General features: G+C 37.3%; 6 protein-coding genes, 3 long non-coding RNA genes, 1 other non-coding gene and 2 pseudogenes across 13 annotated transcripts; 2 read left to right on the plus strand and 10 right to left on the minus strand.

The window, feature by feature from the left end:
• Positions 1-15,293: 15,293 nt before the first annotated feature.
• Positions 15,294-16,955, minus strand: LOC121763775 (myb-related protein 2-like). 2 transcript variants are annotated; one of them, XM_042159855.1, is made up of 7 exons: positions 16,821-16,955; positions 16,526-16,737; positions 16,260-16,437; positions 16,111-16,187; positions 15,970-16,037; positions 15,536-15,605; positions 15,294-15,456 (listed from the first exon to the last, which is right to left on the minus strand). In XM_042159855.1, exons 1-7 carry the CDS (start codon positions 16,909-16,911, stop codon positions 15,370-15,372), a joined length of 783 nt encoding a protein of 260 aa, XP_042015789.1. In that variant the 5' UTR covers positions 16,912-16,955; the 3' UTR covers positions 15,294-15,369. The 2 variants fall into 2 exon arrangements, with proteins under 2 accessions (XP_042015789.1, XP_042015790.1); XM_042159856.1 differs by having other exon boundaries at positions 15,381-15,456; positions 15,552-15,605.
• Positions 16,956-22,600: 5,645 nt separating this feature from the next.
• Positions 22,601-32,406, plus strand: LOC121764045 (annotated as a pseudogene).
• A 3,806-nt stretch (positions 32,407-36,212) lies between these two features.
• On the plus strand, positions 36,213-39,108 carry LOC121765931 (O-fucosyltransferase 20-like). Its single transcript, XM_042162229.1, has 5 exons — positions 36,213-36,880; positions 36,965-37,133; positions 37,666-37,755; positions 37,885-38,168; positions 38,261-39,108. Exons 1-5 carry the CDS (start codon positions 36,294-36,296, stop codon positions 38,754-38,756), a joined length of 1,626 nt encoding a protein of 541 aa, XP_042018163.1. The 5' UTR covers positions 36,213-36,293; the 3' UTR covers positions 38,757-39,108.
• A 677-nt stretch (positions 39,109-39,785) lies between these two features.
• LOC121765870 (S-adenosyl-L-methionine-dependent uroporphyrinogen III methyltransferase, chloroplastic-like) lies at positions 39,786-42,493 on the minus strand. Of its 2 annotated transcripts, none has more exons than XM_042162146.1 (5): positions 41,769-42,493; positions 41,239-41,316; positions 41,061-41,130; positions 40,373-40,650; positions 39,786-40,236 (listed from the first exon to the last, which is right to left on the minus strand). In XM_042162146.1, exons 1-5 carry the CDS (start codon positions 42,294-42,296, stop codon positions 40,087-40,089), a joined length of 1,104 nt encoding a protein of 367 aa, XP_042018080.1. In that variant the 5' UTR covers positions 42,297-42,493; the 3' UTR covers positions 39,786-40,086. The 2 variants fall into 2 exon arrangements, with proteins under 2 accessions (XP_042018080.1, XP_042018079.1); XM_042162145.1 differs by having other exon boundaries at positions 41,239-41,319.
• Positions 42,494-58,210: 15,717 nt separating this feature from the next.
• On the minus strand, positions 58,211-60,124 carry LOC121765019. Its single transcript, XR_006042702.1, has 2 exons — positions 59,945-60,124; positions 58,211-58,396 (listed from the first exon to the last, which is right to left on the minus strand). It is a non-coding gene; the product is annotated as an uncharacterized LOC121765019 (long non-coding RNA).
• A 1,801-nt stretch (positions 60,125-61,925) lies between these two features.
• On the minus strand, positions 61,926-63,326 carry LOC121764824. Its single transcript, XR_006042634.1, has 3 exons — positions 63,262-63,326; positions 63,067-63,186; positions 61,926-62,726 (listed from the first exon to the last, which is right to left on the minus strand). It is a non-coding gene; the product is annotated as an uncharacterized LOC121764824 (long non-coding RNA).
• A 92-nt stretch (positions 63,327-63,418) lies between these two features.
• Positions 63,419-64,120, minus strand: LOC121764823. The gene is made up of 4 exons (XR_006042633.1): positions 63,947-64,120; positions 63,767-63,867; positions 63,628-63,683; positions 63,419-63,490 (listed from the first exon to the last, which is right to left on the minus strand). It is a non-coding gene; the product is annotated as an uncharacterized LOC121764823 (long non-coding RNA).
• A 12,260-nt stretch (positions 64,121-76,380) lies between these two features.
• Positions 76,381-80,440, minus strand: LOC121763754 (sister chromatid cohesion 1 protein 3-like). 2 transcript variants are annotated; one of them, XR_006042488.1, is made up of 14 exons: positions 80,222-80,440; positions 79,513-79,771; positions 79,386-79,432; positions 79,249-79,298; positions 79,094-79,161; positions 78,568-79,010; positions 78,362-78,494; positions 78,144-78,286; positions 77,640-78,061; positions 77,512-77,551; positions 77,339-77,420; positions 77,072-77,213; positions 76,803-76,960; positions 76,381-76,710 (listed from the first exon to the last, which is right to left on the minus strand). XR_006042488.1 is itself a non-coding variant. In XM_042159831.1 (14 exons), exons 1-13 carry the CDS (start codon positions 80,343-80,345, stop codon positions 76,856-76,858), a joined length of 2,058 nt encoding a protein of 685 aa, XP_042015765.1. In that variant the 5' UTR covers positions 80,346-80,440; the 3' UTR covers positions 76,381-76,710; positions 76,825-76,855. The 2 variants fall into 2 exon arrangements, 1 of the variants encoding a protein (XP_042015765.1); XM_042159831.1 differs by having other exon boundaries at positions 76,825-76,960.
• Positions 80,441-89,738: 9,298 nt separating this feature from the next.
• On the minus strand, positions 89,739-89,810 carry TRNAC-GCA. Its single transcript has one exon. It is a non-coding gene; the product is annotated as a tRNA-Cys (tRNA).
• A 973-nt stretch (positions 89,811-90,783) lies between these two features.
• On the minus strand, positions 90,784-96,252 carry LOC121764046 (annotated as a pseudogene).
• A 17,512-nt stretch (positions 96,253-113,764) lies between these two features.
• On the minus strand, positions 113,765-115,816 carry LOC121763265 (30S ribosomal protein 2, chloroplastic-like). Its single transcript, XM_042159243.1, has 4 exons — positions 115,411-115,816; positions 114,907-115,008; positions 114,523-114,825; positions 113,765-114,089 (listed from the first exon to the last, which is right to left on the minus strand). Exons 1-4 carry the CDS (start codon positions 115,696-115,698, stop codon positions 114,051-114,053), a joined length of 732 nt encoding a protein of 243 aa, XP_042015177.1. The 5' UTR covers positions 115,699-115,816; the 3' UTR covers positions 113,765-114,050.
• Positions 115,817-127,143: 11,327 nt separating this feature from the next.
• Positions 127,144-127,921, minus strand: LOC121764048. The gene is made up of 3 exons (XM_042160137.1): positions 127,828-127,921; positions 127,598-127,741; positions 127,144-127,509 (listed from the first exon to the last, which is right to left on the minus strand). The coding sequence occupies exons 2-3, from the start codon at positions 127,673-127,675 to the stop codon at positions 127,144-127,146; spliced, it is 444 nt and encodes a 147-aa protein (XP_042016071.1). The 5' UTR covers positions 127,676-127,741; positions 127,828-127,921.
• Between the last annotated feature and the right edge of the window lie 16,258 nt (positions 127,922-144,179).

Consider the following 144,179-nt stretch of genomic DNA (forward strand, 5'->3'; position numbering starts at 1 on the left):
GAAAAGGCGAGGGAATGTAAGTGGGAGGTTTCAGTTACACAAAGGTCGCATGACGATATGTGGGAAGTTAGGAAGTGGAAGGCTCGACATACTTGTATAGGCCATCGTGCTAATAGAGATCATGCTAACTTTTCATCCCCAATGATAGCTCTGTTGATTCGACATCATGTGCGACAATGTGCCGATTTCAAGGTCTTCTCAATAATAGCTGATATTCAAGACAGATTTGGTGTGTTAATCAGTTATAAGATGGCGTGGTATGCAAAGAGAAAGGCTATAGAGTTTGTATACGGTGGATGGGAGGAATCATTTAGGCAGTTGCCAAGCTACATGTTTGAACTCCAGTCACAGAATATGGGCACAATTGTTGAGTGGAAGCATAACGATCTGTTGAGTCAGAGGCGTACAATGGTGTTCAACTATGTTTTCTGGGCATTTGGGCCTGCAATACATGCGTTCCAGAAGGCCGCACCGGTGTTAACAGTGGACAGGACTCACCTCCGAGGAAGATTTAAAGGAAAGTTGCTTGTTGCTTGTGGTTTTGATGCTAACAAGACATGCTTGCCTATTGCATATGCTGTGGTGGATGAAGAAACCAATGACAGTTGGTCGTGGTTTTTGGATCATGTCAGAACTCATGTCGTGAAATACGAGAGGGAGGTGTGCATTATATCAGATAGGCATAAAGGACTCTTGAATGCAATGGAGTCTAAAATCATGACAAGGGCCCCGCAGATACACCACAAATTTTGTTTGCTTCATGTGAGGGCAAATGTGTTGAAGAAGCACAAGGGCCCCAATGTGAAGGCCATTATATGGAAGTTGGGGGTCAGTTCTCAGGAGCGTAAATTTGCAAGAAGACGTCGAGCACTACATGATGTCAATAGTGGTGCGGTTCGAATGCTGAATAGGATTACAAAAGAGTGTTGGTCACTGTGCTACGATGATGGACTTAGGTGGGGGGTGGCCACAACAAACATGTCGGAGTGCTACAATAACGTCTTGAGAGGTGTGAGAGAGTTGCCGATTAGAGCGTTGGTTGATTTGACATTTTGGAGGACGGTAAAATGGTGGGTGGAAAAGAAGACAACAATAGAACACACCGAAGGTGAATTAACCCCATGGGCGAGGGACAGACTTGCTAAGAATGACTCAAAGGGGCGAAAACATTACATCACTGTATTTGACCGAGATACAGGGAAGTACCATGTCCGAACTCGAGGAAGAATAGAAAAAGGAGTGTCAAAGGGCAACAATGTTCAAATAGTCAGGTATTTGGAATCGAGTTGCAGTTGTGGTAAGTGGCAGATGTGGAGAATCCCTTGTTCGCATGCTTGTGCGGTTGCTAGAGACAGAGGTCATGTTATGATTGACCTCATAGATGAGAAGTACTACATAGGTACATGGAGATCACAGTACTATACTCAAGTTTCATTTGATGCACCAAGTCATGAAGAGTATTGGGTTGCACCTTCATGGAAATTGTGCATCACCCCTCAGCAGTTGATTCTTAGAACGCGTGGCCGAGTTAGAAGAAGGAGGATACTTAATCAAATGGATGTCCAGGAGGAAGATGAACCGAGAGCTCCACGCCGTTGCAGAAATTGCGGGATAGAGGGGCATGACCGAAGAAATTGTTCAGCCGGTGCCGTTCAGTAAAGTCGTGGTAGATATTTGCACGGCGTCGAGGATGAATATAAAAGAATGTTATGTTTATGTATTGACAAACTCATATTTTCATAGGTGTAATTGGTATGTTGAAGTGCTAAATGTCAATTTTATCACTCGAAATTGACTTCATCTAACCGATTATTATACCTTTGGAGTCTATGTGTTTTGTTGAGTGTTCTAGGAATGATAGCTGAAAAGAGGATAAAATGGAGCATAAAGTGTTCAAAGGCAGCAGGGGCACGAAAAGAAGGACCCGGCCGGGTGGATTTACAGTGCAATAATCCGACCCGGCCGGGTAGAGCCAGAGTCCAGCAACGAGCCTAAAATGGAGACCCGGCCGGGTTAATTTCCAGTGCAATAATTCTACCCGGCCTAACGAAATTCAATAGGTGACGCATAAGCGTTTGCGTCACCAAAGAAACGGCGCATAAGTATTATGTGTCACCAAGGAACGACGCATAAGTATTATGCGTCACCAAGGAACGACGCATAAGAATTATGCGTCACCGAGTTAATTTTGTTACGTACTGTTGAGTCCAGATTTATCGCCCGGTCGGGCGATTTTATGTTTCCCAAACGTCCGGTCGGGCGAATTTCACTGAATAATGTTTTATTATGTTGACTATCATTAGTGTGTTTTCTTGAAGCAGCCATTTCTCGAATCTGCCGTAACCGAGGCTTTGTGTCATGTTCAGAGGTCAAATGCCATATCCCCTGCAGGGTCTCAACCTAGGTAACACAATTACAAATGACATCATTCCACGGTGAGCAATACAAACTTTAAACTAAAGACATTTTTATATACAAAAACATAACATACCGCCAATAAATTAGAAGAGGCAGCCTCGTTCATCCCTTCAGTTGATTGTGTCCCAGGTTGAACCAGGTACGACACGGTGATCCTATTGTACCACGCCATATAGCCCGGATTAATGCGACCATCCATTGTCGTCGTTGCATGGTCAAAAGTTGCTTGGAACCTGTCGTGGCGCAAGTCTCATTCATCAATGAAGAACTTATGTACCTTAGCCCAATCAGCGCCCTTCCTCCCACGACGGTGACTTTTACTCAAATGGCCGGAGCTATGTAGCATCCTATCAAAGTACTAAGGAATACGCTGGTATGGGTTAAATTGTGGGCAAACGCGTCCAGCCTCGTGTGCCTCGACAAATGACCAGCACACCAAATAAGTGTCGCACAAGTAGGATGCAGTCGAATCAATGCAGTGCTCAGGCAGGATACAGTCTGCATACGGTGTCCACAGAAACTACAAACAAATAAAATAAAAAACACGATTAATTTCATACTATAGTAAGTAAATACATTAACTAAGACAACACAAATAAATGTCACCTGGCCAGGACGAATCAGTGATAACTGATCACGATAATGAGCTACTGAATGTCGGGGAGCATTTCCAATTTCAGTAACTCCGTGCCACCTATACATATTATTAATGTCAAAAGTTATCAATAAAATACATAATTATGTGAGTTAATTTAAACAAAAACATTACTTGGCTCCACACGGGGTATACGGCGTGTGCATAGGCGATATCAAGAAGGCTGGCCTCAATGTAGGCATTCTTTCCCACGCCCACAGCTGCAAGAGAACCATAGGTCCACCAACATCTCTTCTCTGTCTGCCTACAGAAGCCTCGCATAAATAATGATACAGGTATGCTAAAGCAGCACTACCCAAACTGATATTATCCACATCTTCCGGACCGTCTAAGGCATTTAACCACATAAATGGGACCTTGCACCCTGTGGTGTCCGGTAAAATAAGCCCCCCTAACAAGATCAGAGTATGTATACGGGCCCTTTGAATGTATGCATACTCAGGCAGCCCATCACCTAACGGCATCGTCGCTTGGTGGATCAGAGACGTCATCAACAAACCACCGTGCTTCGTTTCTGTTTCTGCGTCAGGTATCCATCCCAACAAATCTCTACACTTGCTGGGCCAATCTTCAAATCCAACAGGGTAGTCACGGCCAGTGAAAACACGACCGTCTGCTCTCAAACCCCACAGGCTTTGCACATCCTGTAAGGTTACAGTAACCTCACCAACTGGAAGGTGGAAACAGTGTGTCTCAGGCCTCCAGCGCTCGATCAAGGCAGTTATTAGCTCATTGTCCATCCTCATCGGTCTTCCACATTCAACCACGCCTCTGAACCCCCATACATCAAGCTAATACTTCACATTTTCATGTATTGGCAATGCCCAAACCTTACTCTCCGTCCTACGAATTCTCAACACATTTGCTTTGCCATTCGCCAACAAGGAGGCTGAAATGTGTTCGTTCTGATGAAATAGTAATGATGGATCCTCAGGTCCATAGCATAACTGTTGTTCGGAACTTGCAGATGTCATCTACTTCAAAACATTCACCCAAGATTCAATTTTTTCTTAACAACTCAACAATCTAACTAAATTGCAACTTAGGGGCGCAATATATGCATATGAAATACCCAATTTACGGAAAATCACCTAACAAAAGGGGCGCAAATACAAAAACTTAATCATTTGCTTCTACCCATTCAATTATATGCATACGAAATACCCAAATTACAGAAAATCGACCAAAAAATCCATCAATTTCATCATAAACCCTAATTTTGCTAAATTATATCCATATGAAATAGACAAATTACCGAAATTCGACCAAAAATTCCATACTTTTCATCATAACCCCTACTTTCATCATAATCCCTAATTATATGCAACAAAACAACACAAATATACCAAAAATCCATCAATTTCATCATAAACCCTACTTTTATTAAATTATGGAATATCTGCCCAAATTAAGCATTAAAGGATGTATTTAGCCAAATTGAAGAACAATTACCGGAATATGGTTGAAAGAGGGTGGAAATTCGCCGGAAATTGCTCGGATTCGTCGGAAATTGCTTTGGATTCGTCGCTTGGTTTCGGCTGCTGCTTCTTCGTCGTTCGTTTATGTCTCTTTCTACCTTCTGCCCGTTTTAAAACGCGACGGACGACGCATAACCATTATGCGTCGCTAGCGAAAGACGCATAACCATTATGCGTCGTTAGTTAGTGACGCATAATGGTTATGCGTTGTTAGATGACGACGCATAACCATTATGTGTCACTAACTAACGACGCATAATGGTTATGCGTCTTTCGCTAGCGACGCATAATGGTTATGCGTCTCTCTGTTATTGACGCATAACCCTTGTGCGTCACTCCCCGAGGCGGAATTCAACTAATCATCTTCATCAAAATGGAATTCCATTAAAGATCTTTACCAAAAAAAGAATTTTTCGTCTTTTGACAGTAATATGAACTTGTAATTGGTAACCTCATTGTAGTGATCAAATACTGACAATAAGATCTGGTCAAGTAGTGTCCACCTTTTGGCATCAATGAAACATATGCCGCCAAAATCAACACCCAAAATAACAACCAATTAAATCTACAAAACATAGACCATAGATTTATAGATTCACCAAAACATGCAATAGAGAAAACCTTCATCGCCGAACAATAATACAGTTTGCGACATTCTAATACGAAACAGAATCAATGCATAAACGAACACATGCGAAACTGTATTCCCGATTCAGATCCAAATTTGTGTAGCTATGCGCAGTTCCCAAACCTCAATTCTCAAATTAAGAAACTGTATATTCATCAATCCAGATAATTCACAATGAACTTTTCAAATTAAACTACCAAAAGCGTATTGAAATACGTGCACAATCATAACCTTGAATTGAATAATCAATTCGATCAACTCCTTTACAATAATTATCATTCATGAATTGAAACTATATACTCACAAAACATCAATATACTCAAATTCAAATAAAGACAACTGTGAATTGAAATCACAATTATTAATCAAAAGCAATTGTCGTAAATGCACATAGTGAATTGAATCAACAATGAAATCTTTACCATAATTATGAAACAACCGAGAAACGGAAATAAAGAATAATCATACAATTCTCGGCCGATTCATCCTTAAAACATTCAAAATAATCCATAAAACATAAACCCTAATATTATGGATTCATTCACTACAATAACAAAAATCCTAATTCTCCTTTTGCAATTCTTAGAGTGTCCACAATGGTGGCCCTTGAGGGCCACCAAAGTTGGCCCGGCCACCAAATGTGGCTCTCCATGGCCCTCCACAATGGTTAAAACCCAAAAACAACAAGGGTCACGAAATGTGGCCCTCTTCAAAATAAAAATTAATTTGTTTGCTTTTTTTAATGATATTTTTAATTTAACTACAATAAATTTTATTAGATTATAATTTATGATATTTATAATTTTAATTAAAATAAAATAATTTGGATTGTAAATAAAAAAAAAATTCACAACCTAACCAAAAAAAAATTTAACAAGAACTTCGTTGTATTATATTAAAATGGGAAAATTATACAACGAAATTTTTCTAGTTTAAAAACAACAACCCGAAAACCCATATCACTCTGTGGCGCTCCTTTTACGGTTCCAGACCTCTTCAACCAAATCAGCCTGCAGTGTTGTATGCGATATTTGGCTCTGCATATCGGTGTACCGCTGGATCAAGTATTCATTAGTACGTGGTACACCCATCTGCAGGGGCTCCGCATATCGGTGTATCGCTGCGCCAAACACGTCGCTATATGGATGAAGAGTTGTTGCGACATTCTGAATCGCCGACGAAAAATCTCTGGCGGATAACGGGCGTTCTCGCTGAAGTAGTCTTCCATCAACAGGCGGTCAGCCCCGGCATGGTCACGGTCGATACACCGCCGATGATAGAACGGCCGAGGGACTACCACCGCCGCCGCCGCCACCGCCGCCTCCACCTCGTCAGCTTCATGTTGCACCGCTGCAACAAGGTTTTGGAACTCCAGATCTACCGCTTCTTGGTACCGTTCATCGGAATCCATATTTCAGAAGTTGAATTAAAATAGATTGGAAAGAGTGGTGTTTGAATTGGGGTAGGAAAAATGGTGTGTATTTATAAAAAAAAAGAAGCAAAAAAAAAATTCTGTGGCTGGGCCACGAAATGCGGCCGCTGCAGTGGTGGGTAGCTGAATACACAGCTCAGCCGCGTGAAGGCCGCGGCCGCGGCTTCCTCTCGGCTCTCGGCTCCCAGCCACCGTTCGTGGCTCTCTGCAGTGGGGGCCGCGCACCCGAGCCACGGGCCGCGGCTCTCCCACTGTGGACACTCTTAGAGAATCATCAATAGAGTGGCTCTGATACCACTTGTTGGAATAAATGATTGAACAATTACATAAAGCTCTCTATGATGATTAACCAAGAACGACGGAGAAAGAATATAAACTGTAGAACGGAAGCGTACCTTGATCCATACCAAATTGAATGGTGGAATTGCTTTGCAGCGGCTATGGATCTTCCAAACGATCAGAGACATTCTTCGCAATAGTCTGCCAAAAGAATACGGAGATATCGAATGTTCTTCTGACGTCTAGGGACCTTAACCCTAACTTATATTTATACGTAATATAAGTCTCTTTATTTTTTATTTGGTCCCTCATCAAATAGAAAATCTCATATGGTATCTACACTTATTTCCATAACAAATAAAAATACACTTTAGCCCAAACTTTAATCTTTAATAGATTACTTTAATTGTACAACTGAAAGATAACCATACACATTAAATTAGTCATGTGAAAGCCCAAATTTCCAACATCATCAACTAGAAAAGGGCCATGAATGTGAAGCTAGGAAAAATAAGTTTACTTGTTTAACAACAGTTGTTATCATATCATCAACTAATATCCCATAAAAATTTATTTCCCATAATCCCACTCCAAAGCTGCATATGTCGCATTTATTTATTTTTTTCACATTTCTTATATCTCACGCTAAAAATTGGACCTTTGATTGTGGACGATGGGAGTATGATTTTATGTTTTTACATAATATTATTTTGAAGTATGTGTATGTATTTAATATTTTGATAATACTATTAATTTCATTGTTACTCTATTCAATTATCATATATACGAGTCATAAAAATGTGTCTTTCACTTCATTCCATTCTTATCTTATTTATTCCATTTCCAAATCTACTTTTTCCATTTCCAAATCTACTTTTTCCCATCTAAACTAATTCATGCATATCAATTGTCACCTTATTAGTAGGATTAAATCTCATTTTAATAATAGCCAAATTCCAATCATAGACAGGTTGATTGTTTGAAGATCAAGTCAAATTAAGTAGTAGCAACAATTACTATGGTAAACAATCATCTGAAGAAATCATAAACAATTACCAAAATATATGCATTTTATTTTCTTATAAATTCTGAAAATGTTAAGCTTGAAGAAATCATAAACTGAAGGATCATAATTCTACACTTGGTTGAAGAAAACATAAATTGAAGGATCATATTACTACACTCGATTGGTTGCAATGAAGAATATTTCTATTTTCATAACTCTCATGTTTTTTGTCATTCTTTTCGGTAAGTTCTCGACTATATGTTTATTATCAACCCTTATACTAGTAATTTATTTTGTATAGCTTTCTCGATTTAAATTATTTTTCATAAGCCTATATCAAATTAAATGTAATTATGAAACAAATTGTAATTGCATATTTACATACGAAGAAAACTGCACAATATAACTGGAATTATAACAATGTTCATTTTGTAATCAATATTATAATGCCTTATATTTATGTATATAGTGACATGAATCAATGATATAATGAGATATGTTTTAGAATTTGTAATGATGCAAATGAATACGATATCATGAAATAACTGATTCCTTAGTTTTTGAGCCTCCATGCGAAAATTAGAAATAAGGTACTCCTAATTAAGGATGTGGACCTACTAAGGAGTATATGTATATGCATTTATAATAATGGAAAAGTAATCAATCAAAATTCACACATAAGCCACATTAAATTAAAGTTCTTTGTTTTAATTGATTTCTGTATATTAGTTTTGTATTTTGATCAAAATTATTATGTGAATATAATGATTTATGAATATGTTATATTTTGAGTAAATTCAGGTAGCGGAAGTGTAGATGGAGGTGGGAAATGTTGTAGGAATTTCCCAAGTGTTGGGAAATGCAGACCAAATGTAGATGATAATCCAGAAAATGATGGGAAATGTTGGCTTTACTGCATCAATGACTGTGAACGAGGAGGTTTCTGCAAACTTGTTGGAAAAACTCATTTCTGTCATTGTTATTGTTGATCTTACAAATATTTAAAGTGTCACAATTTTATTCAACTAAATATGTAAAATTGGGACAGAATGTTACACTATAATGTTTTACCCATTAATAATGTTAATGCATTATATAAATTCTTATCCAAGTGGGTGTTACTGTTATCTACTAATGTTAATGCATTTATATAAATTTTTATCCAAGTGGGTATATTCACTATAATCCTGTTTTAAATATTTATAACCACTTTAACGAAGTACGGTTACGTTTTTCTTCAACCAATAAATTGAGAATTCTAAATATTACTTAGTACTTATTTTTTTTTTGTAACTCACACAAACTTCATTTTATATGTCTTGAACTTCCAACCTATTGAAGATGAAGCGTCTTACCATCATGGTTGCACTTTATCGTTGTGGATTTGAGTAATCTTCTGTGCATGAATGTTTTAACTAATTAGTGTAAATTTGAAGAAAAAAAAGTTGAGAACATTCTTATTAAATATTTTTGTGTATTTTACCTGTCATGTTAATGCATTATATAAATTCTTATCCAATAGGGTGTTATCTACTAATGTTAATGCATTATAGTATAAATTTTTATCCAAGTGGTATATTCACTGTAATCCTATTTTAAATAACTATAACCACAGTAACGAAGTACGTTCTGCTACTGAGAAATCTAAATAATACTTGGTCCTTATTTTTTTTTTGTTACTAACTTACACAAACTTCGCTCCATATTTCTTTGATACACTTTTTATTAGCACTAAAAATATCTGCAAGCATACAAGATAGATCTAGTATAGCTAAAGGTCAGTATCGTAATATCGAACACATGGAATAAGATTGCAACTGACTACCATATACTAAGCGCCATATACTATCTAGAGACACGGGTTTTTTGGGTTTAATTTATAAAGCTAGACTGAAATAAATAAACAAATAATAGGAAGCGTAAAAACATATGATACAAAACAAGCGAATGAATGTTGAATTTTAGGATCCAAAACACAATCGACTTCCTTGAATTATGGTCTCTAGAGTTATTAAGTCGGTCACTAAACTAGATTAAACCCCCTCCTGAGGTAAGAAATCCATAGATTAGGTGTTGAAATCAAAGTCCCCTTTAAATCTCTAACATCTAACTCCCAAAAGATCATTAAGACCAATGATCTCACGTGAAACCTCAACTCTCCCGAGTTTTATTGAATTAAAGTGTGAATTATCTCTTTTCCAAGTCAATTATTTCATGTCTCCCGAGTACTCTAATCAACTCTAACATGTATTCAAGAGGTAGCTAATCAATTGAACATAGAAAGCACAAGGATGAATCAAATAACTGCAAGAGCTAACAAGGAAAATCAATCGAATATCTTAACCAGAAATTCCAAAAATGATGTTTTACTCATAGACAAGTAAAATCAATAAATAAAAGTACAAGACATGAAAGAAATTGATAAAATCCAAGGTTGATATTCAGTGTTCTCTTGCATGGATCTGCAGAGCTCCGCTCCAATGGAAGATAGATGAATTATGTGTGGATTGTGGGATGGAAGAATGTGTAGAGGTGGAGAAGATTGTAGGCTCTGAGATAGAGAATAAGAATTAGTCTCAGAGGTATTTATAGGCTGGAAAAATGTTTATTTTTGATAATTTTCGTGCCCTACAAGAAATTGGAGAGATTTGTGCAATATTTATTTTCTTCCCTGAATTTCCACCTAATTTCCATCAGCTTTTGACCGCACTGCGCGACGTTCGTAAAATGACCATAACTTTCTCCACAGAACTCCGATTTAGATGTTCAAGGTATCCACGCGATGCTCTTTCGAAGAAGAAGAGAATGGTATATAGTAAGCACTGATTGGACTTCAAACTAGTTGGAATAATGGGCTAGAACAGAGGCTGCTGCACCTTGGCCTTTTTTTGCACCTTTTTCTGTCTTTTTCTATCATTTATCAACAAACACGTCAAAGTAGTCAAAAGTACCAAATGTATAACATATGAAATTTAAGAACATAATTTGCATGATTAACATTTAAAACGAACCAAATCTAGTTCTTAAAAACATGCAAAATCCGTGTTTGTCAACTCCCCCAAACTTAATTATTTGTTTGTCCTCAAACAAAACAAGAGAAAAACTAATAAAAAACACATATGTTAAGAACTAGACTTCATAGTTGCCTAAAAAATTACAATAAAAATAAAGAGTTCGACAAGAATACAAATCAAATCATGCAAAGCTTATTAGTGCACTTTCATTACTAGCTCGTTTATCACCTTGAAGTACATGCGCTCACAAGTATTTAGAAGTGTGTTCATCGCCCACTCTCAAAGTGTATAAGGTAAAGAATATATGCTCTCAGATCATGCAATATGCAAAGTTTACCATAGGCTTGCTCAAAGTCTAATCTCTCATCTACTTTTTGTGATTAAAATAAAAAATTCGAAAGGTCTTTATTTTAGGTTATAATGTAGGCTCTTTGGTAAGGTGAGGAAATATTTGACTAAAAAGTGACTAAACTCAATCATAGCAAAAGTGATCAATTTCTACTACATCAAACATAGCACCCCACCAACAATTCAAATCTCAGTAAATTCTAGACTTTGTCGAGATTTCTTCTCACTTTCCAAATTCCTTTCATTTTTCTTTTTCTTTTCTTTTGTACATCCTTTATTTCTTTCCTTTTTTTTGTACAACAATATATCTAATATAAACCACATAAGTCTATGCAACTTTCACATTTAAACACACTACTTTCGTTCTACCTTATCTCTCCAACCCTTTTCACAAAATATAAACAAAAAATCCCCAAGTGTGTATGAATATTCCCCCATTATTTAGCTTCCAAAGAAAAAAGGCTTTAAAGGCTCAAAGTGGCTAGCTAGGGAAAAATATTTTGAATAAGATCATTGATTTGGATATATAAAGTAGCTAAGAAGGATGGCCTAACGTCCTCTTTTATCATTTAAACACTATGTAGACTTAGGCAGACTAGGAGCAAGTTCTAGAAACAAATACATGAATGCGGATAAATCACACAAGAAATAAATTTATGGCTAAGTCTCACAAGGTATAAGCATGATTCAAGGCAAACAAGCAATTCATTATTTATGCAAACCTTCAAATCAATGCATCAAGTCAACTCAACCAACACATAAACGAACATTTCATCATAGGCAACTCGGTCTTATGTCCCTATACATGAGTATTTCTAAGTTTTCTATGTTATGCTCATGACAAGATTCACTTCGGGTTTATTAAAAACAAACAAAAACAACTAAACTCACGGTCCAGCACTTCATCCCCCCAAACTTATTCAAAACTACGTTAAGAATATGTTTGAAAAGTTGGTAAGGACGTGAGTAAACTAAAAAACAAATTAAAAGTGAAATAAAATGATACCAATGTTGGGTTGTCTCCCAACAAGCGCTTGGTTAACGTCTTTAACTTGACGTTCTTTGAAGCTCATAAGTTATCCCTCATTCTCGAGACTTTCTTTGGGATGCCTTTTGTACCTACAATTCCGCAATGTGAGTATAGAACGAAGAATATTATAGTAGAGTACAATACATAATATGTGGCAATCCCCCAACCTTTAATCATATCAACGTATAAAATATGCAAATCAAATTATCTACCTTAACATGATCATTTTTCATCCCCCATATCTCCATCCCCAATCAATTGCAAGAATTTTCAACAATAGACCAAGATCAAGCAAAGCACTTAAGCTCTAAATATACACAATTCATGCAAGATAAAATAGCCTCACAATGCTATGAACATGAACTATGTGTATCAACAATCAAGCCAAAGTGATATTCGATTTTCACCCACAAAGGTCAAATATATTCAACCACACCCAACAATAATTAATTCCAACAATCCAAAACATACAAATTCATCATTCTCCATCAATCTCTAATCCAAACTACCAATACATATCAACAACAAAGTCATTCAATGAAAGAATTCAAGTTCAACACTCAGAAATTACAAGAAGAACATATCTTGTGTTGGTTGACAGTTGAGCACAAGAATAACTAGTAGAATCCGAAGAATTTGATTAAGGGGTGTGAATTTGAAGTGTGAATGTGTGAATTATGTGGAGAAAACAAACTAGAAGGGGAGGGGAGAAGGTCTTACTTATTTTTATTTTTTTATTTGAAAAAAAAGAAGAAAACAATTTTTTTTAAAAAACTGATTTTTTTATAAAAACGAAAAAAAAAATTAAAAAACAAAGGAAAAAAAGAAAGAATTAAAACTACTACTAGCTTCAGCTCTACGGAGTAAAACTTCAGCTCTACGGAGGAGGAAAAAAAACTAAACTAGAAACTAAAAATAATAAACAAAAACCAGAGAGCTATTATCAGGGAACTTTATATCTCACTCACGCTCTACGGAGCATATCAAGTGTTGTAGCATATGATTGTTTCTTACACCGGAGTGTAGAGTAATCCATTGTTGTGATTCATGTTCTTCTCAAAATAGCAACCCTTGCAAAATAGATAAAAACTATTTAAAATAACTATACAAAATTTACACTCTAAATTAGTATTATCGACCGTCTTATAATATCAGCTTAAAGCAATAATATTCCCCGGCGCCGGCAACGGGGGCAAAAACTAGATGCACTTTTTATTAGCACTAAAAATATCTGCAAGCATACAAGATAGATCTAGTATAGCTAAAGGTCAGTATCGTAATATCGAACACATGGAATAAGATTGCAACTGACTACCATATACTAAGCGCCATATACTATCTAGAGACACGGGTTTTTTGGGTTTAATTTATAAAGCTAGACTGAAATAAATAAACAAATAATAGGAAGCGTAAAAACATATGATACAAAACAAGCGAATGAATGTTGAATTTTAGGATCCAAAACACAATCGACTTCCTTGAATTATGGTCTCTAGAGTTATTAAGTCGGTCACTAAACTAGATTAAACCCCCTCCTGAGGTAAGAAATCCATAGATTAGGTGTTGAAATCAAAGTCCCCTTTAAATCTCTAACATCTAACTCCCAAAAGATCATTAAGACCAATGACCTCACGTGAAACCTCAACTCTCCCGAGTTTTATTGAATTAAAGTGTGAATTATCTCTTTTCCAAGTCAATTATTTCATGTCTCCCGAGTACTCTAATCAACTCTAACATGTATTCAAGAGGTAGCTAATCAATTGAACATAGAAAGCACAAGGATAAATCAAATAACTGCAAGAGCTAACAAGGAAAATCAATCGAATATCTTAACCAAAAATTCTATAAATGATGTTTTACTCAGACAAGTAAAAGCAATAAATAAAAGTACAAGACATGAAAGAAATTGATAAAATCCAAGGTTGAATCATCTTCAGTGTTCTCTTGCATGGATCCGCAGAGCTCCGCTCCAATGGAAGATAGATGAATTATGTGTGGATTGTGGGATGGAAGAATGTGTGAGGTGGAGAAGGATTGTAGGCTCTGAGATAGAGAATAAGAATTATGTTCAGAAGTATTTATTAGCTGAAAAAATGTTTATTTTTGATAATTTTCGTGCCCTACAAGAAATGGGAGAGATTTGTGCAATATTTATTTTCTTCCCTGAATTCCCACCTAATTTCCATCCGCTTTTGACTGCACTGCGCGTCGTTCGTAAAATGACCATAACTTTCTCCACAGAACTCCGATTTAGATGTTCAAGGTATCCACGCGAAGCTCTTTCGAAGAAGAAGAGAATGGTATATAGTAATCACTGATTGGACTTCAAAATAGCTGGAAGAATGGGCTAGAACAGAGGCTGCTGCACCTTGGCCTTTTTTTGCACCTTTTTCTGTCTTTTTCTATCATTTATCAACAAACACGTCAAAGTACCAATATAACATATGCAATTTAAGAACATAATCTGCATGATTAACATTTAAAACGAACCTATTGAAGATGAAGTGTCTTGCCAACCTATTGAAGATGAAGTGTCTTGCCATCATGGTTGCACTTCGTCGTTGTGGATTTGAGTAATCTTCTGTGCATGAATTAACTTGTGAAAATTTAAAGAAAAAAGTTGTGAACATTCTTATTAAAGTATTTTTGTGTATTTTACATGTCTTAATGTATCAGTCATCTTAGGAAAAAGAATATTCTACTTCCAACGTCCATGAATAATAGGTTTATTTTAACTTGATTCAAGTTTTAAAAAATATTATGAAAAATAAATAATAGGTTTAGTTTGACTTGGTTCAAGTTTTAAAAAATATTATGAAAAGTGAATGGAAAAATATAGTGGAATGTGAGATTTGTTGTAAATGGTAATAGTAATAGACTAACAGTAGTAAAAAAGCAAATGAGACATTTATATGCGAATAGACCAAAATGGTAAAATAGGACGATTATTGATAGACACAGATAGAGTATATCATTTGAAAATGTCGGGAAGTTAATTGTGAAAGGATTTATACGATTGTAGGGTAAACAAGCTAGCTAGCTAGCTAAGTGTTATTCACGAATCGAAGTTACAAAAATCTACTAGTTTTTTGTATTCCACTGAGATTCAAGCATTGTCTGAAGCTGTTTCGCTTGTTCTTCAATCCTCATCTGCAACTTCTTCTGGCTCTAAACAAAACCAAATTAAGTCAGAACCTAAATATACTATGAATTTATGAAATTAGAGAAAAAACTTAAATCCAAAAACCTCTAGTTGATCATACAATTGTTTCTGAACATCTATCTGTAGCCTTAGAGCTTCCACAATCTGCATCCCCCTGTTATAGATCATCAACTATTTTTAACAAAAAAATATGCTGACTCATTATAAGTACTATTCATACAAAATGTTTCAACATTGATTCATATATTGAAAAGGTGTGAAGTTTGTATATAAAAAGTTCATTTGTATTTCATTTTAATACATTCCACCGTACGTGTGTTTAATTCAATTCTTTGCCTACTTGGGGACAGATTGTATATATTATAGTACTTGTTTCATGTTTTGTACCCCATGTAGGCAAAGAATTGACGCCGTCTAGACACAGATGACATATAACTTGTTGTATCAACATGAAACAACGATGAGTAATTAGCCCAAAATCTGGTGAGATTATTTGTACAAAACATTATATAGCTTACGATTTAAATCCAATCTGCTCAGAACTGCCTTCTTTATCGTCGGGCATTACTTCAGAAACGCGGTATTTCTAAGAAACAAAACATAAAATTTTTGAGAAATCAAAATTTAAAATTTGAGATCAAGAGTAGTTTTTGTTTAACCTGCAAATGGCTTTTGATATGGAAAATTGTCAATCCATCACATTGCATTAGCTTGAGGATTCCCTTTGGCGTGGCCTCTGCATTCAGTGCCATTCCAAAAAAAATCATCAAATTTATTAGTATCTCTTATATAAATATATTCTACTTACTTTTGGCTCCACCTAGACGATCCACACATTCAATAAATTTCTTGTGAAGATCCTCAGTCCATCTAATTCGTTTTTTCTGCTCTTTTTCTGAAGCAGGGACAATCAATTTAGTCCCACCACAACTAGTTGAATGTTGCCTCTCTAACTGCACTGCCTTGCTGTAATAATGTTTTTCCATCTGTCACAGCATTCAAATTCATAAATAATTTCTATGACATCAACACTAATGATCAATTTGAAGATGAAAATAAGGTTTTTTTACTCACACCAATATTATTTTTATGATGATAGTAATTGATGAGCGAGTTTTCACCGAGGTTTCTCTGCTGAGGCTGATGAAGCTTGCATTCTTGAACGCCGTCGCTGCGACCGTGGCTCAGATCACGACAGGAGCAAGATTTTACGAGTGATTGCAGTGTGTCTCTTGACTGAAAATTGTGACAATTGATCTTCTCCGGCAAAGGAATCTGCTCATAATCTGCAACAATTTATCCATGGAATCAACAATTTCTTAAAAAAGAAAAAATTAGAAAAAAAGATTAAATCTTAATATTTACACACCTAAATGAGGCTGCATGAGACCTTTCTGTGATAACAAGCAAAGTTTGTAGCACAAACTTTGCAAACTGATGGATGAGAGATGATTGTTCATCTTTATCGAAAGGGCTACAATAAGAAAAGAAAAAAGAGCATATAAATTAGTTACATAAATAAATTGATGCTAAACTACAATCTAAAGATCATTGGCACCTTCAAATTAGCCAAGAACAAAGAAGCCCACCTGACAAAATAAGCAAAGTATGATACAAAAGTTGGTGTAAAGATAATAATAATAATAATACACCTCCAAGAAAAAGGAGGGTTGGACCAATGAGAAGTTAACACAGACAAGATGTCCACATTTAATGAAATCTTGTTGTCATTTCAAGTAATAACAAAATAGATACAGTCGAAAAAGCATTGTAGAACAAGACAACAAGAAACTATCAACATTTATTTATTGGATCAGGATAATAGTATTAAATTCACTCCCTCCGTCCCGTGAAAATATGTGCGATTAAAATGATACTCCACCTGAATTAATGCACAATTTTGATAAAATAAGAGAGATGGTGAGAAAAATAGTTAAAGTAATGTAAGTGGATAATGTGACTCACATTATTATTAGTGTTAAGTGGGTTGTAATAGTGTGTCATAGTGGTATAAGTTGTAAATAAATTGATGCGTATAAGTAGTGAGTTGAGAACAACTTTCTATAAATGGAATGCTCATGTTTTTATGTGACGGACGAAAATAGAAAATGTGCATATTTTTATGGGACGTAGAGTCCTACATATAACACAGTAAAACACACGTGGTAGATTAAAAATGACCGAACATAATTAGAAAATGGATTCTTCAGAGAAAGTAAAGTGTCGCAGAGATTACTATATATGTCTCCATTAATAAACAAAGATAATTTGTATTTGAACAGGCCCCCCAAATATCCTCTTCATACAACCTAATTTATGAACTTTAAAATAGTATGTCAAGACGATTTTGAGGTGCAAGTGCAACCGTGCATAACGTCATTATAAATATCTTTAATGCCTGAGAAATGGATTACTCGAAGATTAATGAGCGAACTTTAAACAATTTTTCAATTTTAACATACATTCGAAACTTTGCAATGTCAGTACTGCCTCTTAATTTTGATTTATTGCAAAATAAATTTTACTTTTTATACTTATAGAGAGCTTGATATATCTATAGTAGTATAATTGACAATTAACCCCACTTATTTGAAAAGTTAGTAATGCCTAGAATATAGATACTTAACTATTTCAAGTGTTTAGTATCATAGTTAACCTATCATGTAAGCATGTTTTATCCTCTATGGTCTATCCAAGCCCACAGTTTTTTCCTCAAAATACAAGGATATGTATCTCACAAATTTGGTCGGATAGCATTTCTGCCTCATTTCTTGTCTACCAAACAACAACGAAAAAACCCTTATCTGGGTTTCTCTTGACATGAAGCCCGCATTTCTTATCTTACTTTGCAAATCTTCGTATATCTCATCTTTATTATCAAACGAGCAAGTAAATAGTATAGTAAGTAATATGTCATGAAAAACACATAATATTGGATGTTCAGTATTACAAAGATTCATAGTATTTATTAGTACTCCTACTACATATTTAACTGGGTTAATTACACCGGTAAGAGAGCAAATTATTGTGGTGATATACAGTGGCGGATATAGGATTTCAACTCCGGGGTCTAAATTACTATTTCCTCTATTCCATATTAGTAGAGTCATTTTCATTTTGGTACGTTCCATAGTAATTGAGTCATTTCTCTTTTTAGTAAAAGTCAACATATTTCTTCTCACTTATTGTACTTTCTCTTACTTTATTATCTCTTCATTTCTCTACCTTTTTTTCATTTCGTACTGTATTATTTCTTTATTTAACTCACTTAATACAATTTTTCTTAATCTCCGACTAGAAAAGAATGCATCCACTACTACTGAACAGAGGGAGTATTAACAGTGGCAAAGTATTAAAAGGGTGATGACAATAACTACTTATACATATACTCGTTAAAAGTAGTTGAAAAATGGGAAGTGTTAATAAAATAAAATAAAAATTATTGCAAAGTGGGTATAATTTAAAAGGGATGTTGGTCTCTATGAGGCTTTTTTTTATCATACTTGACACAATCAAATCAACGTGGTTTTCAATGTAACTTTTTATCCTACATGTTATGAACTTAAAAAGTGGTTTAAAGTATCATAAAACGTATCACGGTTGCCTATATAAAATAAGATTTTGATAAAAATATCATATTTGAGTGAGTTTGGGAAATACCAAACAAAATGCAAAGTTTGTGATGTTATAGACCAATTTAAAAGTTCATGGGAAATACCAAATTTTAGGCAAAGTTCATGGTTTTAGAGACTAATTTCCCAATTTAAAATTAATAGCTTGTTTATTTGAAGAAAAAGGTAGTGTTGACAAAATAAAAAGCAATGCTAATGGGAAAGACAGAGAAAAATTATAGCCCTAACAGGATTCGAACCTACACCTCTAAATGGAAGGCTAAATTCTGAGCCACTAGCAGTCTAGCACTAACACATGCATATAAGCTTTGTGTGAACCTAATATATACAAAAGTTGGGGGTTCCATGGGACCCCAGGCACCACATAGGTCCGCCTCTGGTGATATATACATCAATTGTTATTGTATGGAAAATTTTCAAAATAAATTGAGCTATTTATATCTATTGTCATTGTATAGATATTTTTTCTAAAAATAAAAGTATTGAAGCTATTTCTTGTCGCGGTTCTGAGATTCCAAAGATAGATATTGTAGCCTAGCTAGTTTTCGATTATGCTTTCTTAGAGCATCCGCAGAGGTGCTCGCTGGGACGGACGGCGTCCGTGCCGCTGCCGCGGCACCGCTGTCGCTGCTGCTGCTGCACTCCCACCGCTGGCACGGCGCTACTCGATGCATCGAGCACGTCCGTGCCGCTTAGCAGGCTGACGTAGTGCGTTCTGATTGGCCAACAGCAAAGCCGTTGGCATTTTCGATTTTACTTTTTTTCAAAAAAACAAATTTAATTTAAAAAATCAATTTGAAATAAAAAAAAATTTCCCCACTTCCCAATAAATTATATCCGTTTCTCCCCACTTTTAATTTATTTTTCAATTTTTTTCCCAAAATTCACATGTTTATCTTTAAATACCCCATTTTCACACCAAAAATTCACACCACACTACACAATTCTCATCTAAATTCTCTCATCTTCTCTTATCAATTCTCAATCTTTCACTCTTATAAAAAAATGTCCGGCTCCGACGATACCCCATCAACTCCCCGCGGTTCAGCTCACAACCATTCCCTAGTCTGGAAACGCAATTTCGGCCCCTCCTCAAATCCAAGGTTTCAAGTTCCGGGTGGCTAACGGCCTTACCCGGTGGACGACCAAGATGCCCCCGATGGGCGATACGGGTGGGCACCCGAACCCAGATCGGGAGGGAGCGGCGGCTCTCAAACTCCTCCTCTTCCTACTCCTACTCCTCTGGTGTCCGCACCACGTACACTCTGGCGGAGATGGATCAATTATTCAAAGCCTATTTGATTATTTCGAAGATCCGGAGATAGGCACGAGCCAAAGCAGGGATAGATTTTGGTGGCGGTCTCTCGCCGGTACATGAAAACCGCCCGGCCTGGAACCATCGAGCGCAATGAGAGTATGGTGTGCAATGCCATATCAGAGCCAACGAAGAAATCCAAAAGTTCCAGGGGTATTACCTCCAGGAAGAGCGGTCGGCGGGGAGCGGCAGGAGCGAGCTCGACATCATCAGTGCCGCCTTGGCAACCTTCCAATCCCTAAATTACAAAACCGTTCAAGTACCTCAGCGCTTGGCAAAAGGTGCGTGTGCATCCGAAGTATAGGGGAGACGTATCATCATCCTCCAGCTCCTCCAGCAAACGGTCAAGGTCGGTATCCCTATCCGATGCCGGCGAGGATGAGGTGGCTAGCCAGCTTGCCGACCTAACTTGGATAGCCCCGAAGCCGGCCCGAGCAGTTCCCAACGCCGACCGCAAGGAAGGAAGAAGGCGACTGCCAACCGCAGTCGCGCCGCAACTCCATCCGCCCACCGCTTCCTTTGTGCCACCTCAACCCTCCACCAACTCGTTGTGGACCCTTTTGGCCCAACTCAATTTGGCTGATAGGTCAAATATGACCCACGAGCAACTTGATTCACATTTGGCAAGGATACGGGGTCTCCGAAGAACATTGGAGATAGGACCAGAGGAATAGTCTTCCACGAGGATATTTTTTAGCATTTAATTATGTATTTTTTATTTTTTAAGGATTTTAATTATGTATTTTTATTTTAGGATTTAATTATGTAATTTTTAATTTTTAGTATTTTAATTTGTAATTTTTAATTTTTTTTAATTTGTAATAGTATTCCGAATATTTTTAATGCATTTTAATATTGCGGAAATGTTTTTATTTAAATTGAATAATAGAATGGTGGGACCCTTGAGCATGTCCTTGCCGGAGAGCATGGATGTGGGTGTTGTACTCTTGCCTAAGAGCAGGGAGTAAAAAAGTACTCCCTCCGTCCCCCAAAATTCGTCACCATTTGACCCGGCACGGGTTTTAAGAAATATAATAGAAAGTGGGTTAAAAAAGTTGGTGGCATGTGAGTCCTACTTTTATATATTAGTTTTATAATAAAATGTGAGTGTGAATGAGTTAGTGGAATGTAGGGTCCACTACCAAAAGTGGTAAAAGTGAAAGGTGACAAATTTTAGGGACAGATGAAAAAAGAAATAGGTGATAAATTTTCAGGGACGGAGGGAGTAATAAAAGTGGCTCCGGGACCATATCCGCGCTCTTGCCAAAGAGCACGGATGGGGATGCTATTAGATGAATGGATATTATATGACAAGAACTATGATATCTGAAGAAACAAGAATTTTTGTTTTACATAAATATATATGCGTAACTAGTTTTTAAACTACATATTGTATATTAATTAATTTTCTTATCCCTACTTTGTAACTAAAGCTAGAATGGCCTTTTGGTTCTTGAAAGGATGAATAACATCATTCATATTATAATAATCTAGACTGTATACACATTATTATTGGAGAATCTTTAGAGCATCCACAGCGACCAAGGTCCGTCCGTCCGTGCCGCTGGCAAGGACGTCCCTGTCTATCGCTGCGCTCTTGCCGCTGGCACGGACTTGCTCTTAGCAAAGAGCACGTCTGTGCTAGCGAGCAGGGCGATGTGGCACATTTTTATTGGTCGTTGGCATTTTCTTTTTCTTTTTTTTTTAAATCGAAAATAATACCAAAAATTAAAAAAAATATTTTCAGATTCCCAAAAATATATTTTTTTAATTTTTTAAAAAAAATTAAAAAAAAATAATCCCAAATCATCTATAAATACACACATTCATCATCTATTTGGGCAAAATTCGGCCACGAGTAGTGGGTTTTTTTATTTTATGAATTTAATTATGTAATTTTTAATTTTTAGGATTTAATTTATGTAATTTTTAATTTTTAAGACTTTAACTATGAAATTTTTAATTTTTAGGATTTTAATTATGTAATTTTTAGTTTTTTTAGTAAGTAGTAATAGTATTTTGGGCATTTTTAATGTATTTTAATATTGTGGAAATGTTTTTATTTAAATTGAATAATAGAATGGTGGGACCTTTGAGCATGTCTTTGCGGAATAACACGGATGTGGGTGTTGTGCACTTGTTTAAGAGCAGGGAGTAAAAGTGGATCCGAGCCTACATCCATGCTCGTTGACAAGAACACGAATGTGGATGCTCTTAGGTAGACTTCAAAGTACTGCACTGTTTGGCATGACCAAAGTACTATTGAACAAGTGTGAAGTCATAATTTTATTTCAGTTTGTTTCTGTGTTTTTCTATATTTTTTCTTCAATTAATATATTTAAAAAAGTTAAAATGGTTGGGCTGTTGATATTATATTGCAGAGGTGTCAATTTGTGGTTGGGGCTGTGGGAAGGGCTGTTGACGTGGCAAAAAGAATTGTGGCTGGGCTGATGCTACTGTATGAACCATGAAGAGTATCACCTCATAAACAATTACAATTGGGAATAATATTTTTACTCATTTAAAAAATTTATCCCTAATCTAGCCCAACAAATTTATCACTATTTTTGTTTTAATAAAAGTTATTAAAAGTAGTATTACAAATATTTTAAAAAAACTAATGCTAGGCGATATTAGGATATGGGGAAGATATAGTTTTTGTTTAGCCAATAAATAGATTTAGTACCAATTTAAATGTAAATAAATTTAAATTAGTAAATAAGCGACATATTCACATGACATAACGACATCATTTTACAATTGGATTTTTATTGTCATTATTTTATAAAACATGTTGGCAATTGAAACTAAAAATATAACATATAACTGTCTCACATCGGTGTCAAGAGAAAACTGAAACTAGTATATAAGTCTCATGGACCCTTCCTCCTATCACCAATTGGTTTTAGGATAGAACCCATGGATTTCTATCATGGTATCAGAGCGGGTCACCGACTGTGGGTCAAATCTAACTGACCCAGCAGTATATCTGGGCCGAAACTGAAAAAATGACTGACCCAACAGTATATCTGGACTTAAAAATTGGGCCAAGTGGTCCAACTGATCAAAAAAAAATTGGGCCGATTGTCCAATTGATTAGAAAAAAGTCCAACCCCTCCAAGGTTCACCTTGAAGGGTTTGAGGGAGAGTGTTGGCAATTGAAACTAAAAATATAACATATAACTGTCACACATCGGTGTCAAGAGAAAACTGAAACTAGTATATAAGTCTCATGGGCCCCTCCTCCTATCACCAATTGGTTTTAGGATGGAACCCATGGATTTCTATCAAACACATAAGTCAACTGATGCTGCCCATCTTGTGTCAACATCAATTTTATAGATTCGAAACACATTCGATAGACTGTCGCAACTGCGTAGGAGCCGCGACCGTTGTGTTGGCTGACAAATGACGGGCAAGTGGGCGGTGGAAAGTGCATGGTTTCGTTGCGATCTATCACATACTATGTGTTAGTACATCAACAACTATCTATTTCATCCATCCAAAAAAAGTAGTCTTATTTGTGACAAATACGAGTTTTAATGTGAAATTGGTCCGAAAAAATTAAGGAATTGTGAGATTGTTGATGAAATGAATTAGATTTGGGTGGTATTTATAGATTTAGAAATTAACAATAAATAAATAAAAGTGGGGAGCGGGGGGAGCCCAATCGCCCCTCCACACCCAAGGCGTCTCTCCCGCCGCCCACCCACAACCCGTGGCCACCCGCGCCCCTCCGCCACCACGTCGCAGCATCACAACCCGATGCTCTTACTACGGCCTTACTGTCTGACGATTAATAAAATAAATAATTAACATTACATAGTAATTAGAGCTATTGGATTTTTTTGGAATTGGATTGGTTTAGTAGGTTACTAGGAATTAAAAAGCCCGACGCATTTACAACTATAGGTTCGTAGGTTATATATCTCCCCAACATGTTTACAACTATATTTTTTCCCATTCTTGCAATTATTGGTTGAGTTATGGAATTTTATGATTATTAATTTCTTGAGGCTTGTTTTGTGAAATGAAAGGAAAAACTATATGGGACACATTCAGCCATACGACAGGTTTTTAATGTTTATATTATATGGTTGGTGATAAAATGCAAACTTTAATTATTGTATAAATTCGAAACTGTGATTTGGACTATTTAAAAATGTCAATAGATAGACAAAATATTAGCAACAAAAAATGTCAACACAGTTTCAACATAATGTCAACACAGCATCAACAGTTGGCACTCTGTTGACATTTTCTGTTGCTATTATTTTGTCATCTGTTGATATTTTCTAACGGTTATGATGATAGTTTGGAGTTTGTACAATATTTAGAGTTTGCATCTGATTACATCCCTATATTAATATGCTAATAAATTAAAAATTAGACTCACATTGTCCCACAATAAGAATCTTATTTTGTCATTTCCGTTCGTCCCATAATAAGAGTCATGTATCACTTAAACTATATATGGTAAGTAGTATTTTTATAGTTAGTATTTTTATTATATCAAAACATGTATAACATTTTTATTATTTATGTTGGCTCTTTTTTTTGTTTGGAACATAGGATACTACTGCTAATAAAAAGTAGCCAACCAACATGAGCACTAAAGATACACAATTTTGACAATAGCTGACACACCTTATTCTATTTTTCAAATTTTCGAAAATAACTCACGAAAAATGATCAAATTTCATAACATTTAAGTAGACTTACATAATAAAATGGCATTTTTTTCCCATTCTTGCAATTATTGATTGAGTTATGGAGTTTGAAGATAAAATTTATTTTGTGACATGAAAGTATGAGGGCGCTGCATTTGAAGGGGGAAAAGGAAAAAGTATATGGGACACATTTAGCCACACGCCAGGTTTTGTCAATTCCACTTTAATATTTAATCTTTATATTATAGGAGTACGTAATAAATAAATAAACTAAAGGTCATTTATGGTCCTAAGCATATGACGATTTTACGATTTTGATCCAAAACATTATCTTTTAAATTATTGTATCCTGAATAAATAAAAACGGTCCGGATTTAGTCCACTTTAGATGGAGCCGTCAAATTTTTAACGGTCAACCCAAAACTAAGTGAATTTTGATTGGATTAACAACTTTTAATTAGAATATGAAGTAGGAGACCCCTCAATTTTCTTTTAATACTATAACCTAACATTTGTTATTGTTTTATTATAAAAAGACTAAAAGCCATTTGTGGTCCTAAGTATTCTAATTAAAAGTTGTTAATCCAGCCAAAATTCAATTAATTGTGGGTTGACCGTTAAAAATTTGACGGCTCCATCCAAAATGGACTAAATTCGGACCGTTTTCATTTGTTCAGCATGCAATAATTCAAAAGATAATGTTTTAGACTAAAATCGTAAAATCGTCATATGTTTAGGACCACAAATGACCTTAAGTCTACTAAATAAATATAAAGAAATTATAGTATGGATTGGCCCCCACTTGATCAGTGTTTGATTTTTAAATATTTTTCTAAAGAAATTATAGTATGAATCGTTATATGTTTAGGACTACCCAGGGGAAAAGAGTATAACGTGGATATGCATATTAGGGCATCCACTATAGGGGAGGCGCGCCGGCAGCCTCCAATCCGTCGCCGCCCCGCCGATCTATAGTGCATGGAGCGTCCACCCCGAGGCGGACGCCATTTTTGGGGCGGAAGGCCCTCCGGCGATAAGGGTGCGAGGACGCGCCGGTCACACCTTGCCGCCCCTATAGGCGCGCCGGCCGCCCCCAATAAATTATTTTTTTTTATAATTATTTTCGAAAATTGTATTATAAATACCACTCCTCCACAACCCATTTTACACCCTTTTCAAACACTCTCCATTAATTCACTCTCTACACTTTTACTCTCAAAAAATGCACGGTGGAGACGACGAATCACCCGTTTCCAATACAACGAATATTCGATCTCAATTACCTCGTTTTCTAATTATTTACATTCCGATAATTTTAATTATAATTGATTTAAAATAAACGAAAAAAAAATGAAAAGTGGTTAAAAATTTTGGGGCTATTGGAAGTGTACACCTTATAGCTGCGGACAAATAAAATGGGGCTGTGGACAAAAAAGAGGCGGGGCTATTGGAAGTGTCCGCGATATAGTGGATGCCCCTATATCCCTAAATTCTAACTGGGCGGAATGATATGTTTTTAGTTGTGAATATTTAAGGCTGAAAAAATCAATTAAAATTGATTAATTCTGAAAAATTGTGCCATTCACTGAAATTAAAAGTTTGCAGGTAAAATATCAGACGGAACCAACGGTGACGTGGCTACAAATTTCTACAATCTTTATAAAAAGGTTTTGTTACCCTTATCTTCTTCCTTCAAGAAAATTTATAGAGGGTATTTCCTCTCGTAAATGAGATGAATATGATTAGATCATTCGGATAATTTAATTTTTTAAATTTAAAATGATTTATTATAGAGCATAATAAATTGAGGATTGTTACTAAAATGCAAAATTTGGAATAATTATGACTATGGAAAATACATAAAATTGAAAATGACGCGCGTCCGAATATTATTATCGAGTTATATCCATCTTGCATGAATAAATATTTGATTGTTTGATGTGTTAATTTGATTTGGCAGGATGATGTCAAATTGGTAAAGAATTTAGGAGTTGATGCTTTGAGAATGTCCATCTCTTGGCCTCGAATATTACCTCGTAAGAATAAGTAAATTACTAGATATTTGATATTTTGATTACGTAGCTTATATATTGTGAAATGTTAGAGTTAATTTTTATAATAAACTGAAGCATTTACACACAAAAACTCTTATCAGGTGGGAAGCTAAGTGGTGGAATCAACAAAGGAGTAGCCTTTTACAACAACGTCTTCAATGAGCTCATAGCAAATGGTATGGTAAACATTTTCGAAAAATCTTTATTCTTCAAAGTTTAATCCCAACTTTATAGAAAAATAAAATCTTACTATTATAACTCAACTTTTGATCTCATGCATAATTATATATAGCCTGATTTTTAAAAAAATTTACAAAAATAGCTTGACTTGCATTTGTAAAACTTTCAATCTTATTTATGTCCTTTTCTTAAAGGTATAACCCCATTCATTTGTGACACTATTTCATTGGGACGTTCCTCAAGCACTAGAAGATGAGTATGGAGGATTCCTAAGTCCACTCATTATGTAAGTCAATCTATGCATACATACATAATCATTGATCATTAGCAAAATAAAACGATAGCAGTACTAAACATAGTTATGGTTTTGGGTTTTCAGAGATGATTTTAGAGATTTGGCAGAAGTTTGTTTCAAAGAATTTGGTGATCGGATTAAGCATTGGATAACAGTAAACGAGGCATATATTTTCTCTCTAAATGGATACGATGGAGGGTTGTACGGACGATACGCGCCAGGGAGAGGCTCCTCTTGCCCTCAAGGCGACTCTGCAACCGAACCTTACATTGCCGCTCATGAACACAGTATAAATTTATAATTACAGAAATAAGTGTGACAAATATTGCAATATATACGTAATTATAATATTTTTTCATAATAATAATGAGAATACAATATAAATATTTTTATCTTAAAACAAGTGATAAAGTGATGCATAATTAAAACCTGAAGTTTCTTGATTTAAAATGCTCCATGAATCCAATGTTTTATCTGTGTTAACAAAAACATCTCCATCCGATATCTGTGACACAAATTTGCCAAAAAAGAAGTTAGTATAAATCTTGAAAACGATGCATATCACATATGTATATTACTCCATATATATGGTATTGAAAATATATAGGAGTAAGAAAAGACATACTTGATGGAGAGATTGTTTGGAATTGAGGCTTGAACTATGAATTGAGTGAGAAGAGACAACAACTGCTTCTTTGCAAAGTAAACAAAGCAGAAACAGGAAAACTAACAAACATTGCAAAGCCATATGTATAATTTTGGGATTGGGAGTGGAGATATGAGCTGCATAATTTTCTGTATAATAATTCAATCCTATGAAATCGAATGACCCTTTCAACATTGAGCTTTCCTCCTTTGTAAAATTTGGCAACTGATTTTTTACAATGGAACGCATTACTGCTGGATAATCTCCTTCTACTATTGGATTCTAAACCTACATTTACATTAATTATCAAATATGTTCCACATTTACAATATCGATCAAATTAATTATATACAAGTAGTTTACTCACCATCCATACATAAATTCAAGGGCTCTTTCGGCAGCTTTGATATCGAATAAGGTACAAACCAGTTGGATAATAGTGTTATGCCGATTTCTCCCTTTTGAGTCGCCTACCCACGATTTAATATCAATATAAATAAAAATAATTAATGAAGTTTAAATACTTTATGCATGCAAATGATGAAATCAAACCTGGTATTTGTGTTTGTATAGTTTGAAAGTTGTAGCATGAGAGAGATGCAAATGATGAATGTTAGATGAATGCTAGATGAATGTTAGATCTAGAATTTTATATTTGTATACATTGATTTTCATTTTACATTGTATATATTGATTATTTTAAAATTATTATGCAAATTTTTTATGTAACAGTCCTTTTATATTTGAGGCATTTTAAATATTATATTTAATTTATGGTTATGTATTTAAGTTAACATTCTATTATAAGTGATTAAGAGTATGTTGATATCTAAAGAAAAATTTTAATATTTAAATTATCAAAAAATATAAATAATTAAAGGTTGAAATAGGCAACTCAAAAGGGAGAAATAGGCACAACACAAGTATCCAACTGGATTGTACCTTATTCGAGCATCGATCTGTATATCAAAGCTGCACAACGAGCCCTTGATTTTATGTATGGATGGTGAGTTACCTCTCACACATTTACAATGAAAAAAAATATTTTATCCGTCCATAATTAAAAGTCTTTTTCTATTTTTCTATGTTCACAAAAATTAATTCCTTTCTATTTTTGGTAATATGGCCCATCATTTTTTCTCTTTTATTTTTTCTTTCTTTCTTACAAGTATATATTTATCCACCTACAATTAAAAATATTTAACTTTTTTATTTTCTATTTTATTAATTTTTAAAATTTGTATCATACACTACTAATAAGATTATTGATAGTGAACGGATGAAATACTATATGTTTTGAAGATTATAGGCTAATATTATATTTTTACTATTCTCCTTTTCTATTACTTTGATATTGGGAATAATAAATTTATTTAGCTTTCAAGTATTTTAGATGTGAAAATTGCCTAAGATTTATACTGGAATTATATAAATAATATGTGATTTTTCACGACCATTTGAAATGATGCCATTTGCTTAGAAAGTGGGCCGGGTCAATTTTTAAAAAACATAGTACCACTAAATTTATTGGGTATGTCAATATCAATAGGGTGGTCTATTTTTAAAATACTAGGAAAAACTCTGTTAAGGAAACTAATAATTCTAGCCTAAATCGACAAGTAATTACAAAATCCATAATTTAACTTATAAGTTATAACTAGTTTAAAATCTGCAGTTGTAGGATTTCATTCTCACTAAAGACATGTGAATATATATGTTTTTTTCTCTTATTTTTTTGAAGAGAATATATATTTCTCCCAGTAATATAATTCATATCTTATTTAAGTTGATTTCAATTCAGTAATTTTATTTGATATTGTAAATGTGGAATTAATTCATTTACGCCTGTTTGTAGGTTTATGAATCCAATAGTATATGGAGATTATCCAGCAATAATGCGTTCCATTGTAAAAAATCGATTGCCAAAATTTACAGAGGAGGAAAGCTTAATGCTGAAAGGGTCATTTGATTTCATAGGATTAAACTATTATACAGCAAATTATGCAAGTATATATGTAGTAAGTATGGTTCATCTTTCTTGTAAGTCGTTATCATTTTTAAATATTAATTCTATTCATATATATGTAGTAAGTATTTTTTATTATTATTTATTTGTATTTTTGCAATGATTTCACAGCGGATATTGACGGTGTACCAATTGGTGATCCGGTAAGTCATAACAATTGTTTTTATGGGAGTCGCCTTTACATATTGGTTTTAGTGATAAAGCAAGATCTAAAAAAATTAATCATACTTAATTGAATATTTAGTTTGCGTAATTTGGTCGGTGATGGATGATTTGGTATTTTGGTTTGCACTCTAATGACTTATCGTGGTATGATATAACAGAATAAAGGTGAAACATAATGAAATTATGGTACGATATAATAGAATATAGATGAAACATAAAGAAATTATTAGAATGAAGATGTGAATGAAATAATAATTTCTTTGCCTTTTTCATTTTATCTCCTCCATTTCATCTTATATTCATTATACTAAGCAAATGAATATTATGGAGTAAGAATCACTATTTTATTTCTTCTCTATGTATTCGATCATATCAAGAAGGGATTAAGAGCATCCACATCGGAGAGCAGGCTCCGTTCGTCCGTCCGTGCGCTCTTGCCGCTGGCACGGACGTGCTCTTAGCTAAGAGCACGTCCGTGCCAACGAGCAGGGCGACGTAACACGTTTCTATTGGCCGTTGGCATTTTCTTTTTCTTTTTTTTTAAAGTAAAAAATAATACCAAAAATTAAAAAAATATATATTTTTTCGGATTTCCAAAAATATACAGATTTTATTACCATTTTTTTGAATTTTTTTTAAAAAAATTTAATCCCAAAATTATAGTATATAAATACACACATTCATCATCCATTTGAGCGAAATTCGGCCACGAGTAGTGAGTTTTTTTAATTTTATGAATTTAATTATGTAATTTTTAATTTTTAGGATTTAAATTATGTAATTTTTAATTTTTAAGACTTTAATTATGTAATTTTTAATTTCTAGGATTTTAATTATGTAAATTGTAATTTTTTTGTAATTTGTAATATTATTTAGATTATTTTTAATGAATTTTAATTTTGTGGAAATGTTTTTATTTAAATTGAATAATGGAGTGGTGGGGTCCTTGTGCTCGTCCTTGCGGAAGAGCACGGATGTGGGTGTTGTGCTCTTGCCTAAGAGGAGGGAGTAAAAGTGGGGCACGGATGTGGATGCTCTAACAACCAACCCAATTGGAACAATTGTTAATCTTCCTAAAATTTTCGTGGATTACATACTCCCTCCGTCCGGCATTAAGAGTCTCGGTTGATCATTTTCATCTGTTCGGCATTAGGAGTCCCGGTTAGACATTTCCATAGAAGGTGAAATAAAAATATTATAAAATAAAACACTAAAAAGCACAAGTAAAAACACATCCAAAGAATAAAACAAATAATAATGCAAATGGGTCTCACCTTCCATTATCACATACTCCAATTATTACACCCAACTCAACCGGGGCTCCTAATGCTTGAGGGAGGGAGTACTATATATCTTATCAATTTTATCTATCTCATCTACAAATGAACAATTTCTTTGATTATTGTTAGTTCAACACTACATATGTAGTTAGCGTATTCTATGTCTACCCACAAGGACTTCATGATATTCTACTCTACACCAAGCAAAATTACAACATTACAAAAACTATTTACGTAACAGAAACAGGTATTTGTAAATATTCTTTAATTTATTATTACTATATAGTAGTAAATGTTATTTTTTAAACATTATTTTTTATTATTTTTAGGTATAGGTGACTTTTACAATAGTAGTACAGAAGACCAACAACGAATTGATTTTTACTATGGTCATATTAGAGCTGTTCAACAAGCCATTGAGTAAGTACTTCTTTACATTCATATAGTATTATTGTGAAATAATAGACCTATATATATACAACAATTGTTATTAATCAGTAATTTTATTTCTTTATGACAGGAAGGGTGTAAATGTAAAAGGCTTTTTTGCATGGTCATTTTTGGACAATTTTGAATGGGCGTTGGGTTACACGATTCGATTTGGGTTTTACTATGTGGATTACGAGAATGAGCTTAAAAGAATTCCTAAAAGATATGCTTTATGGTTTAAGAATTTCCTCAACTACAAGTAAAAATGTACTTGTGTGCTTGTATTGGTCTGTAGTAGTAGTAGAGTGATTAATGTTTGAGTCAAAAATTACATATTTGAATTTATTTTGATATAATCTTTAAATTTTATATTTAATTTATTTACCAATATGTTATTTGACAATGCAACTCTGTATTGTATTTTTATATATGAAGTAACAAATTTTATTTGTAGTTCTTTTATACTCATATTTGTAGTATGATACTACTAGCTAGCTGTAAAACGAATCTAGTCAAAATTAATAATAAAGATACACAATTATGTCTAATAGGCGTGTACACGGTACACCCTTATCCTAGTAAAGCCTATCAAGATAAAAATTAAGTACTGTATTATAAATTTATCGCACTTTTAATATATTGTGTAGATTATTTAGGAAAAGTCTCTATTATCTCAAAAAAAATACTATAAATTATTATGTCAAAATTCTAAATTAAAAAATTGGAATATACAGTCTATTGAAATAAATTTCTAGATCGTCCTTAAATATGATTAAAATAGAAAATGCTAACGTCACAGCTTTAAAAAAATGGATTATACCTGCTGATTTTTGGGTCAATTTTATGGATGCACTAATCAACCTATTATCCACTTGGGAGCATATATATGTAAATGATGATTTACCCAAGAAACTCAAATTAAGAAAATGAAATTTCAAAAGTTTTATAGAGAATTACTTCATATATTAATGACCGGCTCTTTTTGATAATAGACTAAAATGTGATTTCTACTTTCGTTCCATTCATTTTATTGATGTAACGAAATGGAATAGTCATGTGATGAGATAGAGGAGATAATAGTAGAATAAAAATACCCAAAAAATTGTCATTCCAATCTTATCTCCATTCTCTATTTTCATTACATTCCATTATATCATGATTGACTCTATTAATGACTTAAAACTTCATCCAAATATTAAGGAGAGAATCATAAATTGGTGTAAAGGTGGAAGACTATTATATAGTGCTAATTGAGAATTGTGCGTAATAAAGATGCCTATTTAAAATTGTGAGCAATAAAGATGTCCTAAATAGGAAACCGATTAATTTATGACATAATTAAAATACATAGGTCATTATTATTGAAACAGAGGTGTATTATTTATTCAAAAAAAGAGGCATCGAAATTATTAACAGAATTTTTAATGATAGCATAAAAATTATTAGCTATAAAACAACTTATAATTGGTGTAGTTTGTGTTGGTCAAAGAAGCAAGCAATATAGATGCATATAACGAGCTGTCAAAGTTGAATATTGTGGAATACAGCAGGCTTGCTTTTCAATGGGACAAACCGTCTTTCCAAATTTGTTTACCCACGTAATTATACTTAGATGAACATTTTTTTTAATTGTTAGAGCAACCACATTCGTGCTCTTGCCAAAGAGTACGGATGTAGGCCCGAACCCACTTTTACTCTCTGCTCTTAGGCAATAGCACAACACTCACATCCATACTCTCCCGCAAGGACACACTCAAGGGTCCCACTATTCTATTATTCAATTTAAATAAAAACATTTCCACAATATTAAAATGCATTAAAAATAACCTAAATAATATTACAAATTACAAAAAAAATAAAAATTACATAATTAAAATCCTAAAAATTAAAAATTACATAATTAAATTCATAATATTAAAAAAACCCACTACTCGTGGCCGAATTTCGCTCAAATGTGTTTGATTAGGTCTTCTTGTAGCTCAACGTGGGTTCAGGTATCGCGCATTGTGTGCCTTATTTCGATCCTCTCACCCACCGTCGTATGCACACATCGGCGTGGGGGAGACCTCGCGGTTGAGCTTTCGGCTTCATCCTCGTCGTAAAAGCTAGCCGCCCTCGGTCCTTCGTCGCCTATAATCATGTTATGCAAGATAATACACGTGTACATGATGTCGGCGATATTTTTCACGTACCATAGCCGAGACGGGGCCTTCAAATGTTGAATCGGGCTTGAAGGACCCCAAAATCTCTATCGACGTCTTTACGAGCGGACTCTTGATGCTGCGCAAAAAGAACCCGTCTCGGGTCTTGCGGGTTGCTGAGCGTCTTCACGAAAGTCGACCACCTTGGGTAGATACCATCGGTGAGATGGTAACCCATGTGGTATGTATTTCCGTTGACGGTGTAGTCGATCGTCGGTGCTACACCATTCAACACATCATTGAAGAGTGGTGAAGAATAGAACACGTTCAAGTCGTTGTTGGATCCGGCAATACCGAAATATGCATGTCAAATCCATAGGCGGTAGTCGGCGACCGCTTCAAGGATAAGTGTTGGGTCGCCGCCTTTGTGGCCGCTTAAGTGTTGCCCCCTCCAAGCAGTCGGGCAATTCTTCCACCTCCAATACATGCAGTCAATGCTGCCAAGCATACCGGGAAAACCATGGACTGTTTCGTGAAGACGAAGCAACCGTTGGCAATCATCGGTGGTGGGTGCCCGAAGGAATTCATCCCTGAAAGTTGAACGAACGCCCTCGCAAAAATTTTAAGGCAAAGGATTCCAGTGGACTCACCGACATGCAAATACTAGTCGAAGAGGTCAGTCGTTTGCCCAGTAGCAAGTTGTCGGATGGCACACGTACAATTCTGCAACGCCGAGAGACTTTGCCGACCGACTGCATCTGTTCTTGTTTGAAAGTATTCAACACGGGCGGACAATGTGTTGACAATACGCATAAACAAGCGTTTTGACATGCGAAAACGGCGCCGAAAGTAATCTTCCGGAAACCACGGCTGGTCGGAAAAATAGTCGGCAACGAGCCTTTCGTTGGCTCCCTCCCGGTCACGATGGATGTATCGGCGAGTTGATCTAGTTGGTTGAGGAAGAGGGGTGGGGGTATTCGCTGCGACATAGGCTTCATAGGCGGCACGATGTTGTTCATGTATTCTTGTTCTTCGCGCTCCGCTTCCGCAATGAGATGGGTGAGAGAGGAAGATGTAGATATAAGTTGTATGAAAAAATATGAATGAGAGATGAATGAGAGATGACTTGATGTGAAAAATGAATGATGAATGTGTGTATTTATAGATGATTTTAGGGATAATAAAAATTAAAAAAAAAATCAAAAAGATCCAGAAAAACGGTAAAAAAAACGGCCAGATTTTTAGGATTCTGATTTTTTTTTTATTTTTGGTATTATTTTCGATTTTTAAAAAAAATGAATTTCCAACAGAAATGTCGTTGGCCAATCAGAACGCGCCACATCAGCTGCTGGCTGGCATGGACATGCTCGATGCATCGAGCAGCGCCGCATTAGTGGCAAGAGCACAGCGGCGAACAGCGGAGCCGTGCCGCTAGCACGAACGGACGGACAACATCCTGCTCACCGCTGCGGACGCTATTAGACGTAATTTGTCTAGAAAATTAGCATAACAATGAAATTTGATTATTTCATGCCAAACGAACATAACATTACCAAAGGTAGTTCTTTAAATATTTATACTATATCTTATTACCACACAATATTATAAAAATATTTAAATTCTAAAATGGGGCGCATAGTCACTCGAAACAGAACAAATATCCAATTAAGATTCTTAAGAGAGAGTAATAATAACTTAAGACATTAATAATCAATGCCATTTTCCTTCTAATTTTGAATGCGCTTCCCAATTAATCCAAGGCTTGAAGTAATTAATAAAAACGAATATATAAATGAGGAAACAGAATTCTGCAAAACGCGATTTCGTTTCCGATTCAAAATCGCGTTTCTACATCAGATTCCCGCGGCACACACAAACTCTCTGTACAACTTTGCCTAACCCACTTTCTTCATATTTGAATGTGTTTTTTCTCGTTTCTGTCGACTTAAATATTCCACGAAAGCTCAACCAAACCCATTCCTACTCACGCGTTTTCTCATCTCTCTGCAATGGCGGTGCCGAAGATCATCAACAAGAGCCACATTTCCGTCCAATCACAGATCATCAACTCCCTCTCCGACGCATCGCTCGATTTTCTGCTTCAGCCTAACAAAAAGAAGCAAATTCATCGTTCAAAGCTGAGGGCTTTCCTCAGGAGCTCGAGGTTCTTCATTTCCCTCGCCTTTTTGCTGGGATTTCTCTGGATGTTGAAGATTCTATCCAACTTCGACCCCTCCGCGCCCTTCTCCCAGCTCCCTTGCTCCGTATCTCAGGAGACTGAGGCAGTAATCGAAAATGGGGGTGCGGATTCTGACCTAGATTTTGCCGCCAAAATTGGGGAAAAGGGTGAGGAGAGTGAGTTCTGGAAGCAGCCTGATGGGATGGGGTATTGGCCTTGTTTGGATTTCAGCGGCGGATATCGAAGAGAGAGCGGCGAGATTGTGAAGGATAGGGCCAACTATTTGATGGTGGTGGTTGCTGGAGGCATGAATCAGCAGAGGAATCAGATTATCGATGCTGTTGTGATTGCAAGGATTCTTGGGGCTGCTTTGGTTGTTCCGATTTTGCAGAAGAATGTTATCTGGGCTGATGAAAGGTTTGTTTTTTAGACCAATTTTTCAATCCTATTTGTGTTTTACGCAATAAGTTGTTGATTTTGATTATGTTTTGGTTATTGCAGTGAATTCAGTGATATATTTGATTTGGATCATTTCAAGAGTGTTTTGGCGAATGATGTGAGAATAGTTTCATCTCTGCCGTCGACACATGTGATGACGAGGCCGGTGGAGGAGAAGAGGACTCCCCTTCACGCATCGCCTCAGTGGATTCGCTCTCACTATCATAAAAAGGTTGCCTTCATTTATTCTAGTTTGGTCACGTTTTTTGTTTCTTGGTCTTGCTATTGCTAGAAGAGTGGGAAAAGATTATCTAATACTCCCTCCTTCCCATAGAAATAGGCCCTTTAGGGTTGACACGAGTTTTAATGTGTAATTGGTAAAGTAAGAGAGAAGGAGAAAAAGTAGTTGAAATTGTGTAGTGAGTGGTGGGACCATAAATGATAAAGTAAAAGAAAAGAAGAAAAAAGTTACCATAAATGGATATGGACTATTTCTATGGGACGGACGAAAAATGAAATATGGCATTTTTATGGGACGGAGGGAGTATTACTGTTTGCAGCTGTCAGCTTTGAACTTTCTTTTGAGCTGCAAAGGTTAATGAGATGACTCTAAAGTTCGAATCTTTCAAAAAAAGACAGCTTAGTGGTATTGATTCCTATTTTTGTAGGCCGGCCTAGATTGTTTTGGAGATTCTCCAATGATTTGAATATTGCTTTGTTTAGTAACAAGTTATTGATCGAAGGAAACCCTTTGTGTCTTGCAGCTTAGGAGGGAGGGTGTGTTGCTGCTTCGTGGCCTGGATTCGAGGCTCTCTAAGGATCTCCCTTCCGATCTCCAGAAGCTTCGTTGCAAGGTATCTTTGGCCGCCTTTTCTTTCTACATACACTGAAAAGCATCTACCTTTTGCTTAGGAGTTCACATTTGTAGCTGCTTCTATTATTCTGTTTGAGCTTTGCACATTCTCACCCTAATCAACATGCAGGTGACTTTTGATGCTCTACGATTCGTCCCACGTATCATTGAGCTTGGTACCAAGCTCACAGAGAGAATGAGAAGCAAAGGACCTTACCTTGCTCTCCATTTGAGAATGGAGAAGGATGTATGGGTGAGGACTGGCTGCCTCCCTGGTCTAACTCGTGACTATGATGAGATGATAAACAATGAACGGAAAGCACGCCCCGAGCTCTTGACTTCAAGATCAAACATGACCTATCATGACAGGAAACTCGCAGGCCTCTGCCCGTTGAACGCGTTGGAAGTCGCTAGGTAAGTCATGCTCAACTTTTGGAATTCAAGAATGGCATGAAATTTTATCACGACCGTTGTTCTAAACGTATGTACGTAATTCGTATGCTTAGGTTACTTAAAGCTTTGGGAGCTCCAACGAGCACGAGAATCTACTGGGCAGGAGGCGTTCCGTTGGGTGGAAAAGAAGCCCTGCTGCCACTCACCTCAGAGTTTCCCCATTTCTTCAACAAGGAAGACCTTGCATTGCCAGGTGAACTCGAGCCAATAGCTAACAAGCCCTCCCTTCTGGCTGCTGTTGACGACATAGTCTCTGAGAATAGTGATGTGTTCATGCCATCGCATGGTGGAAATATGGGGCATGCTATTCAAGGGCACAGAGCCTATGCAGGCCACAAGAAGACTATAATCCCTAACAAGAGACAGATGATACCACACTTCTTGAACTCTTCCATTCCCGAATCCGAGTTCAACAGACTGATTCTTGAGTTGCAGCAGGATTCCATGGGACAGCCGGTGCTCAGGACCAGCAAAGCAGGGAGAGATGTCACTAAGTACCCTATCCCCGAGTGCATGTGCAATGGCACGACAGCGCATTCCGCTGTCTAACTCTCTACGGATCTCACTCTTTACCACATGAGTTATCGCATACCATTTGATCATATCAGTTGTGATCTTCAACGCCATTCTACCAATGCAATGGGGCCTTAAATTGAAGGTAACGTTTCGAAGTAGGCTGGGCATTGATGTCTTTGAATCTTGAAACTGCAGCTAGAGAAAGCTTTCCATGGAAAAAACTGAAGGAAGTAGCGAGGAGATTGCATAGAAATGAAATTTTTAGCTAATAGGTGTAAAAATTGCACCTTACATTCCTATTCTATTCAATTTGTTTATTCATTCTTTGTAGTAAAGAAGCCACACTATATACATGTACAGATATGGAAATTAAATTTTGGTTTAAGTTTTCTGTGATTCAACACTTACTTTTCCTGTTAAGTAAACATAATTCTGTTAATAAGTAGTACTATTAGTAATTTTATTAGTGTTTATATTTGTTTCATGGTAGAATTTAGGACATTACATTCAGTTGATGAGAAACAATTCAAACAAACTATTCATTTTTTGATTCAATTGTTTCCAAATATTGACAAAACCTTAATAACTTATGAAGTACCAGAACTTATTAGGAAATCACGTAAGAAGTTGCTGACAGAAATGTGACAGAATTCATATGTCAGCGAATCTAGGGATTGTCGAAAATGCCCTTAAAGCCATTTGGGCATTTTCGTCCGAAAAGTGGCTAAAAAACATGATTCGTGATTATGTTTAACGTTAGGGTCCTCTGACAAATTTTTTTTTTGGAACCTGTGGTATCACAACCCGAAAAGTTAGAGACTTTTGAGACAGATCACTCTTCCAAATAAATGTCTAACCTTTTTTGGTTGGTTAGTGCACCAATCCAGACCAGAATTGAGTTTATTTGAAAATTATTAAGAAACTAGCACGGTTAATTGCTTTTTCTTAAGCTAAACATTTTCAGATTTATTTTTTCTAATAAAATAAATACCTGGTTGTAATATAGAAACATTATCGAAACGAAACATGAAATCAAAAGGGCTTACGAGAAAGAGAGAAAAATAAATAAAAGGCATAAATAACATCAACGCTCTCTGATTTTAGTTTTAAAACAGAGACCCCTACATTTTATCAAATACAACAACTCTGTTACCAATTATTATCATAATTTGAACCAAGATAAATAAACTAATTCCGCAATCCACTAGCAAAAATGAAGCATGAGATGCTTACGATTGCTTGTAATCTCACATCGAAGCCTGATGCAGATTCACGGGCTGCAAAAGCAACCAAAGAAGCTACTTATTAGTTAACTCGTGTCTTCAAAGACAGGGTTCGTTGCTTCACCTCCGGGTAAACCTTGTCATCTAGATTCGACCAGAGAGGAAGTTTCTAGCATGGCATGCGGCCATAATGGCGAAAGAGCAACAACTTTCCCGATGATGATTAAAGAAGGTGAAACTAGCTGGTTCGTTGCTATTTCATCAGCAAGGTCCTTCAGTTCAGCAAACACCTAATGGTTGCAAATGAGGTTAGGATTGGATGATATGAAAGGATAATTCTGACATTTGACATAATCTGCCTTATGTGTCTGCTATCCGACCTTAAATGCATCCATCGAAATTAGAACTTGGTTTAGATTGGCTTACTATGCGCTGTTGAGGAGTAGTTCCTCGCTCGATTGCTGCAGCAGGTGTGTTGTCTGGCAAACCATGAAGCATTAGTTTGGAGGCAAGGGAAGGGAGAGTCGACAAGCCCATATAGACAACCAGTGTGGAATCCGGATCAGCAGCATTCACTGCGACAAACAGAGGATCCGTTCCTCCCTTTCTTGAGTGTCCTGTTAGAAATCGGACACTAGTTGCAACACCACGGTGTGTCAATGGAATTCCTAATTCAGCAGCTATTCCAGAAGCAGCTGTTATGCCTGTCAGTTCACAGAAACACATATATCAGGTCATTATACATTGTTAAGTTATATTTTTCATGAAAGTTGAAGCTTGTATACAGAATCTGTTTCAGCAAATATATATAATAGTAGCTCATTTCGTCATTCATGTAACTCGGTTTAGCATTTTCTCTAATGTCTCTTGTTTAATGTGGAACACAGCCAAAGTAGCAAAGCCTACGCATTATTATGTGAAGGCTGGGAGATCCTAGTTTTCTATACTAAGGAACTTCCCGAAAGTAGTGAATCGCCGTCATGAATTAATAAAGAAGTCACCAGTTACAAATCACGATTGAAGTGCAAACTTAATGAAGGAATACACCAAAACACACATGAACACAACATACACACAAGAATGAAAATCATTCCGTAATCCATAATCGCCATACCTGGAATGACTTTCACTTCAATCCCTTGTTGTTGTAGAAAGTCCATCTCCTCTCCACCCCTTCCAAATACCTGCAACCAAAGGTTATAGTAAATCAAAACCCAACTTTCAAAAACATCACGGTTAAGTAGCAAATGGCATGAATACTCTCTAATGTTATAAGCTCTTATAGTACTTACCAAAGGATCTCCACCTTTAAGCCTTACAACATTTGCTCCAGCTTCAGCAAAACTTAAGAGCAATTCATGAATCTCCTCCTGCTAAATCCCTCAATGGTAAGTATTTTTCCAGCAACAATACAGCAATACATTTTCTAGCGTTTATACATATATTTTTTCATGAGAACTCCAGATACAACATCAATAGGCGGAGATGTTTTTCACAACCAGAACCACAGTATATCAATCCTACAGCACTCAGATCATCTTTATACCTGCCCAAGTAAGTCTTTTTACATCTTATACATCAACACCTACAAGAACTTCACCATTGACTCAAACTTACATAGGAACAAACATTACAACATAGACCGCACCCTGTTATCCGATCAATCGCTACAGAGACCACACAATCATCCGATTCACAGATCATTCAAAACTACCAATTTTAACAAAACACACTCATACCCAAATAAACCACATATCAAAATTGACAATAACAAATCACAAAACTTTAAAATTGGGTTAAATTAAGCAACAAAAAAACAAACCTGAGTTCTGCTATGGTAGCCAGCAGTCTTCCCAACATACAGAAGATTCGCATTAGGCCCAACCAAATTCAAAACATCATTAGACACCAATCGATCATACAACAGCAAATCAGCGCTCTCGATCACTCTCAACGCCTTAATCGTCAAAAGCTCAGGATCACCAGGCCCTGTCCCCACCAAGAACACATTGCCAGCCCCCTTCGTCTCACCCCCATTTTCATCTCTCCTCTTCTCCCTCAAAACCTCAACCAGCTTCTTGAGCTCCGGGAGCTGCATAGCTATGTCATAATCCCTAACGAAGTCTTGATCGGAGGGGAGCTGGCAGGAGCACGAGGGCTGCGGCAGCTGGGTCTTGTACACCCAGCTGTCCCGCTGGTACCTCTCGATTGAGTGCTTCTCAGTGAAAGGTGACGCCTTTGGCGAATCGGACGAGCAATTGAGGGTGAAAGCCTTTATTTGAGGGGAAGGGTTGGGGTTTCTTGATTGGTAAATTGGTGTGGAAGATGGGAGTCTGCTTGATAGGGCCATCGATTGAGTGGGAATTGGGATTGAATGGCTATAGAAGGTGTGGTTTGGGAGAGATGGAGAGTGGGTTTATATACATTTGTGTAAGGAGACGTGATGTGGGGAAGATACAGTTTTACAGAGATGGAGAGGCCAATTCTGATTTGGATTTTTGAGGGACGCTTTTTGAAGCTTTTGAAGGGTTGAGAAGGCAAGGCAACTATGCTTTTGAAAAGTGGACAAAGAAGCTAAAGCTAGACTGTCAATTTTTTATTGAAAATTATTATGTCATTTTCAAAGAATAAAGAGTATCTCTTTCATGCGAAGGAAGTGGAGAAATAGTTTTTGGTATTTTTTTATTTTTATTAAAATATACTGCACTAATTAGTTTAAGAAATTGATCTTCTACCCTCCCAAAACTAATCCTACCCACTCAAAAAATTATTTCGGTTATAGATTAGCTCTTATAGAAATTAATTGTGTGATCAATTTGAATTTAAAATTCAAGCTTGTTAGTTGTTTGTCTACAAGGAGATTGGGCCTTGCTTAATTTTGACAATGGGGCCTTTAAGTTCTGGGCCTCTTTTACAAATCGGTTTTTAGTGTTACCCAATATTATAACACAAATTGGGCAATTGGATTTTGCCTTTTGCAGTAGAACGTGGATTTTAGTGTAGGAAATAGGATTGAAAATGGCTGTATTCAATTAGTTTTTCATTTTTCTAATGTATTTTCCGGTTGATGATGATTCATCTTCTTTAGTCCTTGTACTTCTCTCACTTTTTTTCCTCATACTCTTGTTGTATCTTTTTTCTCCAATATATTTGTCATTCTTTAGTTCCTTGTTAAATATGGTAGTTGTAGTGGTTGTCTTCGCGTGTAAGACTAAAGAAGTTTGAGTAACTCGGTCGACAAAATTGTTAATCATCTTCTTTAGTCCTTGTACTTCTCCCACTTTTTTTCCTCATACTCCTGTTGTATCTTTTTTCTCCAATATATTTGTCATTCTTTAGTTCCTTGTTAAATATGGTAGTTGTAGTGGTTGTCTTCGCGTGTAAGACTAAAGAAGTTTGAGTAACTCGGTCGACAAAATTGTTTGTAGTGGTTGTCTTCGCGTGTAAGACTAAAGAAGTTAGAGTAGCTCGGTCGACAAAATTGTTTGTAGTGGTTGTCTTCGCGTGTAAGACTAAAGAAGTTAGAGTAGCTCGGTCGACAAAATTGTTTGAACGTATCGTTATTTGAGAATATATGATGATGTGGACCTGATTCCTACAGTAAGATAGTGAAAGATGACATCTTAGCAATTGCGAAAAGAGTTTGTTAATTATGGAGCCTAAAATATCTCCTACCATATTTAGGATTTGTTTTTTCTTGAAGTATATTTCCTTGTGATAGATTTATTCCTTATGGAATATGTTTCCTAGTTTGACTAGAATTAGGGCTTCCTAGTTGCTTATAAATAGAGGTGCTCCCTCATTGTCAAATTATCCTGAAATTATATAGAGAAATCCCTGGCTTGGCATCGCCCCCAGACGTAGATACACATTCTATCGAACTGGGTAAACAATTCGTTGTGTTCATTATCTTTCATATTCATGATTGTCTGTGTTTATTTCCCAACAACTGGTATCAGAGCCTAAGGTTTAAGAGGAAGAAACCAGGATGGGGATCGACGGGAAGATTGTTGTAGAGAAGTTCAACGGATCTGATTTCAGATTTTGGAAGATGCGGATTGAGGATTACCTGTACGGTAAAGATCTGTGGAAACCTTTAAAAACCAAACCCGAAAAGATGGAACAGGAGGAGTGGGAGATGTTGGACATAAAAGCGATGTGCGCAATTAGGCTATCGTTGTCCAAGGATGTAGCTTATCACACGACTGCAGCAAAGTCGACGAAGGAGATGATGAAGATCTTGGATGACATGTATCAGAAACCATCAACGACAAACAAGGTACATCTGATTAGACGATTGTTTAATTTTAGAATGCAAGAGGGAAAGCCGGTGCAACAACATCTCAACGAGTTCAACATGATTACCTCGCAACAGAACTAGGTTGATATAAAATTCGCTGATGAAATTTGTGCCCTAATTTTGCTATCGTCCCTGCCTGAGAGTTGGGCTGGCACAGTGACAACAGTTACTGCTGTAGAGACAAACCTGGCAGTTGACAGAGTAAGAGATCTGATGATTGGTGAGGAAGTTCGCCGGAGAGAATCAGGATCTTCTACTTCTGGATCAGTACTGAGTACAAAACGAAGAGACAGATCTAAGGGAAAGCAAAATCGTGGAAGATCAAAATCCAGAGGAATGAGTCAATCCAAGAAGGATTTGGATCAGGTTCAATGCTGGAATTGTGATGAGTTTGGGCATTTTAGAAATCAGTGTGAGGCACCGAAGAAATATAAGAATAAGGATAAAAAAGACAAGAAGATAGTAAACGCTACCATGTCTGATGATGGCGAGGCGTTGGTCCTGAGTGTGAGTAGTCCAATGGAATCGTGGGTATCGTTTCATTCGTGCAGCAATGTGGAGATAATGGAAGACTACGTTTCTGGTGATTTTGGGAAGGTACATCTGGCTGATGACGAGCCCTTAGATATCGTGGGAAAAGGAAACGTGAAGGTGGTGACATCCAATGGATCCATGATAAAACTGAATGGAGTCAAACACATTCCTGGATTACATAGAAATTTGATTTCGATTGGGCAGCTTGATGCAGAAGGGTACACCGTGACGTTTGGCTGCAACAATTGGAAGATTACCAAGGGAGCTATGAGAGTAGCTCGAGGTAAGAATGAGGGTACGTTTTATACCACAACTAACTCCAAAGATTGCATTGATCTTACAACCGAGGCAAATAATGCAGATTTGTGGCACTGTCATCTTGGCCACATGAGCGAGAAATGGATAAAGATAATGTGCTCAAGAGGTCTACTGCCCGGCCTGAAAACTGTTGAAGTTGGCCAATGCGAGTATTGCGTGTTTGAGAAACAGAAAATGGTGAGTTTCTCAAGAGGAGCCATAAAATTGAAGACGCAGAAGTTGGAGTTGGTCCATACTGATCTATGGGCACCAGCACCTGTGAGGTCCCTAGGAGGCTCTGAATATTTTATGACTTTAATCGACGACTCTACTAGAAAGCTATGGGTTTATTTTCTGAAGCGTAAATCCGAAGCGTTTGACGCTTTCAGAAAGTGGAAAACCCTTGTTGAAACTGAAACCACACTGAAGGTGAAGTGTCTAAGATCCGATAATGGGAGAGAATATGAACTTGCAAAGTTCAAGGAGTTTTGCACCGAGAATGGAATCCGCATGGAGAAGACTATGAAAGGAACTCCGCAGCAGAATGGAATCGCAGAGTGCATGAACAGAACGTTGAATGAGCGAGCAAGATGCATGAGGTTGAAAAGTAGTTTGCCAAATAATTTTTGGGCAGATGCAGTCAACACAGTTGCATTCCTAATTAATAAAGGTCCATCAGTTCCGTTAGAGTTTCGGATACCCGCGGAGGTTTGGACAGGAAAATAGGTAAATCTATCTTTCCTGCGCATCTTTGGTTGTGTTGCTTATGCTCATGTTAGTTCTGTTGAGAGAAGTAAGTAGGATGTCAAATCTATTAAGTGTACGTTCATTGGTTACAAAGACGATGAGTTCGGTTATAGGCTCTGGGATGAGCATAACCGAAAGGTTATTCGCAGTAGAGATGTCGTATTCAATGAACAGGTATTGTACAAGGATAGATGGGAGGCGTCGAGTCCCAGTAGTTTTGAGCTCCAAATGGTCGAGCTAGACATCCCAAACTCGAGTGGGTCTATCGAATCAAAGGTGAAGCTGATGGTAGCAAGCGCTACAAGGCTAGGCTGGTTGTCAAGGGATTTGAGCAACGATACGACATTGATTGTACAGATGTGTTCACTCCTGTTGTGAAACTAACTACTATTCGTTTAGTGTTGAGTATGGTAGTTGTAGAAAATCTATTGTTGCATCAGATGGACGTAAGATGACATTCCTTCATGGTGATTTGGAGGATGGGTTGTACATGACACAGCCTGAAGGATTCATAGTAAAAGGAAAGGAAAATCTTGTGTGCAAGTTGAAGAAGAGCTTGTATGGTTTAAAGCAAGCTCCAAAGCAGTGGTATAAGAAGTTTGATGGATTCATGATGGAGATTGGCTATAAAAGATGCTACGCTGACCATTGTTGTTACTACAAGAGGTTTGACAAGAGTTATCTTATCTTTATATTATATGTGGATGATATGTTGATCGCAAGAGGTGATCAAAAGGAGATGGATAAGTTGAAAAGGCAATTGTCTGAACGATTCTCCATGAAAGATCTTGGAGAGGCTAATCAGATTTTGGGCATGAGAATTGAGCGTGACAAGGCGGCAGAAAAATTGTATATTTCGCAAGATGCTTACATTGGTAAGGTTTTGGAAAGATTCAACATGGATAATTCGAAGTCAGTAAGTGTGTCTTTGGGCAGTCACTTCAAGCTGTCGAAGAATGAGTCGCCGAGTACAAAAGAAGAACGTGCTGAAATGAAGAAAGTTCCTTATGCTTCAGCAATTGGCAGTATTATGTATGCAATGGTGTGTACGGGGCTTGATATTGCACACGTAGTGGGAGTAGTGAGTCGGTTCATGTAGGCATGCACACGGTTCAAAAACTGCCGGTTTCGGTTCGGAACCGGCGGTTCATGGTTCAAAATTTCATTGAACCTGAACCTGCCCGCCAAGGTTCTAGGTGGTTCCGGTTTCGGGCCGGTTCGGCGGTTCAAATTTTTTTCCTGTTTTAATCTTTGTTTCACCGAGACTACAATTCACAACTTATAAGTCACTTAATGTTGGACTTTAGCCTTTGAGTTGAAAGAGAGCGTATTGGATGATTCTCTTTTATAGATACATGTTCTTAGATGTGTTGCTCTTTCTTTCAATTTGGGATAAAAGTCATTATTTGTAACTACATACATGATAGATTTCCATCATCTTTGTTTATATCTTGACTATCTTCTATTATTATAATTTAACAACAAATATTATATAAAGTATTATTCTTTAATTCTTTATCATTATCGTTTTATTTGTATATAAGTTTATGTATAAGTTAACTAATAAATACCATTATATACAATAAGAGAATAATTATTACAAATTGTATTAATCTAGCGATAGCTATTATATGAATAATTATTTATCTATATACAAATCATATTACTCAATAATTGTTTATTCTTATTAATTAAGAATATATTCACAAATAATAATTTTATTTATATAAATTATACTACATCTATTAGAATACTAGCTATTATACAAAATCATACTATTAGTCTATTACTAATATATAAATATATAAACTATATTATACCATTATACAAATCATTCTTTAGTGATCTATTTTTATCATTATTATACAAATTATATTAATTGTTGTTTTTTTCACATTTTAATCAATATATTGAGAAAAAATTAGCAAAATACTTACATTTAAATCCAATTATTTGAACACGTCCACATTTTATAAATATACAAATTATGAGCAACATGCAACATTCAAATTTAATTAAACTATTCAAAGTTTCAAACTAAACTATTCTTGATACTATTATTATCTATAAATTTTTCTTAGAAAAATAATAATAACAAAAAATAAAGATAAATTTAGTGAATAATAAAATGTAGTAGTAAAAAATAAAGAAAAGTAGAAAACAAAAAAAATTTGTATCACACATTGGAAAAGGATGAATGAATGATCTAAACATATAGTTATAAAAGAAAATACTTCAACATATTTTGTCTCATATTGAAAATGAAACACAAAATATTCAAGGATGTCTCTATAAAAGTGAAACAACCAAGAATGGTTTCTTATAATTATTAAAAGTGAGCACATTTAAATTCAATTATTATTTGAACACATCCATATTCTTTAAATATATAAATTATGAGCAACATGCAACATTCAAATTTAATTAAACTATTCTATTTGATACTATTATTATCTATAAATTTGTCTTAGAAAAAGAATCATGGCAAAAATAAAGATAAAATTAGTGAATGATAAAATATAGTAAAAAAATAAAGAAAAGTAGAAGACAAAAGAAAGTTTTGTATCTCACATTGAAAAAAAATGAATGAATGATCAAAACATGTAGTTATAAGAGAAAATACTTCAACATATTTGTCCCACATTGAAAGTGAAACACAAAATATTCAATGATGTGTCTATAAAATAGAAACAACCAAGAATGGTTCTTTGAATTCATAGGCCCAACAAATAACAATGAGCTATTATTTATTCTTGTATTTATTTATTTGTGAAAATTGATTTTTAAATATAAAAATTGATTTTTATAAATAATAAATATATATTTTTTAAATATTATTTGAACCACCGGTTCCGGTTCCTGAAATTCTTGAACCTGAACCGGCCCGCATGAACCGCCGAACCGTTTGCTGGTTCGGAACCGCCGCACCGGTTCCGGTTTGTGAATCGGCGGTTCGGTTCCATTTGTGCATGCCTAGGTTCATGGGTGATCCGGGCAAGCAACATTGGGAAGCAGTTAAATAGATTCTTCGATACTTGAGAGATACTACAGAAAGAGTCTTATGTTTCAACGGCAAGAATGTCGAGCAGGCAGGTTATGTGGATGCAGACTTGGCGTCCAATGATCTTGATGGGAGAAGAAGCACAACCGGGTATGTATTTACTTATGGTGGTACTGCTATTTCATGGACTTCTAAGTTGCAGAAGACCGTTGCTTTGTCTACTACGGAGGCTAAATATGTAGCTGCGACGGAGGAAAGCAGGGAGATGGTGTGGTTGCAGAGTTTCTTAGATGAACATGGGAAGGAGAACAAGAGTAGCATACTCTACAGTGATAGTCAGAGTGTTATTTTCTTGGCGAAGAATCCAGCGTTTCATTCTAAAATAAAGCATGTGGAGTTGAAGTATCATTACATCCGACACCTAGTGGAGATGAAAATCCTGCAACTTGAGAACATACTTGGAAGTGAGAATCCTGCAGACATGTTTACTAAGGTGGTGACCTTAGAGAAATTGAAGCTATGCATAGCTTCAATTGCCCTTGGAACTTGAAGAGAAGGTTAGGCGATGCTAAGCGGATGCAGGGATGAGATCACGAGGATATGGTTGTTTAGGAGTTGTTAGTCTCCAAGTGAGAGATTGTTAATTATGGAGCCTAAAATATCTCCTACCATATTTAAGATTTGTTTTTTCCTTGAAGTATATTTCTTTGTGATAGATTTATTCCTTATGGAATATGTTTCCTAGTTTGACTAGAATTAGTGCTCTCTAGTTGCTTATAAATAGAGGTTCTCCCTCATTGTCAATGTCACGCCCGCATTTCCTAAGGATAGGAAGTACGGTGGACCGCGACTAGGGGAGGAGTAAAGAAGCGGGGAAGAAAGGGGAAAAACAAGAATATTTGACCCAAAGACATTTAAGAAAAGGAAATTCATTTTAAAACAAGGTACTGTAGCGACATTTCAAAAGTTTAAGTAACCAGAGTTTAAATGAAAACATTGTTTCGGATTACAAGCAGCGGAAAAAGATCAAGAGACGGATAATGCCAGGTATGACGACACGACATTATCCAAAACAAAGTGAAACGCATTTTGACTTTAACTGCTCAACATCCGTCCTCCCCATCGCCGCTCAACCTGCACATTAAGAAAACAACATGCAGGGCTGAGTACTTATTGCACTCAGTGGACACACGCCAAAATCATAGTTTGTCATGCCATAACAGTGTAACATTGGGGTTTTGAGTGTAATGAAAATAACCCAAGTACACCAAAATATATTTCATAAATTCGACTGCGCAGTCATTTTCCGATATTGCCACCCTTATTCCCTCAATCATACACTATCTGATCCAAACGGTGACAAGGGGCGTGGCCACACCCCAGGTCATCTAGACCGGCCAACTTGCTCTCAGATGGCACCCAGTCTCGTGTACACTAGCCTGAGGGTTCGCAGCCCAACAGACCCGAATTCGATTAAACATATGTGGTAAACCACTTCAGATAGGTTTCAAATCAAAACATTTGGCAAGACAAACAGTTCACCTCCATAAACAATTCCGGAACAGAGTCCGTATTAAAAACAACCCACGTAAAAGTAGGGTAGAAAAGCCCACCTCGATTGCTTAGCTTTTAAAATAATTCCCTTCTTCAACCACACTTTCCTCGTAATCGATCACCCTTTTGAAAGATAAATTGTATCATGATTAGAGTCAGAAGAGACGAGACTTTAAACGACAATGCATGATTCCTACGTGGACGACTTCAACATCTAGCACGTTACACGTACATACACTTAACAACATGTTACAAAACAAACACACAAAGTCACACGTTCGAAACACACCCCGCACGCAAACGACGTACCCAAAACGCGCACACGACACACGAACACAGCACTCCAAGTCCTGGCATACCCTTACTGTGCAAACGGCTCACTTGGCTCGGAAAAGGTTCGGAAAAACTCGGAAAAAGGATCGGCGTCTCGACATGGCTCGGTGTCTCGGCCGCTGGCTCGGCACCTCGGCCACCTGTTCGGCACCTCGGCCGCTGGCTCGGCACCTCGGCCGCCTGCTCGGCACCTCGGCCGCCTGCTCGGCACCTCGGCCGCTGGCTCGGCACCTCGGCCGCCTGCTCGGCCCCTCGGCCGCTGGCTCGGCATCTCGGCCGCCTGCTCGGCACCTCGGCCGCCTGCTCGGCACCTCGGCCGCTGGCTCGGCACCTCGGCCGCCTGCTCGGCACCTCGGCCGCCTGCTCGTCCCGTGCACACTCACTTTCCTCCAACTTCCGATTCTCAAACCCTATACAACATTCACACCACCCATTCTCCGTCCCAAAACACACCCAGACACCTGGGATCATCCCTTCAAAACCCCCCCACAACACTGCCCTAGGCCGGCCCCTAAAACTCTCGGCCAACCCACGCAAAACCCTCGAACCAAACACTGATTTTCCCGAGCCATCTCTTGGTCAAACACACCCACATTCATCACAAAAACATAGCACTCAGAATCACGCCAATTGCACATGAAAACATCTCCCAAAAACATACAACTCGCGAAACTGCGCAGTTTACTTGCAAAAATCATAATAAATTCATACGACATCCAAAGAGGCTGAAAATTACACACCACACAGAAGCCACATTAACCTTTATACAGTTCAAAATTCGTACCCAACGGAGATCGTTTGCTTAGATAAAAAGGGGTCGGAACCCACTGCCAGTTACTACCAAAAACATGCTCAACCATATCACAAAGCCACAAACCCTATTCAGCATCTAAACCATCCAAAACGTCCTATATGCATGAGTTTTCGAATTAAACAAGGGTTAGGGTTTGGTTACCTTTCTTGGATAGTTCAAACGTAAATTCGAAGCTTTCCCTACACCGATTTACAACGTACGAGCGTAACACCTTGAAGAAGCCAAGATGATGATGAGAAGGGGATGAATGGGGAAAGGTAAACCGAGAGAGAGAGGGGCGAGAGCTTACCGTGAGAGCACACTTCGAGAGAGATGAGAGCTAGAGAGCGAGAGAGAGAGAGAGAGAGAGAGAGACCGAGAAGAGAGAACGAATGGAAAAGAGGGGGAGGGAAATCGGTTATGAGGGAGTGGGGGCGGTTGAGAGAATCATGGGGTGATGGGGGAGGTTTTTTTTCGAAAAAGAAGAGAGAATTGGGGAGGGAGGGATTTAATTTGTTAATTAGGAGTTTTTATTCATAGCTTAATTACTTAATTCCATTTTAATTTGCCTAGGTAGAAAATACCACATCCACAACAATCAAATAAACACAAATAATATTTTCCACACCATATTTTAAACACAAAAAAATTTCATCCTTAATTAAAAGAATAAAATTCCACAAATTTTCGGGTATTACATTCCTCCCACCTTAACAAAATTTCGTCTCAAAATTTGTTAGATTACTCAAACAGCTCTGGAAACTTCTCTCTCATCTTATCTTCTGATTCCCATGTTGCCTCTTCGGTTCCATGATTCCTCCACCGTACTTTCACCGAAGCAATTGACTTATTCCTCAATTCTTGCACTCTTCGATCCAAAATGGCCTCGGGCTTCTCCTCATAGCTTAGATCGGGATTTAGGACCATCATCTCTTCTTGGTGAACTATGTGTGTGGGGTCAAACACGTACTTCCTCAATTGTGACACATGGAAGACGTTGTGCACATTTCCAAAGCTTGGTGGTAGAGCCAACCTGTATGCTACCACGCCGACTCTATCCAAAATCTCGTATGGACCAATAAATCGGGGTCTCAGCTTTCCCTTCACTCCAAAACGAGTTATTCCCTTAGAAGGGGAAACTTTCAGAAAGACCTTTTCCCCGACCTCGAACTGTAACTCGGTCCTTCGAACATCCGCATAAGATTTCTGTCGATCTTGTGCCTCCTTGATCCTCCCACGGATTTGTCGGACAATCTCTATCATCTCTTCTACAGAGTCTGGTCCGAGAATTCTTCTCTCACCCACTTCATCCCAATAAAGTGGCGATCTACACTTCTTTCCATACAAGGCCTCATATGGGGCCATCTTGATAGTCGTCTGGTAACTATTGTTGTACGCGAATTCAACCAATGGCAACACTTCTTCCCAACCCCAGCCTCGATCAAGCACCACGGCTCGTAGCATGTCCTCCAAGGCTTGTATCGTTCTCTCCGACTGCCCGTCGGTTTGAGGGTGGAAAGCTGTACTGAAATTCAACTTAGTCCCCAACTCGTGTTGCAGGCTTGTCCAAAATCTAGAAGTGAATTTAGCATCACGATCAGATGTGATTGTCGTTGGAACTCCATGCAAGCGTATAATCTCCCGTACACATACCTTAGCCAACTGGTCGGATCCATAAGTAGCGCGAACCGGTACAAAGTGGGCAGATTTGGTGAGACGATCTATAATCACCCAAATCACCGTGTTCCCTCGCTGGGATTTTGGCAGTCCTATCACAAAGTCCATTGCAATATGTTCCCACTTCCATTCCGGAATCTCGAGGGGTTGCAATTTCCCATAGGGCCGTTGGTGTAGCGCCTTTACTTGTTGACACGCTAGGCATCTCTCCACAAAAGCTGCAACATGCTTTTTCATACCGTTCCACCAAAACTGTCTTTTCAAGTCTTGATACATTTTGGTGCTCCCTGGATGAGCAGCGTATGGGGTTTCATGTGCTTCTCTCATGATTTCCATCCTCAAGCCTTCATCCTTGGGCACACACAACCTTCCCTTGTAGGTGAGACCGTTATCCGCTGCCTCACGGAAACTTCCGGGTTCACCCGTCCTCACTTCTGAGCGAATCCTTTCTAGTAGCGTATCTCGCCGTTGAGCTTCCACAATTCTGGCTCTTAAGTCGGGTTCCATCACCAACGTGGCTACTATCCCTTCCACAGTCTCGGGCATTCTCACCACTTCCAAGCGCATCTTACTGAACTCTTGGATTATACTCTCCTCGATAGTAAGAAAGGTGGCCAGCTGAGATTGAGACTTCCTACTAAGAGCATCGGCCACTACGTTTGCTTTTCCCGGATGGTAATTTATACCACAATCGTAGTCCTTCACCAACTCGAGCCACCTACGTTGGCGCATATTCAGCTCCTTTTGCTCAACGAAGTACTTTAGACTCTTATGGTCCGTGTATATCTCACAACGGACTCCATAGAGATGGTGTCTCCAGATCTTCAAAGCATGCACCACAGCTGCCAGTTCCAAGTCATGCGTCGGATAATTCAGTTCATGGGGCTTCAATTGTCTCGATGCATATGCAATCACTTTCCCCTTCTGCATAAGCACACATCCCAGTCCCACCTTCGACGCATCCGTATATACCGCATAGTCAGTCTCTGGCTCCGGCACAGCTAGGATTGGTGCGGTGGTCAATTTCTCCTTCAACAACTGAAAGCTCGCCTCACATTCTGGCGTCCAAATCATCTTGACTCCCTTTTTCAGTTGTTGCGTCATTGGCCTTGCTATCTTCGAGAATCCCTCGATGAATCTTCGATAATAGCCCGCCAGTCCTAAAAAGCTTCGGATTTCATTTTGTGTAGAAGGTGGCTTCCATTCCTGCACTGCTTCCACCTTGGCCGGGTCTACACGAATTCCATCTGAGGTTACTACATGTCCAAGAAAGTTCACTTCCTTGAGCCAAAACTCGCATTTACTGAACTTAGCATATAGTTTCTCGTCCCTTAGAGTTGCTAAGACGGTTCTCAAGTGCTCTTTGTGCTCCTCTTCGTTCTTTGAGTAAACGAGCACGTCATCGATGAAAACCAGGACAAACCGATCCAGAAATGGATGGAACACGCGGTTCATAAGGTCCATGAACACTGCCGGGGCGTTCGTCAGTCCAAAAGGCATTACAACGAACTCATAATGACCATATCTTGTTCGGAACGCCGTCTTGGGTACATCTTCTCGCCGAACCCTCAACTGATGGTACCCAGACCTCAAATCCATCTTAGAGAAGACTCCTGCCCCTCGAAGTTGGTCAAACAAGTCGTCTATCCTTGGTAGTGGATACTTGTTCTTTAGCGTTAGTTTGTTTAGCTCCCGATAGTCGATGCACATCCTCATCGTTCCATCCTTCTTCTTTACAAACAACACTGGTGCTCCCCATGGTGACACGCTAGGTCTAATGAATCCCAATTCCAGTAGCTCTTGCAGTTGCACCTTAAGCTCCTCCAACTCTTTTGGCGCCATTCTATAAGGTGCCTTGGATATTGGTGCCGATCCGGGCTCCAGATCGATCGTGAATTCTACCTGCCTGTCGGGTGGGGGTCCCGGCAATGCATCGGGGAAGACATCGGGATATTCACTCACTATCGCCACATCTTCTATCTTCCTGTCTTTCTTCTCCTCCCCATTCAAATAAACAAGGTACGCTGGACATCCCTTCCTCATCATTGTAGTGGCTTGCAGCGCAGAGATAATGGACTTGCGTCGGCTCATTGGGACTCCGTGAAACTTCATCGGCTCTTTTCCGGGGGTTTCAAACGAGATTTCCCTTTCTCTACAATGAAGGGTAACGTGGTTCTCCGCTAACCAATCCATACCCAAGATTATGTCTACGCTACCCATCGTCATTACTTGCAAATTATAAGCCACTAAACTGAGTTCACCTATTCCAAAGTTCACACATGCACAAGATCGGGATATATCTATAGTCCCGCCTACCGGTGAGGTCACACTCATAGTGGGTTCGGTCTTAACAGTATGTAATCCCAAAGTATCCACACAAGACGTTGATATAAAGGAATGCGACGCACCCGTATCAAACAAGACAACTATAGGCATATTGAGAAGTGTGCCCATACCTGCCAAGTTTCCTTGCTCAAAGGTTTCTTTCCCGTTTGCCGGCTGTTTCCCCTTCAAGGCGTAGGCCCTTGCTTGCGATGGCAATCCTTGGCGGCGTTGCTGTGGTGGAGGTGCAGGTAAAGCCTGGGGTTGTGGACTGAAGCCTAGCTGGTTCTGTCTCGTTCCCGTTCCCATGTGCTTGTTTGGGCAATTTCGGATGTAGTGGCCACTCCCACCACAGTTGAAGCACCTAGGGTCTCGACACTCCCCGGTGTGATACTTGAAGCACCTTCCACATTGAGGGTTCCTCGGCGGAAAGTTTGCCCTCGGTTGGAAAGTATTCTGTCTCCCGCCATTGTAGGGTGGGTTCCTCATGTGTTGTGGCCTCTTACCACCATACTGAGCCTGGTCACCATCCCACCTCCTCTTCTCTTGGTGGCCTGACTGAGCTTGTAGGGGTGTCGCGTTTGTTGTTGCCACAACTCTTGGCTTAGGGAGTGCATCTTCCACGTCCAGTGCACAAGTCAAGATCTCCGAGTAGGAGAGTTCTCCTCGACAGGCCAACGCGGCCTTTATCTCATCTCTGAGCCCGGCCCGGAACTTCACCGCCCATTTCTCATCGGTGTCCATCAACTCGGGCGCATATCGTGCCATCTGCGCGAGGGCTCGGTCATACTCGGTCACAGTCATTCGGCCTTGGCTTAGCGTGTGGAACTCTACCACCTTGGCCCGTCTGTACGTCTTTGGGACATACTTGTTATCGATCTCCACCTTAAACTCCTCCCATGTTAGCGCCTCCAGGCGGGCAGGATTCATAGTTCTTTGCCGAGTCTCCCACCAGTAATCGGCAGCACCTGACAGTTGAAAGGTAGCGCCAGCAATGCGCTCCCTATCTGTGCACTCCATGACCCTGAAGATACGCTCGAGGCCGCGTATCCACTCTTCCGCTTTGGATGGGTCTCCTTGTCCGTCAAATTTTGGGGGATTCTGCCTTGAGAACGTAACTATGAATCTTTCTTGTTGAGGCGGGGGTGGAGGTGGTGGTGGCGGTGGTGGTGCCTCCACGTTGGGTCCTTGTCGTGGTTGGCGTGCACGTCTTGGCGGCATTCTGATTCAATATCCAAAAAGTGTTACTACCATTCTCATCCAAAAATTACCACTTTCTCAAAATTTTTCCTCACAAAATCTTCATGTAGTATAAGATGCAACACATAGGATATAAATCAAAATCAAATTCTCATTAAAAGAAAGAAGGCCAACATTGTTCCCAAGAGTAGATCGTACTGAAAGCAAAAACTGAAAAGACAACGAACTATTCTAATTCTAGACTACGACTCTATCATCCTCATCCATAGGCCCTTCCTCCGGGTCTTCGTCGTCGTCCTCCTCGGAGTTCCCTGGCAGAGCCTCCTCATAATCATCTTCATACCCTTGTTCACCCTCGTACATGCTCACATACTTGTCCTGATACACAATCCTCTCTTGCACATCCTGTGGGGGCGGTTCCTCTCGAGAGTCTACCAGTGCACAATACACGGCCTTCCGAAAGCCAGCCATGTCACCCACCATGTCATCGGTAACGGGCTCATGCCACGTGTACCTCCTCGCCGTTCTTTCAGCCCACTCTTTCCAGCTGTCGGGGAGCAATTCTATTAGCTTCTCAATGCCGTCATGCTCTGTCACTCCGAACTCCTGAGCTGCCCTCCAGAGGGTATCGAAGTGTGCCACGAACTCGATCAACGGTATGTGATCCTTCTTCCGGTACACTCTATAATCCCTGAGCACCCTCTGTGCCCTAAGTCTATCGCGATCACTCCGTCGCGGGGTTCGGAACATACGCGCCATCTATAGAAAAACAGAAACAACCGCCTCGCGTATAAAAACAGAGTACATAACCGAAGAAGAGAGAGAGATATGTGTATGCAGACGTATCGCTGTTCTAAACCAAACCCGCTGGTGTTCAAAGGCCAAAAGCTCTTATCTATCATAGGTCCAAGAAGCACTAGTGAAATCCTATCACGTCTAAGTTCAAACATTCAAAAGGCCAACACATTCTCCCATAAAAGCTCACATCAACAATCACGTCATCAAATCATCACACATCAGTCACATGCTTTCATATAAGTTCATCATACATCAACAGTTCATAACACCATAACAGTTCATAACTCAAATAATTTCCAACTTTTCCACATCACTTTGTACCCTTCCACATGTCTCAACATTTACTTAAACTTTACATAAAAATCATTTTCAACACCAAAATCACAATTTCCTCCACTTCCATATACTTTCCAAAATTTTGAAATTTTCATTACCTCATTTCAGGTTGAGTGCGATGAGTCGGATGTTGAGCCAATGACACTTTTGAAAACTTACTCCAGTCAGAAAAAGAATTTTTTTTTGGGTCCAGAGAAGAAAGAGAAAACCTAGGCTCTGATACCACTCTGTCACGCCCGCATTTCCTAAGGATAGGAAGTACGGTGGACCGCGACTAGGGGAGGAGTAAAGAAGCGGGGAAGAAAGGGGAAAAACAAGAATATTTGACCCAAAGACATTTAAGAAAAGGAAATTCATTTTAAAACAAGGTACTGTAGCGACATTTCAAAAGTTTAAGTAACCAGAGTTTAAATGAAAACATTGTTTCGGATTACAAGCAGCGGAAAAAGATCAAGAGACAGATAATGCCGGGTATGACGACACGACATTATCCAAAACAAAGTGAAACGCATTTTGACTTTAACTGCTCAACATCCGTCCTCCCCATCGCCGCTCAACCTGCACATTAAGAAAACAACATGCAGGGCTGAGTACTTATTGCACTCAGTGGACACACGCCAAAATCATAGTTTGTCATGCCATAACAGTGTAACATTGGGGTTTTGAGTGTAATGAAAATAACCCAAGTACACCAAAATATATTTCATAAATTCGACTGCGCAGTCATTTTCCGATATTGCCACCCTTATTCCCTCAATCATACACTATCTGATCCAAACGGTGACAAGGGGCGTGGCCACACCCCAGGTCATCTAGACCGGCCAACTTGCTCTCAGATGGCACCCAGTCTCGTGTACACTAGCCTGAGGGTTCGCAGCCCAACAGACCCGAATTCGATTAAACATATGTGGTAAACCACTTCAGATAGGTTTCAAATCAAAACATTTGGCAAGACAAACAGTTCACCTCCATAAACAATTCCGGAACAGAGTCCGTATTAAAAACAACCCACGTAAAAGTAGGGTAGAAAAGCCCACCTCGATTGCTTAGCTTTTAAAATAATTCCCTTCTTCAACCACACTTTCCTCGTAATCGATCACCCTTTTGAAAGATAAATTGTATCATGATTAGAGTCAGAAGAGACGAGACTTTAAACGACAATGCATGATTCCTACGTGGACGACTTCAACATCTAGCACGTTACACGTACATACACTTAACAACATGTTACAAAACAAACACACAAAGTCACACGTTCGAAACACACCCCGCACGCAAACGACGTACCCAAAACGCGCACACGACACACGAACACAGCACTCCAAGTCCTGGCATACCCTTACTGTGCAAACGGCTCACTTGGCTCGGAAAAGGTTCGGAAAAACTCGGAAAAAGGATCGGCGTCTCGACATGGCTCGGTGTCTCGGCCGCTGGCTCGGCACCTCGGCCGCCTGCTCGGCACCTCGGCCGCTGGCTCGGCACCTCGGCCGCCTGCTCGGCACCTCGGCCGCCTGCTCGTCCCGTGCACACTCACTTTCCTCCAACTTCCGATTCTCAAACCCTATACAACATTCACACCACCCATTCTCCGTTCCAAAACACACCCAGACACCTGGGATCATCCCTTCAAAACCCCCCCACAACACTGCCCTAGGCCGGCCCCTAAAACTCTCGGCCAACCCACGCAAAACCCTCGAACCAAACACTGATTTTCCCGAGCCATCTCTTGGTCAAACACACCCACATTCATCACAAAAACATAGCACTCAGAATCACGCCAATTGCACATGAAAACATCTCCCAAAAACATACAACTCGCGAAACTGCACAGTTTACTTGTAAAAATCATAATAAATTCATACGACATCCAAAGAGGCTGAAAATTACACACCACACAGAAGCCACATTAACCTTTATACAGTTCAAAATTCGTACCCAACGGAGATCGTTTGCTTAGATAAAAAGGGGTCGGAACCCACTGCCAGTTACTACCAAAAACATGCTCAACCATATCACAAAGCCACAAACCCTATTCAGCATCTAAACCATCCAAAACGTCCTATATGCATGAGTTTTTGAATTAAACAAGGGTTAGGGTTTGGTTACCTTTCTTGGATAGTTCAAACGTAAATTCGAAGCTTTCCCTACACCGATTTACAACGTACGAGCGTAACACCTTGAAGAAGCCAAGATGATGATGAGAAGGGGATGAATGGGGAAAGGTAAACCGAGAGAGAGAGGGGCGAGAGCTTACCGTGAGAGCACACTTCGAGAGAGATGAGAGCTAGAGAGCGAGAGAGAGAGAGAGAGAGAGAGAGAGAGAGACCGAGAAGAGAGAACGAATGGAAAAGAGGGGGAGGGAAATCGGTTATGAGGGAGTGGGGGCGGTTGAGAGAATCATGGGGTGATGGGGGAGGTTTTTTTTCGAAAAAGAAGAGAGAATTGGGGAGGGAGGGATTTAATTTGTTAATTAGGAGTTTTTATTCATAGCTTAATTACTTAATTCCATTTTAATTTGCCTAGGTAGAAAATACCACATCCACAACAATCAAATAAACACAAATAATATTTTCCACACCATATTTTAAACACAAAAAAATTTCATCCTTAATTAAAAGAATAAAATTCCACAAATTTTCGGGTATTACAGTCAAATTATCCAGAAATTATATAGTGAAATCTCTGGCTTGACATCGCCATCAGACGTAGATACACATTGTATCGAACTTGGTAAACAATTTGTTATATTCATTCTCTTTCATATTCGTGATTGTCTGTGTTTATTTCCCAACAGAGTTTGACATCATTGATCCTCAGTTCATCTAAAGAAATAACCATGATTTATTATTGTTAACCTTATTTGGTTTTCTCAATTTTCATTCCCCCAATATTTATATCTTTTTCGCTATACGTAAAGGGTTATTCGAAGAGATTTAGAATACAATAGATCTATTTATCAATTCCAACAATGACAATCACTATCAAAAATCCATATAAAGAAAGAAGCGATATTGAAAATTATAACTAGCTAGCATGCACAATAAAATTAAAAATGCTACTACGTGATGCTATGCTACTACAATTTCAAAGGTTGAGATTTGGTAGGGAAGTGAGGAACAATAATTGGTGTAGTTGTGTAGCCATTATCAGGATCTTCTTTGTGATCAGATGAAGAAGAAAAATGTCCAAAGCAATTCAGAAACCCTAAACAGAAGCTATATAAAGGGGACATTTAATTTTGTGGGTAGGCTAGTTTATGAATAAATGAGTTGCTACTAAATGAAATGTTTTGCTCTAGCTATTTATAGGCATGAAATACTTGCATGCTAAGCAAGAATGTAGTCAACTACTCATGTATATTGAACTGATTAATGCTGTGCTGCGCAAGTATATTGACCTGGTGGAAGACCTATTTTTCCACTAGTAAGAGATTGCAATCCTTTCCATATGAAGTATATGATAATGATATTGATATGGAATTAATATTATGTTTGGGGAAGTTTTTCCACGAATAATGCCAAACCCGCTTTTATCATAAGATGAAACTTTATGAATTTATAAAATAAAAATGCAATAATTATCACTACAAAAAACTCGCCATTTAGTGACTGAAATATCCGTCACTAATCATCAAATTTCCGTCACTAAATAACGTTAGTGACAGATTACTGACGAAAGGACGCCGTAATTAAAAAGCTTGTCAATAAAAATTTAGTGATTGATTTTGTCCGTCACTAAATTTAACAACACTACCAACGGAATATGTTGTCACAAAACCGAGTGGCCTCTGCATTTAGATGTCACTGATTAGAGACCGACATACCTCCATCACTGTGTTGCATATTTACACATTAGTGACTGCCAAATCTGTCACTAATCTAGCATTTGGATCTGAATTTTTATTTTAATATTTCACCTGAAACCTAAAATCAATGCATTTGGATCAGAATTTTTATTTAATTAATATTCAACTGAATATTAAAAAAAAACTAAAATCAATAACCAATAAAATTAAATATACAAAATAAACATTAAATTCAAAATTATGATGAATAAGTATAAATGTTAGCAGTTAAAACAAGCCACAAAAGTATGAAATGTATGATGTTCAAAAGAAAAGACAAGGTATCAAGTTTGTGATACATGGGTCATATCCCCACAGAACCGTCAGGAGCGTGGCTGGACGGGTGGAACGTCGTCATGAACTGCTTCATCATCTCTTGCATCATCATTTTCCAACTTTGTTCTTTGCTCACGATCAGCATCGAGTTCCTGACTCATTTCTTGTCGTAATTCTTCCCGCAATTCTTGGCGCAATTCCTCTCGTATTTCAGCTCGCACAGAAGGATCTAAGCCGGTCGGGGCATGAGCATTCAAGTTAATATAATACTAGTATCAGTAACTAAAATAACATCAGCTCTAATCAACTAGCTAATTCTAACTGCAACAGATCATAAAACTCAACATTATTCTTTTTTTTCAGATTCCATCCCATGATACGTACATTCAACAAAGAGGGATGCAAGGTAGAAATTGTCCTTTGTCATAAAGCTGCAGTTAAAGCCATGGATGACCATGTAGTACTTCTTACACACCATATCTAAGCAATGTAGCTTGTTATTCCTAATTAATTTACTCTTACAAATTGAATAAAAAATAATTTCTTCCAAGAGATCATAATTGATGCACCTAGTAAACAGTGCAAATCTTGGACACGTACAACACATATCATTTAAGAAAAACAAAGAAAACCACCCTGATAAAATAATAGCCAACTCACCAATATATTGACAAACACAAATTTGAGGCTTTACCAATTATGAGGACTTCGGGTGTGCACCATTTAAATCTCTCTCCGATGTATCATAACTACCGATGTGTGAACTTCCTGCACAAACACCCATATCTGATGGTAAGATATAAATCCATAACAACTAAAAACAAAACAGCAAATTTCAGCAACATTACAACATTAAGAATGACAATTCACAAGCATCACCAGCAAACAACATAGCAATTCAGTAGAGCATTTGCTGCATCAGTAACACAAATATTAAACACAAATATCATCATCATTAGCCACATCATTCAAACAATTAGCAAATTTTTCCAAGCAAAACTGACTGAAAAATCAACACCATGAACAAATTGTTTCAATTCAAAGCAAAGCTACAGAAAAGTTCTATTAAAACGAGTTTTGATTAGAGAGGGTATATTTATATATATACCTGGTGGCAATAATTCCAGTAACCACTGGAATAGCCAACAGGATAGCCCAGCCCAACTAGTGCCTCCTACATCGTCGTCGTCGAAGAAGACAGATGGGATAGTGCCAAATAACAAATTATCTGTGATAATGAGGTTCCTAAGGAATGGAAAATTATCTTCTTGATTTTTAAGAACAATATAACAACAATACCAACCAAGTGATTTTCACCAAGCTGTAAATTTGTGAGGGAAGTGAGGTTTCCAAGTTCCTCTGGTCTGCTACCTGTTTAATCGAACCAAACTATTAAATTAAAATTTTTCAAACAACTAAATTACTGAACACGAGACATAGATTTGTAGAACATATATACCAGTCAACTGATTAGTAGAAAGGATTAGATTTGTCGGGGAAGCAAGGGTTCCCAAATTCCTCAGGTATGCTACCTGCATTATGTAGTCAGTAAAACAAATTAAAACAATAGATAGATATCACATTAGTTGAATTAAGGATGATGAGTTTATCAAAATTTTATCAAAAATATAATAGCATAATCTAGCAAGTATTACTATATCCAACGTACCTGTCAAGTTATTAGATATAATGGTTTTCACTTTATCTTGATGGATATAAGATTTTCTGGAGGGAAGTAAAAAATGAAAAGAAAGTCATGATATAAACCAACTAATAAGTGGATATTCAATCTGGAAATTGCAACAAACCTTTCAGCAGAAGATTTACTATTCTTCCTTGATTCAAATTGAGGCGTATCATTTGGCAGTTGAGATGCTTTATGAATCGGACATAGCATAACAAAGTTTTCCTGTCATGTGTTAAAAACCACAACATTAATCACATTGTTTTCTCCATTTTTTAGGAAATTGTTGTTAGTTTATACTTACATAATCCCACAGGCATTATGGAGTCAACCTAGCACAAGGAACATGAAAGCTCTTGCCACAACTCTTGTCATAACACCGGAGAGCAGCTCCATTGATGCCACAACAACAACATATTCTTCGACTTCTAGACAACTTATTTTCAAGGTTGACAATATATCTTCTTCAAAATACACATTGGGTACCCTACAAAAGATGCACAACCTTATTTTGCTATATATAACAAGAAAATAACAAATTGAAATAACTTCGATGACTAATGACTACCCTAACAAAGATGAACAAGTAGATAGTAGCCTGATACAACAATTTGATGAAGCACATTAGATAAATTTTATCAATCCACCACCACTGTTTCGCAAACTAGATAATTGTGCAGAAATTGTTCTAAATGTCATACCATTCCACACAGTTCTTGTGAGCGTGTATAGCATTCTTTCTTGGATCATCCATTTCCAACTTCCCGCCAACGTAGTGAACCATGATAGAAGAAGCAGCGCAATGATGATGCTCCAAACGAACTTCAAGTCCAGCACCTCGTCTTCGCAGAGGTTTAGCGTCTGCTTCTTCGATGACGGTGGGAAGTTGAGGTCTGGTAACTTGGCTGTTGCCTTGCTCTGTTGAGGTTTGTTTTCTGTTGTTGATGATGAGTTCGAGGAATTGCATCTCTGTAGAACACTTTTCCTGACTGGAAATAGACATGAATTAAACAACTGATCAATGCCAGAATCACTAATTTCACTCATAAACAGGATTGGACGATCAATTGAACTTTAATTGCAAAGCAAGGGAGAGAAGAAGGTAATGAATGTGCAATTTTAAACCTAAGAGCTTCAATCATGGCAGAAATGCCTCCACAATCCCAAGAAAAATAACGACACATATATTCATCATTAGGGAAATTCGGGTTTATGGGGGAGTTTACACTAAATATTACGTAAATGTACCCATTTTGTTATCTATTCCACAAATGGGAAAAACGCCAACCACATTGGCGTTTTTATTAGTAAATACGCCAACGTCATTGGCGTGTTTTAAGGTAAATACGCCAACGATGATGGCGTTTTTTACTTGTGCCGTATTTTGGGTGTATGCTCTCGGATTGTAATTACGATAAAACACGCCAACTTGGTTGGCGTGTATAAATAAAAAAACGCCTTTATAAATGGCGTGTTATCTTTGTTGAAACGCCGAACATATTGGCGTTTTTCTAAAAGACGCCAACCCGAGTGGCGTATTTACTTAATCATTAAAAACGCCAACCTGAGTGGCGTGTTTAATCAGACTGCTATACCAGGCGTTCCTCCCCCAAATCGCGAAAACCTCACAACACACAGCCTTCGCGATTTCTCTAGCTGCGCGCCTTCTCTCCGTGATTTCGGCCTACATTCATCAATCGGTGCTATTCTCCCCCAAATTCATCTATTTTATTCGGTTAGTATACTTACCTTTTACATTATTATAGTAATTGGTGGATAGCTAGGGTTTGTAATGGGTTGTGAATTGAGTAGAAATATTATGCATTTTGGATTGGTTGAATGATATTATTGTTGATTATTATGTTGGATTGTGTTGGGTTTAAGTTAATTTGTGTATAAATTTGATTATAAACCTAAACCCTAGGGTTTTTATAGCTAAAAAATTGGGCAAATTGTTTTGATTTATGTGGGTTTTGGTTGATGTATGTTGATTAGTTTAGATTGTTAAATTTGTTTATATTGTTAGGTTTGTCAAATTGAAATTGGACAAATTGAAAATGTTAGGTTAGGCAAAATTGAAATTGGTAGGTTGGGCGAATTGTTAATTGAAATTGTTAATTTTGTGTAGGTGAATTGGTTTATGATTTTGAATGTGCAATGTTGTGTAACTTGCTTATTTGATGTTGGTGTTCAATTTGTGATATTGGATTAAATTGTATCTAATTATTGAAATGGTTTATGGTTGGTTATTGTTGAATTTGGTTTATGAAATTGGATTAAATGTTATGGTTGGTTATTGTTGAATTTGAATTATGTAGGTAAATTATGGCATCATCTTCAACCTCTCGTCGTCGGCTTGCATGTGGTCCTGCGGATCCATCTGTATTATATTTTCAGAGACAACACGTCTCTAACAACATATGGGCAGGAGTTCCATCCGAAGATGTACGCTGCCGACGATTTGAAGGAAAAATTTGGGATGTTCCCATCCAGCAATATGTCTTGGCAATAGTGGACCAGATGGGGTTTGGGGGTATGTTAAGGTGTGGTAAACCAAAAGAAATTGACCACCATCTTATCACAGCTCTGATTGAACGTTGGAGGCCAGAGACTCACACGTTTCACTTTCCAGTCGGTGAAGCGACTGTGACACTGGAAGACGTGGAGGTCTTATGGGGCCTGAAAGTTGATGGAGAGGCTCTGACAGCTTACATCCCCCCGACGGACGCGGGATATTGGACGGACAGGTGTATGGATTTTCTAGGATTCATACCGGAAGCATCCGAGTTGAAGGAAATGGCTTTTAAGCAGACGAGCTTATCGCGCCAATTGAGGATTGAGCTGTCTGATGAGTATCCATCCTTGAAAGAGCATTCGGGCAGTTGCGCCTGTCGTGACCTGGTTGACGGCAATGTTTACATCGGCGTCGGGCTCGTGGCTGGTCAGCTTCACGGACATCCATCTGATTAGGAATCCTAGTAGTACGGTATCGACCGCGACTTTTAGGCATTAACTGAGCTCGTGAACATCGCAAAGTCCATTCAGGCACGGCCCAATAATCTTGGTGTCTGGGTGGATTGAACACCGTAGAATATTGGTGTACCCAAACACTTGTGCGGTATACGGGATCAACAAGCGACAGCATGTTGTCGTTTCTAAAACGCGCAACTGCCGCTGCATGTGAACATGGAAGTCTCCACATCTGCCACTTTTGACATTTGCAGTGCGAGTCCAAGTACTTTACCTTCCACTTATTATCGCCCTTTCCACCAATTCGACGCTTTGTTCGAACCACATAATGCCCTGCAATTGTGTTGGGTGCTCTCACATTATGTAATTGACCTTTTGCATCATTTTTGCACACCTTTTCATGCGCCCATGGGGTCAGTGGTGTGGCACACTGTGTTGATGCAATTGACCGGTCATTGAACCATTCTATTGTCCTCCAGAATATCATATCAATGCAAGCTTTAATTGGGAGTTGTCTTGCGCCTCTCAACACATTGTTGTATGATTCCACCATATTAGTGGTCACCTCACCCCATCTTTTGTGTTTGTCATAAGCCAGATTCCATTTTTCTAACTCCACGGCATCAAGGTACTGCAAAGCCTCGGTGTTGACGTTTCGAAGTAAACGACGTCTGATCTTAAACTTGCGCTTCTTGGTAGCAATACCAATTTTCCAAACAAGTCTTTTGACCATGATACCTTTATGATTCTGCAAAACATTCTTTCTAACATGTACCAAGCAAAATCTGTGATGACCCACATTGGGTTCTTCTTTCCATATGGAAGAATTCATTGCATCTATGATTCCCACATGCCTATCAGATATGACACATATTTCATTCTTTGCTACATGAAGTCTAATGCGTTCCATAAACCAATTCCAACTTTCTTTGGTTTCCTCATCAACAATGGCATATGCAACAGGCAAACATTTCTTATTAGCATCAAATCCAACGGCAATAAGAATTTTACCTCTACATCGTCCACGTAGATGAGTTCCATCAACCGTTAAAACTGGTTTGCATAGTTGAAAAGCCTCCACAGCTGGTCCAAAAGCCCAGAATACGTACTTGAATACCTTGTTCATACCATTGCTTAATATGTCATCGTGCAACCATTCCACAATTGTGCCAGGATTTTGTCTTTGCATTTCATTCAAATAAGCTGGTAACACTTTGAACGACCACTCCCATCCACCGTATACAAGCTCAATCGCTGTCCTCCGAGCATACCATGCTTTCTTGTAACTAACTTTGACATGAAATCTATTTTCAATATCCGCCACAATTGCTTTTACCTTGTAGCAAGGATCGTTTTCTATCTGATGGCGAACACTCAACGCTATCATACCCGACGAAAGATTAGCGTGGCCATTATAGTTACGATCCCCCATGCAAGTATGAGCAGTGCTGAACACTCTAATTTGCCAGTGTTCATCATGCTTCCTCAGTGTTGCTCGGCACTCCCACAAACATGGCGGTAAGGACTTATCTTTCGGATTTCCTTGTGGCCACTTACATACTGCATGCCATCTCTTTCCTTTACTTTCAACAACTGTATATTGTCGGATTTTTTCCAAATGCCAATGAGTCACAGCTGCCTTCAATTCCAACTTCGTTCTAAATTTACTATGCAAACCGACATTGGTAGGATCTTTTTCACTCCAATAATGCACACTGGGATCATCACGCTCAAAGTTTTTTGGATCAAAACTATCATATGGACCTGGTAAGGTGCGAAAGTAGTTGATTCCAGGCTGTGGGAACTGTGGAACTACTCTTCCTCCAACTGCCCTTCCACCAACTGATGTTTCTCCAACTGCTGTTTCTCCAAGTGGAATGGATGGTCTTGAAGCAACAAATTGTTCATCATCCGACGGATCACCATCCGAGTCTGTACTAACCGGGTCGGAATCTTCAGAATAATAAGGTGATTGTGGATCAAGAAAGTCGGCTTTATCAGGACCTATTATGTCATCAACCACATCACAATTGTCACGTTCCCCTAAATGCACGCCTCCAGCTTCAAAATCTTGTGTTGCAGCTAAATATGGTTCTTGGGCTCTCGTAGACGTACCAACATCAAAATCTTGTGTTGCAGCAAAATATGGTTCTTGGGCTCTCGTAGACGTACCAGCATCATAACTTATGACATGATGACTATGATGTTGAGTAATTGCCGAATACTCAACATATAATTCAATTACACCTCCAATAACCATACTCTCACTAAACATTAGTTGCATGCATACTTCTTCTAGTTGAACACCTATAAACGTGACTCCGGATCCAAAGCATATAGTACGTTTCCATATTATTTGAATATTGTTTTCATATATGCTTATCCCCATCCTTTCACAAATTTTTTCCACAAGTTCATCGTACGAAATTGTTTCATCCAACATAATGAATCCTTTAGCAAAAGGAGGATCATACGAAATAACTGCTCCGGGAATTATCTTTCCACCCCAATATAAATTGACACACCACGTCATACTATCTGCAATAATGTAAAACACAAATCAATATGTATTATTTTTACATTCATCATTATGTAGAGTCAGCCAAACACTTGACAAAATAATTCTATTAAATACACTACAATATATATTATCATAACAATCCATTAAATATTGGTAACAAAATTAGGTCACAACAATCCATCAAAATATTTCTATTAAAATATATAATATCATAATAATCCATCAAAATATTAGTGTGCCCATAACAATTGGTCAAACTATTATATTAATTACACTACAATATATATTATCACAACAATCAATCAAATATTCAAAGACTAATGTTTAGAAGAATGGGTCAAAAATTTGATATACTAACCGATTAGAAGGACTAATGTTTGGAAGAATTAGCCAAATTCAAAATATCCACGCTTAAATCCACCACCGGGTCGACCCGAGCGAAAGGTTTTTCCGCCTTGGGAAGGGTTTTCGCGTTTTGGGGAGGGAAAGTGTTTAGGGTCGCGATGTTGGGGGAGATCTGATAAGTATATGGCTCAACAGAAACACGCCAACGGGAATGGCGTTTTTAACTTAAACACGCCATCCACATTGGCGTTTCTAATAATTAAACACGCCAACTATATTGGCGTTTTACTCTAAAACACGCCAATAAAGTTGGCGTTTTTTATATGGCTGTATTTGGCGGAAATACACCTTAAAATACGATGCGATGATAACACGCCAATGACGTTGGCGTATTTACTAATAAAAACGCCAATGTGGTTGGCGTTTTTCCCATTTGTGGAATAGATAACAAATACATTTACGTAATATTTAGTGTAAACTCCCCCATAAACCCGAATTTCCCTTCATCATTACGCCTTCAAAAACACACATAAACGGGAATTGACAGAAATTAAACTCATCAAATGCCTCCATTAATCAGCTCATGAACGATCAAAATCGCAATTGCTCATCAACCCCATAATTGAGATAATCCAAAGCAAAATCACTCTATTCTCCACAAAAATTCAACATACACCAATCTGTTAGAAGGGATAAACTTTATTCATTCAAGTGTGTATACAAACCGTGGAGGTACACGCCTAAAATAGGCAAAGGAAATTTACATATGGTAAGATGTTACCATGATTTACCTTAGCTAAAATTAGGGAAGAATAATTAGAATTAATTCCGTGATCTTTTCATATCTTCCGTAATCTTGCATATCTTCAACACTCCCCCTCAAGTTAAGTAAGGGGATTTCCCATTCTTAACTTGCCCAATACTCCACCAAAACTCCTTGCATCTACAGCCTTCGTGAGGATATCTGCTAACTGGTCCTTTGAACGGACATATGGGAGATCTATCACTCTTGCCTCTATATTCTCTTTGATGAAATGTCGGTCTACTTCAACATGTTTTGTTCGATCGTGTTGCACCGGATTTTCTGATATACTGATCGTTGCTTTATTGTCACAAAAGAGTTTGCACGGCTCCTTTGCCATCAAGCCAAGTTCTGTCAGTAACTTCTTTAGCCACAGAATCTCTGTTATCCCACTTTTGATCCCACGGAATTCTGCTTCCGCACTTGATAGAGCTACCACCTTTTGCTTCTTGCTTCGCCAAGTTACCAGGTTACCCCCAACGAAGGTAAAGTACCCTGCAGTCGATTTTCGATCATTTGGGTTCCCTGCCCAATCTGCATCTGTGAACCCGTGTACCTCCAAATTCCCGTGATTCTCGAACAAGATCCCGTGACTTGCTGTGCCCTTCAAATAGCGCACAATTCTCAGAGCTGCTTCCCAGTGATCAACTTGAGGCTTATGCATGAACTGGCTGACGATTCCCACAGCGTATGCAATATCAGGTCTAGTATGGGAGAGATAGATAAGTTTACCCACCAGTCGTTGATATCTCGTTTGGTGAGTGAGTTCGGCTCCTTCAGTCAGTCGAAGACCATGATTCTGCATCATTGGGGTCTCTGCGGGCTTGCAATCTAGCATCCCTGTCTCAGCCAAAAGGTCTAAAACATACTTCCGTTGACTTATAAATATCCCCTTCTTGGATCGCATCACCTCAATACCTAGAAAATATTTTAATAGGCCTAAATCCTTCATTTCAAATTCGGTAAACAGGTTCTCCCTTAATTGTCTGATTTCTTCCTCATCATCCCCAGTAAGGATCATATCATCCACATAAATGATTAGACATGTGCTCTTCCCTTCCTTCCTTTTTAGGAACAGAGTATGGTCTGAATTACTCTGTTTGTATCCATACTTTTTCATTACTTCAGTAAATCTTCCAAACCATGCCCTTGGTGACTGTTTCAAACCATAAAGTGTCTTTTTGAGTTTACACACCTCTCCTGCCTTGAATTCCCCATCAAATCCTGGTGGGGCTTCCATATAGATTGGTCGAGTTAGCTCCCCATGCAAGAAAGCATTAGTTACATCAAACTGGTGTAGTGGCCAGTCTTTCGTTGCGGCAATGGAGAATAGCACACGGATAGTACTCATCTTTGCTACCGGCGAGAAGGTCTCTGCATAATCGACCCCATAGGTTTGAGTATAACCTTTCGCTACTAGTCTTGCTTTATAACGATCAATCGACCCATCTGGTTTCCTCTTGATCGTGAAAACCCAGCGACACCCCACTGGTCTGGATCCCTCAGGCTTCATACATACTTCCCACATTTTATTCTTCATCAGTGCCTTCATTTCTACAAGCATTGCTTCTCTCCAATGTGGGACTTTTATTGCCTCTTCTGCTGTCCTCGGGAGTTCCTCTTCCTCATATAATGCAGTCGTGAAGGCCCTTGCCATTTCAGTTAGATTTGTCGTTGCCAGATTTGCCACTGAATATCTGCTTTTCTTTGATATACGCTCAGGACTGTACCTTTTGGGCGGAATACCCCTTGTGCTCCGGTCTGGGAGTATGTATTGTCCAGTGTCTCCATCAATTGCAGCACTCTCCGTTGGTTCTGCATTAGTCTCATTAGGAATACTCGTACTATTGATTTCAGTTTCAGTGGTTACCTCAGATATCACTGGAGGGGGACTGTCAGGCGTGGGTGATTGAGGAGGCTCTGCTGGAGACAAGACGGGCTCGGCGGCAGTACTAACTGTCTCGGTTGGTTCCGCAGCAGATTCGCTTGGTGATGACACGAACCAATTTAGGGGTCCACTTGACCTATCAATAGCATTTCTACTCTCCCCCTGACCGCTAAGATTGGTGTAGTAGTACTCACATTCCAAGAAATTACAATTCATGGTCGTTATAATCTTCCTAGACGATGGATCAAAGCACCTATAGCCCTTTTGATTCATTCCATACCCCAAGAAAACACACTTTATAGCGCACGCGGAAAATTTTGTTCTCTCGTGTTTGGGAACATGAACATATACCGAGCATCCAAAGATTTTAAGAGGTAAGGTAAGGGGTGCAGGTATATCGGCCAGTGAAGATAAAAGCTGCAACGGGGTTTTCATTTTCAAAATTTTTGTAGGAAGACGGTTCACCAAATAAACAGACGTAGCAACAGCCTCAGGCCATAAAAATTTTGGAACATTAGAATCAAAAAACAGAGCACGAGTTATTTCCATAATGATCCTATTTTTCCTTTCGGCTACTCCGTTTTGTTCGGGGGTATATGGGCATGAGGTTTGGTGAACTAATCCTCTATCCCTGAAAAAATTTGACATTTCTCGATTAACAAATTCCCTCCCATTATCAGACCTAAGGACCTTTATAGTTGTCTGAAATTGAGTCTCGATAAGTTTGTAAAAGAGAACGAATTTTTCAAAAACTTCAGATTTGTTTTTCAAAAAATACACCCACGTCATTCTCGAACAATCATCCACAAATAATAAGAAATACCTAAAACCATGATCACCAGTAACAGGCGCGGGGCCCCAAACATCAGCATGCACAAGTGAAAACAGACTCTTAACACGAGTTTCAGTAGACTTAAACGATTGTCTGTGGCTTTTCGCCAAAACACACTATTCACAATCAAAATTTTTAACATGCGAAAAATTCAGAAAAAGTAGTTTAAAATAACCCAGAGATGGATGACCTAAACGTCTGTGCCACAACCAAGCGTCTCGAGTTGCAGATCCGTGAGCCAGCATTGCGGCACTGCCTTGGTGAGCCATCTCGTCAACATAGTAGAGGCCTTGACGCTCAGTGCCACGCCCAATTATCCTCCTCGTCCTGATATCCTGTAAAACACAGAAATTGGGATGCATTAGTAATGTACAATTTAATTCCTTCGTCACGTGACTAATAGACATCAACTTGTGTGACAATTTGGGAACATATAGACAATTTGACAATTTTAACGTCGGGGAGATCTCAATTGTTCCACTCCCCTCTACTGAAGTAAATTCCCCATCTGCAGTTTGTATCTGACTTTTCATAGTCCCACAAAAATTCACAAAATCCTGTCTATCATGGGTCATAGTATCGGTTGCTCCACAGTCGAAAATCCACCGGTCATCTTTCCTCCTAGACTTATGTTGTACTGTACATGCAATAGGCTCTTTATGTAATATTTCGAAACTATTGGGGCTAATAAACAAGTCATCACACAACATGGGGTTCTTTTTCGGATTAATCAAAACATGGGGGGCAGAATGTAAACTTCGGGGGTCAAAATGAAAATTTTCGAAATATGGAGGATTAAGCTTCAAATTAGAATATGGGCTAGGTTTAGAAAACCCTAGTCCATTACCTCCACAGTCGAACCCTCCGTTCTCCACTCCTGCGATCCGTTCGGCGACCGCTGCCTGGCCGACTTCCTCCGCTCGCTTGCCGCCGCCGCCGCCGCGTGGAGTGACACCATCAGTTCCCGGTCCACGAGCGGTGCCCTCTGTTCCACCGGTTTCCTCCATCCCGATGGCTAATCTAGCCTTCTCTTTTTGACCCTCATCCCACCATTTCGGGAATCCAATCAATTTGAAGCAATTTTCTCTGGTATGTTTGTTCATTCCGCAATTTGAGCACCATAATTTTGTTTTATCGGGCTTGGTGGCTCCGCGGCGGCCGTTGGTGGCGGTGAGCGGTCCTTCGGGTCGGAGCGGTGTTGTCTGCTGTGGTGGTCGGAGCGGTGTCTGTTGTGGTTGGAATCTAGTTTGTCGGGCTCCAAATCCGAGTCCTATCCCATTAGATGCTGTGGTTGAGTCGGGATTCACCGATGGCATGATCTTTAGCCGTATGGCTTCTCGTTTTACCCAGCCATATGCAACGTCTATTGGAGGCGTTGGACTCTCCTTTAGGATGTCCCGTCTGGTTCCTTCGAATTGGGAGTTTAATCCCGCCAAGAATTTGTACAATCTCTTCTGATTGATAATGTCTCGATACTCACATATTCCTTTATCGCAGCAGGTGATGGTCTTGGTTTGGCATCGATCAATTTTGATCCAAATCCCGTGCAGTGTCCTCTAGTAGGTCTCCAGATCCGTGTCCCCTTGGACAATCCGGCTGGCCTTGTCCTCCAAATCGTATATCATGTATGAATCTGTCGTGCTTTGGTATGTTGTGGCCAAGCTATCCCAAATGGCCTTCGCACTTTGGTGGTGTGCGAAATCTGCCACGATTTCGATCTCCATGTTGTCCACGATCCAGTAAAAAACCACCAAATTGGTTTCTTCCCACTCCAGATAATTCTTATCGGTTGGTTTCGGGGGTTCCGGCACTCCGGTGATGTGCCGCAACGCCCTTCGGCTCCCGATGGCTACCCGCATGAGTCGGGCCCATAGGGCATAATTCCTTCCATTTAATTTGAATGCTACTGTGACATTCTTGCTTGCTCTGAGTTTGAGATCACCGGTCTTGACATCTTCTTCGTCTGCCATTTCAGGTTCGGTTCGTCCGTCACCGCCTTCTGGTCGGGACAGGTATTCGGGCTGTGATGAAATTATCTTCTGAGCCTTTGATTATTTGGCTCTGATGCCATGTTAGAAGGGATAAACTTTATTCATTCAAGTGTGTATACAAACTGTGGAGGTACACGCCTAAAATAGGCAAAGGAAATTTACATATGGTAAGATATTACCATGATTTACCTTAGCTAAAATTAGGGAAGAATAATTAGAATTAATTCCGTGATCTTTTCATATCTTCCGTAATCTTGCATATCTTCAACACAATCGATTACAGTAAAAACAACAATCAATCAAATTATTTGAATCCTCGTAATCCTCCAGCTTAGTAGCGAAAAAAACAACGCATAATTAGATTGTATCTTCAGGTCAAGGCGCTTCTCCCAGCCGAGTGAGAAAATAATAGAGAGAGAGAGAGAGTAATAGAGGCAGAGGTCGAGAGTTCGCCTTTTTGAACTTCTTTCGGCGTTCTTCGTCACAAGCTTCGCACAGGATTGTCGGCGGGGAGCTCAGCGGCACTAAGCAATGGTCAAGCTCGAGGCGCTGCCGTGCTGAAGAGAGAAAGAAGTGGTGGTGGTGGTGGTGGCGCCCCAATTTTGGATTCTCGGGAGCTCAGCTACAATGGTCGAGAGTTTGGCTGGAATTCAATTTTGAATACGGCTTGTCAAGGAAGAACGCGCTGCGTTGGGGGATGTAATTAATCTTAAATCTAAATGTAATTAATAAAATCTGTAAATTAATAAAAATTAATTACTAAGAAAATTCAGTGTCAGACTATATCCGCCACAAACTGAATTAAAAAAAATCAAATATATTTAATGACGAAATAATTTGACACAAATTAAATTTTTTTAAAAAAAACTACAAATACAATAAATTAGTGTCAGAACTATATCCGTCTCTAAATTGATATTATAAAAAATTTGAAATATATTTAATGACAAAAAAATCTGCTAATAATTTAACAATTACAAAAATAAACTAAAAATAAAATAAATTTTAGTGTCGGACCAAAATACGTCACTAAATCAAAATTTAAAAAAGTTTCTAATATATTTATTGACGAAATAGTCTGCCACTAATTAAAAATCACAAAAACAAAATAAAATAATTTACTGACGGTATCATCCGTCACTATCATAGAAATAAAATATTATTTTCAGAAACTCATTCCGTCACTAATTCCGCCAATAATTAAAGAAGGATAACTGTCCGTCACTAATTCCGTCAGTATATCACACTTTTTTGGTAGTGTATGCTCTTGCGGAAGTGAAGTGAGGAATGCTAATGGAATCCTTTTTTAATTGTAAATATCAGTTTCGTGGAGCTTTCTATTTTGATCGATTTCTATAATTCAAAATTAAATTTTAGTTTGGAGAGGAATTGACGAAATCCTTCTCTTTTTATTTATACCAAAGGAAATATTATAAACAATTGATTTTCCTAGAGAATCAGGCACTTGAGCTTACTTGTCAAAATAAAATAAAGATTATTAATATACATATTGTACTTGAAATATGCAACTCCAATTCTACCTAAGGCTATGGTAGGAACTAGGAATTAAAGATAATTTATAAGGAAAAGTAAAAAAATAAAGAACAATTCTAACCCAAAAATCTCACAAGAGAAAAGTCCTCCACAATGTTATTCTACGAGGAATAATAATTTAAGGTCAATGATTCCCCTTAGTCTACTAATCCTTCATGGATCCACCTGCATTTCAAGCAGATTAAGATATCAGATTATTACAAGATAAGATCCTTAAGCATTTCATTGAACATGATCCAAGAAATGAAAGAACTCACCTTTAAAAAAATCAACCCTTACCTAAATTTACATGCAAAACAGATGTGCATCATTAGACTGAGAACTGCTCCTTCGACAGCTTCGGTGTCACCTTTAGAACGATATCATCGTAAGGTTTCTCTTGACGAACATCTACAAGCCCACAATTCTTCAAAACCTGAACATTGTTATCAATAAATCAGTATGAGGCTGCTCCTTTACTATCATTTTGATGATAATCTATGTATACTTCCTTTTCTAAAAGTAATGCGTAGGATTCAACACGTACCAACGTCTCATAGAACATCCGCGCACATATTTTTCTTGGTTTGTCATTCAGAATCTTTTCCAAAGTGAGATTTTCAGACGATTCTTCTAAACTGCTTGAGATAGGGGTTGCTGACTGTTTTTTCAAGTACTGAGCTACAGCCCTGCATTCAGAAAACAAATGCAATTTCGACATTACAGAAAATTCATTGCGCTATTATCCTAAATACCAAAGCTTGGTCTACAAACTTAAGATGCAAATGGGGGCAGAGGAGACAACGTTGCTTACCTTGTTCGTGAAGACAATGCACTAAGCTCTGGGGTACTTTGATTCCCTGGGAAAACACCTACTTGTGGTGTTCCTTGCGATCCTAATCAAATGCAGGTAATAAACCTCACTATCTTATCTTAGCTTCAAGCCCAAGATGTGACAGCAGAAAATTCATGAATCCGCAAACTTACCAGCTGGAGAATCGTCATCCTGCTCTAGAAACCCAAGATCCTGTTGATGTAAAGAAAAAAAATATGATAAGAGAATGCGAAAGTTAGACTAATCTTTCAAGAATATAATATGAGCATAGAGCACGTACTCCGCCGGAAGGCACAAGCTCAGGTATATCAGAAAGGACTGTGTTGTCAAATCGCATATCACTGTCACAGAATGCATCTGGGGTTCTCATTCCCGAATCAAGATTCCCAGATGCTCCCACATCAGATGTTGGTAATGTTCGATCAGTCATTTCCAGGTGTTCGGATAGCAAATCAGCATTGGATTTATCAGGAGTGAAATGGCTTCTTCCACTTGGAGAAGGTACTGGAGTAGAAAAGGATGGCATAAATATCTCTGGTGAAGCACGATCATTATTGCGAAGGACTTCAATCTCAATATCGTTGTCATGCCTAGATGAAGAGGGTTTTTCAACATTTGCCTCTTGAGATGTTTCCTGGATGGTAACTAGATGATTTTTAGCACAGTCTTCACTGTATATACCCTGCAGCTCAGCCGAAGACCCTGCCGAAGAACGTTCATGGTTAAGATGGGAAACTGGGCAGAGTGAAATTAATGTATTAAAAATATGACAACTATGACTGACCGGTTACATAGGGTTCAACAAATAAACCTTCCTTCCTTAACCGTCTCCTGTTGTTTCGTTTCCAGATTGAAAGAGAAGTTAAGGGACAATTCCTTCTTTCCCGGAGGATATCACTGGTATCTTCTAGTGCATTCTTAACGTACCTGAAAATTTCCTAACATTAGTGGGGGGAAACATATATTTCAAACTGATAGCATGGGTCGTATGGTAAATCATACTCGTTGCTCAGAACAGTTGTCGTATCATAAGGCTGCTTTCTTTTCCTTCTAACTTTTTCCTTTGCCACAGGAGGAGTTGGTTGAATTTCCATCTCAGGAGTTGGTTGGAGTTCCAATTCCGGTGAATGGTGGGCTGCAAAAACAAGATACATGTTAGTGATGCATACATTGTTAAGTCGACCACATTAATCACATATTGCACCCACCAAAAGGTATTTGAGAATCCAAGTGCACAGGCGAGTGTTGTTCTCCATGGTTATGGGATGAAGAAAAGCGTGCATCAGGTAACACCACTTCTTCTCTAACTGGAGTTTGCATCTCCTTATTATCTCGGATGATTTGATCCTCCAGAAATTTGTCAGGAAGAGCACGTTCAGGCAGTATTGGTGAATTATTGAAATCAAAACCATATTGAGCATCACGCATGATTTCTATACTTTGTGTATCTTGTGGGGTTCTACTTCCAAATGCTCCTACATTATTACTACGAGACGGAGTCTCAAAACCAGCAGCAGATGCATCAAACTCGCCATGAGGAAAACTTGGTATATCTTGTGGGGTTCTACTTCCAAATGCTCCTAACTTATTACTATGAGATGGAGTCCCAAAACCAGCAGCAGATGCATCAAACTCGCCATGAGGAACATCACTGCAATAAAAAGAGAGTTAAATTCATAACATTTGAACAAGAAATAAAACGGATTCAAAGTTTCAAAGCTATCCAAGCCTTACTCTTCCTCCATTGGCGTGGGACCTGATCCTGAAGTTTCTTCCATCGACGACGAGGTCCTCAGATCATGCTGCAAAATGGTGAAGAGGTATTTAGCCAAGAATGAAACAATCTATTCATCAAGTTCTTGACAAAAGGATGAGAAGGATGACCACACCTCATCAACACTGATGACAATGTAAGGATCTTTTCCAGTAGGAATTTGCTCTACAGAATAGAAAACACAACATAAATTAGGTTTAAATTAGATGATAAGAAACAGCACAACCACAATTTAAGTTTCACATGCTAAACCTGTTAGTGTTATCTCATCACGGCTCTTAAGATGAGAATCCTCACGCCTGAAATGCAAATTCCATGAATCAATATGTATTTATGGCTCACACCAAGAAAATTCTAAATAGCTTCGACAGTCACATACCAGTCTAAACAATAATCATCTAATTCTATGTTGTCAAGATTAAATTTTTCTGGTAAAGTAACAGAATGAAGGGGCGCTTGAGTGGCATCACTTGGAAGATTGACAGACACGGTTGTAAACACCCTGTTAATCGTGATCCTTATCTCATTGCAGTCTTCAAAAAAGTAGTCAACTTGTTTCGAATATATCCGCACAACTCCAAGCAGTAGATGACCTGACATTCTCAGTGCAATCGGCACTTCAGGATTCATGATTTTCTCTGCATTTGAAGTTCCCCAACGGTGTTTGAGTTTGAGGAAAAACATCATACAAGTTTGAAATACATGTTCACTAAAAACAAGAACAAGAGTGGCATCACAGCAAATAAATATAGAAATTGAGGAAGCAACATATATAAATTCTTGTTATCAAAACCAACAGAAAAAATGTTAAAGGAGCACTCTTTACAATAGCCCTAGTCCCAAAATTGACAACATCAAAGATTCAATCTTTATCACAAATTCATACATTCGCACATTAGGAGACTGAAATTAAATGGTAAAGACGCTCAAGAGTGTCTTAAATCGGAGATTCCACATCAAATTAGAATCAATAACGCTATGAATCCCTTTCTTGATTCTTAAATTCTCGATTACTAAAGCGAAAACCCAAGTAAAATAAAGAAAGTGATTATGCCCAAAAAAGAAAAGGGTGAGAAGCGATTACGCACCGACGGTGGTGGAGACGTTCGTCTTGACGTAGTGAGATTTTCGGAGTTTGTGCTGCAAATGGGCAGCGCACCAAACAGTCCCCAAGGGGCCCTTCCTGGCCAAAAACGTATGAGAGTAGAACATCTCTTTCTTCGATTCGTCTCTCTGTGTCTGTAGAAGTTAGTGGGTGAGTGGGTGTGTGTTGCGTATATTCGAGAGAGAGAGACAGAGAGGGAGTGGCGGCGGGGCGGGAAATGGATAGGCGCGAATAGAAAAGCTTGAAACGAATTGAATTTTTCGAGCGTTGTCTGTGCGACGTGGCCGACCAGAGCAGTTGACGCCCGTAATTTATGTTTTATTATTACTTTTAATTTGGCAAATTGCCCAAAAAACAGTTAATTTATTGTAAAATTTCAAACATTAAAATGGTTGATAATATAATAACTTTTATATTTTTGTCAGTTATTCTCTAATGAAAAATTCTTCCAAATTATGTGTTTGAATTTATTGAAAGGGCATATAAATATGTAAAAATTAAATATATTGCTAACCATGAGGATTAAATAACGTCATTTAAATATCCGGATGTTTTCTTTTTTCGTCTGGAACATCCCACATAATTTCTACCAAATTTGATATTATGAGACAATTGTTTAAAGTCGATATTATATTTTTTTTAAAATCAGAATTTGATTTTAAAAAACTTTATGATTTTGGTAATTTTCCTTTTTAATTTTTGGCACTACTAAATTAATTACTCCCTCCCATGCACCAACATATTAATATCTCATTTTGTCACAATTATTTAAAATATCACTTACTTTTTTGAATGAACTACACTAATAGTTCATGATCTTGTCGAAAAATGCACCAATGGCCAAAAAAAAAATTATAGTCTATTTGGTCCCTAAAAATTGTATTTTTGGTACTTGTCGGTCTTTTATACCCCTCTGCATTTGAAAAATCTCCTAAATGCAATGGAGGGCATTTTCAGTATCTGAAAATTACAGTTTTGGTACCTCTTCAATCATGAAATTATTTTGGACATACATAAAAGCACCTTTTGAATTAATTCACTTAAATTTTTTAAATAATTACTTGAATAACGTATAGGTTAAGCTTTATAATGAAAAAATTACTATAGTTCATTTTAGTATTTTTAGTAAAAAATGTTACTTGCAAGTGTTCACTTTAATTTACCTTATATACAATTCACTTAAATTTTAGTTATTATACTTAAAAAATATTTTTCACTATATTATAAATTAATTAACGTAATTAAAATATTTATTTTTCACTTAAGTATAGTTACATTTAAATATTTAAGTAACATTTTATAAATAAAATTACTATAGTTCCCTATAATATTTTTTATACTCAAATTTAAAAATTTTAAGTAACATTTTTAAGTAAAAATAAATCCCACAAAGAATTTTTTATAATTCACTTTAATATTTATATTAAAAAATGTTACTATAAAATTTAATTTTCTCTTCCTAAACATATAGATTAAGTTGTACAATAAATAATATATATACTTTGAAAAATAAATAAATCATAACTAAAACATTTGGTTTCTTATTTGAATTTTTGAAATCATACAGCATCAAATATTATTTAAATGAAAGTATAATTGAATTTATAAAAGAAAATGGTGATGGAAGAAAAAATGAAAAAAAATTAAAGGGAGAGTAGAAAGGTCCAAAATGCCCCTAAACTTTAAATATTCCCACTAGTGGTGCCTAAGGTTACTATAGTCTTATCGTACCAAAAATGATATAAAAATTTTTAGGGACCATTAGTGCATTTTTCGACAAGACCATAAACTATTAGTGTAGTTCACTCTACTTTTTTAATAGAATGAACTACATAAATATTACTTGATCTTTCACTTTCACATATAGATGATACATGATCTTTATTTTATATCGTTTTTTGTACCTATAAATCACATTTTTTATACCTGATGCGATTTTTACCCCAAAATGCCCACTAAACAAATATATTTTCCCATTTGTCTCATAAAGGATACTCCAAACTAGTACCAAAAGTGATATTATAATATCTTTTCTCATTCTCCTCACTCTTTATACTATTATTAATAACCAATATTTATATTATTATTTTGATGTTATAAATTAATAATTAATTTATTTTTAATGTGATTCAAATATACTTAATTATAATTATAGTTATAATTATATTTAATAATGATAATATTATAATACTAAAAATTAGTAGTGATTAATAAATAATTATTGTATAATTATTTAAATTATGAATCATATAATAGTATATAGTAATAATAATTATTACTATTATGTTTATTATTTTATATTAAATTAATAACTAATTGATATAGTCTTAATAAAATTTAAAATTGTGAATTGTATTCATAATGATATAAAAAGTTGAATATATTTAGTTTGGTGTTTCAACCCTAAAATTAGTATAAAATAATTTAATAAAAATATTCAATTGATTTAGTTACTTTAAATAATTAATTTAATTAGGTGTTTTGCTCTTGATTTATATTATTAATGCTAGAGTAGTGATCTAGAGCAAATGCCCCTTAATCAAATAACTAGAGAACAAATCATAGCTACAAGATCAAAAAAATCAAGGGCTAGTATTAATACATGTCATTTTTTAATTTAAGGAGAAATTAGTTCCCTCAATCACAAATTTACTCCACAATAACAAGGCGGGGATATAATGGTCATTGCACATCCAAAATTAGGCTACGTCATTGGCATTTGAAAAAGAAACTGCGTTCTTCTCATCTTCTCATCTTCCTTCTTTTGCAAAATTAGGCGGGGAGAGGACTACGAGGAGGAGATCTTCGATGTCGTAGGCGACTTCTCTGGTCTCGGCGATCCAGTTGTGGATTCCTTTGTCGATTTCATGCCTGGCGTCGGCGATCTCGAGGATGGATTGCAGCTGCCGGAGCTTCATTTGGATCACCTCGATTCGGCCGCCGAGCTCAGGGATGTGGTGTGCTTCGTATATTAGGAGCTCGCTGAGGCTGCGTATTACACATAATACGACGTATTCCGCTATTGTTGGTTGGGGATTGATACAATTCAACTGCTGATTTGATTTTTGAGAAAATGGTTGTGTACTGCAAGTTGACTTTGAGTTAATGCCCACCCGTGTTGAATTTTGGACTATATTATTATACTATTGCAAGTTCATATATTCAAGTTTCAGGAATTTGGAATGGTGATTACTAGTTGAGATTGCATTACATGGCAGAATGTTAATTGAATTTTTCAAAACTTTTATACTCTCAGATACCATGCTGATAGTGATATGTTTTGTAAATAAGAGTGAAGTAAAATCATGCTAAGAGTGATGTGTTTTGTAAACAAGAGTGAAATAAAATCACAATAAGAGTGATGTGTTTTGTAAACAAGAATGAAGTAAAATCAGAATAAGAGTGATGTGTTTTGTAAACAAGAGTAAAGTAAAATCAGAATAAGAGTGATGTGTTTTGTTAACAAGAGTGAAGTAAAATCAGAATAAGAGTGATGTGTTTTGTTAACAAGAGTGGAGTAAAATCATGCTAAGAGTGATGTGTTTTGTAAACAAGAGTGAAGTAAAATCATGCTAAGAGTGATGTGTTTTGTAAACAAGAGTGAAGTAAAATCAGAATAAGAGTGATGTGTTTTGTTAACAAGAGTGAAGTAAAATCAGAATAAGAGTGATGTGTTTTGTAAACAAGAGTGAAGTAAAATGAGAATAAGAGTGATGTGTTTTGTAAACAAGAGTCAAGTAAAATCACAATAAGAGTAATGTGTTTTGTTAACAAGAGTGAAGTAAAATCAGAATAAGAGTGATGTGTTTTGTTAACAAGAGTGAAGTAAAATGAGAATAAGAGTGATGTGTTTTGTAAACAAGAGTGAAGTAAAATGAGAATAAGAGTGATGTGTTTTGTAAACAAGAGTGAAGTAAAATCACAATAAGAGTAATGTGTTTTGTTAACAAGAGTGAAGTAAAATCAGAATAAGAGTGATGTGTTTTGTTAACAAGAGTGAAGTAAAATCAGAATAAGAGTGATGTATTTTGTTAACAAGAGTGAAGTAAACTGAGAATAAGAGTGATGTGTTTTGTAAACAAGAGTGAAGTAAAATCACAATAAGAGTGATGTGTTTTGTAAACAAGAGTGAAGTAAAATCACAATAAGAGTGATGTGTTTTGTTAACAAGAGTGAAGTAAAATCAGAATAAGAGTGATGTGTTTTGTTAACAAAAGTGAAGTAAAATCAGAATAAGAGTGATGTGTTTTGTTAACAAGAGTGAAGTAAAATCAGAATAAGAGTGATGTGTTTTGTTAACAAGAGTGAAGTAAAATGAGAATAAGAGTGATGTGTTTTGTAAACAAGAGTGAAGTAAAATCACAATAAGAGTGATGTGTTTTGTAAACAAGAGTGAAGTAAAATCACAATAAGAGTAATGTGTTTTGTTAACAAGAGTGAAGTAAAATCAGAATAAGAGTGATGTGTTTTGTTAACAAGAGTGAAGTAAAATCAGAATAAGAGTGATGTATTTTGTTAACAAGAGTGAAGTAAACTGAGAATAAGAGTGATGTGTTTTGTAAACAAGAGTGAAGTAAAATCACAATAAGAGTGATGTGTTTTGTAAACAAGAGTGAAGTAAAATCACAATAAGAGTGATGTGTTTTGTTAACAAGAGTGAAGTAAAATCAGAATAAGAGTGATGTGTTTTGTTAACAAGAGTGAAGTAAAATCAGAATAAGAGTGATGTGTTTTGTTAACAAGAGTGAAGTAAAATCAGAATAAGAGTGATGTGTTTTGTTAACAAGAGTGAAGTAAAATGAGAATAAGAGTGATGTGTTTTGTAAACAAGAGTGAAGTAAAATCACAATAAGAGTGATGTGTTTTGTAAACAAGAGTGAAGTAAAATCACAATAAGAGTGATGTGTTTTGTTAACAAGAGTGAAGTAAAATCAGAATAAGAGTGATGTGTTTTGTTAACAAAAGTGAAGTAAAATCACAATAAGAGTGAAGTAAAATCAGTAATAATTTGCACAAAGAGTGAGGTAATATTGTTAACAAGGAAACCCTTCTAGACTTTAACGAATATATCAAAATGTTTCTTCTCGGAATGTTCATTTGTTGACCAATTTTAGTAAAACCAAATTATAGTGACATAATCGAGTTTAATACAGTATTTATCATTCCGCCCACCAACTTGGAAAAAAATAAACATAAGTCAACAAAACCCCCCAATTTATATAAATTCCTTAACATTTTTTGTATTGAATTCCAGATTTGATCTAAAATTAGATGGCAGCAGCCATGAATTCTGCAGTGTCGAGAAATCCTACGGTTCGATTCAGCAGAATAAATGAGGAATTCGGCTACAGCGCCGGCGCGAGGAGCAGTGGCTGGAGAATTTTTTCGACGCGGCGGAGCGGGCTTAATCTGATGAGTTCGTGGAGCTATCGGCGAGTTCGTGGAGCTATCGGCGAGATCGGGTAAACTGAAGTGACGGCGGAGCTGAAGAAGGTGGTGGAAAAGAAGATATCGGAGAATGACGCGGAGGTGAACAAGGCTCAGGGTGATTTTACGGCGGCGATCGACGGGGAAGAGAAACAGAAAGACAATAATCACTATAATTTCCAACGAGATTTGGAAATTGAAACTGCATAATTTCATATTTAAATTTCATAATGTAATTGCCAAATATACCCTTGGCCTATTTTATATTATTTAAATAAATAATATTTGTTCTAATAAGATGTGTGGCTGAGATTTGTTCTCTAGTTATACACATAAGATTAGTTATATCTTGATCACTAACCATTAGATGTATGTATAAAACAATAAAAAGAAAGAAGAGAAAAGAAAAAAGAGAAAACATAAACTAAAGAGAAAAAAAGAAAGAATAAATGAAGAAAAAAGAAAGAAGAGTAAATTAAAGAGAAAAAAAGAAATAAGAAAGGAAGAAAAAAAAATCGCTTGATGGGGTACTATTTAATTGAAATTTCCAAAAATATCTCTCATAACCAAAATATCACATATTTGGTACCTAGATCCCGTTTATTTGTCAGGATTCTTACAGGGAAAGTAATCTGATTTCTGGAATTTTAAAATCTCGTATTTGTTTCAATAATAAGAAAACAAGGAAAGTAATGTGATTCATAAAATTAAGGAAGGTTAGTGGAAATTATGGGATTCTGATTCCTCAGCCCAAAGCTGATATTCTTTTTCCCTGCTTTTGAACAATACGGAAAAAAAGGATATCTTCTTTTTAATCCTATCGATTTCTCTACTCCATTATTTATCTCTACTGAATTTTTTTCCTCCTCCTTCATATCTCTGCGGATTTTTTCTCTCCGTCACCGATTTCTCCTCCGTTTATATAGTCGAAAAAAGAGAACAAGAGTAGCAAAATTGAAACATAGAAATTGTTGGAGTTGGCCGCCTGAGGTTGAAACAAATTATACGTGAATTCCCAATTAAATTAGGAAGAATGATAAAGAATCTGTGTGGGGAATAAATTGGAATTAGCCGTCACAATGTTGATTGCCCGATCTTCATTTTGGAGAAGCATGTTTAACTTGTAATCAGATTCTTTGGTCTCTTTACAGCCAAGATAATTTTTGATATCTTTCACACCACTTGAATCAATTGCACTAGTTTGTATAGTTGTGCCCCTTTTATTTCAAGCTCATGCTTGCTAGATAAATATTCATGTCGTATAAAATGATGAAAACTAAAACCCACTTAATAATACATTGTATAAGAGCATCTCCAATGGTCGGCGTCACCACCGGAGCGCCGATTTTTCGCCCACGCCGGTTTGACGCCGAACCATTGGAACCGGCGTGGGCGAAATCGGCGTCAAAATCGGCGTCGCCATGCCGATTCCCGCGCTGACGCCGGTTCCCACGCCGATCCTCACGGGCGCCATTGTGGCTCCCGGATCGGCGCCAAACCGGCGTCGGATTTAAATATTTTTTTTTTTTTCGCAAAACACTATATATACGCGCGTTGAACCTCATTTTCATTCGCACCACTTGTTTTAACGAGTACTCTCTCTCTACCTTACTTTCTGTACAAGATCAGTTTAAGAAATGAGTAATGCCGGTGGTAGTGGTGGGGATGCGGATGAGTACGAGCGTATGATGAACGAAGAGCTTGATGCCTATACGAGCCGTGAGGTTGATCGATGGATGCAGAGTTATATGCAGCCGGCGGCCACCGACGATAATGAAGCAGGTCCAAGCCACGGCGTCATCACCGCCAACGTACGAGGTGGGGTACCGCACGATGAAGAAGCCCTCCTCCAAGCACATGCCGACATGCGTCAGACGGAGGCTCATATTCGACTGCAAAATGATTTAGTTGAAGAGTTGTGGGCGCTGAGGACTGCAAGGCGGTAGTTTTTATGCAAATTTATGTAATTTTTTAAATGTAATATTTTTAATTATTGTACTTTTTTTTATATTAATGTAATAAAAAAATTTTAATATTATTATTCGAATTTTCCGTATTTGTCTCGTAATTTAAATTCCGTATGTTGATACAAGTGTAAATTAAATTATATAATTGTTATTAGTGATGTGGATAGGTAGTGTGAAGGCTATTTGATGGCTATTTGATGTCCAGTTGATGTGGCAAGCTGATGTGGCAGGAGAATTGTAGTGCTGATGATGTGGCAGTGTGAAGGCTATTTGACGGCTATTTGACGTCCGTCAGCATTGGAGATGCTCTAAAGTTATATTAGTAAAATATATTGAAGTATAATATTGATAATATATATTTAACATATATGTATAATAAATTAATTATTACATATCTTAATTTAATGTTTAAATTAAGTATAGAATTCTAAATCCCGACATGTTCCAATTCATATGATCAGGAATCATATTCCAGGGAATCATTTTCTTAGCGATCATTTTCCCTGTTAACTTCACTTTCTTGACAAACAAACGGGGCTAGGGTTATTTTTGTCATTTGGTACTAAAAACGATATAAAATAAAGATCAGGTATCATTTATGTGCGAAAGTGAAAGATCATATACCATTTATGTAGTTCACTCTTTTAACAAGTGAATTCTATGCGTCACTAAATTAATACACTTTCTTTTCATTATAAATTGTATAGAGTATATAAAGATACGAATTAGACTTTTTCTTCTCTATTCCTAATTTATTAAGAATCAATCTAATTGGTGTGAGTATTTGATTGTTTGTTTTCATTTAAATTATTATTATCATTACATTATTGATAATTTATTAAGATAATTTACAATTATACTAAATCAAATGCAATACATTTGATTTGATTTTATTAAAAAAACAAAATCACTAGTACTTCATAAAATCATTAAATCATTCTCATTAAATTAAATTTAAATCTGATAATCTTTGATTTAAATTATTTAATATGGTTTAATAATATGAAAATTATCTCAGTTAATACACCATTCAATATTGAACAGATTACATAATCAACCAATTAGATTCAGTAGTGTATAATTCGAAAGTACATCTGACGTAGTCACCTCCACGAAGAATACATAATTCAATATTGAACAGAATACATAATCACCTCCACGAAGAAGCCAAATAATATAATAAACACTTCTTCCATTCGTAAAGTCCTAAAAAAAGAAACAATAAAAATACTAAACACACCTTTTTTTCCATTTTTTCTTGTTTAAACAGATTTGGTTAATATTTTGGACGTAATCTTACTTCCAAGAGAAATGCTACCAAACAACTATATATATATCATGCCATTTTTCATTTTGAGAATACTAATCAATGGCAGATCCAGAACATGAAATTTGTAGGGTCGAATATAATATAACAAAAATAATAAATATATCTATAAATAGATTTTTAAAATTAAATATCATTATATATTTTAAGTAGTACAATAGCGATTCAAAATTCTTTAACACCAAATATTTAATACTCCCTCCGTCCCATAAGAATATGCACTCTTTCTTTTTTCATCCGTCATATAAGAATATGCACTTTCTAATTTTGGAAACTTTTTTCTAATGAGGTGGAACTCATTCTCCACTAACAATACTTTAATTATTTTTTCTCTCTACCTTTATCTTATTTTACTAATTTTGCATCAAAACTCGTGTCGAACCCAAATTGTATATTTTTTGGCACAGAGATTTACCAATTTTGCATAAAGACCCGTGTTAAACTCAAAGTGCATATTATTTTAGAACTGGGGGAGTTAAAAAATTATTAAATAAAATTTAAATATAATGAAATTGTAGTTGATGAAACGAAAATTATAAAAATAATTAGGCTTAGTTAATCCACAAAATGAGCCTACATTGCCCAAAAAATAAGAATAAAATAGGAATAATCGATCGTGATACTCCACTTACAAAGTATAAATTGAGACTTTTAAAGAAATACGAATAGAATATTATTTTTCATAAGAGATTCAAGAAAATAAACTAAACTAATCTAAACCAAGTGAAGTTTTGAATTTATTTGAGTCAAAAATAGAAAAAAAATAAATACATAATTTAAGGGCCCAACCGGGTTCGAACCGGTGACCTATTGATCTGCAGTCAATTGCTCTACCACTGAGCTATGGACCCTTGTTATATTTGATACATATGTAAATGGAAATCCATTTTCCAATTTTTCACAATATTAAAAATTTAAACCAGTGTAGCAAAAATCAAATACTATGATAATATAACAATATGGACATCTTTCAAACTCCATCAAGGTTATCATGGATATTTCACTTCTAGTGTTGAATTTAAATATTTTACATGACGACCTGTTATTCTGCGTCAAAAATAAATTACAAGGATGTCCATATCTCAAAAGTATATTGAGTTAATGGGTTGATTTTCTTTGAAATTGAACTAACATAATGTGGTAGACATGATGTAATCGTAGATGTAATCATTAACAGTAATAAGTTGTGGTAGATGTAATAAGTAACACATAATAATACTCCGTTAGTTCCTTATTAATAGAGGTATTTATTCGAAACGGAGTTTAAGAATAATACTCCCTCCATTCCATATTAATTGAGGCAATTTTTTGACATGGAGCTTAAGAATAATACTCCCTCATTCTCTGAAATTTTGTCACATTTAATTTTTTTTACCATTTTTTGTAATGAACCTCACATTCTACTAACTTATTATCACTCACATTTTATTATAAAACTAATACTTTAAAAGTAGGACTCACATCCTACAACTTTATCAATTTTTGGAGACGGATCGAGTAGAATTTAAATAATGGTAACGTTGATTCCCACCAAATTATGTTAAACCTTATGGACTGAATTAAATTTCAAAGAAACAATCATGAAAGATATATTTTCAAGCTAAATTATAGAAAAATACCTCCCTATCATTTAATGACCGTATGTAAATGAGCATAACACTAAAAATAAGTGATCAAATCCCAAAAATGTACTACAAAAGAAACATAGTTTAATCCTTCACTGTTTCACAAAATTCATGAAAAGAAAAAAAACCCTAAGGTCCAACACAAGGTATATTATCACTAAAACTATTATATACAGTTTGACGCATACGATGTCCGCGTTCACACGTCTGTTAGTTTCAAGCGAGGGACTATGTTCATGGACTGGAGCTCCTGAGCCACATGCAAATCCATGGTATTTATAAGTGTTCAGTTTGATTCAAGATTATTCATAGTGAAAATATACACAAAAACAATCATATTATTACCTGGAATAGAAGTTTGCAAGCATATGGCATTTTCATGGTGGATATATTCTCACCATTCTTGCACATGGAACAGATTCCCGTTTTAAGCTTCTCGTTGTAATACCCCATGAGCCCACACTTCCGGCATACCTGCATCACGATTAGGCAAACGGTGTAACATCATTATTTTGATCAGAGAATGATCATTAACAAACAAAATGCCTAATAAGTTAAAGGCACAAAGCTTACCTGAACTTCGAAAGGATCACTTGAGAGCATCAAGCGTTCGTGTAATAACATACTCGCTCCATAAGCAATTAAGCAATCACGCTCCATTTCACCAACCCTCAGACCTCCATTTTTACTCCTCCCTTCTGTGGGTTGTCTAGTCATCATAACACGTGGCCCGTTACCTCGAGCATGCATTTTATCAAGGACCTTTCACGCATAATAAACAGAATGTCATAAACAAACACTCAATCTAGTTAAACAATACACATAGGAATTGTCTTCTTCCATTGCTCTTTGTGAAACACATGCAATTTCTGCTATTATTTCACACATTTCTAGCTAATAAATTTTTTTCAAATATGTTATCCTTGATGATCTTTTTCTATATGCACACTATTTGAGAAAACAATCACTACCATGTGTTTTAACTTTTGGTAGTAGATGGGCCCCATGAAGATATATGCTTGCAGTGGCTCGCCGGTGATGCCTGTAAAAGAAATATAACAATTACCAAAGCAACTCAAGAACTAGTACATGTGAACTAATATAAACAATATAGTGTTGATACATTTGTTAATTGAACTATTACCAAATAAGTTAGAAAATTGGACTATGATACATATGTTAATTAGCATGTTCCTGACTACAGGCCATGCATTGGAACAAAATAAATGTATTGATTAGAAAAAAGTGAGTAGAGAAGGTCCTTCCCGTTGTAGCTGAAACCATGCTTCACAAGGGTTTCACTGACAAATTAGAAGAGGTGAGTGAAACAAGAGAAAAAGAATGAAAATGCAGACATCGGAAGATAAGAAAAAACGGAGTTGTAATAGGTAAGCAGCATTTTGTACCTTATAGTCTCAACTTTATCTGTGTGACCACTAGGCTCCCCAAATGCACTTCCATAGTGAAACCTACCACAAGAAACATACTCCACGAAGTTCTATCATCTTCCCGACAGTCATACGGCTGATAGTACACAGCATAACAACGAAGATTATTACATTGTAAGAGCATGGCTTTTTATCACCAAGCTATCTAAAACAAGATAATCACAATATTTGCACATATTATGTCTCTAACAGTAGACCATTATCTCTTTCGAGATAACTGACAATTTTGCAACTACATCACCTCAAATTACCATTATGTTTCTTCTTCAGATGGAACCTTCCCCTTGAATTAAAAAGAAAAATAAATTACTAATAATTTTAAAAATCTTATGCCATGTTCCACTAGTCAACCACTTTTTTTGCACCTTACACCTCAGGATGCATGGAAGACACTGCAACTTTAGTGTGCCTCGTGTCTTTGACAGCCTTGACCCAATTGGTAGCATTCCATTCTTGGGAAAAGGCCTTAATAGTAAACATACCCAATATCCAACCAGAAATTTTCATTCCAATGGTAACCCTCCACAGCACCTAGGCTTAATTTATTAACATCTTTGCTTTTATTTGAGGACTGAGGTAGGTATAGAGCAAGCTTCACTTCAGCAGTCGACACACTCAAGTACAAGATTTAAGAGCTCAAGCAGATAGTAATATCTTACCTTGGAAATCCATGAGGATTCATGATTAAATCTGGACATACTCCACGTTCAGAAAATGGGAAAGCTTCCTGCTGAACAATGGTGCCACAAACTCCTTTTTGTCCATGACGGCTACTAAACTTGTCACCAACCTATGCAAAAGATTTTTTATTTAGTGAAGATACTTGAAAGCACTTGAGATTTAAAAAATCATCAATCCAAATTTTTTTTACTACCTCTGGCCTACGAGTAGAACGAATCATATATTTGATACATAAGTTGCTATTCTTGTCAGTGCAGAGTGCCACTCTATCCACAACAGCTGTATCTCCTTCAGTACCTTTGTATGTTTGTTTACTTGACTTATATTGACTGAAATTACCAATATGCAAAATAAGTTTGCAGGTTTCTACTGAAGAAAGCATGACATATTGACCAAGAGCTAATAATGAACCTATCCTTAAGCTTTACGGTGTTGCTGATACTGCCTCCGTTTTTTGTGTCTATGGGGGACTGCTTGTTGATATAGATATCACGAGGACGAATTATTTCTCCAGGAGATGCTAATCCATCATCATCCAAAATCTGCACAAGAAGAATATGAACTGAAGTCGGAAAAATATTATGAACAGCTACTGAATCAGTGTGATTAAGATAAAGTCCCTTAAGCTCTCAAACCACAGAACATACTATGTGTGATTAGTTTAATTAATTATGGGACTACTTGCATCCTAACCATGCTCAGTAACCGGATTTTAACCACATTTGACAGTCATTGGACCTCCCAACTAACCTTTTTCGAGAGATGACAATAAACTATAAATAAAGCATATAGCATTAAGCAACTTTCCTATTCTGCAGCTCAATTTACAGAGCAAATATCATTTGACGTTATACCTGTGTTTGTTCAGCATCATGTCCATCTCTTTGGGGTCTAATAATGCGATCAGACGTGCCATTTGCATACTTCTGGTTAATTGCTACCAGTCTGTTGGCCAGAACACATTCCAAACATATATCAGAATTGTCTACACAAAGAACAGGAAATACACTTTCAACTGATAGCAAAAATTTATTAATGGAGATGCGCACGTACTTTTTCATTACAATGCATCGACCAAAACCACGATCCAATGATGACTTATTCATTACAATTGCATCCTCTATGTCATATCCACTATAGCTCATAACTGCAACACTAGCATTCTGTCCAGCTCCTAGTTTATCATAGGAGACCTGAGAAGAAATCATTAGTTGTGTGCTCGTGACTTCCATATTACAAAAGGCAAATAGGATCCACTAACCAGCTCAATTGTTCGTGTAGTTAGTAATGGCCGTTGTGGATAAACTAAGAGGTAGATTAAACTGTCAAACCTACACAACTGCAAAGACGAACAATTTCAAGATAGGTTGGAGAAGAGAGGACATATAAATCAGGAAGATAGCTCACTGAAAATGTACAGAAACAGAAAACGAAACTAAAATGTCAAATGAATACTAGTATTAATCTGGAATTCTGACTAATGGTAAAACTTAGAAATACTCCATTTGTCCGTGATTAGGAGTCCCGTTTGAGTTCGGCACAGGTTTTTAGAAATATAAAGGAAAATGGGTGTGAAAAGATAGTGGAATGTGGGTCCCATATTTATATGTAGAATAAGTTTTACAATAAAATGTGAGCCTAATGAGTTAGTGGAATGTGGGACCTATATACCATTTTTTATAATTGAACCGGGACTCCTAATTGCGGAGGGAACGAATCGGCAAAATGGGACTCCTAATGGCGGATGGAGGGAGTATATCGTTAACCAAAGATCATGACAAAGTGTGCTGAAATGCAAAAAACCAGGGTTTAAATTATAAATTGGACAGCAGCAGTCCTTAAATACATTTCTCAGGTGACAGTAGAATACATGCTCGGCAGAATGCCCTTGTTTCCTTGCATTAATATATGAAAAACATGTGTTTGGGAGGTCGAGAACAATTTTCTACTTTCTGAGCAAACAAGGAAACTGTTACAAAACTCATAGTAACACTAGTCAAACATATATTTGGCACTATCATAGAATCAAAAGTAATAGCGGGTGTTGTCTAAAATATAGCAAAAGTTCAACGTGTGGAAATCTTCTCTATTCCATAGATCACATAGACCAATTTAAGCCATATACAAGGAGTTTGGAGACGGCCATGTTGTTACACAAGCAGAAATTGTAATCTACTCACTTATTTCATTTTCCGAACAAGCACTAGTAATCTTAGCATGGCAAGTTTCAAGTAAACCAACAACATCGATCAAGAATCTGGCCATTATGTGCCAAAATAACAAAAAAAGAGAAAGCCATGTATATTCTATAAAGCAGTCAAAACACTAAATCCCCAAAAATATAAAGTTCAAACAAATACTATACAGCTTAACTAACAAGACGAGTCATGTTAAGTAACTTGCCTGATTATATGCAATATTTCCCATAGCTTGCTTCCCCATAGCACACTTCAAATGTAACAATGCACAGAATTATTAGATAGGAAACTTGGGGACGTTCAGTTCAAGGTACGCCCTGCCCCACCCAAAATAGAGAGGGAGGGGGGAGAAGTACCTGATATGTATTTCTTGGTGACTGGTTATGATGAGGATAAGGTATCAACCCGGCAATCACGCCTAATATGGTAAAAGGCTCTATTTCAATATGGGTCGTTTCTTCTCTAGCATTCTCTTCATATAAGGCAATCTAACAATGATGTATAAGTAGACATGCTATGATGGGGAATCTAATAACTAAACAAGTCTAATAATAAGAGACAGGTGCATACCAAAGCATTGTTCTCGTCATTTACATCAAGGTATTCAATCAAGCCTTCTTTCAGGAAACTCTGGAAGTTGCGGACTCCATCCTTCATGCAAACAAATTTTTCAGCACAGTGGTCGAAATCATATAAGAAATATACAGAACATCGTTAGTGTTACCCTCAGCTCTTTCATATGGTGCTCCTTAATTCTTGATACACCTTTGACGGAAATTACAAGTGGACGACAAACACGACTACCATCAGAAGCAAGGTAAACACAGCGCTGCAAGAGCATATATTCTATTGATCACAAGGCAGTAATAGTTAAAAATTGGAGCGGTTTAACTTTTTCATATGTGATCAACACATGAGAAATCTCTAGCACAATTTGGCAGAAACTGCTCCAAAATAAGAAAAGAGTGAAACAAGCAGTAAAACTGATGTTGAGGTTTAAGATCAATGTTGAAATACAATTGACGTCTTGTCCCTAAAATCACCAAGAACCTTCTGAGTGTCTCCCACTATGATCGAGATAATAATGTGTTTTTTGAATTCCATTCCTCTTGTTATTTCGTAAAAGACCAGGTCACCAAATCAATTTTGCTCAAGGGCTCCCTTGAGAATGGCCATTACAAGTTTGATCTCCACAAACATGCTGCTGCTTTATCCTCCAATCCCACATCACAGTTGAAGAAATGTGCTCCAGTCGCCTATGCTTCTTCTTTAGGACACTCTACTGTTTTCCCTAATTCTACTACCTCTAGCATAAATCTTTGGCACAGAAGGCTTGGCCATTGTGCTTTCAATATTGTTGAAAAGGCTTTGCATAGTTATCATCTATGAAATCAAGTTTACTATGTCATCCTTGCTGTGTTCCTAAGAGTTATCGTCTGCCATATTCTGCTTCTTCTTCTCTTTACACAGCTCCCCTCCAAATGGTACATAGTGACGTTTGGGGTCCTGCCCCATTATGTTCCAGAAATGGTTACAAATATTTTGTGAACTTCATCGATCAATTTAGTCGTTATACATGGCTCTATCTACTCAAGTCCAAATCTGAGGTTGTTGACGTGTTCAAACACTTTATGGTGTTGGCTGAAAATCAATATGATACGAGAATCAAGGCACTCCAATCTGACTGGGGTGGTGAGTACATGGGTCTCTCATCCCTCCTTCAATCTCGAGGGATTGTGCATCGAGTTTCCTGCCCATATACTCTCCAACAAAATGGGATGGTTGAGCGGAAACATCGTCATATCACTGAAATGGGTTTGTCACTTCTAGCTCTATCAGGGCTGCCCACATCGTTTTGGGATGATGCTTTTACCACTGCTGTGTATATCATCAATCGCATCCCATCGCCCACTCTAAACTTTATCACAAAAAGCTTTATCCCCATATGAAAAGCTTTATCCCCATATGAAAAACTTTATCGCCCACTCTAAACTTTATCCCCATATGAAAAACTTTATCACAAAAAGCCTGACTATACACTGCTAAAAACCTTCGGCTGCCTCTGCTATCCACATCTTCGCCCTACCAATCATCACAAGCTCGAGTTTCGATCTACCGCTGCAATCTTTATTGGGTATAGCTCTTCTCATAAGGGTTATAAGGCTTTACTTCCTTGTGGCAAAGTTGTCATCACACGTGACATCTTGTTTGATGAATATACTTTTCCTCGTAAAACATCACTCTCTTCTGCCCCATCGCAAATCCCTATGTCACCGCTTATCCCTCCTACTCTGTCTCTCTTTTTTCCCTCATTACCACATGTCCCTATACTCACTCCAGATTCTCCAATCACATCTAGCTTACCATCTACTACACCTCCACACTCTCCTATATCTCTCAACTCCCCTCCTGACTCACATATGGACATCTCACCTCATGATTCTCCTGATCATGTACATGGATCCCCTCCACATGCTGCCACCTCTTAACCACCACCTGCCCAAGATCCTCCACCTGCTTCCGCCTTTCAACCACCACCTAATCAAGATCCTTCATCCACTGATTCATCCTCGCCTTCCTCACCTTCCTCAATAGCTCCACCATCTAGCACTCATCACATGGTGACTAGATCTAGAGCTGGCATTTTAAAACCAAAGGTATTTCACATCAGTGTAATTGATCCTTCATCCACTGTGCCTCGTTCCATCCCCCTTGCTCTTTCTATTCCAATCTGGAAAGCAGCTATGACAGCCGAGTTTCTTGCCCTTCTCCGCAACTAAACTTGGATCCTCAGTCTTTTGCCCCCCGGTAAAAATCTCATCGGTTGCACATGGATCTTTCGAATTAAGAAGCATGTGTCTGGCTCGATTGCTCGCCATAAAGCTCGCCTCGTGGCTCAAGGTTTCTCACAAGAAGCAGGCTTCGATTTTCACTGATACCTTCAGTCCCGTTGTAAAGCCAAATACCATCCGCCTCATCCTGAGCATAGCAGTCTCATCTGGCTGGTCGATAACTCTTCTCGACGTAAACAATGCTTTCCTAAATGGTTCATTGGAAGAAGAAATATACATGCGTCAACCTCCCGGTTTTGAACAAGGTGGTCCTAATGTGGTTTGCAAGCTCAACAAGGCGTTGTATGGTTTGAAACAAGCTTCTCGTGCTTGGTTTCTAACCATTCAATCAACGCTTATGGATCTTGGATTCATTCAGTCTAAAGCCGATACTTCACTTTTCTTTCGCACGATTGGCTCTGAAGTCACCTATCTCTTGCTCTACGTTGATGACATGCTCATCACCGGCTCTTCTTCGTCGGCCATACAACTTGTGATTAAGCAGCTCAACAGTAAGTTCTCACTGAAGGATCTTGGAGAGGTATCCCATTTTCTCGGTGTGGAGATTTCAAAAACCTCTGAAGGAATTCACCTCTGTCAAGCAGCCTATATCAAGGAATTATTACTCAAAGTCAAGATGGACAGTGCCAAAGCTTCACCCACTCCTATGATTTCTGATTCGAAACTTAACAAACATGACGGTGATCATTTTGTCGAAGGTAAGCTTTACAGAAGTGTGGTTGGCGCGTTACAGTATGCAACAATCACAAGGCCGGAAATCAGTTTCTCTGTTAACAAGGTAAGTCAATTTATGGCGTGCCCTCTTGATCAACACTGAAAAGCTGTAAAGCGAATTCTCCGTTACCTTGCTGGCTCAGTTGATCATGGCATCCACATTCGTGCCTCTAATTTTAATCTCACTGGCTTTTGTGATTCTGATTGGGCTTCAGATCCCGATGATAGGAAATCGATCTCTGGCTACTGCACTTACTTTGGGGGTAATTTGGTTTCATGGTGCTCTCAGAAGCTGAATGTTGTATCTCGTTCCAGCACCGAGTCAGAATACCGCAGCCTTGCACTCCTCGTTTCTGAAATAACTTGGCTCACCTCGCTTCTCACTGAATTGGGCATAAAACTTCCTCACTGTCCGATCATCTGGATTGATAACATGAGCACCATCGCCCTTGCTTCAAATCCTGTCCTCCATGCTCGTTCGAAACACATCGAACTAGACATCCATTTTGTAAGAGACAAGGTAGCAGCAAAAATGATAGATCTTCGCCATGTCCCGACAACAGATCAAATAGCAGATATCTCACAAAGCCCTTGAGCCACCAATTCTTCTCTCGTCTGCGAAATAAACTCGGAGTTTATTCTCGTTCCTCTATCGAATTGAGGGGAAGTGTAAACCTTGCCATCTTCAACGATGGAATCAGGGAGTTGAAGATGAATGATGAGTTGGATAGAGCTGGCATTGCAATGAAATCCTTGACAGAAATCATGGAAGATAACAAGCAAGACATCCCTTGCAATGAAATCCTTGACAGAAATCATGGAAGATAACAAGCAAGACTTCAGGGATCCTTGACATAAATTATGGAAGATTACAATCAAGAAATTAGTGATCCTTTCCATAGATAGAATTCAATAAACTTTGACATGTAGAATTTCTCCCTATATAATGGGACGTGTTGCTCTCCAATTAGTCATCTAATACAATCATCTTTATGCAAGCAATACAATTAGCCTTGTTCTTTTTCTGGCTATGGCTTCAAAGGCCTTCATTCTAGTTTTCTGTCATGTTCACTCCGCGCATGACGCTTCCATTGAACGAGTACGACTTCTCGAACCCAGGGAAGGCCCGCTTCATCTCCACGGCCGAGTACCAGTCGACGAACGCGTCCTCCTCCCAGTTGAACACCGTCATCCTGGCCTTCCACCCCGTCTTGTAGTCGGAGTTGACGTGCCAGTTGATGCTCACCCTGCAGTTTTCGGGGCAGGGCAGCTTCCTCGGCAGCTTCTCGAGGTTGATCTTCGCGAACGCGACATCTTCTCTGTCCTGTTCGCGAAGGGAACCAGTAAGCTGCTGGGTGGGACAGGAAGCGCTGCCGCGTTCCTGTCGCACTGCGGGTTCTCGTCGTCGCAGCCGCACGCGCATGTGTTGCACGGGATGGCCCCATCCTCGTATAAAACAGAGTAGGAGACGCATCACCGGTTCTGCTTCGGCTTCAGCCTGCTCATGTTGCAATTGACTTGCCAGTTGGCGATGGCGGACCCAGTTGACTCGATCCCCCTCGGGTCAGGGAACTCGGACGGGTCGACCCGGACAAGCGATCCACATTTATAGTTCGGGTTCAACCGGCCCGTGATCTTCCAGTTCTGAGGCAGGCTGTTCAAATCGGGCGGGAGTTTGAAAACCTCCATGTGGAAAATGGCTTGGGCTTTGGTCTTTTTCATGGTGATGGGGAGGAGGAGGTCGTCTTTACAACAATAGGGGAGTTTTCCGACTTTGTCGTCGTTCTCAAGCTCGTGGGGGAGGTCGGAGATGACCTGCTTTGTAACACCCACAAATTTACAGATAATAAAAATTTTTCCTATTAAATGCGAAATGGTGATTAAAATGGAATTTCTGGAAAAAATATAATTATAATAATAATATAATAATAATAATATTTAATTTCTCGCGGAGCGAAGAATTAAATATTTTGTGTTGGCACGAATAATTTTTCTTTGGGCGAGGAATTCTTTTAGTTCTTTTGTGAACTTTGTGAAAATACGAAATATTAGTTGACAAATCAAGTGGATATCGAGGATTGGTTATATAGTACTTGGCATAACAACAATGAACTATTTATGTTGTTGGATTGCGCGAAGGGGAGTGCGTACTTTGATTTAATTTTCATACTCGTGGATTGCGAATTGTTTTGTGGAAAGGAATATCTTCGATCTTCGTGGAATTTATCTAAAGTACTATATGTAGTACGTGGCGTGGTTGAAATCAAGGATCGATTTTGAAAAAATAATATTTAGAACAATACTAAATATTATTTGATTGCGTTGGGAGATTTTAAATTTTGTTGGGAGCGAGGCGACTAATTAATTAAAGTTTTCCGTGAACTTTAATTAATAAATAAGAATGAGAAATCTAAAATAATACACCTGGGCTTCGTTAATAAATATAACCAAGTCCAACAACGTTTAAGTACAAGATGGCTTTGGGCCCTGAGAAATGGAAATCCAAGAAAATAAATAAATATTTTTTTGGTGCGATTTACTTGCAACAAATTAAATCCTTTGGGCCAAACAAATAAATGAATTACAAAAGGAGTTCTTTAGAGCCCAACTTTTCTCTTCCTTCTTCACGGCAGATGCTACAACACTACTCCCATCTGAATTGTTCTTCCTAATGAAACCTCTCAAACTCTTCAGCTCCTTAGCGTTACCTACCTGCAAAATAAATCACCCAAATTATTCACAATCATGGTGATTAATCACAGTTTTAATGCACACAATAATTGTCCTATAAACACCCAATTAATTGAATTCCACGATCTTGCTCTCTCATACTTCACGGTGATTTCACTTCAATCCCAATCCCATTTGCAAATTCTAGTAAAACAATTGAGCGCTCGGTGGACCGCTGTAACACCCGTACCTTAAGTATGGAATTAATTTTATGTAACGAAATAACTGATAAAATTATTTCGAGATGCTGTGCTTCTCGATAAGTGTGATTTGGGAAATCGTATGGTTTTATGTGTTTAATGTGAAAAGGAACGTGTTTTTTTTAATTAATTGTGAACGATGGGAGACACGTTGAAGGTCTCGTTGAAAGAATGACGATGAAATTGCTATTCTTAGCAAGACAAATGATTTTATGTGGAAAGGAATATATGTTGTTGGATAACGATGTGCGTAAATCGAGGAAACGGTTGAAGGGATTATGTTTGGAACAACACCAAATATAAGTTGTGCCGTTAAACTTACTTTATTTTTTTTTGTTCGGGAAGGACGAGTTAACAAGATTAAATAAAGACCCGTGAATTTTAATTATCGAAGGAAAATACGAAAATATAAAGTATGAACTTATTTTGGGCTTTGCAAATTTAATTAGAGTCCAATTATCTATCTACAAAATAGCTTGGACCCTAATTATTTTTTTAAAATCCACCAAATAATAATAGTATTACCAACTTGGGCTCACAATAACATGAGCCCAACAACACTACTTAAATTAATTGAAGCCCAACATAATTCCAAGTAAATGGGAACAAGCCCAAAAATTATTCTTCTTCTTCTCCTTCTCCAAGTTGGCGACGACTTCCCTACAAAACTCTCCACCTTTCATCTTCTCCAACTCCTTCACCTCCTTCCACCATCAATGCCTACAAACCAAGAGTCACCCACCACTTCTCATTTAACCTCTTCTCTAAACTCCTCACATTGCACTACACAAAAAAAAAGAGAAAGTGAGAGAGAACCGAGAGAGAGCCGAGAGAAAGCAAGAGGAGGAGGAGTTCATTTTATCACCATTCTTGTCCATTCACCACCAAAATCAACCATTTTGGAGGTATACTCTTTTCTAAATCTTAAAGCATGATTAAATGGTAGCTTGCATATATCAATGTCATAATTCTTTTCCATAACCAACTCAACCAATTAACAATTGAAACAAATCGAATGATCGTCGTATGTAATCGAAAGCACGAAAGAACTTAACTTTACAATAATAATGTGTAGTTCCGGGTTTGTTCGGAGTAATTCGGGGAAAGCAGCGGCCGCCAGAGGCAGCTGGTGGACGGAAGAGACGCTGCCGGTTCCCGTGCTGGCGGTGAACGATCGCTGGCGGAGCTGGAGGAGTCCGTCGAACGCAGCGGCGGCGGCCGGCGACTCCAGCAGCAACCACAGCAGCGACGGCAGCGGCACCCTACGGCGATCCCAGCAAGCGTCGCGACGAGGCAGCAGCGGCTCGCGACTTCCCGGCGACTCCAGCGACTGCCCCGACGGCTGCGGTGAGCCGGAGCGAGCGACGACATGGAGAAAGTCTGGTTTCCAAATTCAGCCGATTGGGGGAAGAAGTAGAGTAGAGAGGGAGAGAGAAGATAGAGAGAGAAATATATAAAAGAATGGGGCTTGCTTAAAAAAAATGTGTGTTGGGCCCTTACTTGTTTTGTTTGGGCCTAATAATTAAAATGGGATGGTTGTTAGGTTGGGCTCTTTTTCTAAGTTGGGGCCATTAAATTAAAATTTGAAGTAGGAGGTGAGGTAAATAATTGAGTCTCGGGCTTTTAAATAAAATCCTTGAGCCGATAAATTAATCGTGGCAAAATTATTTAATTAAATCCCGGAATATTTTGAAGGATGAATAATTCTATCATAAGTATGAAATAATATATTTTCAACGATAAATAATTGCGATAATTAAAGTATACGCTTAAATAATTTTTAGAAATTATTTTCGACGACATGGGAAATACGAGGAGCCAACGGAGGAAAGAACGTGCGTAAGCGGCCGACCGGCGTCGCACGCGACGCCTTGGGCGGCCGCCGAATAACTGAAAATACACGAAAATCGAGAAAAAGAATTAAAAGATTTTAATTAGAGTGCATGCATTCTAAATACCTTCGTTACCGAGATTTGATGTGAACTTTATGTATTTTCCGAAAAGATGGTTCGCACGCACGCTAAAAGTCGGAACGAGGAACTTTTTACGGAAATCCTAAGCTTTTGAGGTGGGCTTTATTACCTAAATTCTTTTATTTTTGAAATGATATGTTTATGGTGAAATAAGGGTGGTTTAAAATAGTATGTCATGCCGTTTTTATGTTTTGAATTGCCCATCTGATTGTCTACTGGGATAATATCCTACTAGACTTTGATAGTTAACGAATTCGGGTCTGACTAGGGAGTGAGTCCCTACTCGGACTAGTGCATTGATAGGGATCGTGAGCCATCCCCTAGGTCGGCCGGTCCAGTGATCGAGATTGTGGCCACAGTCTCGTTTCACATGATGGTTCAGATATGGTATATGATGGAGGATGATGTTAGTCCGCGCGGACACTATTTTAAGGAATGAATTTTAGTGTTTCTCAGCCTTTTTAAAGTAAAACCCGGGATTCACTCGTTGATGGCTTGACATATCTTAACGATGAATCTATTTCGGGCATGAGTTCACTGGGTGCATCAAGTACTCAGCCCCTGCATATGTTTTCCCAATGTGCAGGTTGAGCGAGGTCGGGAGGCGGAGGATCTTGAGTGATGATCCAAGAACTGTTCCGGTTACTATTGTGTCTTCATACATAGTAGTAGCTAAACTCTCATTTTGCTTCCGCTACTCAATGTCTTAAGAAATTCTGTTATTTTCGTTATTGTCGAACTCTGTTGTTTTTTTTTCATTATGTAACTTCGAAAATGAAACGTTGGTTTAAATAAATGGAATTTCATCTTCGATCGATGAGTTGTATTGCCTTGAATTGTTTCTCCCTTCTTCCCCGCTTCTTAATTCCCCCACTAGTCACGATTTTCCCGGGCTTCCTATCCTTAGGAAGTGCGGTCGTGACAGAATGGTATCAGAGCAATCTTTCCTTCCGCTCTGGACCGAGAGTCATTTATTCAATCTAGTCTAGAATCGTTTCGCTAGACTAAAAGAGTATTCGCTTAACACTCAACACTCCGCCTCACCGCGCTCAACACGAAAGAAGGCAAAAGTTTGAAACGAAGTATATTAGAAGTGATAGAACGAACGGGGTGCAAAAGGGCGCGATTTCCAAAGATTGATGAGGTGACGAGGCAAGGATAACCTTGTGAAACGCGATTGTGATAGATTGAAGGATAGACGAAGTTGCAAAAGTACCACGTTTATAAAATACGAAACATCTATCCTTAGATGATAACTTAACAAGAAAAGAATTGTTATGACTTTTCCTTTTGGAAATCGACAGGTATGCACGGTAGTACGTATGACGTTCTTTACGCATTTTTTTTATTTTTCTCTACCTTTCTTTACTCTTTTTTACGACTGGTTGCTAAGGGGACTCACTTTTATGTAGATGGCGATCATGATCCACGCACCGCTAAGGGGAAGGTACGTCAAGAATGGATTACGGGCGGTGGAAATGTATCGCGGGTTCGAGAGGGACGAGAGGGCCCCTTTGATATCCTATGTCGCCGATTACTTGACATTATGGCGGGATGCTCATGGCTGTGGAGTGAGGCACTATGAGGGGATCAAGTGATTGATTGATGGACTACCGGCACCTTGAAATAGGTGGGCCGACGAGGCTTCACGGTCATACGTCTGGCATAAGCTTCCCGACTACAGCATGCAAGGGGACATGCATGGTTTTGTGAAGGTTCTCTTGGAAGCCCTGGTCGATGCTCGCGATGGACCGCCACCCTATGCCCCTCCTAGGAAGGAGGCATCCTCATCGAGTCGCAGCCCCTACAGCGGGGGTCGGTACGAGATTGAGACGCCCCAACCAAACTGCCCTAAGAGGAGAAGGCTTGGGATGCGCACCTCCGCACCTCCCGCGACGGAAGTTCTTGTGGTCGATAAGCATATCGACGTCGCTACTTATGTGCGGGAGAATGATGAGGAAGAAGAGGAAGATCCTCTCGAAGATGAGGAAAAACCCCTTGAAGACGAGGAGGATCCCATGGAGGATGAGGAAGACCCCGAAGAAGAGCCCCTTGAAAGGAAGGTTGAGGTTAACAGCGAGGAAGGGGCGAATTACGAGAGAGCTCCCGAGGAGTAGTGTTTCTTTACCGTTTGTTAGCTTTTGAACGTTTTGTTTTGACGAACTATGTAATAGTTTCTTTTGACGTTTGTTTTCTTTCCTTGTTTCAAAGACCTTGTGGAAACACGTACTTGTTGGTTTAAAGTTAATAAAGTTTCCCGTTGTTTTATCGTTGTGTTTGTTTTACTTTGTTGTGTTTGTTTGGGAAAGTTGGTGTTATCGCCTTTGGAAAAGTTGTGTGGTGTGGTGTGGTGATGGTAAAAAAATTGGACTTTTGTACTAACACATGTGTTGAACAGAATGCCTCCCCGACGTGCAGCCGTTCACCATGAGAATGAAGCAAGCAACGAGACCCAAAGCAGTGTGGGTCCTGAAGGACAATCACAACCACCTCCACCACCGCCACAGCCGGAACGGAACATCGAGAAGGAGTTCCGAAAGGAACGTCCTCCCGTGTTTGACGGAATGGGAGATCCAACCAAGGCCGAGACCTGGATTTGGGCCATAGACCGCATCTTTAAGTTCTTAAGGTGCACCGACATGGAGCGCCTCTCGTGCGTGACTTACCAGCTCACCGGGTCCGCAGAGTTTTGGTGGGAAACTAAGCAGCGGACAATGACACAGGAACAGTTAGACACCCTGACGTGGGAAGACTTTAAGGAGGAACTGTATGACAAGTACATTCCAAGGAGCTATCGCAAGGTGAAGGAGGCCGAGTTCTACAACTTGAAACAGGGGCGGATGACCGTGACAGAATATGACCGTGCCCTATGTGACATGTCTCGGTATGCACCGGAGCAGGTAAACACAGATGAGAAGATGGCGGAAAAGTTTTGTGCCGATCTGAGGCACGAAATCAGGATGGCTTTGGCATGCCGTGGAAGACTCTCGTATGCCGAGTCATTGTCCCGTGCACTGGATGTGGAGGAAGCGATGCCGCGGGAAAAGACAGTTACACCCACTACTCCGACACCGCCGACCCCACAGCAGAATTTCCGGGACAAGAGGAAATGGGACGGGAACCGCGCACCCTTTGACAACAAGAGGTTCCAGAGTACCCCAAACTCTTCCCAGGGAAAAGGTAAGCAAGCGGCTCCATTCCAAGGTGGAGATTTCCGCCAGAGAGCACCGCTTTGTGCCAAATGTCAGAGGAACCACATGGGAGAATGTAGAGTCGGGACCAACGTGTGCTACAAGTGTGGTGGGGTTGGACACATCGCCAAAGAGTGCCCGAGCAACAACAATACTGGAGGTGGGGGAACGCCGAACGGACCTCGAGGGAATCCTACACCACCCCAGCAGCAGCAGCACCGTCGCCAACCATACCCGACTCAAGCTAGAGCCTATGCCTTGGGACGCAAGCAAGCAAAAGCCACACAGGGAGAGCCAAAACAAGATAATCTGGAAGGTATGGGAACATTACTTGACATGCCTGTTGCTGTTCTGTTTGATACGGGTGTGTCGCACTCCTTTATATCGCACTCTTGCGTGACTGCTTTAAGACTGCCTGTTGTTGAACTTGAACATAAGATGAATGTGAACTCACCGGTAGGGGGCCTTGTAGAAATTTCACAATCTTGCTCGAACATAGAACTCACGGTGGGAGAACTTAGCTTAGTGGCTCACAACTTGCACGTTATGCCGATGGATAACGTGGACATTATTCTGGGGATGGACTGGCTAGCTGAAAACTATGCCACTATCCGATGCCAAGAGAGGCAAATCTTGTTACAAACCCCGGGGAAGGAGCCCTCTACCTTGCACGGAATTTCGATGAATCAGCGAACTTGTGTGATATCAGCACTTCAAGCAACTACGATGATTAGAAAGGGGCGTCCGGCCTATCTTGTGTACCTACAGGGACATGACAAGAAAGAGAGGAAAGTTGAAGATGTGGCTGTGGTACGTGAGTTTCCCGATGCTTTGCCAGGCCCTCCGCCTGACCGACAGTTGGAGTTTACTATCGACCTGGAACCGGGAGCCGCACCAGTGTCGAAAGCACCCTATAGGATGGCGCCGAAGGAGTTGGAAGAACTCAAAATCCAGCTACAAGAATTACTGGACTTGGGTTTTATCCGACCGAGTGTGTCGCCGTGGGGAGCACCGGTGCTGTTTGTGAAAAAGAAAGACGGTACACTGAGGATGTGCATAGACTACCGAGAATTGAACAAGTTAACTCTCAAGAACAAGTATCCTCTGCCGAGAATAGACGACCTATTCGATCAACTCAGGGGAGCAGGAGTATTCTCGAAAATGGATTTAAGGTCGGGATATCACCAGTTGAGGGTACGAAGGGAGGACATACCCAAGACGGCATTCCGAACGAGGTATGGGCATTATGAGTTTGTAGTAATGCCGTTTGGACTGACAAATGCACCGACAGTATTTATGGATTTAATGAATCGAGTATTCCATCCATACTTGGACAAGTTCGTCCTGGTGTTCATAGATGATGTACTGGTTTACTCGAAGAGTGAAAAAGAACATGAGGAACATCTCAGGATCACTCTAGAGACACTGAGAACGGAGAAGTTGTACGCCAAGTTCAGTAAGTGTGATTTCTGGCTAAAGGAAGTAAACTTTCTGGGGCATATTGTGACGGCCGAAGGGATTCGAGTTGACCCCGCGAAAGTGGAGGTCGTACAACAGTGGAAGGCGCCAAAGACCCCAAACGAGATTCGGAGTTTCCTTGGACTGGCAGGATATTACCGGAGATTTATTGAAGGATTTTCGAAAATCGCCAGGCCAATGACTCAACAACTGAAGAAGGGGACCAAGGTCAATTGGACACCGGAGTGTGAGGCTAGTTTCCAGTTGCTGAAAGAGAAATTGACCATCGCACCTATTCTAGCCGTGCCGGAACCGGGAGTAGACTATGTGGTTTACACCGATGCGTCGAAGGTTGGACTGGGGTGTGTTTTGATGCAGAATGGTAAGGTGATTGCCTATGCTTCGCGACAGTTGAGGCCACACGAGTTGAACTACCCTACTCATGACTTAGAACTAGCGGCTGTTGTGCACGCATTGAAAATTTGGAGGTACCATCTCTATGGAGTTCGGTGTGAGATTTTTACCAACCACAAGAGTTTGAAATACTTCTTTGAACAGAAAGACTTGAATATCAGGCAACGCAGATGGCTCGAACTAGTCAAGGATTATGACTGTGGTATTAACTATCATCCGGGCAAAGCGAATGTAGTGGCAGATGCTTTGAGCCGGAAGGCCCAACCGCAGTTGGCTACTTTTCTCACTCAGGAAGCGGAATTGATTCGTGAATTTAGCAGGATGCAACTGGAGGTAGTGAGAGCCCCGGAGACTGTGAAGGGAAAGATTGCCACCTTGGTAATTGCATCCGATCTACGGACAAGGATAATAGAAGAGCAACGTAATGATGAAAATCTGGAGAAAGTTCAACTGAAGGTGAGAAAGGGCGAACAAGAGAAGTTCTAGAGGAGGCTGATAATGCTCTCACCTACGAGGGGAGACTATGTGTGCCAGGCGACGAAGGAATTCGAAATGAAATTCTGACCGAGGCACACGAGACTCCATACACCGCTCATCCTGGAAGTACGAAGATGTACCAGGACTTGAAGGGATCATTCTGGTGGGATGGAATGAAGAGGGACATAGCTTCGTTTGTGGAAAGGTGTTTGGCGTGTCAACAAGTAAAAGCTTTACATCAACGACCCTATGGGAAGCTGCAACCGTTGGAAATCCCAGAGTGGAAATGGGAACATATCGCTATGGATTTTGTGACGGGTTTGCCAAAGACCCGGCAAGGGAATACAACCATTTGGGTAATCATAGACCGTCTCACCAAGAGTGCGCATTTTATACCCATCCCTATAACGCATGGATCTGACAAGCTAGCTCGGATTTATGTGAGAGAAATCATTCGGCTACATGGGGTGCCAGTAACAATCACGTCAGACCGAGATACAAGGTTCACTTCAAGGTTTTGGATGAGTTTGCAACGAGAGCTTGGTACGCGACTGAATTTTAGTACCGCAGTCCACCCACAAACCGATGGGCAGTCCGAGAGAACGATTCAAACTCTCGAGGACATGTTTGTTAGAAATAGTGGGAAGAAATTCCCAAGCCGTGTACAGGCGGTACTCTAACTATTACAATCGAAAGGAAACTTTGCAACAAAAAGAGGAATGAAAATTACAATGGAAATAAAGCAAACCAAATTTATAAGTCGAGTCGAGGAAAGCCCTCTTTCCGCAAAACAAATTACGCCCCGGCTAGTGCTCACGGAATGGCGTATTGCCCCCAAAGATAAAACGACTTCCTCCTAGCGTGTAAAAGCACCTCAAACCCGCTAGGCACCGGCGAACTTGATGGAGTTCCGAGAACCGAACTAGACAATGCTCCTAAAAAGCAAACTAGAATGCTTGAGAGCTAGAGAGAAGATAGAATGTTTTGTTTGTGTGTCCTTCCTCTCTACAACTCTATGCCTTATATAGGCTAGAGATGGAGACATGAAAGATCCATGCATTAAGACACTACCTAAAAGAATGTGGGGGTTACTCAAAGTGAAGGGCCAAAGGCCTTGCCTTTTTCCAATTTCCACACGTTTTCCTACAACAACAGTTTCCAGGCAACAATAAATATCGCCCCATATGAAGCGTTGTATGGGAGGAAGTGTAGATCACCACTCTACTGGGATGAGGTTGGTGAAAGAAGAATACTCGGGCCAGATTCGGTCGAAGAAATGATAGAGATTCTGCGACAAATTCGACAAAGGATAAAAGAAGCACAAGACCGACAGAAGTCGTATGCTGATGTCCGGCGTACAGATTTACAGTTCAATACGGGAGATAAGGTGTTTTTGAAAGTATCTCCGTCGAAGGGAATAACGAGGTTTGGTGTAAAGGGGAAGTTGAAGCCACGATACGTAGGGCCTTATGAAATCCTTGAGAAGGTGGGACCCGTAGCGTATAGGTTGGCACTACCACCAAGTTTTGGGACTGTGCATAACGTTTTCCATGTGTCGCAATTACGAAAGTATATGTTCGATCCCAAACACGTGGTGCATCAAGAGGAAATGATTTTGAATCCCGACTTGAGTTATGAAGAAAAGCCCGAAGCAATTCTGGACAGGAAAGTGCAAGAGTTGAGGAATAAGTCAATCGTTTCCGTGAAAGTACTTTGGAAACACCATGGCCACGAGGAGGCTACTTGGGAACTCGAGGATAAAATGAAAGAGAAATACCCGGAGCTTTTCGTTGGGAACGAGTAAATTTCGGGATGAAATTTCTGTTAAGGTGGGTAGAATGTAACACCCGTACCTTAAGTATGGAATTAATTTTATGTAACGAAATAACTGATAAAATTATTTCGAGATGCTGTGCTTCTCGATAAGTGTGATTTGGGAAATCGTATGGTTTTATGTGTTTAATGTGAAAAGGAACGTGTTTTTTTAATTAATTGTGAACGATGGGAGACACGTTGAAGGTCTCGTTGAAAGAATGACGATGAAATTGCTTTTCTTAGCAAGACAAATGATTTTATGTGGAAAGGAATATATGTTGTTGGATAACGATGCGCGTAAATCGAGGAAACGATTGAAGGGATTATGTTTGGAACAACACCAAATATAAGTTGTGCCGTTAAACTTACTTTATTTTTTTTTGTTCGGGAAGGACGAGTTAACAAGATTAAATAAAGACCCGTGAATTTTAATTGTCGAAGGAAAATATGAAAATATAAAGTATGAACTTATTTTGGGCTTTGTAAATTTAATTAGAGTCTAATTATCTATCTACAAAATAGCTTGGACCCTAATTATTTTTTTAAAATCCACCAAATAATAATAGTATTACCAACTTGGGCTCACAATAACATGAGCCCAACAACACTACTTAAATTAATTGAAGCCCAATACAATTCCAAGTAAATGGGAACAAGCCCAAAAATTATTCTTCTTCTTCTCCTTCTCCAAGTTGGCGACGGCTTCCCTACAAAACTCTCCACCTTTCACCTTCTCCAACTCCTTCACCTCCTTCCACCATCAATGCTTACAAACCAAGAGTCACCCACCACTTCTCATTTAACCTCTTCTCTAAACTCCTCACATTGCACTACACAAAAAAAAAGAGAAAGTGAGAGAGAACCGAGAGAGAGCCGAGAGAAAGCAAGAGGAGGAGGAGTTCATTTTTTCACCATTCTTGTCCATTCACCACCAAAATCAACCATTTTGGAGGTATACTCTTTTCTAAATCTTAAAGCATGATTAAATGGTAGCTTGCATATATCAATGTCATAATTCTTTTCCATAACCAACTCAACCAATTAACAATTGAAACAAATCGAATGATCGTCGTATGTAATCGAAAGCACGAAAGAATTTAACTCTACAATAATAACGTATATTGCGGGACGTTTCGGGGTGGTTTCGGGTTTGTTCGGAGTAATTCGGGGAAAGCGGCGGCCGGCAGAGGCAGCTGGTGGACGGCAGAGACGCCGCCGATTCCCGTGCTGGCGGTGAACGATCGCTAGCGGAGCTGGAGGAGTCCGTCGAACGCAGCGGCGGCGGCCGGAGACTCCAGCAGCAACCACAGCAGCGACGACAGCTGCACCTTACGGCGATCCCAGCGAGCGTCGCGATGAGGCAGCAGCGGCTCGCGACTTCCCGGCGACTCCAGCGACTTCCCCGACGGCTGCGGTGAGCCGGAGCGAGCGACGACGTGGAGAAAGTCTGGTTTCCAGATTCAGCCGATTGGGGGAGGAAGTAGAGTAGAGAGGGAGAGAGAAGATAGAGAGAGAGATATATAAAAGAATGGGGCTTGCTTAAAAAAATGTGTGTTGGGCCCTTACTTGTTTTGTTTGGGCCTAATAATTAAAATGGGATGGTTGTTAGGTTGGGCTCTTTTTCTAAGTTGGGGCCATTAAATTAAAATTTGAAGTAGGAGGTGAGGTAAATAATTGAGTCTCGGGCTTTTAAATAAAATCCTTGAGCCGATAAATTAATCGTGGCGAAATTATTTAATTAAATCCCGGAATATTTTGAAGGATGAATAATTCTATCATAAGTATGAAATAATATATTTTCAACGATAAATAATTGCGATAATTAAAGTATACGCTTAAATAATTTTTAGAAATTGTTTTCGACGACATGGGAAATATGAGGAGCCAACGGAGGAAAGAACGAGCGTAAGCGGCCGACCGGCGTCGCACGCGACGCCTTGGGCGGCCGCCGAATAACTGAAAATGCACGAAAACCGAGAAAAAGAATTAAAAGATTTTAATTAGAGTGCATGCATTCTAAATACCTTCGTTACCGAGATTTGATGTGAACTTTATGTATTTTCCGAAAAGGTGGTTCGCACGCACGCTAAAAGTCGGAACGAGGAACTTTTTACGGAAATCCTAAGCTTTTGAGGTGGGCTTTATTACCTAAATTCTTTTATTTTTGAAATGATATGTTTATGGTGAAATAAGGGTGGTTTAAAATAGTATGTCATGTCGTTTTTATGTTTTGAATTGCCCATCTGATTGTCTACTGGGATAATATCCTACTAGACTTTGATAGTTAACGAATTCGCGTCTGACTAGGGAGTGAGTCCCTACTCGGACTAGTGCACTGATAGGGATCGTGAGCCGTCCCCTAGGTCGGCCGGTCCAGTGATCGAGATTGTGGCCACAGTCTCGTTTCACATGATGGTTCAGATATGGTATATGATGGAAGATGATGTTAGTCCGCGCGGACACTATTTTAAGGAATGAATTTTAGTGTTTCTCGGCCTTTTTAAAGTAAAACCCGGGATTCACTCGTTGATGGCTTGACATATCTTAACGATGAATGTATTTCGGGCATGAGTTCACTGGGTGCATCAAGTACTCAACCCCTGCATATGTTTTCCCTATGCGCAGGTTGAGCGAGGTCGGGAGGCGGAGGATCTTGAGTGATGATCCAAGAACTGTTCCGGTTACTATTGTGTCTTCATACATAGTAGTAGCTAAACTCTCATTTTGCTTCCGCTACTCAATGTCTTAAGAAATTCTGTTATTTTCGTTATTGTCGAACTCTGTTGTTGTTTTTTTCATTATGTAACTTCGAAAATGAAACGTTGGTTTAAATAAATGGAATTTCATCTTCGATCGATGAGTTGTATTGCCTTGAATTGTTTCCCCCTTCTTTCCCGCTTCTTAATTCCCACACTAGTCACGATTTTTTCGGGCTTCCTATCCTTAGGAAGTGCGGTCGTGACAACCGCCACCTGGATCTGCCGCTGATACTAACTACTAGAAAACAGAGAATCGAAAGGGAATGGAGGTACATACAAAACAACTCATGTAATAACATCAACAAAAAGTCTCTAGTGCAAAACAAATAACACAAACATAAGTAGCTCAGACACTTCGACCTATATCAAACATCAATTCCGTGGAGAAGGAGTACTGCCATCGCAGCACATTGAATAAATACACGATGGAAGAAGCAGGTACAATGTTACAATTCACTTCCAGTTTGATCATATGTTTAACTTCATATCAGATGTTGTTTCTTCATGAAGATATGCCCCAAGCAGCACTCTTTCCACCAAGGTGAAATGAGCAATGCTACGCCTTGTTAACCCGGATTTTCTGTCCTTCAAACACCTGCATTAAGAAGGAAACACGATAAATTATATACCAATATAACTACTGACAATAAACAATTGAGACTATGGTGCAAACTTATTACGATAGTGCTTCTAACATTCGGCAAGATATTATACCAAATGTGATCGGGGAAGTAGGATACAACATCATGGCCAATAAACAACAGGAGGAAATCTAAAGTTATATACTGGAAAATCAAAGTTCAGAGTTTAATATTGACGGATTTGTAAGATTATAAGTCAGGGAGTAGCTTATTGAGTAGCTTATGGAAGCACTTTGTTTGGAATTTCATGCATTTCAACCTTCAGTCTCCAAGATGGAGACGTCCCGCCTCATATAGGATTATACTGATGTGAATTCGATAATGCTCTTCCATCATTGAACACTATGATATTTATTTCTAGACAAGATTTATAGAAAAAAAAGGTACCGCATTATTAAGAGAAGATATGGCCGCATCCACGTCTTCTTCTGAAGCGAACGTAACAAAGCCATATCCGCTAGATTTTGAAGTCCCTGGAACTCTAGATACTTTTGCACTAAGAGCTTTTCCCTTCTCCGCAAAGAATGCTTTAAGTGACTCTGAAGTTACTGTCTTTGCAAGATTCCCTACATAAACCTTGTATTGACTGTCAACAAACTGAGAATCCTCGGCTTGCAGAAGTGATGACGATTCCAATGTTTGCAGTGGTTTCTCGGTTATATTTACTTTGACTTCACGCCCTCCAATTTGCTATTGGCAAAAGAAAAACCAGAAAACATCAATAACCAACAAACCACTCATCTTATGGATCTCACAAGCTCTTAAACTTACTGTGCCGTTTAATTTTTCAGCTGCAGCAGCGGCATCCTCAACAGTCTTCATCGTCACAAATGCAAACCGCCTGCTCCTACCAGAGTATTTGTCATACATCACCTACAATCACACACCAGAATTTTACTTTACGCCAAGCTATTCAAAGCAAAGCATCACTATTTCACATGTTTAGCTTTACAAGTGACGCCTTTTGGATTCGTTGCTTTGCCGATTGTGCACATTGTTTGGGGATATATCAATTCAATGAATTGAAGATTGCATAGGTGAAAGCATAGCCACAATCAAATTTTCAAATATCTAATCCCTAAATTCTGTTATCTCCAATTGGTCAATTTTTCTTCAACAACAACTAACAACAAAACCTAAAACCTCTTCCAAAAATCATCAGCGTTTACAATTTACAAAATTAAAATATCAAACACAGCAATGAACTAAACAAAAACAAGAGAATGAGACAAAATTAGTGAAGCAACAATTTGATAGTGAGAAACAAGGAAAAACCTCGGCCTTCTCGACGGCGCCGTGTTCTTCGACGATTTTCTGGAGCTCGTCGTTCTTGACAGTTCTGGGGATGTTGCCGACGTACAATCTTCTGACCGCGACAGAGGAGGGGTCCGCCGTGGCGACAGAAGTGTCCTCCGCCACCGCATTGAGTCTTCTGTGAGTAAATTTTAGAGGGAGAGGCTGTGGCCTGAAATTGAGTTTTAAGTGATTAGTTTTGAAGGGTTTTGTGGATTCTTGAAGGAAATTTGGAGAGATTACAAAGGAAGACGAAGAAATCGTGGCCATCTCTTCTTCGGATTTGTTGAAAATGGATTGGGGTTAAGGGTTGGGAGAGAAAAATGGAGATGAGATTTATCTCAAACTTTTATGAGTTTTCCGAATTCCGAGCGGCCAAGTGTAAAATGAAAAATTAACCGATTAATTTTATGTGAAATTCCTTCCCTCTATTACCGATCGAAACAAAACAAATTTTAAATGATGCTTTCAATATGGTTGGTTATAAATAGGATTCTACTTATGATAAATTATATTTTAAATGATGCTTTCAATATGGTTGGTTATAAATAGGATTCTCCTTATGAAAAATAAATTTTCAAAAAATATAAAGTACTACTCCCTCCTCATATGGTTGGTTATAAATAGGATTCTCCATATGTAAGAATATGGACTATTTCCTTTTTCGTCCGTTTCCAAAGAGTATAAACTTTCAATTTCGAAAACTCTCTTCTCTTTAGTAAGGTGAGATTCATTCTCCACTAACCAATGGCGGATCCAGGATTTAAATATCGTGGGGTCGAAATAAATAATAAAAATAATAATAAACTAAATATTTTTTTTATAAAAATAGTACTATATTATTTCAATCGTCCCAACGAAGATGAGCTACTTTTCTTTTTAGTTTGTCTCAACTAAGATGACTGATCACTAAAATTAGTACTCCCTCTGTCACTTAAATTTTATCACACTTTGACAGGACACCAAAATTTTAAGAAATATAATGGAAAGGGAGTTGAAAAAGTTAATGGAGAGTAAATCCTACTTTTATATATTAGTTTTATAATAAAATATGAGTTTGAACCGCCCAAAGAAGAAATCATCTTTCTTGACACGAAGAGAGTATAATTTAAATAGTTTAAATGAAAATTTAAAAATAATCCTAATCTGAATAATATGGTTAAATAGGACATGTATCAATTTTCCTTTTTGCCAGCGAAGCTAATTTAAATAAATACACTAAATAGAGAAAAAACAGAACTCTCCCCTCACCCACCATCCCATTTCTTCTTCTTGGAAGCAAAAACTGAACAGCTTATTCTCTCCATCTCTTCATTAACGTCGCCGCTGCCTCACTTTTTATTTCTTACTCAGCCAGGGTCGGAGGCACGGATGTCGTGGGGTCGAAGGGCCGATGAAAGAAGCGTTCCGGCGGCACTCCGGAGGGGTTGGTGGGGTCGGCCGACCCAACGCGACCCCACCTGGATCCGCCGCTGCCACTAACAATACTTAAAAAACTCTCTCTCTCTCTCTCTTATTTTACCAATAATGCATTAAAACTCGTGTCGAACCCAAAGTTCATACTCTTTGGGGACAGAGGGAGTAGTACTTATTGGGGTACGTTAAAATGCTAACTTTTCTTAAATTGCTAACTTGCTAATTTTTATTAAAATGTAAACACATATTTATGTTGACATTTTAATAAAATGTATTGACATTTAAATATCAATGTCAACATAATATATTAAAATATCAACTTAAGTTTATGTTGACATTCCAGTATCATCGTGTTGACATTTTTAATATATCACATTGATGAGTTAGCAAGTTAGCAACTTAAAAAAAGTTAACAACGGATCACACCCCAGTACTTATTTTGGCGACGAATCAAAATAAAAAAAATGTATAGTTAGATGAAGAAGATTAAAGAAAATCATCCAATTTTTGGAACGAGTGAACTTAAAAAAAACATCTATATACTCAGTGGCGAAGCCACGTTGAGGCCAGGGGGCCCCGGGTCCCCCATCAATTTACATATATATATATAGGGTTGCACTATTCTCCTTTTCCACTCTAAGATCCTTTTCTCTTCTTAATAATAGCCATTAGATCCATCCAATCAATGGACCACGTTAATCCTTATTAATTATTTCCGCGTTGCATTATAGCTCCTTTCGTTGTGCATTATGGGGGTAATTTAGTAAAATCCCTAAATTGGAACCGCCTTTTGTTTTGGGAGGTGCGAATGTCACGGGATTTGCAATCTTCCACTCTTCAGTTTTCTCCCATTTACTCCAGCCGACTCCTCAACTCTCCCACTCCTTCCCCTCTCTCAACCCTACTTACATCCGCCACATTTCGAATTCCACAGCCTCCGCCACCGATTTGCGTCGATTCCACTCCACCGCAGTTACCGCTGCCACAAAATCGACCGACGTTGTCGTGTTTGCACGCCTTCAACAAATCGAGCAGGTATGCATTATGAAATCAGTCAACTAAGCGTATGCCTAGACTTTAGGATATCGTTTTTACCCAGGTAATCGTCTAGGGTTTTCTCTGATTATGAGTCCGCGACATTGTGTTGGGTTTACCACGTCTCGGTGCAAGTATCTTATTTATTTCGGTTTATTCCAGATCAAAAATGACAAAAACAGGTCGTCCCCCCGCGCAAGCATCGCAGGAAGCAGGTAAATTGCACTCGTTGGTTGTGCATTTCAGTAGTATGAATACGAATAGCCTTATTTAGATGTCTAGTTTAATTACGTGCTGTACAACTAGCATTTTAGGGGTATTGTGATGTCCAGTGCTCAAGAGTATATACATGTATTGTTTATTAGGATTAGTGCATTATGTATATGGTTGGATATTCATTGAATGTTTTGAATTGTGCATTATGTAGAGTAGGTAGTGTGTTGCAGAATGCATTATGGAAGAATTCCGTGTGCATTTTTTAGGCCTGACAGTGCATTATGTATCATTATGTATGCATTGTGTTGCTTTTAACATTGGTCATTGGTTGTATTGGTTTGTTGCCTCAGATTTTTACAGAGGAATCTGATTGATGATTTGTTACTTTTATATACTATATGGTTTGATTAGTGCATTATGTCTATACTGAAACCGTCATTATGTGCAGAAAAGTATGCAATATGTATGGTGTTGTGTGTTTTAGTGACTACAATCAGTAAATAGTACATATGTGCATTTTTTAGTTTGTACTGTGCATTATTGAACATGATTTATGCATTATGTTTACTAAATTATGCATTACTAAGCGTATTGGGTGTGTACTAATATTTACCCAGTCAGGATGAGTGGTATTCATTATGTGCAGTAAATTATGCAATATGTAGGGTGTTGTGTGTTTTAGTGACTAAACTCAGGAAAGAGTACATATGTGCATTTTTTAGTATAGACTGTGCATTATGGAACATAATTTATGCATTATGTTTACTAAATTATGCATTACTAAGGGTATTGGGTTTGTTGTAATAGCTGCCCAGTTAGTATGAAAGTTTTTTTATTATGTTGTGTTGGTACTGCATTGTGAATCAGTAATAGTGCATTTTTTTGTAGTATTGTGTGCATTATATGAGTGGTATTATTTATATTGTTTAATACATTTTCTGTGTAACACATGTGCATTTTTGTGTTTAGACAATGCATTATGAGTAATTTTTAATGCATTATGAGGTTGTATTATGCATTATTTCATATGATATATGCATTAATATGTAAAAAGCTAGCAGCATTATTTATTCTGATTTATTGATAATGTTTTGATGTTTTACTTTGTTTGTTCCATATCATAGAAACGGCTAAGATCAGACATTGACGATGCAGTTGACGATGTTATTCCATTTGACGAGAATTGTGGTTTGGAGTGAGTTTTGGTTCGGCTATAAGGAGATCTTGGTTAATGGGTAAACTGATATTCGGATAGATGTTTCAATTTAAAACTGTACTTTTTCGCAACTTAATAAGTGCGTTTGGATATTAGCTAATGATTTAGATTTGGGTAAATTGTCCGTATTCAGCATTATAGATTGTGCATTGTGTTTTACAATCTGTGCATTACTCCTTTATCGACTGTCATTATTTGCAATGTAGTGTTCGTTACGATAATAATTGTGTATATGCAAAGTCTGAGCATTATGTGTAATTATATCGTCATTATTTACAGTTAATTATGCATTATAAGAAGTATGCATGATAAATTTAAAGTGGATATAAACGTTGTTCGGGGGTGCATGGTTTATTTCAATTGGATATAAATTCAACATTAGATAAATTAGTGCATTATTTGATTAAAACGTTGCATTATTTACCAAGAAATTATCATTATTTAAAATTTTGTATTGAATAAGACGTATCAACGGGCTGCATTATTTATTCCAATAAGTGAATTTTTTAATTTAATCGTTTTGCCAGAATTCAGGGGTCCATGGAATATTAAAATCGGATATCAATTCTGCAATAGACATTTTAGTGCATTATTTTACTAAAACGTTGCATTATGACCTAGAAAAAAAATTGGGAACAAACAAAATAATTCATCAGAACACAACTGATACAAAGTTGACTTGTTTAAAAAAAAACCAAACGTTGCATTATGACAGATATAAAGTTCCAATAACAATAACAAAAACAAAAACATGACCTAGTGCAAGACACAAGATGTTGCTATATGTACGTACTATACCCTAGCCCCTAATCTTATTAAACCCTGGGGGGAAACAAGAAACGTGTGCCAAGCATCGTATCACGGTACATCTTATTCGTATGCATTGCAGTTCACATAATTTGCATTATACAGTCAATAATATGCATTACTCGCTACAATTTGGTGCATTATTCGAATTGTTTTACAATTTGTAATTAATGTGTGCGTACTATACCCTAGCCCCTAATCTTATTAAACCCTCGGGGGAAACAAGAACCGTGTGCCAAACAACGAAACACGGTAAATCTTATTCGTATGCATTGCAGTTCACATAATTTGCATTATACAGTCAATAATATGCATTATTCGCTACAATTTGGTGCATTATTCGAATTGTTTTACAATTTGTAATTAATGTGTACGTACTATACCCTAGCCACTAATCTTATTAAACCCTTGGGGGAAACAAGAACCGTGTGCCAAACAACGAAACACGGTAAATCTTATTCGTATGCATTGCAGTTCACATAATTTGCATTATACAGTTAATAATATGCATTACTCGCTACAATTTGGTGCATTATTCGAATTATTTTACAATTTGTAATTAATGTGTACGTACTATACCCTAGCCCCTAATCTTATTAAACCCTTGGGGGAAACAAGAACCGTGTGCCAAACAACGAAACACGGTAAATTTTATTCGTATGCATTGCAGTTCAGATTTTGATCATTATATAGTCAAATATATCCATTACTCAATTCCATATGTTGTCATACATAAACTGTTATTAAACCCTGGGGGGAAACAAGAAACGTGTGCCAAACATCGTATCACGGTACATCTTATTCGTATGCATTGCAGTTCACATAATTTGCATTATACAGTCAATAATATGCATTACTCGCTACAATTTGGTGCATTATATGGATACAATCGATTCATCCTCAATTCGAAAAACACCTAACAACAATGAACAATAAAGCAATTCAAAATTCTCGAGATCAATTATACAATTATTCGATTCGCAAAGCAGCATTCGAATGAATGAATGAAAAATCACGGCTATTATATATCATCAAATCAACATCAATCGATCAGCGCCGCACCTTCTTATGAAAATTCCGATGACAGTTGCAGGCGGCGCACCTCAAGGCGGCGGCGGTGCCGTCCTCACCGGTAGGCATGAACTCGCAGCAGCCATCGACGGCGTACTTGCTGATGAGCGGAATCGTCAATCTCCGCACCAATTGAAGTTTGATCACGTCGTTGCAGCGATTGAAGGATCCTTCTAGATTTTATTCAAATTGTGGTTTTGGATTCGATTTGATCGTCGGACTTGAGAGAACGAATCATTCTCTGGATTTCGAGAACAAATCACAGTAATTGAAGGATAGAATTCACTGGTGTTGACAACGATTTTGATGAATTAATTGATTGGCACAACGATTGCGTGAATATCTTCCTTCCAGATTGAAGACGATTTTGAGATATTGAAAATAAGGAAACACGTGAATTAAGGGAGAGAGAAACTGATCCACATTTGATTTCCATTTTAGCCCTTTTCGTGTTTTTTAATCATTAAATTTAATGTTTTTACAAACAAATTTAGGCCATAGGATTTGGAAAATCAAAGGCTAAGATCAAGAAGGAAATAGGAAGAAATATAGGAAAAGGAAATGAATACATCCCTATATATATATATATATATATATATATATATATAGAGTTGTGATCATATGATAACCCTTAAATATCGTAATAACCCTATAACCAAATTTGAACCACACATATTTTCTAATCTTGTGGTTGAGATTCAAACTTAGATTTACTTCATAAAAAAAAGCGCGGGGGTAAATATGTCATTTCCCTCATTTAATTTCTGAAGTTCGCCAAATATCACGTAAAATGATAAAATGATAGGTTTATTGCATAGAATGATAGTTTTGTCGGATAGAATGATACTCTGAGTTGATAAAATGATACTTTTGACTGATAAAATGATAAAATGATATATGTTAGGTTTATTGCATAGAATGATAGTTTTGCCGGATAGAATGATACTCTGAGTTGATAAAATGATACTTTTGACTGATAAAATGATAAAATGATATGTTAGGTTATTGCATAGAATGATAGTTTTACCGGATAGAATGATACTCTGAGTTGATAAAATGATACTTTTGACTGATAAAATGATAAAATGATATGTTAGGTTTATTGCATAGAATGATAGTTTTGCCGTATAGAATGATACTCACAGTTGATAAAATGATACTTTTGACTGATAAAATGATACTTAAATTAGCTTTTAAGTATATAAATGAGCGAAATTTGTATATCATGGGAAATAAGATTTTACGTATAACTGAACCTCATACATACGTGTAACTGAACCTAACATGCATAGAATGATAGTTTGCCGGATAGAATGATACTCTGAGTTGATAAAATGATACTTTTGACTGATAAAATGATATGTTAGGTTTATTGCATAGAATGATAGTTTTGTCGGATAGAATGATACTCTGAGTTGATAAAATGATACTTTTGACTGATAAAATGATAAAATAATAAAATGATAAAATGATACTTAAATAAGATTTTATGTATTTAAATGAGCGAAATTTGTATATTATGGGAAATAAGATTTTATGTATAACTGAACCTCATACATACGTGTAACTGAACCTAACATGCATAGAATGATAGTTTTGCCGGATAGAATGATACTCTGAGTTGATAAAATGATACTTTTGGCTGATAAAATGATATGTTAGGTTTATTGCATAGAATGATAGTTTTGCCGGATAGAATGATACTCTGAGTTGATAAAATGATATTTTTGACTGATAAAATGATAAAATGATATGTTAGGTTTATTGCATAGAATGATAGTTTTGCCGGATAGAATGATACTCTGAGTTGATAAAATGATACTTTTGACTGATAAAATGATACTTAAATAAGACTTTACGTATTTAAATGAGCGAAATTTGTATATCATGGGAAATAAGATTTTACGTATAACTGAACCTCATACATACGTGTAACTGAACCTAACATATATCATTTTATCATTTTATCAGCCAAAAGTATCATTTTATCAACTCAGTGTATCATTCTATCCGACAAAACTATCATTCTATGCAATAAACCTAACATATATCATTTTATCATTTTACGTGATATTTGGCGAACTTCAGAAATTAAATGAGGAAAATGACATATTTACCCCCGCGCTTTTTTTATGAAGTAAATCTAAGTTTGAATCTAGACCACGTGATTTTAAAAATGTGTGGTCCAGATTTAGTTATAGGGTTATTACGGAAATTGGGGTTATCATTATAATGCACCCCTATATATATATATATATATATATATATATATATATATATATATATATATATAGGGATGTATTCATATCCTTTTCTCATATTTCATCCTTTTTCCTTCTTAATTTCAACCGTTAATTTTATAAATCGGATGGCTGAAAATATTCGCTGATGCCATTAAATTGTAATCACTTAATAAACGATTAAGGGCATATTTGGTACATGATTTTTTGGTAGTTATGAAAAATCCATGATTCTCTCATGGGAAGATACGTCAGTTATTTTCCAAAATCACGTCGACGAAGGAAGGTAATGCTGCGGCGTATATGATTTCGCATCTCTATTTTTTTGCAAGGTTTCAATTATCACAATTCTCAATTCTCTCGTTAATTAATCCTCGGCAGTTAAAGCTTGTCTACTTGGCGTTGGATCTACCGTTTTTGTTCTTAATCAATGGAAGAAGGTAAAATCTCGAATTATCACGATTTTGTTTTTGTTGCGGATGTTTCAGTCCAAGTTGTAGCAGTTTGATTATTTGATTTTTAATCAGCAATTATTAAGTGTATTGTGTTGCCATGGTATAACATGAGCGCTTGCTCTGAAACCTTCCTCCATGGATTCACTCTCGGCATATGTAAGGTATTAGGTTGAAACGAGACATATAATGCACTTCTAGACGAAGCATAATGAACTTATGTTCATATGTACTGCATAATTCTTGAACTGCTATGTTTTCGGTACGTTGCTTGTTTCCCCGTAACGGCTTGATAATCCTAGGGGCTAGGGTATAGTATGTGAAGATTTCGCCTGGTTTCCGATTTGTGGCGCACGTTGCTTGTTTTCCCGTAAGGGTTTGATAATCCTAGGGGCTAGGGTATAGTATGTAAACATTAATAACAACGTTTAACAAAGCTTTGTGTTTGACCCATAAATAAATTACGTAGGGCTTAAAAATAATGCATTAACCGAATAGACGTAATGCTCTATATTGTGCGTATAATGCATAATATCTTATTTGCAATGTGTATGTTGTACGAATTAAGATATGTATGATTTTATGACTCATTTTACTAGGGCTTAAATATCGCTTGTTAGCTTTGATTTTTGGCACACGTTTCTTGTTTTTCCCTAAGGTTTTAATAAGCCAAGGGGGTAGGGTATATTGTGTTCGTCCAACTTTGAAATATTTGACAGATTGAATTTGTGCAAATCGTGCATTACTTGTCAGCTTATTATATTCGAAAGTTGTTATTTTTGGCTGACCCCTTTATTTCCAATTGTGTGCAGTGGTTGTTGTACCAGAATGTTCTCCAGCGATGAAGCCTGTTGTAGGTCAGAAATTCCAATCATTGGATTTCGCTTTTGCTTTCTACGACGTATATGCCCGTGCAGTTGGCTTTGATACGCGCAAACAAGCTATGAGGAAGGTTGATGATGTCACGACCTGGTATCAACTCGTATGCAATAGGGAAGGAAGGAAAAAGGGTGGTGAGGATGACCAGTTGAATGCTCGTTCTGGTTTCACTATCAAGCGTAGGAAGTTATCTAAGCGGTGTGGTTGCACAGCTAGTATATCCTTCAGGTTTTTCTCGGAAGATTGCTCGTCAGGATACATAATTGAGGAGTTCAATGAGATTCATAACCATCACATGGTTGAGATGGAACATCTGCAATTCATGTCAAGTAATCGCAAGTTGGATGATGTTCATCATAAATTTATCCTCGACTGTTCAAGGGCGAATATAGGACCCACGCTTACATTTAAGGTATTGAAGGAGATTCTTGGTGGGTTCGAACTGGTTGGTTGCCTGGTTGGGGATATCAGGAATGCCTCACGGGACATCAAAGAATATGCACAAGGATTTGATGTACAAATGGTGTTGGATGACATGGCTAAGAAGAAGGAGATGTCCGAGTGTTTCACCTATCACTACGAAGTTAACGAATCTGACCAGTTGGTTGTTCTGTTTTGGTGCGACGGTGTGATGAAGAGAAATTACCACATGTTTGGTGATATTGTGTCCTTCGACTCCACGTACAACACAAACAGGTTGAAACTAACTAATGTGTTATTTATGTTATATTATATTTATCTATTGTATATTATGTGCATTATTTCTATACGTCACTGCTTTACGCACTACCGTAAGTTGCATTATGATATGTTTACGCTTCTGAAGACATTGAATATTATTTGCATTATTACTGGATGTCCGTGCATTACGCACTACAGTAAGTTGCATTATGATATGTTTACGCTTCTGAAGACATTGAATATTGTTTGCAAACTTTTTGGTCGGCATGGTTATTTGTGCAGTCACATATTCTTCTTGTTTCGGAACAATGAGGTGAAAAAGATCCCGGATAAATACTGTGAAAGCCGATGGATGAAGACTCCTTTAGCCAAGGCTGTACACGGGGAGTTTCAGGATCCCTTGCTTACCAACTCATCCGCTGACGATAGGCAAACTGTGTCAAAGCAGGCGATTTCGATGTTTTATGGTTTTCTTAGACAGTTTGAGACCGACATCGATACTTTACGTGCTTTTGTAGCTGGCATCGAAGAACTTGGCAACTCTCTTCAAACTGGTACTCCGGCAACCTCAGTCGCTGAGAAGAGGCGTATGGTTGAAGAGTTTTATGGAATGGTAAGGCCTGAATCTGTTGCGGTGCATCCTCCCGATGTTGTGAAGACGAAGGGTCACGCCAGCAGCTCGGCGAGCCGTTTGATTTCAAAGAGAGAGAAGGCTATAAAGGATGCGACTAGGCCTCCTAGACAGTGTAAGGCTTGCCATGAGGTGGGTCATCACGACTCTAGGAACTGTCCTATGCTTAAAGAGATGAGGATGGAGAAAGATGCTCGCAAGGGGAAAAATCCAGCTTGAATCATATCCTATAAAAAAACAACATTTGTCGTTCTTGGGTCAATTTTTTAATTTTTAATAGGTTGGTTGTAATAGAATTCCATGGTTTACTTGATTTTTTGGATTAATTTTATGGGTTTATTAGAGGCTTATACATCGATTCATATCTCTATTAATAATCATTATTTTAACTCAATGTGCCATGCTTAATATATGAGGGGTACAATATACAAATGCATTATTTGAGGTTACCATTGCATTACACCCACGGACTGGTGCATTATTTGGCTAAAATTCACATACAACGTTTAATAATGCATTACGTATTACGAATACTTACATTATATGCAGATACGATGCACATAAAACTGAGGCGTACTTTATAGCTTGATTAATAAATTTGGTGTACAATATACAAATGCATTATTTGGTGGTGCCATTGCATTATTCCTAAGGATTGGTGCATTATTTGGTTAAAATACACAAACAACCTTTATTAATGCATACTCTAATACGCGTACTTACATTATATGCAGATATAATGCACACAAAATTGAGGCGTACTATACATGGCTCAGTATATTAGTTGTACAATATACACAAGCATTATTTGGTGATGCATTTGCATTAGGCACAAGTTTTGGTGCATTATTTGGTATATGAGTCATTACGAGAGTAAATCGGCCACCTATACAGACAAAAAAACATAACACAAACAAGACAAATAACAGAATACATCAATTACTGTTCGCCTGAGTGTTCACAAGATCAAAATCAAAAAAGGCTATTTTCAAAAACATTGTTCAGTGTATTCAACCTTGCAAAAAGATCTGAACTGCAAATTCTTCCAACATTACCAGAAACCATCAAGCACTACAACCCATAATTCTCGACCCACTGTTCGAAATTGAACTTTGCAGGTTTATCTCTCCAGAACTTGGTTGCCTTTTTTTGGTTTGCGGCACCGCGGACATTGTAAGTAGAAGTCAGTAGCGCCCTTGCGAACTTGATTCGAAACATTTCTAGACTTTTGCTTCCCTTCGCGGTCAGCCCGCAATCCCACTCTTTCTCCTTCTCTCCAAAGTACGTCTCCAAGTGACGCATGACGTACACACCACCCTCCATTATGGACAGGTTGTTCCGCCACGGCATTGCAACTACATGTGTAGTGCAGCCTCGTATCAAATCAGCCAGTCTTGAGTCTTTGCACTTATCAATTGCGTCAGCCAAGAACTTCCGCTAAAACAAAAAGACATAATTGTACCGCATCAATAAAATGTGTTTTTATGCATTAAAGGGGAAGTAACAGAGTAGTCTCATTACATACCAGCATAGATGGCGTGTTCCCATATTTGTCGGCGAACGATGCGTGCTGCTCAGCCAGGGTGTGGTCAATAATATTCATCTTGCCATTCGGCACATCAAAGCAGACAACATATTGTTGTCTCTCCCCCCAAATTGGGACGAAGAACTACATGATAAAGAGAACATTAAATGGTCTTGTATGCTGTCATATACAATTGATTCTCAGACAAATAAGTTTATATTAAGACTGACCAGATCGTGTTTCTCCCATTTACTGTATCCTGCGCCAAGTGCTTCCTCAAAAAGAATGGTTCAAAAAGATGCAAATCGCCTTTCTTCATCCCACCCTTCAGGGATGTCTATCAATGATTGTGCCTACACTAGTTGTCGGTACTTCAGGTACTTATGTTGCAGATTAAGATTCAATTAGTACGTAGATAACACAAATGATTTACTCACGCATGGCCGTGTGGAAAAGAAGAGTCTGGATACTGTATCTGGTGCCTTTAGCTTCTCCATATTATTCAAGTATGAGCACCAAGTGTCCACAATGACCGGGCTGACAGGTTTAAATGGTGCCAATGAAAGGAACTCAGACTGGGCAGTTTGTTTGTAGGAGTCTTCATAAACAATTGCATCCCTGCATATAAATATCAAATGTAATGTTAACAATTGGCTACATAATGCACTATCAAATCCAAATAATGAAGCAATATACTACCCAACAGGTTTATTATGGTTTACCCAGAATACCAAACCGAATGAATATTAAACTTCTAATACTGTATGATTAAATAATGCACACTGAGAATTTCATAATGCAGTAACTACTTACAACAATGCACATGTGTAGTATTTGTAGACTTTACAAATTAATACTTAATTACACATAACAAACAGTAAAGATAATAACCGTATTCACAACGAAAAACAAAACAAATAGTAAAGACCGGATAGATTCATGCGCCTCCGCTGTGCTAAGCACCCAGAAATATAGCTCCTTATCGTTGCCGTTAGCCTTGGCTGTAAGCCTTACGGCCCGCTCATTGAAAGGAGAACGCATAGCCGGACTAGCTTTTCTTACACGTGCCGTTTCAACGGTTGAAGCCTCCTGCAAATATAAAATATGAGAAAAATAAATAATCAAAATCATTACAAGATGGTATCTATTATTTTTTATACCGATCGGATAGCCTCGTTAGCCTTGTTCACCTTCTCATTTCCTTTTACAAGAACACCCGCAGTTTTCAAGGGCAAGTCGTCACCAATAACACCCGTCCCAGCCTCAGCAATCAGTATCCCCTTCTCCTTGGACATGGGAGGTCTCTGTCAACGCACGATTAAAGTACAATTCATTATAATACACAAACTACAGCAATTAGGTCATATGTCCAAACAAATTATCCAGTACTCATAACATATTTGCTAAAAACAGTACAAGTAATGCAAATGGCACAATAAATAATGCTGCATGCCTTCATATTAATGCAGAGGATACACCAAATAATGCACACATAAGAAATAGCTACAACAATACTAAGCTTAACAATCCATCAAACATGTACCAAATACTGCATACCTGAAACAGTGCATAACTAAGATTTGATTAACATAACCAACACAATCAATAGGTAATTTGACATAATGCATAAGATACTCAATATAATGCATCAAACATAATACATAATGCACATACTACACTGGATAATGCACATTATACCTGACATACCAACTTTAAATTAGTACCCACCTTCGGCACGACAGGCTGCTTCCCCTGTACACATTTCATAGCCCTTTCCTTTGTCAGGCCTGCTATGTTCTCTGCCTTTCCCTATGTTTTCAAGTAATTCAGATATGTGACTTTACAAGTTTACAAGCTCATGTTATAATGCACTTGATGTTAAATTAATTCAAACCTTGACTCCACCAACTGAACATGGCATATCTTTGATTACCTTAACACTATTTGGTTTTGTTGTTATCACCACCTCATTAACCCCTTCTCTTACTCCTCTATTTTCCTCACCCGACGAACCCATCTGCATCATAAAATCGTTGATTTAAGCAAAGCAAAATAGCAAAAAATTGTCCCTTTATTAGTGATAAGTCTAGTTATTGATACCGTAGCCTCTCCACGTAAGCCACCAGCCACCACCATGCTAGATGCTGGAACCGAAGTATGTGCTTCAGTTTGGACATCAGGTACGCCAACATCGGCGGCTGGATCAGGCATTGCCGAGCCTGCATGATGACCTGCTACTTCTGGCTCACGCACAACCGGTGCACAATCTGCTCTTGCATCAGTGCGGAGGGGTTCAGCAGCTCCGGAGCTCTGGCCTGCTTGTTGGGAAGGCACTGTGGCAAACGGGTCTGAGCAATCAAAACCGTCTAACACAAATGATGGCCGGGTGAATCCAGTTACGATTGACTTTTTTTTGTCATAAGCTGCCATCAAACATACCACATTCGCATAATGCATTAAACATCACTGATAATGCACTAAAATATTACTGATAATGCATATCAGATTACTGATAATGCATTGTAGTAATTACTGATAATGCACTAAAATGTTACTGATAATGCATAACACATTGGCTTACTGAATAAGATCACATGAATGATTGTATAACACATTCGCTTAATGCATTAAACATCACTCATAATGCACTAAAATATTACTGATAATGCATAACAGACTACTGATAATTCATTGTAGTAATGTTAACATGTTAATGCAAACAACGTAATTATTCAGATCACATGCATGATTGCATAACATATTCGCATAATGCATTAACATCAATGCACTAAAATATTACTGATAATGCATATCATAGTACTGATAATGCATTGTTACATAATGGAAATACACACCTTTTCAAAAACCATCTCTACTGCATATTTTATTAAACATATGTATAAAGTCAGCACACACCACATTATGGATAATGCGGTTTCAAAAAAACCATATTGAATTGAATCATGCCGATGCAAATTTTACCTCTAGCCTCTGACACTTGAGATAGCGGACGTCCCCTTTTAGGTATTTCCAATCTGGGGAAAACCACAAAAGCATATCATGATTCCGGAATTCATGTTTATTTAATCGTGCAAAAATGGGACTGCAAAATCAGGACCAAAAAACCATAATCACGCCACATTAAGAAAAAACCATTACCAAAGTACAACCAATTTCAAAGATTTATGCGGCTCGGCTTACTCAATGATTCAATTTTACCAGAATGGATCTGCAAAATCACGAAAAATGGAAGGATAAATCACTGTTAAAACATACCTACTAGTAAGGAGTTGTTGTTTCGGAGTAGATGTTAACTTGGATAGTAATTTCCTCCTCAAATTTGGTCGTATAATGCTCGAACTTCATGCGGCGCTGTCGAGGGAGATTTCTAGGGTTTTGGTAGTGGAGCGAGTGGGAGGAGTTCTATGGGTTGTGGCGTAATGAATGAGGAAATAAGAAGAATGGGATTGTTTCAAATCCCGTGAAAGCCGCTTGTTCCCAAATATGGCGGTTCATATTCCGTCAATTGTCAATATTACCCCTGTAATGCATACAGCCCCATTGTATAATGCAACACGGAGGTTGATGATGTGAAACAATATGATCCGTCGATTCCCTAGATCTAACGGTTATTATTAAGAAGGAAAAAGGATGTAAGAGGTGAAAAGGAGAATAAGGTGCCCATATATATATATATATATATATATATGGGTGCGTTATATTGATAACCCCTAAATATCGTAATAACCCTATAACTAAATCTGGACCGCACATTTTTAAAATCACGCGGTTGAGATTCAAACTTAGATTTACTTCATAAAAAAAAGGCGAAGGGGTAAAACTGTCATTTCGCTCATTTAATTTCGCAGCCGATAAAATGATACTTCGACCTATAAAATGACAAAACTATCATTATAAGCCAAAAGTATCATTTTATCAACTCAGAGTATCATTCTATCCGGCAAAACTATCATTCTATCTGACAAAGGTATAATTTTATCAACTCAAAGTATCATTCTATCTACTGTGAGTATCATTTTATCATTTTATCAGTCAAAAGTATCATTTTATCAACTCAGAGTATCATTCTATCCGACAAAACTATCATTGTATGTTGTAAACCTAACATATACTATCATTCTATCCGGCAAAAACTATCATTCTATCCGGCAAAACTATCATTCTATCAGCCAAAGGTATCATTTTATCAACTAAAGTATCATTTTATCATTTTATTAGTCAAGTGTATCATTTTATCAACTTATAGTATCATTCTATCCGGCAAAACTATCATTCTATGCAATAAACCTATCATTTTATCATTTTACGTGATATTTGGCGAAATTCAGAGTTTCATTTTATCATTTAGAGTATCATTTTATCAACTTAGAGTATCATTCTATCCGGCAAAACTATAATTCTATGCAATAAACCTATCATTTTACATTTTATCAGTCAGTCAAAAGTATTATTTTATCAACTCAGAGTATCATTCTATCCGGCAAAACTATCATTCTATGCAATAAACCTATCATTTTATCATTTTATCATTTTACGTGATATTTGGCGAAATTCAGGGTTTCATTTTATCATTCAGAGTATCATTTTATCAACTCAGAGTATCATTCTATCCGGCAAAACTATCATTCTATGCAATAAATCTATCATTTTATCATTTTATCATTTTACGTGATATTTGGCGAAATTCAGAGTATCATTTTATCATTCAGAGTATCATTTTATCAACTCAGAGTATCATTCTATCAGACAAAACTATCATTCTATGCAATAAACCTATCATTTTATCATTTTAGGTGATATTTGGCGAAATTCAGAGTATCATTTTATCATTCAGAGTATCATTTTTTTAACTCAGAGTATCATTCTATCCGACAAAACTATCATTCTATGCAATAAACCTAACATATATCATTTTATCATTTTACGTGATATTTGGCGAAATTCAGAAATTAAATGAGCGAAATGACATATTTACCCATCCGCCTTTTTTATGAAGTAGAGTATCATTCTATCCGGCAAAACTATCATTCTATGCAATAAACCTAACCTATATCATTTTATCATTTTACGTGATATTTGGCGAAATTCAGAAATTAAATGAGGGAAATGACATATTTACCCCTCCGTCTTTTTTTTATGAAGTAAATCTAAGTTTGAATCTCAACCGCATGATTAGAAATATGTGTGGTCCAGATTTAGTTATAGGGTTATTACGATATTTAGGGGTTATCATATGATCACGACTCTCTCTCTCTCTCTCTATATATATATATATATATATATATATAGGGAGATGATCAAAATAAGTATGTGTTTAAATCCAGAAATGCAGACCAAATCTCAGCCCTAGGATTAGATGATCTAATGGTCAATAATTAACCAAAAACACGGAAGGTCATAATTAAGCAATTTTAGGTCATATTATAATATTTGGATTTAATGTCATACTAAGATCGTTTTAGGTCATGCTTTGTTAGCATGACCTATAAATTACCTAATTATGACCTAAAAGTGCCCTAATTATGATATTGTTCTGCGTTTCTGTATTTAAATCCAGTTTTGCATAGATCAAAACCCTATATATATATATATATATATATATATACATATATATATATAGGGTTGCGTTAAAGATAGAACCATTCTTAAGTGTAGAACCTAGAACTCTACATATTTTATTCATTGGATGAGGAAAAAATGACGGTCAAGATTAAAAATCATACATATTAGACTATGTTTTCACGACATTCCGGACTCAAAATGTGAAAAAACTCACTTGTTGATGGAAGAATGAATGAAACGAAGAAGAGTCCATGCATGCTTTATTTTTTCACTTATCTGCATTCACCCATTAATAATAGTTTTGGTTGTAATGGGAAGTTGTTGTGCAAATCAACACCATTGGATTAAAAGATCTAACGACCTCCGTTTGGCATTTGTTCTACGTTTAGGAATGGTTCTACGTTTAAGAATGGTTCTATCTTGATCACAATCCTATATATATATATATATATATATATATAGAGTTGTGATCAATGTCGAACCAATTTTAAAGACTGAACTAGAGGCCAAATCTGGGCCATTAGATCTAGTTTTTTTGATGAGATGTGCTGCTGTGTAAATTTTTCGGTCTTCATTATAAACCCATTTTACTTCATTGTATAGGTTTATTACTTCATTCCGTACGTAATACCTTGAAACTGCAACATGTTTTTACTTTCTTCTAGTAGGTTTTGAAATGATTCAACATATGTTTCATTTGAATTCATTTACCTTAGTTTTTACTTTATTTACATTAAAAAAATGCAATTTATTCAAGTGCGTTTATTACTTCATTCAGAAACGTTATTACTTCATTGGATAAGGTTTTTACTTCATTCCAGTAGGACTTCAAATGCTTCTACACATACTTCATTCCAATAATTTATTACATCATTCCATGTGTTTATTACACCATATCAGCGTTGTGGCGGTGGTGATAGATATTGTAGAGAGAAAGAACGGCACGCGACGGCGAAACCGCATTTACGTACTGGAATGAAGTAATAATCCTACTGGAATGAAGTAAAAACCTACTGAAATGAAATAAAAATCTACTGGAATGAAGTTAAATCTTTGTAACATGTTAGTATGATTTATTTACCTTCGAATGAATTAAAATAGGCTCGTGATGAAGGCGAAAATAATTGATAAATTTGTGTCTCTCATCCATAAAAAACTAGATCTAAAAACCCTAATTTGGTATGGTTCGGTGGTTCGGTCTTTAAGAGTGGATTTGTGAATAATGGGACCCTATATATATATATATATATATATAGGGGTGCGTTATATTGATAACCCCTAAATATCGTAATAACCCTATAACTAAATCTGGACCGCACATTTTTAAAATCACGCGGTTGAGATTCAAACTTAGATTTACTTCATAAAAAAAGGCGGAGGGGTAAAACTGTCATTTCACTCTTTTAAACCTAACATATATATGCCAAAGTATCATTCTATCCGCCAAAACTATCATTCTATCCTACAAAACTATCATTCTATCAACTCAAAGTATCATTCTATCCGGCAAAACTATCATTCTATGCTGTAAACCTAACATATATCCTTTAATCATTTTAAGTGGTATTTGGCGAAATTCAGAAATTAAATGAAGGAAATGACATATTTACCCCCGCGCTTTTTTGTGAATTAAATGACAGTTTTTAAAATCACGCGGTTGAGATTCAAACTTAGATTTACTTCATAAAAAAAAGGCGGAGGGGTAAAACTGTCATTTCGCTCATTTAATTTCGCAGCCGATAAAATGATACTTCGACCTAAAAAATGACGAAACTATCATTATAAGCCAAAAGTATCATTTTATCAAGTTAGAGTATCATTCTATACGCCAAAAGTATCATTTTATCAACTCAAAGAATCATTCTATATGATGCGATTATCATTTTATCATTTTATCAGTCAAAAGTATCATTTTATCAACTCAGAGTATCATTCTATCCGGTAAAACTCATATATAGGCCAAAGTATCATTCTATCCGGCAAAACTATCATTCTATCTGCTGTGAGTATCATTTTATCATTTTATCAGTCAAAAGTATCATTTTATCAACTCAGAGTATCATTCTATCCGGTTAAAATATCATTGTATGCTATAAACCTAACATATATATGCCAAAGTATCATTCTATCCGGCAAAACTATCATTCTATCCTACAAAACTATCATTCTATCAACTCAAAGTATCATTCTATCCGGCAAAACTATCATTTTATGCTGTAAACCTAACATATATCATTTAATCATTTTAAGTGGTATTTGGCGAAATTCAGAAATGAAATGAAGGAAATGACATATTTACCCCCACGCTTTTTTGTGAATTAAATCTAAGTTTGAATCTCAACCACAAGATTAGAAAATATGTGTGGTTCAGATTTGGTTATATGGTTATTACGATATTTATGGGTATCATTCTATCCGGCAAAAATATCATTTTATCAACTCAGATTATCATTTTATCGCCAAAAGTATCATTTTATCTACTCAGAGTATCATTCTATCAAGGAAAACAATCATTTTATCAACTCAGACTATCATTTTATCGGCAAAAGTATTATTTTATCAACTCAGACTATCATTCTATGCAGCAAAACTATCATTTTATGCATTAAAACTAACATTTATAAGCCAAAAGTATCATTTTATCTACTCAGAGTATCATTCTATCGGCAAAAGTATCATTTTATCAACTCAGAATATCATTCTATGAAGCAAAACTATCATTTTAAGTAGTAAACCTAAAATTTATAAGCAAAAATTATCATTTTATCAAGTGCAACTATCATTTTACCTTGTGAAACTATCATTTTATCCCCTAAAACTATCATTTTATACCCTGAAACTATCATTTTATCCACTGAAAATGATATTTTATCCCCTAAAACCATCGTTTTATCAAGTGCAACTATTATTTTACCCACTGAAACTACATAAGCTGACACTTTAAACTGATAAAATGATTTCCTAAGCGGATAAAATGACAGTAACCTTATAAAAAGATATATAAGCTGATAAAATGATAGTTTAACGTGACAAAATGTCTTACAAATTACTATCATCTTTACGAGGTTCAAACTCTCTTATCATCTTTTCAACATTGATTTCCCCATTTTTCCTATCATTCTGAAACTTCTCCTGTATCTTTGCAAATGTCTCTAAAGCCCTCTTGTTAGTTTCTCCTACAAGCAATACTTCAGTATATTTGGCACGAAGTTTTATGAAAGCATCTGTCCCGTTCTTCGTTAAACCTGAATTCCAGTTACGAACTGGACTACCCATGTAAGTCTCCATGTGGCGCATAACATAAACTCCACAGTCGACTTTATTTGTATTGTTATGCCATGGTAGAGTCATGTGTCTAGTTTTTGTCGTGTTGACAATACTCTCCATTGTTGGATTAACACCATTTCCGAGATAAATTCGGAAGAAATTTTTCTATTCAAATAACACAAAACATACATGATGTTGATTAAAAATGATATTATGTTTGGTACTAAATGATATTGAATGCATTTAACTAAACATACCAGTATAGTTGGTGCAGCTCCATATTTCTGCTTTGTCACCTCTTCAGTAACCAGAGAATTGTCAATCACATCCCGCTGTTCAATTTAATTGAACAACTATTATGGTCGAAGTTGTAAAGAAGATAATAAGCCAATGGTCTTGGGAAACTTCTTATTTTGAAGTGTAGGAGTGCGCCAAATCCAATCTCTCTAACAGCTCTTTTTTTATTCTTGTTTAGATTTTCGAGCATGTGAACGAAGAAATCAGTATTCCTTCTTTCTGCCAAGGACTGTGAGTCAATGGCTTCCCCTTCTTCCCCTTCTTGAAGAACTATTTTCTTCCCCTTCTTTGCAGCTACCATCTTCTTACTTGCATCATTATTTTTTCTTTTCTTGCTATTTTTTATAGTTTCTATTTCATCAGCCAATATTCTATCCTCATCAGCAACAGCAGCATCACCTAATACACAACAGATTTCAGTGTGTTAAACAGTATATGTCATTATATTAAGTCAAAGTATCATTTTATCAACAGAAACTATAATTTTACCCCCTGAAAGTATCATTTTATCAAGTGCAACTAGTAAGTTTATCATTTTATCCCCTGAAACAATCATTTTATCCCCTGAAACTATCATTTTATAAAGTGCAACTATCATTTTACCTTCTGAAACTATCATTTTCAATGTAGAGATTTATCATTAATAAACAAAAGATTTATCGTTTACCTTCTGAAGCCACCACTACTTGTCTATCATCATGATCTGCACCAGCATCAGGAATGTTTGTTCCTAGGAATGTTTGTTCCTAATACACAAAAGATTCAGTGTGTGAAACGATTTATGTCATTATATAAAGTAAAAGTATCATTTTATCCACTGAAACTATCATTTTATCCCCTGAAACCATCATTTTATGAAGTGCAACTATAAATTTTATCAAGTGCAACTAATAAGTTTATTATTTTACCAACGGAAACTATCATTTTATTCCCAGAAACTATCATTATTTTATGAAAAGTATCATTTTATCTTTTGAAAACTATCATTTTATGATGTAAAAGTATCATTTTATCACTGAACCTATCATTTTATCCCCTGAAACTATCATTTTATCCCCTAAAACCATCATTTTATCAAGTGCAACTATAATTTTATCCCCTGAAACTATCATTTTCAATTTAGAGATTTATCATTAATACACAAAAGATTTATCATTTTACCTTCTGAAATCATCAATAAGAGACTAACATCATCATCACCAACAGCATCAGGAATGTTGTTTCCTAATACACAAAGGATTTCAGCGTGTTAAACGATTTATGTCATTATATAAGGTCAAAGTATCATTTTAGCACCTGAAACTATCATTTTATCACATGGAACTATCATTTTATCACCTGAAAATATCATTTTATCACTTGAAAATATTATTTTACCTTCTGAAACTATCATATCGTAAATTTCAATGACTTCAAAACAGGAGAGAGAGCAAAAACTTGTCACTTAAGGTCAGGAGGTTAGAACAAAACACTACTCACAAAATCAGTACTCATATAAACTTGTTCGAATCTGCATTACTGCTGCACACATTTTTTTAAAACCAAAGCGTTAAAATAAGGTCATGAGGTTAGGATATGGCTGCAGATACTGATAAACTAACAGATCTCAACTATTCGCTTTATCAATATGAGTTTTGCCGCTATAGTCACACATTTGCTATAGACACTGATAAACTTTTTCCAATAAACCGCTGATTAGAATCTAAAAACAGCTGAGTTAGGATATAGAACAAGTATGTATTGATGATTCAAAACCAAGTATGAAGTAAATTCGAAGTAATTTCATCATTCTGTCATATTAGAATCTAAAAAAAAGAAGAATCGCAGGCAAAATGACAAAATCCACCAAAAACAAAAGTGAAATAAGTAAAAAACTACATCGAACCTTTCTTCGATGATGCTTGAGCATTTTCCGACATCATATTACAGAATTTGGATGGATTTGTCTTCGAAACTGAAGAAACTACGGTTTGAATGTGATCGGAGAGTTTGGAAGTGATTCGGAGGGTTTGGAAGCAATTCGAAGGGTTTGAGTGTCAGAGAAATCAAATTTAGCATCTAGTTCACGTTTTCTATTGACGCGCCAATTTGAAAAAGAAATGACAATTTTGCCCTTATATATTTTATTAATTATTTCATGTATCCCCACTTTATTAAAGTAACCACAAAACACTCTAACTTATGAAAAAATAGTGTTAGGTATAAAATGATAGTTCAATCCTTTAAAAATTTGGATTTGTCAAAAGTTCAATCCTTTAAAAGTATCATTTTATCAACTTAAAGTATCATTCTATCAGTCAGAAATATCAATTAATCGGCTGCAAGTATCATTTTATCATTTTATAGGTTAGAAATATGATTTTATCTTCTGCGAGTAACATTTATCATTTTATCAACTTAGAGTATCATTCTATTCCGCAAAACTATCATTCTATGCAGTAAACCAAACATTTATAAGCCAGAAGTATCTCCTTAACTACCAAAAATGTAAATACCTACATATCAATAAAAGTATCATTTTATCAACTCAGAGTATCATTCTGTCCGGCAAAACTATCATTTTATACAGTAAATCTATCATTTATAAGCCAAAAGTATCATCTTAACTACCAATCATTGGCTTCAAAGCATCATTACTACATAACTACATATCAGTAAAAAGTATCATTTTATCAACACAGAGAATCATTCTATCCCTCAAAACTATCATTTTATGTTGTAAACCTAACATTTATAAACCAAAAGTATCATTTTATCAACTTAAAGTATCATTCTATACGTCAAAACTATCATTTTATTATTTTTATGTTATTTTATCAGCTTATATGCCATTTCTTCAGCTTATATATCATTTTATAAGGTTGCTACCATTTTATCCGCTTAAATTATCATTTTATCAGGTTAAAGTGTCATTTTATGACAAATGTATCATTTTATGAACAGAGTATTATTTTATATACACATAGTATCATTCTATCATTCACAAATATCATTTTATCGGCTTACCTAACATTTATAAGCCAGAAGTATCTCCTTAATTACCAAGAATGTAAATACCTACATATCAATAAAAGTATCATTTTATCAACTCAGAGTATCATTCCATCAGTTAAAACTATCATTTTATGCAATAAACCTATCATTTTATCATTTTATCATTTTATAAGGTTAAGAGGTGATCTCAAGAACTGCCTTTGGACAAGAAGGGAAGAACATCATCCAAATCTCGTCTGATTCGACGTCATCCAAATCCTTCTACAGAGCCACCAAACATCTTATCAGTCAAAATTGAGTTTTCTACAACAGTTTATCAACGCTTGAAGTTTACAATCATTTTTTCCACATCTGTGTTATTTGTTTTCCCATATTCTTCATAATGCTTTGATGCTTGTGACAAGTTATCCAATGACTCATGGTTTATTTTCGACGATAATAATGCACTGCAATACTTTGCTCTCAGTCTTTGGAGTGTTCCCTTGCTTGTTGCAGTTAATCCACAATTCCAATCTTGTTCGCGCTCGCCATAATAACATTCCAAATGTCGCATCAAAAAAACTCCACAATCTTCTACATTTGATGTTATTCTCCAAGGCATTTTGAGCCTAACTGTCCTCGCATACTGTATTGATTTGCTTTGGTTGTGATACCCCATTTTTCTCAAAAAATGACAAAAAAACGATTGCTACAATATATGATTATGAATATCAGATACAGTTCACAATAAAGAGTGCTATACTTCACTACGAATATAATGTATACTTACCAAATTATGAGGTATGCCATCATATTTGATTGATACTTTCTCATCGTCACCATTCTTCGAATTGTCAATCACCACTATGCTTTTAGTACTAAATCTGAAGCATATGGTATAGTAATGTTCTACAAAACATATTGGAAAGAACACCTACATGGATACTAATAATAATTTCAGAATAAAAATAATTAGTAATATAACAAAGAATCAATTGTGTTCAGTTTTTACCAAATCTACATCGTCCCATTTGATATACGTAATTTGTTCAACCTCAGCTTGTACATTGTCACGGAATCTATTAATGAGAGTCATGAGGTCGACCACATAAGGCCGGTCAACAATTGTATACATCTGAAAGATGAGACAAGTCAAATCTGGATGGAAATAATTGAAAATGATAGGTTCTGGGAATAAAATGATAGTTTCAGTGGGTAAAATGATAAACTTACTAGTTACACTTGATATAATTATAGTTGCACTTGATAAAAATGATGGTTTCAGGGAATAAAATGATAGTTTCAGGGAATAAAATGATACTTTGACTTTATATAATGACATAAATTGTTTAACACACTAAAAACTTCCTGATGCTGCTGCTGATGAAGAAGATAGACATGCATATATATAGTCATGCTTTATAATGAACATATACCATGCAATTTATTTTTCAAAATTTATGTTATTCTTACGGCTGGGTATGTGGTGAAAAAGAGGCGCCTTGGTGAAGATAGAGCCCTGCATTCTTCCATATTATTCAAATAAGAAGCCCATGCATTGATAACACCCACTTCTACTAGCATCCGAGGCAATAGTGAACAGAATTCTCTTTTTGTTACCGTTACAACATCATCATCATACACTATGGCGTCCCTGTTCAAATATGTGTGTGTGTTAGCACATCTTTTGTATATTTTTCTTCTAAATCAGACCTATAATATAAATCTTACTCATTCGATTCATATGTTGTCATAATCCACAAAAAGATTTATGACTCTTTCAAGATAAACTTGGTTTTGGCCTTGACCATCCTCTCCATTTGTTCAATCATAGCAGTTGCCTGTCAGGGCAAGAATGATATGAAAACTTCACTATATAAGACATATAATTCACTTCATGTTTGTTAAAAGTGTTGGTGAATGGATGAGATATATCATTGCATAACACTTACCGTATATGGATTGTAAACTACTATTTCGGTTGAACTTTTAATTTCATCACACGAAGGAACTTTATAACTAATATCTTTAACACTCTTTCCTTTATCCTGTTTCTTTCTGGCACGCATTTCTTCATCATCGTTGGTTTGTGACCTCCCACGCTTTGAGGCTGGAAGACACACAAAAAAAGTGGTCAAATTCATGAATACACACTTAATATAGCTCAAAATTATTCACTGAGATACTAAATAATGATACTTCTTCGAATAAACCGCTGATTTAGAATCTAAAAACCACTGAGTTAGGATACGGAACAAGGAATGTATTGATGATACAAAACCAAGTAACAATAAATCTATAATAAAAAAATATAGAATCTAAAAAAAGTATAATCGCAGGCAAAAATGATAAAATCGTGGAAAAACAAAAGTTAAATAAGTAAAAAACTTCATCCAACCTTTCTTCGATGATCCTTGAGCTTTTTCCGACGTCATATTACAGAATTTGGTTAGATTTACCTTCGAAACTGAAGAAACTACGGTTTGAATGCGATCGGAGAGTTTGGAAGCGATTACAAGGGTTTGAAAGCGATTCGAAGGGTTTGAGTGTCAGAGAAATTAAATTTAGCATTTATTTCACGTTTCCTATTGACGCAACAATTAAAAAAAATGACAATTTTGCCCTTATATATTTTATAAACAGAAATATCATTTTATCGGCTCAGAGTATCATTCTATCAATCAAAACTATCATTTTATGCAGTAAATCTAACATTTATAAACAAAAGTATCATTTTATCAACTCAAAGTATCATTCTATCAGTCAGAAATATCATTTTATCGGCTGCAATATCATTTTTGTCATTTTATCCGGCAAAACTATGATTTTGTCAACTCAGAGTATCATTCTATCCGGCAAAACTATCATATTATACAGTAAACCTATGATTTATACACCAAAAGTATCTATCATTTTATCGACTGAAATTATCATTTTATCGGATGAAAGTATCATTTTATCAACTTAAGGTATCATTCTATCCGGCAAAACTATCATTTTATCATTTTTATGTGTTTTTATCAGCTTATATGCCATTTCTTCAGCTTATATATCATTTTATAAGGTTAGATTATCATTTTATCAGTTTAAAGTTTCATTTTATGATGAATGTATCATTTTATAAACAAAAGTATCATTTTATCAATTCAAGGTATCATTCTATCAATCAGAAATATCAATTTATCGGATGCAAGTATCATTTTATAGGTTAGAAATATCATTTTATCTGCTGCGAGTAACATTTATCATTTTATCAACTCAGAGTATCATTCTATCCGGCAAAACTATCATATTATACAGTAAACCTATGATCTATACACCAAAAATATCTATCATTGTATCGGCTGAAATTATCATTTTATCAACTGAAAGTATCATTTTATATAAAATGGCTTCAATCTGTCTTCTCATTGACTCTACCACAATTTCTTGAATCATGATGAACCATCTCATGACATTTACCACACCGTCGTTTTGGCTTATTTGCTTTCCTTATTGCACTTTCCCTCTTTGATACCTTGTCACTAGCCGATCCTTTGGTACGAACAAAACTATGATTTTGTCAACTCAGAGTATCATTCTATCGGCAAAAGTATCATTTTATCAACTCAGAGTATCATTCTATCAGTCAAAACTATCATTTTATGCAGTAAATCTAACATTTATAAACAAAAGTCTCATTTTATGACTCAAAGTATCATTCTATCAGTCAGAAATATCATTTTATCGCCTGTAAGTATCATTTTGACATTTTATAGGTTAGATATATGATTTTATCTACTGCGAGTAACATTTATCATTTTATAAACTCAGAGTATCATTCTATCCGGAAAAACTATCATTTTATATAGTAAACCTAACATTTATAAGCCAAAAGTATGTATCATTATATCGGCTGAAATTATCATTTAATCGTCTGAAAGTATCATTTTATCAACTTCAAGTATCATTTTATCGGCTCAGAGTATCATTCTATCAGTCAAAACTATCATTTTATGCAGTAAATCTAACATTTATAAACAAAAGTATCATTTTATCAACTCAAAGTATCATTCTATCAGTTAGAAATATCATTTTATCGGCTGTAATATCATTTTTGTCATTTTATCCGGCAAAACTATGATTTTGTCAACTCAGAGTATCATTCTATCGGCAAAAGTATCATTTTATCAACCCAGAGTATCATTCTATCAGTCAAAACTATCATTTTATGCAGTAAATCTAACATTTATAAACAAAAGTCTCATTTTATGACTCAAAGTATCATTCTATCAGTCAGAAATATCATTTTATCGGCTGTAAGTATCATTTTGTCATTTTATAGGTTAGATATATGATTTTATCTACTGCGAGTAACATTTATCATTTTATAAACTCAGAGTATCATTCTATCCGGAAAAACTATCATTTTATATAGTAAACCTAACATTTATAAGCCAAAAGTATTTATCATTATATCGGT

Source organism: Salvia splendens, chromosome 14 (assembly GCF_004379255.2).
Source record: "Salvia splendens isolate huo1 chromosome 14, SspV2, whole genome shotgun sequence".
Taxonomy (NCBI): Eukaryota; Viridiplantae; Streptophyta; class Magnoliopsida; order Lamiales; family Lamiaceae; genus Salvia; species Salvia splendens.

Coding starts and splice junctions, on each gene's coding strand:
- LOC121763775 (XM_042159855.1), bottom strand. CDS start 16,911: ATGAACAATCATCTCTCATCCATCAGTTTGCAAAGTTTGTGCTACAAA. Junction 16,188..16,259: donor TCGTCTAGGTGGAGCCAAAA/GTAAGTAGAATA, acceptor CACTGAATGCAG/AGGCCACGCCAAAGGGAATC. Junction 15,457..15,535: donor AATTGTATGATCAACTAGAG/GTTTTTGGATTT, acceptor GGTTTTGTTTAG/AGCCAGAAGAAGTTGCAGAT.
- LOC121765931 (XM_042162229.1), top strand. CDS start 36,294: ATGGCGGTGCCGAAGATCATCAACAAGAGCCACATTTCCGTCCAATCA. Junction 37,134..37,665: donor GCTCTCACTATCATAAAAAG/GTTGCCTTCATT, acceptor TGTGTCTTGCAG/CTTAGGAGGGAGGGTGTGTT. Junction 37,756..37,884: donor TCCAGAAGCTTCGTTGCAAG/GTATCTTTGGCC, acceptor ATCAACATGCAG/GTGACTTTTGATGCTCTACG.
- LOC121765870 (XM_042162145.1), bottom strand. CDS start 42,296: ATGGCCCTATCAAGCAGACTCCCATCTTCCACACCAATTTACCAATCA. Junction 41,131..41,238: donor TTAAAGGTGGAGATCCTTTG/GTAAGTACTATA, acceptor CTTTGGTTGCAG/GTATTTGGAAGGGGTGGAGA. Junction 40,237..40,372: donor CTACTCCTCAACAGCGCATA/GTAAGCCAATCT, acceptor TGCAACCATTAG/GTGTTTGCTGAACTGAAGGA.
- LOC121763754 (XM_042159831.1), bottom strand. CDS start 80,345: ATGTTCTACTCTCATACGTTTTTGGCCAGGAAGGGCCCCTTGGGGACT. Junction 79,772..80,221: donor GAACGTCTCCACCACCGTCG/GTGCGTAATCGC, acceptor CTTCAAATGCAG/AGAAAATCATGAATCCTGAA. Junction 76,961..77,071: donor GGATGTTCTATGAGACGTTG/GTACGTGTTGAA, acceptor AACAATGTTCAG/GTTTTGAAGAATTGTGGGCT.
- LOC121763265 (XM_042159243.1), bottom strand. CDS start 115,698: ATGGCCACGATTTCTTCGTCTTCCTTTGTAATCTCTCCAAATTTCCTT. Junction 115,009..115,410: donor GCGCCGTCGAGAAGGCCGAG/GTTTTTCCTTGT, acceptor GTGTGATTGTAG/GTGATGTATGACAAATACTC. Junction 114,826..114,906: donor CTGAAAAATTAAACGGCACA/GTAAGTTTAAGA, acceptor TTTTGCCAATAG/CAAATTGGAGGGCGTGAAGT.
- LOC121764048 (XM_042160137.1), bottom strand. CDS start 127,675: ATGAATATTATTGACCACACCCTGGCTGAGCAGCACGCATCGTTCGCC. Junction 127,510..127,597: donor GGAACACGCCATCTATGCTG/GTATGTAATGAG, acceptor TTTTTGTTTTAG/CGGAAGTTCTTGGCTGACGC.